At 44.4% G+C, this 144,179-nt stretch overlaps 4 protein-coding genes and 1 long non-coding RNA gene across 5 annotated transcripts in view; all 5 read right to left on the bottom strand.

Annotated features, from left to right (window-relative positions):
- Positions 1-12,102: 12,102 nt before the first annotated feature.
- Positions 12,103-19,740, bottom strand: LOC125742584 (CD209 antigen-like protein C). The gene is made up of 6 exons (XM_049014707.1): positions 19,537-19,740; positions 17,126-17,227; positions 16,699-16,851; positions 15,621-15,766; positions 14,403-14,509; positions 12,103-12,681 (listed from the first exon to the last, which is right to left on the bottom strand). The coding sequence occupies exons 1-6, from the start codon at positions 19,637-19,639 to the stop codon at positions 12,519-12,521; spliced, it is 774 nt and encodes a 257-aa protein (XP_048870664.1). The 5' UTR covers positions 19,640-19,740; the 3' UTR covers positions 12,103-12,518.
- Positions 19,741-24,525: 4,785 nt separating this feature from the next.
- LOC125742313 (CD209 antigen-like protein E) lies at positions 24,526-30,291 on the bottom strand. Its single transcript, XM_049014220.1, has 5 exons — positions 30,200-30,291; positions 26,774-26,868; positions 26,497-26,639; positions 25,518-25,624; positions 24,526-24,675 (listed from the first exon to the last, which is right to left on the bottom strand). Exons 1-5 carry the CDS (start codon positions 30,289-30,291, stop codon positions 24,657-24,659), a joined length of 456 nt encoding a protein of 151 aa, XP_048870177.1. The 3' UTR covers positions 24,526-24,656.
- An 8,511-nt stretch (positions 30,292-38,802) lies between these two features.
- LOC125742315 (CD209 antigen-like protein B) lies at positions 38,803-97,304 on the bottom strand. The gene is made up of 10 exons (XM_049014222.1): positions 97,169-97,304; positions 96,717-96,818; positions 93,884-94,060; positions 93,523-93,665; positions 91,334-91,440; positions 84,296-84,432; positions 83,718-84,065; positions 80,816-80,958; positions 55,464-55,570; positions 38,803-39,493 (listed from the first exon to the last, which is right to left on the bottom strand). The coding sequence occupies exons 1-10, from the start codon at positions 97,248-97,250 to the stop codon at positions 39,337-39,339; spliced, it is 1,503 nt and encodes a 500-aa protein (XP_048870179.1). The 5' UTR covers positions 97,251-97,304; the 3' UTR covers positions 38,803-39,336.
- Positions 97,305-101,434: 4,130 nt separating this feature from the next.
- LOC125742587 (uncharacterized) lies at positions 101,435-105,298 on the bottom strand. The gene is made up of 3 exons (XR_007398137.1): positions 105,204-105,298; positions 104,760-104,866; positions 101,435-101,532 (listed from the first exon to the last, which is right to left on the bottom strand). It is a non-coding gene; the product is annotated as an uncharacterized LOC125742587 (long non-coding RNA).
- Positions 105,299-137,706: 32,408 nt separating this feature from the next.
- Positions 137,707-144,179, bottom strand: part of LOC125742586 (C-type lectin domain family 4 member A-like) — a 7,258-nt gene continuing 785 nt past the window's right edge. Inside the window, exons 3-6 of the mRNA XM_049014709.1 lie at positions 143,076-143,252; positions 142,161-142,303; positions 141,717-141,823; positions 137,707-138,391 (exon numbers count right to left, since the gene is read on the bottom strand). Of these exons, the coding sequence (XP_048870666.1) occupies positions 138,241-138,391; positions 141,717-141,823; positions 142,161-142,303; positions 143,076-143,252 (578 nt within the window). The 3' untranslated portion in view covers positions 137,707-138,240. The remainder of the gene's footprint in view (positions 138,392-141,716; positions 141,824-142,160; positions 142,304-143,075; positions 143,253-144,179) is intronic.

The raw sequence follows: 144,179 nt of genomic DNA on the forward strand, positions 1-144,179 counted from the left end.
CCACAGTGTCCAAAATCTCATTTCAGCTGTAATAGCCGGTGCTTGACGGTTGTAGTGAATTATGCATGCTCGTGATGAATACCTCTGTCATTTTACGCTGGGAGGGTGCCGTGCTTTTCATCCACCCCCTGGCTCTCCTTTCTCTCTTTCTGTCTCTCTATCCTTCCTTCACTCACATTATCACTCCCTCTCTTGCTCTCTTCCGTCCACTTTCAGCACGTTACTCCACACGGCGCTCCACATGACAGGAAAGAACAACAACAAAAACGACAGAGCAGGATGGTCGACGGCAAATAGGGGAGTCGGCACACACAGACGGCGCCCCCTGCAGGCGGGAGCCTGTCGGTGACTCCTCTCTCCTCTGACTGACTTGGCTCTCAGTGTCATTGCTGGCCCCTGCGGGGGGGCCAGACGCCGACACACTGCGCCGTCTGCGACGCCTTGCAATGAATGCTGACGTGTTAATCAGTCTCTCCACCATAATACAGCCACTTCTCATTCTGTGACCTCCTCGCTTAGCCACTTTTCACAAATACAATGATAACAAAATAATTTTCTGAGAAGATTTCCTGCGCCTGACAACAACGTTTAACTTTTAGCTGAGAAATTTTTAAAGCCAAGGGCTTTGAAATCATAATAGCATTATGATGTTTTATTTTTAATTTTGGTTTCGGGCAGGGTGCCCACATCACCATTCACCCATCTCCAAGGTGCCCACATCACCATTCACCCATCTCCAAGGTGCCCACATCACCATTCACGCATCTCCAAAGGTGCCCACATCACCATTCACCCATCTTCAAGGTGCCCACATCACCATTCACCCATCTCCAAGGTGCCCACATCACCATTCACCCATCTTCAAGGTGCCCACATCACATTCACCCATCTCCAAAGGTGCCCACATCACATTCACCCATCTCCAAAGGTGCCCACATCACATTCACCCATCTCCAAGGTGCCCACATCACCATTCACCCATCTCCAAAGGTGCCCACATCACCATTCATCCATCTCCAAAGGTGCCCACATCACCATTCACCCATCTCCAAGGTGCCCACATCACCATTCACCCATCTCCAAGGTGCCCACATCACCATTCACCCATCTTCAAGGTGGCCACATCACCATTCACCCATCTCCAAGGTGCCCACATCACCATTCACCCATCTTCAAGGTGCCCACATCACCATTCACCCATCTCCAAGGTGCCCACATCACCATTCACCCATCTCCAAGGTGCCTACATCACCATTCACCCTTCTCCAAGGTGCCCACATCACCATTCACCCATCTCCAAGGTGCCCACATCACCATTCACCCATCTTCAAGGTGCCCACATCACCATTCACCCATCTCCAAGGTGCCCACATCACCATTCACCCATCTCCAAGGTGCCCACATCACCATTCACGCATCTCCAAAGGTGCCCACATCACCATTCACCCATCTTCAAGGTGCCCACATCACCATTCACGCATCTCCAAAGGTGCCCACATCACCATTCACCCATCTTCAAGGTGCCCACATCACCATTCACCCATCTCCAAGGTGCCCACATCACCATTCACCCATCTTCAAGGTGCCCACATCACATTCACCCATCTCCAAAGGTGCCCACATCACCATTCACCCATCTCCAAAGGTGCCCACATCACCATTCATCCATCTCCAAAGGTGCCCACATCACCATTCACCCATCTCCATGGTGCCCACATCACCATTCACCCATCTCCAAGGTGCCCACATCACCACTCACCCATCTCCAAGGTGCCCACATCACCACTCACCCATCTTCAAGGTGGCCACATCACCATTCACCCATCTCCAAGGTGCCCACATCACCATTCACCCATCTCCAAGGTGCCCACATCACCATTCACCCACCTCCAAGGTGCCCACATCACCATTCACCCACCTCCAAGGTGCCCACATCACCATTCATCCATCTCCAAAGGTGCCCACATCACCATTCACCCATCTCCAAGGTGCCCACATCACCACTCACCCATCTCCAAGGTGCCCACATCACCACTCACCCATCTTCAAGGTGCCCACATCACCACTCACCCATCTCCAAGGTGCCCACATCACCATTCACCCACCTCCAAGGTGCCCACATCACCAGTCACCCATCTTCGACCACTTATCTGGTACCAGGTCCATGTCATAAAACAGTCAATTGACAGACCTTTTCAGCCCCTGAGAATATAGTGCTTTTTTAAAGAGTTGTCCAGGGTGTACATGCTGCCCTGTGCACTGGCGACTAGCCTTCAAGCTAACCGTTACCCGCTACTGGGTCAGCTAGCAGTTATGGGGAGGGACATATGGACAGGAAGAAATGATAGATTAATAATAATTAGTGTCAGTCTTCCATAGCCAGGGCCTGGTCCTGACAGTTACCGCTCCCCGTTGATCCACTCCACGTTTTTTGCCTGCTCTGACGGGCTGAGATTAGCACAGACACCGAATAACATCATATGAATGCACATGGTTTGTTTTCATTGTGAATATTAAGGATACATTCGAATAATGTCGATCATTCGTGAGCATCCCCCAGTGCCACACAGATTTGATATTAAATAATATAATATGATTCAAACATGGGAAACATTTTGATTTATTTGAAATGATCACAGGTAGATGACTGTTACACTGTCAGCACGCTTAGCACAGGAGGCAGGGCGCCCATGACACTCACTACTTTGACTTTACGGCAGTATTTAGTGCAAATACTTTTAGCTCTACTTTGTCTCCAGTGATAGACATTATTTCTGTCTCTGTTTCTTAAATGTAACACAGCACCGTGACTTTATACCCTGGGCCAGATTTAGAATCAGAATCGCGTTTTTGCCACCGGGCTCTGGGTCAGTCTATTACAATGACTCCTCTTCACACTCTTCTCCATTCTCATACCAGCACCATTCCAGACAAACTGGGCGTTGGACACCTATGGCCACGAGGGTGCAGAGGGCCGCGAGGGTCCAGGGGGCCGCAAGGGTGCAGGGGGCCACGAGGGTGCAGAGGGCCGCGAGGGTGCAGAGGGCCGCGAGGGTGCAGAGGGCCGTGAGGGTGCAGAGGGCCGTGAGGGTCCAGGGGGCCGCAAGGGTGCAGGGGGCCACGAGGGTGCAGAGGGCCGCGAGGGTGCAGAGGGCCGCGAGGGTGCAGAGGGCCGCGAGGGTCCAGGGGGCCACGAGGGTGCAGGGGGCCGCAAGGGTGCAGAGGGCCATGAGGGTCCAGGGGGCCACGAGGGTGCAGAGGGCCGTGAGGGTGCAGGGGGCCGCAAGGGTGCAGAGGGCCGTGAGGGTCCAGGGGGCCGCAAGGGTGCAGAGGGCCGTGAGGGTGCAGAGGGTCGTGAGGGTCCAGGGGGCCGCAAGGGTGCAGAGGGCCACGAGGGTGCAGAGGGCCACGAGGGTGCAGAGGGCCACGAGGGTCCAGGGGGCCACGAGGGTGCAGAGGGCCGTGAGGGTCCAGGGGGCCACGAGGGTGCAGGGGGCCACGAGGGTGCAGGGGGCCGCAAGGGTCCAGGGGGCCGCGAGGGTGCAGAGGGCCGTGAGGGTGCAGAGGGCCGTGAGGGTCCAGGGGGCCGCAAGGGTGCAGAGGGCCACGAGGGTGCAGAGGGCCACGAGGGTCCAGGGGGCCACGAGGGTGCAGAGGGCCGTGAGGGTCCAGGGGGCCACGAGGGTGTAGGGGGCCACGAGGGTGCAGGGGGCCGCAAGGGTCCAGGGGGCCGCGAGGGTGCAGAGGGCACACAGTTACTTTTATTGACGTTTGAATAGGCAGCTTCAGGTAGTGTGCAGCTCAGTAGGTCAGGCTGTTGTGCCTGTCATCAGAAGATCATTGGTTCAAATCCCGAAGCCAGCATAGTGGTTTTACTGTTAGGCCGTGTTTTCTCAAAACAAGTATGTGCAAATGATTCTCAGTCACTCCCTCCGACAGAAGAAAATCAGAAGAAGTTTTGCGTCGTTGCTCTCTGGCATCACATGTCCGTTATTCTCCATGTTCGGATGCTGAATGGGGCGACAGGCAGGGGTCTGAGCAAACAGCCTGATGCCTATACAGCCTCCTTGGGTGAACGTGGACTGCATTTCAGTATGTATTCTCTGAGCCTATGCTGGGAAATATGACATTATCGCCAACATTAGCACCCCGTGCACGGCTGGAGATCAGAGCAGTGGGTTTGCTGTGGAGTCGTTGAGTTTCAGCCCCCCCACATGCATCTCATACCCCAGAGGCACCCACACACGCACTGCACTTTGTTACCGTGGTGACACACTGCCATGCTAGACAGCATCCAGCCCCCCCCCCACAAACAGCCCCACGCTCACTCTGGGAATCAGTATTCGCCCGCCTGCCACATAAAAATGACAACACTGATCCTGAAACATTTACACGCTCCGGTGCTGCTGATGAGACGATGTGGAAACTTTCACAAAGAGCCAGTTTCTCTCTCCCTCACCAGGCTGCAGCCACACAGACAAGTCAGAGGCTCTGCGGTTATGAGCAGTACCACATGTGGCCTGCAGGGGTGCTGCTTGGTCACATTTCGCCAAAAGGGTACTCTGCATTACTCCATATGGGCTGCACTTGCAGATGAAATTTACTGTACAGTTTTTGCAATCGTTTTCACACTTGTCTCTATACCAGGTCCAGTTACTAGTTTATTGAAAACAGGGTATATATTGTATTTCATACTAGTTTATAGAAAACAGGGTATATATCATATTTCTTACTAGTGTATAGAAAGAGGGTATATATCGTATTTATTACTAGTTTATAGAAAACAGGGTATATATCATATTTCTTACTAGTTTATAGAAAGAGGGTATATATCGTATTTATTACTAGTTTATAGAAAACAGGGTATATATCGTATTTCACACTAGTTTATAGAAAGAGGGTATATATCGTATTTATTACTAGTTTATAGAAAACAGGGTATATATCATATTTCTTACTAGTGTATAGAAAGAGGGTATATATCGTATTTATTACTAGTTTATAGAAAACAGGGTATATATTGTATTTCACACTAGTTTATAGAAAGAGGGTATATATCGTATTTATTACTAGTTTATAGAAAACAGGGTATATATCATATTTCTTACTAGTTTATAGAAAGAGGGTATATATCGTATTTATTACTAGTTTATAGAAAACAGGGTATATATCGTATTTCACACTAGTTTATAGAAAGAGGGTATATATCGTATTTATTACTAGTTTATAGAAAACAGGGTATATATCATATTTCTTACTAGTTTATAGAAAGAGGGTATATATCGTATTTATTACTAGTTTATAGAAAACAGGGTATATATCGTATTTCACACTAGTTTATAGAAAGAGGGCATATATCGTATTTATTACTAGTTTATAGAAAACGGTATATATCGTATTTCACACTAGTTTATAGAAAGAGGGTATATATCGTATTTATTACTAGTTTATAGAAAACAGGGTATATATCGTATTTCACACTAGTTTATAGAAAGAGGGTATATATCTTCTCTCCTAAGAGTTTATGTTGTAGTTTATTTGACATTTTTAGGTATTTGACATTATGTATATCCGGGGGGGTGGGCGGCCAGTTGACCTTGGCCCCGCAGAGGTTTTCAGTTCCTCTCCTCCTTTGTCATCTGACTTTCTTCTTTTAATTTCTCTCCTTCCTTTTTTTCCTTCTGTATTACTCTTATGCTGTTGCAATGTACTACAACACATCTACGTAAAACCCCTTGGGACGACTCTGTTGTGAAAGGCACTATATAAGAATAAATTGAATTTAATTTTATTCATCCATCCATCCATTTTCCAAGCCGCTTATCCTACTGGGTCGCGGGGGCTCCGGAGCCTATTCTGGAAGCAATGGGCACGAGGCAGGGAACAACCCAGGATGGGGGACCAGCCCATTGCAGGGCACACTCACACACCATTCACTCACACATGCACACCTATGGGAAATTTAGCAACTCTAATTAGCCTCAGCATGTTTTTGGACTGTGGGGGGAAACCGGAGTACCCGGAGGAAACCCCACGACGACATGGGGAGAACATGCAATCTCCACACACATGTGACCCAGGCGGAGACTCGAACCCGGGTTTCAGAGGTGTGAGGCAACAGTGCTAACCACTGCACCACCATGCCGCCCCTAATTTTATTCAGTCTTTACATTTAATTTTTATTTTGTTTATTTGAGCACCTTTTCCATTTTGTTGCGTAGTGTTCATCATTACTCATCTACTTTGTTACGCAGTTGTAGCTGAAACAATTTACCTTTTAGTTTTTCCGATTTGGATTCTGATTCGGAGTCTGATATGGCGGCAGAGGGCAGGTATGGACAGGCCTCCTAGCTGGAAATGTAAGGATCTGCAGGAATAGAGCAGCAGAATGCTCAGATCTGTAGCCGATAATGTGATCTGCTCTCATCCTATCACATACTACCCCAGCATTCACATAGCTAACTAAGAGTCACCCAGCGTGGTGGGTGTGACATCAGCGAAGGTGCCAGGCTCTGATTGGAGGACGGTGGTGCCTCTGTCATGCTCCACTGTGACGGAGGGGAGGCAGTTGATGGGCGACAGCATCTGTCACGGAATGCAGCATAGAGACGATAAAGTACGCAGCTGGGTGTCTTTTAATGAGGGATTATTAAAAACAGCAGTCGGATTAATCTGGCAACAGCACTAATGAATTAGAAAAGGTTGTTTATGATTTTACTTCAGCTCCCTGACACAGTGGTCATGGCAGGGAAGAAAAGGTAAAGAGGGTCGGATATTAAGGATGGGTTCATTTAGAGCTGAATTATTATAGTATTGTATGGGAACTGTTCTGGGGTCAGGACAGGGCAGGGATCAACACAACGCAGAACGCAGCGCTGCCGTATTGTATGGGAACTGTTCTGGGGTCAGGGCAGGGCAGGGATCAACACAACGCAGAACGCAGTGCTGCCGTATTGTATGGGAACTGTTCTGGGGTCAGGGCAGGGCAGGGATCAACACAACGCAGAACGCAGTGCTGCCGTATTGTATGGGAACTGTTCTGGGGTCAGGGCAGGGCAGGGATCAACACAACGCAGAACGCAGTGCTGCCGTATTGTATGGGAACTGTTCTGGGGTCAGGGCAGGGCAGGGATGAACACAACGCAGAACGCAGTGCTGCCGTATTGTATGGGAACTGTTCTGGGGTCAGGGCAGGGCAGGGATCAACACAACGCAGAACGCAGCGCTGCCGTATTGTATGGGAACTGTTCTGGGGTCAGGGCAGGGCAGGGATCAACACAACGCAGAACGCAGCGCTGCCGTATTGCATGGGAACTGTTCTGGGGTCAGGGCAGGGCAGGGATCAACACAACGCAGAACGCAGTGCTGCCGTATTGTATGGGAACTGTTCTGGGGTCAGGGCAGGGCAGGGATCAACACAACGCAGAACGCAGTGCTGCCGTATTGTATGGGAACTGTTCTGGGGTCAGGGCAGGGCAGGGATCAACACAACGCAGAACGCAGTGCTGCCGTATTGTATGGGAACTGTTCTGGGGTCAGGGCAGGGCAGGGATCAACACAACACAGAACGCAGTGCTGTTGTATTGTATGGGAACTGTTCTGGGGTCAGGGCAGGGATCAACACAACGCAGAACGCAGTGCTGCCATATTGTATGGGAACTGTTCTGGGGTCAGGGCAGGGCAGGGATCAACACAACGCAGAACGCAGTGCTGCCATATTGTATGGGAACTGTTCTGGGGTCAGGAGCCAAGAAGCATCTGGTTTGCTGGGAGAAAATCAGAACACAGAAATGTGTACAGAAACATATACAAAAATGTATACAGAAACGTGCAGATAAACGTGCAGATAAACGTGCAGATAAACGTGCAGATAAACGTGCAGATAAACGTGCAGATAAACGTGCAGATAAACGTGCAGATAAACGTGTAGATAAACGTGCAGATAAACGTGCAGATAAACGTGTACCTGATGGAGAGAATGAGAATATGAGAATCTAAGAAGTACCCTGGTCACCCCTAGTGGTGTGGTCTGGTCTCGGGCTGGTATGCGGTGTCCAGCTGGTGACATTTACACATAACGGATAATATTGCCTTTATAAAGCGTATTTTTGAAATAAGGGCATTCTTATTTTGCATAAACAGAAGCTGTAAATTCAGTATACTCAAAATAAGAATCGATGGGACATTAATCAATGTGTTAATTTTGAGGAAAATCAACTGGGCAGAAGCAAGTGCAACAAATATTCATGCCTGAGTTGACAAGAACCTTCTTAGCCACATACATTAATGACCCCTTCACACCACGAAGCTGATAAGCATCTGTTGCGATTTACTGTTTTCATAGCATTCACAGATTTTCTTTAATACAAAACTGAGATTATCCAAATGGGGACCTGAAAAATTGCCCCAAAAATAAGAAAGTTTGAGGTTTTCCACACTTTAGGGACACCATTATATGCTTGGCCTACCAGATTCCCATTGTATTCCAGAACATATCCTTTTTAGAAGATTAATGATCTCTTTTGTTAAACCTTCAACATCTAGCTGCTTCTTCTTACATTGATAATACCATTGTAGTAGTTTCTCATTACAAAGACATTTGTTCCATCTTTTTAAGGTCCTTTGACTCTTAAGGCAGATAAATGGATGAGACAGACATGCAGGCTTTGGCTGCACTAATAGCCATAAAGCTTGAGTAACATTAACGCTTTTGTTCACCTCTGGCTCACTGTGACAAACCTCCTCGTGCTCATACTCTCTCTCTCTGACAGTAACGGTTCACCTGCTTCTCACCATCCTGCATCATGGCCAGTGTTTCACTACCACTTTCTGTGGCTCTTCACCTCCTCCTTTCTCCCACTCTTCAGAAGGAGAAGTGTGCCCTACCTCCCCTGTCATTTTCAGTCCTTCTATCACTAGATCTGAGGCTCTTTAATACTGTATGTATCGATTTTTCACTCTTCTGCTTTCCTTTTCATTGAGCTTGACATCTATTCCAGGACATTTTCATTGACGTCAAAAGCAGAACACATTCTACTGTCAAGTGCATGTTAGCTAAAGGTAGAGTTAGACTAGGGCTGTTCAAATCACAGTCCTCTAGGGCCTGTTACTGCTGCTTTTCCTTTACCTGCGAGCCAGGTGTGAAGCCTCCGAACCAATCAGAATCAGTAATTATTACACTAACTACCTGGGAGAACTGAAAACAAAACCTGGATTTGGAATTGAGGTTCAGATCTGAAAAGCCCTGATTTAGATTGTCCCTGTTGTCACGTTCGATACACACGTCTGCTAAATGTCACAAATGTAAATGTAAGCTTGGATAGCTAGCTAACTGTGTTAACCTTTATGCTAGCTAACTTTATACCGCTAGCTAACTGTGTTAACCTTTATGCTAGCTAACTTTATACCGCTAGCTAACTGTGTTAACCTTTATGCTAGCTAACTTTATACCGCTAGCTAACTGTGTTAACCTTTATGCTAGCTAACTTTATACCCCTAGCTAACTGTGTTAACCTTTATGCTAGCTAACTTTATACCGCTAGCTAAAGACAACCCAACTTGGTTCACATGCTGTGACAAATTGTACCACCTAAAATCCATTTGGAAATCACCTTAGATAGCATTAATGTTTCAATTATCATCAAAATACCTGCTTTTGCTGTTGGCTAGCAAGTTGCGCAGAGCCTTCGAGGTCTCCCACTGCTGCGTGCGCGCCATCCGCACTGGAACAGCAGCCTATCAGAGCCGTGCACTGGCCAATCACTGTGTGGCAAAATTATCAGTGTGTTTATTTTGTCATAACTGTTTGCAGTCATGGGGAGGAGGCAACAGAGGAGGGCCAGGCTTTACCCAGGGTCACCATGTAGTTCCGCCCCTGTAAATATACAGGTAATGTTGGAGAGGTAATAAACCGGGTTTAATGTTTCATTAATTTCCAGCAGACCCAGATATCATACAGGATGCAGGCGAGCCGCTACCCGCTTATTAAATCTGTATGCACCTAATTTTAATTCACACAAACACAGATCTAAAATTTGCATTAAGAGAAAAAACACTGGTAAGCCAGTGCAAAACTGTCTTTCCAACTGCTCTTGAATCTTCAATCTTATTTTCCATGAGCCTACCGTTAAGTGCCTAGCCCACACATCATGGACCTGATGCCAGTGGGGCCGCTGCCCAGGGGCCCTTGGGGTGCAGGGGGCCCGTGGGGCCCCTAGCCCAAAACAATTTGCAACGCTTATCAACAATGTATTTTCGTTTGTCTATTTTAGAGGGCCTACATTCTTTGATCCTCTGCCTACAAGGGCCCCTGACCCTATAGGGAGGGCGTTTGGCTGCCAAGGGCCCTTGAATTGTGGTGGTTGTGGTTGTGGTGGTGGTGCTGGTGGGGGGGCCCTCGCAAACGTTTTGCCCAGGGGCCACACAACCCATAATCCATCCCTGCTAACAAATCATACAGAGTCCAATCAGTCTGGCATCCAAACTGTTTCTGGATCATCTGCAGTGGAGACGACATCCTCAGACCCTGGAACAGCAAAGATATTTAAATAGCTGTTTGTAAGTCAGGGGACACACCACAGGGCTGACATTTTGGCACTGGATTAAAAATACACAAGACTCTAAAGTGGAAATCACTGCATGGGCTCACAAACACTCCCAAAAGCCACTGTCTGTGAGCACAGTTCATCGCTGCATCCACAAATACAGGATGAAACTCTACCATGCAAAGAAGAAACCACATCAAAACATGACAGAAATGGTGCTGAATTCTCTCGGCCTGAGCTCACTTAAGATGGACTGATGCAAAATGGAAAACCTGTGGTCTGATGAATAAAATTTTCAAATTCTTCTTGGAAATCATGGAGTCCGTGTCCTCCAGGCTAAAGAGGAGAGGGACCATCCAGCTTGTTATCAGTGGACAGTTCCAAAGCCAGCATCTGTGATGGTATGGGGGTGCATTAGTGCCCCTGACTTGCGTAACTTGCACATCGGGGAAGATATCATTAATGCTAAATGCAAAATTCATGCTTCATTGAGAGCTTACAAAGCATCAAAAGGTCTCATTGTTGAAAGGTATCAAAATATCACAAAAATATTGAATGGAATTAGGTATACCATGGAACATAGTGAAGACAATCATAAAGAAGTGGAGAACAGAAAACAGTGATGTTACCAAGAACTGCATGTCCCTACAAAAATTGATGAAAATACAAGATGAAAGCTGCTAAGAGGCCTACAGCAACACGGAAGGAGCTGCAGGAATTTCTGGCAAATACTGGTTGTGAACTACATGTGACAACAATCTCTGTATTCTCCATATTTCTGGACTATGTGGTAGAGTTGCAAGACGGAAGCCAGGCCCGGCTAAATCTAAAATACATCAAGTCTCCCAAAAGCATGTGGGAATTGTGTGTTATGGTCTGATGAAACCAAGGTTGATCTTTTTTGCCACAATTCCAAAAGGTATGTTTGGCGTAAATACAACACTGCATATCACCAAAGGAACATCATACTGTACCCACGGTTACGCTTGGTGGGGGCAGTGTCCGGCTTTGGGGCTGTTTTATTTCAGCTGGAACTGGGGCTTTAGTCAAGGTGACAAGGGAATTATGACCAGTTCCGAATACCAGTCAGTTTTGGCCCAAAACCTTCAGGTATCTGCTAGAAAGCTGAAGATGAATTTCACCATTCAGCACAATGATGACCCCAAGCATACAACCAAACCAACAAAAGAATGGCTTCACCAGAAGATTAAAGCTTTGGAATGGACCAATCAGAGTCCAGAGCTAAACCCAACTGAAAACCTGGGGGGTGGCCTGGAGGGGGCTCTGCACAGGAGAGACCCTCCCAATCTGCCAGATTTGGAGCCTGTTTGTATGGAAGAGTGGGCAAACATTGCTAAGTCGAGATGTGGCATGTTGATAGACCCCCACCCAAAAAGACTGAATGCTGTAATTCAAAAGGTTCTTCAGCAAAGTATTAGTTTGGGGTGTGCACACTTATGCAACCAGCTTATTGTATGTTTTTTATATTTTTCCCGCTAACAGATCTGTTTGTTTTTCAATTGAATCGTACAGGTTATAGGTCACAATAAAGGTGGGAAAAGTTTTGAAACGATTTATCCCCTGTAGGTAAATTTTCATTTTCTGTTGTAGTTAAACAGGTTTGACAACAATTCCATAGCTTCATACCATTTATACAAGTAAACCTAAAAACAATAATTAATATTAGTATTTTAATGCCAATGGAGATAAAATGTGTTTCACAGTATTTTCTCAGCTGACAATGTTGCAACTCATATGTCAGATGATGTTACTTTCAGTACCGTCTGTTATTTGTACATGCAGCTGTACGACTCATCACATACGGAAAACCTAAAAAGGACAGAACAATTTCACAACAATTTGCCACACAGTAAGGGCCAAAATATGGCATTCCAAGTATTCATGCTGTATATAAATACACATCCACATTTATTACTGGATTCCTATTAACAGGATGAGTATGAGACTGGAGAATTAGTTTTGGAAACCACTGGGCTGTTTCTGACAGATCCAGGGCATTTTGTTCTGGCAAGGAAGGTCATTCCATCCCTTCTGATGTGTCGGAAGATGGAATCTATTGGATTCCACGCATTTCTCAATCCCTTGGTGGTTGTCTGGCTGCCCAGGATTCCAGTATCTGGGGAAGAAATAATTTTGATTATCTGATCTGGGTTTGAATTTAAAGCTAGTATGATATTAATCATACTACTAGTATGGTTTGGAGTAGGAATTAAGTAAAAAAATGGTGTAGCAGTAGTGCTGTATGAAGAACTGCTCTCTAACATAAAGAATATATCATCTTTCGTTAACAGTCCAATCCTCTGTATCTCTCTCTAATGTTCCTGAATCCAGTCTGTGTCTTCTCTTTCTATAACAGTCCTAAATCCTGTCTTACCCTCTATGTCTCTCTGTGATGGTCCTGAATCCAGTCTTACCCCATGTGTCTCTCTGTAATGGTCCTGAATCCAGTCTTACCCCCATGTGTCTCTCTGTAATGGTCCTGAATCCAGTCTTACCCCCATGTGTCTCTCTGTAATGGTCCTGAATCCAGTCTTACCCCCATGTGTCTCTCTGTAATGGTCCTTAATCCGGTCTTACCCCCATGTGTCTCTCTGTAATGGTCCTGAATCCAGTCTTACCCCCATGTGTCTCTCTGTAATGGTCCTGAATCCAGTCTTACCCCCATGTGTCTCTCTGTAATGGTCCTGAATCCAGTCTTACCCCCATGTGTCTCTCTGTAATGGTCCTGAATCCAGTCTTACCCCCATGTGTCTCTCTGTAATGGTCCTGAATCCGGTCTTGCCCCATGTGTCTCTCTGTAATGGTCCTGAATCCGGTCTTACCCCCATGTGTCTCTCTGTAATGGTCCTGAATCCAGTCTTACCCCCATGTATCTCTCTGTAATGGTCCTGAATCCAGTCTTACCCCATGTGTCTCTCTGTAATGGTCCTGAATCCAGTCTTGCCCCATGTGTCTCTCTGTAATGGTCCTGAATCCGGTCTTACCCCCATGTGTCTCTCTGTAATGGTCCTGAATCCAGTCTTACCCCCATGTGTCTCTCTGTAATGGTCCTGAATCCAGTCTTACCCCCATGTGTCTCTCTGTAATGGTCCTGAATCCGGTCTTACCCCATGTGTCTCTCTGTAATGGTCCTGAATCCGGTCTTACCCCATGTGTCTCTCTGTAATGGTCCTGAATCCGGTCTTACCCCATGTGTCTCTCTGTAATGGTCCTGAATCCAGTCTTACCCTCATGTGTCTCTCTGTAATGGTCCTGAATCCAGTCTTACCCCCATGTGTCTCTCTGTAATGGTCCTGAATCCGGTCTTACCCCATGTGTCTCTCTGTAATGGTCCTGAATCCAGTCTTACCCCATGTGTCTCTCTGTAATGGTCCTGAATCCAGTCTTACCCCCATGTGTCTCTCTGTAATGGTCCTGAATCCAGTCTTACCCCCATGTGTCTCTCTGTAATGGTCCTTAATCCGGTCTTACCCCCATGTGTCTCTCTGTAATGGTCCTGAATCCAGTCTTACCCCCATGTGTCTCTCTGTAATGGTCCTTAATCCGGTCTTACCCCCATGTGTCTCTCTGTAATGGTCCTGAATCCAGTCTTACCCCCATGTGTCTCTCTGTAATGGTCCTGAATCCAGTCTTACCCCCATGTGTCTCTCTGTAATGGTCCTTAATCCGGTCTTACCCCCATGTGTCTCTCTGTAATGGTCCTGAATCCAGTCTTACCCCATGTGTCTCTCTGTAATGGTCCTGAATCCAGTCTTACCCCATGTGTCTCTCTGTAATGGTCCTGAATCCAGTCTTACCCCATGTATCTCTCTGTAATGGTCCTTAATCCGGTCTTACCCATTATTTGTAGAGGCTGCTTTTCCATCGACCCATTTCCATGTTCCGCCTTCTTCATTTTTAATCAAACCAATCCAGAAGCTCCCTTTCAAATTTTCAATAAATGCCTAAAGAATAAAATACTGCCCATTAAAATATACTTCTAGTTGGGAAATTACAGTAAAACTGAAACAGTTTTTTCAATGTCATGCAGCAGCAGGAGGAAGACAACCCAAATGCAGGAGGCAGGTAAGGTAGCCCCCTCCCAGGGGTGTTTACTGTCGGGGGAAACAGGCAGGGTAGCAACGCAGACAGGGAACAATGACTGAACAGTGAGCTCAGGGCTAGCAGACACTCTAATCATGACTGACAGAGGAGTGAACACGAGGCAGCTAACAAGAGGGCAGGAGCAAGAGGTAAGACTAACGAGCCTAAGGCACAACTGATTAGGGGGAAATGCTGGGAACAGGCGAGCAGGGCAGGGCTGGACGTGACATTCACACTGGGAATGGAATCTATTTGCATTTCCTGCCTGTCATGAATCTGTCACTCATTAGGAAATACCAGTAATTTCTAAAGCGTCTGTAGTTTTTTTCTGTTTGCCAGTTGAAATTACTTTTGGGGCCCAAACCTTTATTATTATTATTATTATTATTATTATAATTATTATTTTTTGAAAGTGTTTGTCATACATCTCTGGTTACATCAGGTGATAAATAAAATGACCCTTTGACCCACATATCTGCCCTACAATGAAATTGATGTTGTCGTTCCTTTTTTCCACACATATTTGCTATACATTCACTTTTATTTACTCTGTGTATTTTTGAGCTATACTGTATGTACCTGCCCATATGCTCATCTTTATTTAGTTTTTGTGTATTTGAGGGTCAGAGGATCAGGTTATCGCTCTCTCTTTGCTTAATACCTCCCATTCTTACGCTGCACATTTTGTAAATCATGCTCTAGATTTCCGCTACCTGCTCAGAATCTCACCTCTTCGGTACATTCAGTGCTGTTAACATCCATTCTGTTTTTGTTTGTTTTTCACACACTCTGTTCTGTTGACCTGCACCTGTGTCTGACCTGCACCTGTGTCTGACCTGCATCTGTGTCTGACCTGCACCTGTGTCTGACCTGCACCTGTGTCTGACCTGCATCTGTGTCTGACCTGCACCTGTGTCTGACCTGTTCCTGTGTCTGACCTGCACCTGTGTCTGACCTGCACCTGTGTCTGACCTGTTCCTGTGGGCTTCTGATGATCACCAGATCCGCTCCCTTCTTCCTGCAGTCCTCACGGCTGTCACTCCAGTTCTTTATTCCGGTGGAGACATAGTAACAGTTTATGCTGACATCCAGACTCCAGCCCTTGGGACAGATGCGACCTGCAGGGCATGTGCATACATTGATTTAGGGTAGGGCTTCTCCAGCTGCAGGTCCTGACCTCACATTGGGGTTGCAGATATGAAAAATCAGCCACGCATAAAGGGACTGTGTGTGAGATCCTTCCCATGAAGTTAGTCTTCTTTAGGTTTATAATCTTAGCCTGTGCATGCATGTATTAATACAATACCAACCTACGCTTTTATAATATGTTATTTTTATTTTTAACTGTAGTATAATTGTGCCCTTGAGAGGTAAAGTGGGATGTCCCACAAAAAGAAAGTTTTGAGAAAATGAGCTCCAAAGTTGACATTTTTTCAAATAATCAGTGTGCCTATATCCTACAATTGATATATATCATAGGTAGCACCAGGGGCGCCGCTAAGGGGGGGAAAGTTGGGACAATTCTAAGGGCCCACGCCCTTTAGGGGCCCCCAGAGATCTGAATGGGTGTGGTAGGGGGGCCCAACCTCATATTTTGTCATAGGGCCCAAAATTGCTAGCGGCGCCCCTGGGTAGCACAGAGGTATGACTTAGATAATAACAACTTATCCAATTGAAAATATTCAATAAAAAGGGGGTAGGGGTCAAAAATGTGGGACAGCCCACTTTACCTCTCAAGGGCACAAATCAAGTCTGGGTTGTAACGTTTCTTCATGCATAAAATATGGGATCGTGACATAAGAAAGAACCTCTGATTGAGGGGATATCTGTGCCTTTCATGACGGGCTTTGCTCTGAAGTTCCGACTGAACCTTCCGAATAAACACATGCTGACATTCAGGCTAAGCCATGCAGAGATGCTACAAATGTTTTACTATTGCGTAGATCAGTACTTGGGAAGTAATAGATGACAAAATTGCAAAGGATTTCAGAAGGACCCTTATTCAGTGTAAACATTTACATCAGCTTATGTGTCATGAACAAACACTCACTGACTAATTGGTTCTTAATGTGATTGCAGCTGGTGTAAGCATCCTCCAGCTGGTCTCTCTCCGCACTGAGCACACTATGGTTAGACAGTATCTGGTCCCTTTCTGCTGCCAGAACTTGCTGCTTCTTCTCAGCATCGTTAATAGCTCCTATATCTATAAGGACATGAGAGAAGATGCTGTTATTTTCAGAAACATACACCAACTAGAAATATTGACCACTGACTCCCATTAGACAGTGATAATGCATACTAGCAGTAATATCACAGTTTTGATAAACTCACAGTAGACAGACAGTGAGCTAATTTAACCTGTTTATGAACATTAGCAGTAATATCACAGTATTAACAGACTCAGAGTAGAGAGACAGTGAGCTAACTTACCCTGTTTATGAACATTAGCAGTAATATCACAGTATTAACAGACTCACGGTAAACAGCCAGCGCTGTGAGGGCTGACAGCAGCAGGAAACACAGCAGCCCCAGACACACTGCAGCCGGTCTGTGGTCTCGTCTCCCTGCAGACTCAGATCCTGAGAAGGGAAACCACAATGAATGACAGATATGCTCTGACATTGAACAATGTTGAACAATCAATGCTTGACAGTTGCTTCTATGCAAATCACCAAATTACGCCCACAGACAGGTTTATCTGTATTACGTATTTACTTCCATTTGCGGATATGTGATATATGACACCTTAGCCACACACACTTGATGTAGGTTCTTCATCACATATTCCTTAGTCATGGTCTCATGTCTGCGTGCTCTTCTAATTTGCACTTAGGAACCTCATGGTGTTTTGATTTGAAAAGGTCTTCTGATGTTAACTTCTGACCATATGCCGTGTAGCATTTGCACCAGAGCTGGCGGTCGTCACTGGCAGCTCATTGGTAGCTCAGATAAAACTTGATTTCCTGTAGACTACAGGGTGGCGGTTTGGAGCCGCCCTCTGCTTTTAAAAAAAAAAAAAATGATACACTGCTTTTACAAACTTTTATTACAAGACAATATTAGAAATACTTAAAACAAATGTAACTTATTTTGAAGTGTTATGTATCAATTTACTCTGCACTGTACATGCATGCTAATGAATGTGAGAGCCTGCTGTAAGTAGGGGTTTCATCAGTAACCACCCTTTGCCTTTATCACAGTAGCACAGATTCACAGCATCATTTCCAGGATGTTTTGGAAATAACTTTTGATGGCAAGTGCAGCCTCACTGACTGTGAGCCAAACAAAGCTCTTAGCTCTACTCTCATAGATCCAAAGGCCCATTCCATCTTAGCTCTACTCTCATAGAGCCAAAGGCCCATTCCATCTTAGCTCTACTCTCATAGAGCCAAAGGCCCATTCCATCTTAGCTCTACTCTCATAGAGCCAAAGGCCCATTCCATCTTAGCTCTACTCTCATAGAGCCAAAGGCCCATTCCGTCTTAGCTCTACTCTCATAGAGCCAAAGGCCCATTCCGTCTTAGCTCTACTCTCATAGAGCCAAAGGCCCATTCCATCTTAGCTCTACTCTCATAGATCCAAAGGCCCATTCCATCTTAGCTCTACTCTCATAGAGCCAAAGGCCCATTCCATCTTAGCTCTACTCTCATAGATCCAAAGGCCCATTCCATCTTAGCTCTACTCTCATAGAGCCAAAGGCCCATTCCATCTTAGCTCTACTCTCATAGAGCCAAAGGCCCATTCCATCTTAGCTCTACTCTCATAGAGCCAAAGGCCCATTCCGTCTTTTTCTGTTAGCATGCTAGCATGTTAGCATGCCTGGGGAGCCTCCATCGTAATCTTTCTTTCTTTCTTTCTTTCTTTCTTTCTTTCTTTCTTTCTTTCTTTCTTTCTTTCTTTCTTCTCTCTCTCTCTCTCTCTCTCTTTCTTCACACCCAGGAAGACTGCTTTGGGTTGACCTTGTTAAGAATAGTCCCATACACAAATACAATTGTAATGTACTGAATGATGACTGGCCAGTGGGCAACACTCTTTGTTCTGTTCAAACAGGACTCTAACTGCAAACAGCTGCGAGTCAGACCGCAGACCAGCTCCATGACTGCATTACAGACACGGTCAGGCAGCAATGACTGGGCTCCAGTGCTTTTATTCCACACCCAGGACCCTTAACCCATGTTTTTGTTTAATTGCACTGAAGCTGGCAGTGACTGGCTGCACACGTCTTACCCACGGTGGGTGTCCCCCCGTCCAGTGGTTGTTTAACAGCCTTAGGGGCCCAGTGCAAATGCCTGATTTGTAAATGTGCGTCCGAGAGCCCTGTTCATAGTTTAGTCGTTGCTGCAGTCGCCCTGCTTGACATCAGTGGCCAAAATTAAAATGTTGCATTACTCACATCTCTGTTTAACGTGACAGATATATTCAGTGTTTGAAAACCAGCATCCTGCCTTCTTTCTAGGTACAAAGCTGGAGCAGAGTCATGTCAAAACCTTCCTCCACCCCCTAAGAAAAGCATTCAAGATAATTCAACAAATTTATCATGAGTTCCCAATGTCCTCACACTGATTTTGTTCTGGCACATTCTATCATGTACTCTGTGGCACAAAATGCTACATAACTAATTTTCTAGACGATATATAAGCTATAAATATAAAGGATATTACATTATATACAACACAAAGTTATATCCTAACCACAACAATCAACAGTCTATTAGTACATGTCGAGTCCACATTAGGGTCACTGCAATGGCTAGATTGTGTACTATGTAGATCTCACTGTAGATCTCAGGTCGTATGAATGGGTCTGATTGGCTGTGTCTCAAGTCTTAGTGTTTGATTGGCTATGTCCCCGCGTGCATTGATAGCTGCTGGGTCCTTCATGTTGTTACCTGAGAGTCGAGCTCCTGGGTTCTTCAGTGTCTGGGCTGCTATGATGGAACGCTTCAAGGAGATGCCATTGACATAAATATGCTGATCGAGGTCCATGTCCATACTGGTGGTCACCACTGGTGCATCCCAGGCACTTTCTCCTGTCTCTGAACCAGATTATATGAAGCTGAGGAACATTTGATTGGCTTTCTTTGCTGAGTGTAATGACCACATGTTGCAAAATACCACAGTCTTTGTTTATGTATGAAAAGAGGAAGCTTCGGTGTTTTTGAGGAAATGGAGAAGAGAGAATGTTCAATGCATTTATATTACGATACAAAGCTCCGGCTGATTTTTATTCCGTGTATTTTCCATCTGCATGGAAATGTTTCGACACGTTAGACACACATTCAACATGCGGCCTTTATATTTAAATGGAATGAAATGTGTCGAAATCTCCGTGGGGCTTCCAGGGTGTCATCAGAGCGGATTCCGGATTTCCTCCGTGGGATTTACCATTTTCAAAAGACGCATTGTTTCCTTCTTGGTTAATTTTACTTATGAAAGAAAAATTCAGAAACCTTGCTCGCTAAAATTTTAAGATTACCGGGTTACCTAGTAAAGAACAAATTCTTCCTTAACTTTACCAGATGTAATCCCATGGTTGCTGTGGTTATTACTCAAGTCAGGTATCATTAAGCAAAATTTACTGTAATACTGTTCAAGTTTGACCAATCCATGTGACTGAGTGGTAAGCAGAGGTCTTTTACTTATACAGATTTATCAGAAAAGCCCTTAACGCTAATGTCTTCTGAAATTGCTTTCATTAAAATTACCTTAGGTTGTCTAAATCTCCAAATGACCTGGGTAATTACAAATGGACTCACCAGTGACAAGCATCCTTCTAAGTCTAAACTCAGCTCCTCATCTGGTCACTGCTGTCCACTTGTCCAAAGAATCTTCTTGAGTTACCAGAGGTAATGTGGGAGGTTATCTGGGCTTTTGTTAGGATATGTTTGGATTCTGTGAGGGATTTTGGTCTTGGACAGATTCCACTGCTCCCAGCTGTGCTTTCACAGCAACGATCCTCACTGCTCGCCTCACTGCGACGGGTCAACAGACCTGTCAGATTGTGAACAGTGATCTGGTGGCCACGGCACAAGTGGAGAGTAAAAGAGGGTGTATGGAGAGAGTAAAAGAGAGTGTATGGAGGGAGTAAAAGAGGGTGCACAGAGGGAGTAAAAGAGCGTACGGAGAGAGTAAAAGAGGGTGTATGGAGGGAGTAAAAGAGGGTGCACAGAGGGAGTAAAAGAGCGTACGGAGAGAGTAAAAGAGGGTGTATGGAGGGAGTAAAAGAGGGTGCACAGAGGGAGTAAAAGAGCGTACGGAGAGAGTAAAAGAGGGTGTATGGAGAGAGTAAAAGAGAGTGTATGGAGGGAGTAAAAGAGGGTGCACAGAGGGAGTAAAAGAGCGTACGGAGAGAGTAAAAGAGGGTGTATGGAGAGAGTAAAAGAGAGTGTATGGAGGGAGTAAAAGAGGGTGCACAGAGGGAGTAAAAGAGCGTACGGAGAGAGTAAAAGAGGGTGTATGGAGAGAGTAAAAGAGAGTGTATGGAGGGAGTAAAAGAGGGTGCACAGAGGGAGTAAAAGAGCGTACGGAGAGAGTAAAAGAGAGTGTATGGAGGGAGTAAAAGAGGGTGCACAGAGGGAGTAAAAGAGCGTACGGAGAGAGTAAAAGAGGGTGTATGGAGAGAGTAGAAGAGGGTGTTTAGTAAGAGTAAAAGAAGGTGTATGGAGGGAGTAAAAGAGGCTGTACAGGGGGAGTAAAAGAGGGTGTATGGAGAGAGTAAAAGAGAGTGTATGGAGAGAGTAAAAGAGGGTGTATGGAGAGAGTAGAAGAGGGTGTTTAGTAAGAGTAAAAGAGGGTGTATGGAGAGGGTAAAATAGGGTGTAGGAAGGAGTAAAAGAGGGTGTATGGAGGGAGTAAAAGAGAGTGTATGGAGGGAGTAAAAGAGGGTGTTTAGTAAGAGTAAAAGAGGGTGTATGGAGAGAGTAAAAGAGAGCGTATGGAGAGAGTAAAAGAGGATGTTTAGTGAGAGTAAAAGAGAGTGTACTGAGGGAGTAAAATAGGGTGCACAGAGGGAGTAAAAGAGGGCGTACGGGGAGAGTAAAAGAGGGTGTTTAGTAAGAGTAAAAGAAGGTATATGGAGGGAGTAAAAGAAGGTGTATAGAGATCGTACGGGTGATGACATTGCATGTGCTGACACCAGTGAGTGAAATACAACTCAGCCCATATCCTAAACCCCAAGCGTGTGTCTGCCGTCTGTATGACAAAGGGGACATTCGCTACTCCCATGTGCTCTCAACCTTTTCTGTACCGCAAACCCAATTTTTTTAACATGCCAGCTCAGTTGTGACCCTGTATGAATTATAGGTTTAAATTAAGGCTATGATCCAGTTGCAGTGGACTCTGAAATTAACGCCAATCAATGCTTATCATACGAATCTCATTGGATAATAATCAGGATGATGATGCCCAGGATCATCTTGTTTCATCTTGTTTAAACGGTGAAGGAATCGTTTTCACACGTGATTTGGCCACCAGCGTCTTGACCTTAACCCCACTGAAAATCTTTGGCATGTGCTGAAGACAACGTTACTGAGGGTCCAACTCATCTATCATCAATACAAGATCTTGGTGAGAAATTAATGCAGATCTGGATGAAAAAAAATGTTGAGATGTTGCATAAGCTTGTGGAAAAGTGTCATGAGGAATGTGTGCTATAATCAAAGTAAAGGCGGTGGAAGCGAAAAGTCAAATGGCCAGGCAGTGTATCGTACTGGGGTGGCATGGTGGTGCAGTGGTTAGGGTGAGGGCGGCATGGTGGTGCAGTGGTTAGGGTGAGGGGGGCATGGTGGTGCAGTGGTTAGGGTGAGGGTGGCATGGTGGTGCAGTGGTTAGGGTGAGGGGGGCATGGTGGTGCAGTGGTTAGGGTGAGGGTGGCATGGTGGTGCAGTGGTTAGGGTGAGGGTGGCATGGTGGTGCAGTGGTTAGGGTGAGGGGGGCATGGTGGTGCAGTGGTTAGGGTGAGGGGGGCATGGTGGTGCCGTGGTTAGGGTGAGGGGGGCATGGTGGTGCAGTGGTTAGGGTGAGGGGGGCATGGTGGTGCCGTGGTTAGGGTGAGGGGGGCATGGTGGTGCAGTGGTTAGGGTGAGGGGGGCATGGTGGTGCCGTGGTTAGGGTGAGGGGGGCATGGTGGTGCCGTGGTTAGGGTGAGGGTGGCATGGTGGTGCAGTGGTTAGGGTGAGGGGGGCATGGTGATGCAGTGGTTAGGGTGAGGGGGGCATGGTGGTATGGTATGGATGGATAGATGGATGTATCTTGCTGTAATTGTTGCATAAAGGTCAGTACTTCGCCATTCCTTGATGAGTGTGTGATTGGCCCATAGTCTGTGTTTCCTTAACCAAGTGAGCAGTCGAAAACACTGTGTGCACGTTCAACGTGCTTCCAGTAGTGAGCTCTGGGCACAATCATGTTGGCCCCATGCTGAGAGCAGCCAATAGAAAAATAATAGAATGACATATGTGAAGAGCATTTACTAAACATCACTTATGTAACGCCACTGCTAATTGTTAGTAATGACAATGTAATCTTCTACTAATAGCGAAGCAATAATAAATCAAGTCAGTGATTTAATTGAAGTTAAGTATAGTACCTTGTCAATAGAACAAAAATTAGAGATCAAGTGATTAATTGAGGCAATAGGTTTGTGTGTACTTAAAGGAGAGACTTTGTTATGGGCACAAGCTGTCCGTGCTGGAGACCCCAGATGATTGTTTTAAGGGCTGGTGACGGTTTAAACTGGGCTTGAGAGAATCTTCAGTGGTTTATGGTGATGCAGTATCTGAGTCACAGAAAGAGAGTAATCACAAGGCTTGTTTTCCAAAAATACATTTATCTTCCATAACTGGTAGAAGGTCACAGGAAAGACAGGCATAAGGCAGGGTACAGCCTGGGTGGGATTCCAGTGCATCATAGAGGGAAAGACAGGCACAAGGCAGGGTACAGCCTGGGTGGGATTCCAGTGCTTCATAGAGGGAAAGACAGGCATAAGGCAGGGTACAGCCTGGGTGGGATTCCAGTGCATCATAGAGGGAAAGACAGGCACAAGACAGGGCACAGCCTGGGTAGGATTCTAGTGCATCATAGAGGGACAGACAGGCATAAGGCAGGGTACAGCCTGGGTGGGATTCCAGTGCATCATAGAGGGACAGACAGGCATAAGGCAGGGTACAGCCTGGGTGGGATTCCAGTGCATCATAGAGGGACAGACAGGCATAAGGCAGGGTACAGCCTGGGTGGGATTCCAGTGCTTCATAGAGGGAAAGACAGGCATAAGGCAGGGTACTCCTGGGTGGGATTCCAGTGCATCATAGAGGGACAGACAGGCATAAGGCAGGGTACAGCCTGGGTGGGATTCCAGTGCACTTGAGTTTATTTATTTATCCAACCGACTGTCTCCCTCTGTATTGTATAATATCGCACTGAACACCGCAGCAATTTCCTGATGTTGTAAACCTGCTCAACATTTGGCAATAAAGTCCATTCTGATTCTGATTCTGATTCTGATTCATCATAGAGGGACAGACAGGCATAAGGCACGGTACAGCCTGGGTGGGATTCCAGTGCATCATAGAGGGACAGACAGGCATAAGGCAGGGTACAGCCTGGGTGGGATTCCAGTGCATCATAGAGGTGCACATTATCACTTTAAAGCTATTTAAGGAGTCACTGTATTAGTCATTGTACAATGGGTACATGACACAATTAGTAAATAACATGCAAAATACCTCTACAGTGACATTGTCCAATAAATCAGCGTCATTTTCACCTCAAAGTGCATCATGTGACCTCTGATATTCTTTGGGTTTTAAAAAATTGCTCCCCTTTTCACAGATGTAGCACAGCCTGTCATTACAGTTGTTGTCATTCCATCTTTTCCTGTCTTCGGTATCAGTGTTCCTGGACTCCACACAGTCTTCTTCCTGGAAGTTGTCAGGCTGGCCTTTCCTCCAGAGTCTGGCAGCAAACAGGTTGTTTCATGTTTTTGAACTCGGTAGAGTAGGACTACATGTGTCGCTTACCACTGGGGATACAGTCTGAGAAATGGGTCATTAGGGGATTTTGTCATTGTGCAAACATCACAGAGTGTACTTACACAAGTCTAGATGGTATACCCTACTACACACATAGGCTACAGTAAACTTTTTTTATTAGTAGGAAGTGTTCAGTCTAAAATAACAATGAAAAATACAGCGTATTAAATACATAAACCAATAACATTATTGATATTATAATTTTAGTGTCATGCACTGCATATGACTGTATCTGATATACTTTCACACGACTGGCAGTGCAGTATATTTGTTCATCAGCATCAGCACAAACACGTGAGTAATGTGTTACTCTACCACGTCACTAGGCAATAGGAGTTTATCTGCTCCATTATACACTTATGGAACCACCATCTTATATGTGAGCCATCATTGATCATTATGCAGTGCATTATCGTGCTTAATTGTTGTTAGAGCTCAGAGTTCTGAACCTGAGGCCTGTTTAGTGATAACAGGACTGAGACAGCAGTGTGGAGTGGTACTTTCACTACTGTACTCTATAACATCAGGAGAATAACACTGGTGTTTAGTCAGCAGTTTGGCTCAGTGGCATCCGAGCTACCCTCTGTCACAGTACTGAGTAAGACTGCACTGGATCTGCTACTTCCCTCTGTCACAGTACTGAGTAAGACTGCACTGGATCTGCTACTTCCCTCTGTCACAGTACTGAGTAAGACTGCACTGGATCTGCTACTTCCCTCTGTCACAGTACTGAGTAAGACTGCACTGGATCTGCTACTTCCCTCTGTCACAGTACTGAGTAAGACTGCACTGGATCTGCTACTTCCCTCTGCATCTCTCGTTAATGATCCCGAATCCTGTCTTACCCTTTTTCTTTGGGAATTACTTCCCCATCCACCCATTTCCAGGTTCCTTCTTCATGCAGGTCAGTCAAACCGATCCAGAAACGTCCATTAAAATCATCGATGAAAACCTAGTTTCAAAAATATTTTAACCTTTTTTGTTACAGTTCTGAGCAAAATGGAAACAATCATAATTACATCACTTTTGATATCACCACTTGGTCCTTGACAGAATAATTAACTTTGCTTTAAACTGTATCTATTAAACTGCACTTAACTACCACCATGAGTGAAAGTGGTCTCCCAGAACAGAGGTACTTCACATACCCCCATGGGGAAAGTGGGCACTGTCACAAACCCCTTTTTGTTCTCTTTGGGGGCAAATGTCTATACAGTTGAAAGGAAGGTTTTTGGGGTTCAGGGTTACTAATTAGCGACAAGAGTCAAACACAGAATGTTCTGGACACAGACAGAGAGCCGTAACCCACTGGGCTGATGAGCAGGTGTTGATTTGCTGATATCACTGTTGGCAAAGTTTACCAAATCCATATGAACCAGAGATACCACCAAATACTAACATGTATGAAAACTTTCAACGCACTTAAAATCTGCTATTGAAAATTAGGGTTGAAACACATGAAACTCTTTGCTCTGCTTTTGATATGACCACTTATGAAAATTAAAGTAGATGCCCTGATTAACTTCACACAGAAAATGTTTGGTAACAGGGAGAGTTATGAAACACTGAGTTTGAAAGCAAGTGACCTAGGTGTTTGTAAACCTTTGGCCTCAGCTATTTATAGAACGTACTGGGTCAAAGCAAAGCTACCCAAAACCAACCTACAATCCTTTGCTATTTCAAAAATATACAGAAAAACATATGGTGATGTGTTTTAAAAATACAATCAAAAAGTGAACTCAAACTTTTACTGGTACTGTAGTTGTTACTATATTTCTATTAAGGTCCCCTTCACTGTATCCATTCTCTCTGCCGAAGTCTTACCTGTTCCACTCTGCTGCTGATGATCGCCAAATCTGCTCCTTTCTCTATGCATTTCTTCCGGCTGTCATTCCAGCTCTGCGTCTCATTGGAAATGTAGTAACAGCTTAAGTTGAAACTCATCCAGTTCTGAGGACAGATGCGAACTGCGGGACCAGAGACATGGCATGGCGTTGAGGATGGCCCATCTTTCCACGACGTCATTCTGTCATGGAAAGATGCGCCTGAAAGACAACACAATGCAGTGACACAATGCAGTGACACAATGCAGTGAACTCACCTTCCAGCTTCTCTTTACTATCCTGTAGTTCTTTGACCTGTGTCCTAATGACCTCAAATGCTTCTTTATCTGTAGAATTAGGTGGTTTCAGTTTACTTATACAATAGCAATAATATCACAGTATTAACAGACTCACAGTAGAGAGACAGTGAGCTAACTTACCTTGTTTATGAACATTAGCAGTAATATCACCGTATTAACAGAATCATAGTAGACAGACAGGGAACTAACTCACCCTGTTTATGAACATTAGCAGTAATATCACAGTATTAACAAAATCACAGTAGACAGACAGTGAGCTAACTTACCCTGTTTATGAACATTAGCAGTAATATCACAATATTAACAAAATCACAATAGTCAGACAGTGACCTAATGTACCCTGTTTATGAACATTAGCAGTAATATCACAGTATTAGCAGACTCACAGTATTAACAGAGAGTGAGCAAACCTACCCTGTTTATGAACATTAGCAGTAATGTCACAGTATTAACAGACTCACAGTAGACAGACAGTGAGCTAACTTACCCTGTTTATGAACATTAGCAGTAATATCACAGTATTAACAGACTCACGGTAAACAGCCAGCGCTGTGACGGCTGTCAGCAGCAGGAAACACAGCAGCCCCAGACACACTGCAGCCGGTCTGTGGTCTCGTCTCCCTGCAGACTCAGATCCTGGGAAACACAAACAGCATCACAAAGTACAAGGAGATTTAAACTCATTACACTTTAAAAAATATTAAAAAGTGAGTTTCCCTTTTTTTTTTAGTTTTTCCACGTAAAATTTTTCCGCTTCCTCCACTATTTCAAAATGACAGGAAAATGAACAGAATAAATTAATTGAAATGTATCATGTTATTAAATAAAAAACTCAGTATAAATGGAATAACTTAAATATCTGTGTTTTAACTTCCTTTTAATGATCATCGACGAAATTAACTGTAAAAATTTGGAATGCCAAAAGAATTTTTTGTAATTTTACAATGATAATTGACTGTCAAATACATTTAAAAAAAATCCTGTTAATAATTAATTAAAAATGTATAATTGCAATAACTAAAGATTGAATTTAAATGTTATTAAAGAAAGAAATATTTTGGGATTTTACATTAATTAACTACTTTGTATACATAAACTGGAAAAACATAGATTTAGGAGGTCGATCCTGTTTAACTTAGTTCTTTGGGGAAGCTACTAGGATCCTTCCATGTCCCACTCTCACCAGGGTGGGGAAGCAATAAAAAAGGCCAATAGGATGTTGGGTTATATCTCGGTATGTGGAGTTTAAATCAATGGAGGTGATGCTACGATTATACAATTCCTTGGTAAGGCCCCACCTAGAATATTGTGTGCAGATTTGCTCACCATATCTTACAAAGGACATTACTGCCTTGGAAAAGGTGCAACATAGGATAACGAGAATGATTGCTGGTCTTAGAGGAATGTCTTATGAGGAGAGGTTAGCTGAGCCGAATCTGTTCAGCCTCGAGCGAAGGAGACTGGGTGGGGGGCGGGAGGGACATGATCCAGGTATTTAAGATTCTAACAGGTCTGGATGCTCTTGCCGAGGGTTGTGTTGGTGTTGCCCGTGTTCCGAGAAGGAGGTGTTTCATCTCGCAGGGCACCGTGGATGTTATTGAGAGGAATCTCAGCACACGGCTTTATGGCAACTCCGGTCTGAGTCAGAAACAGAAGGATGGGTTGTGAGGTCTGAGGGAAGGTGGAGCGTTTGAAAGAGGGATCTTTGAGAAAGTGATACCATCCATGCTCTAGTGACCCATTTCCGGCTGACAGAGGAACTGAGGCATGACGTACATCCTCATCTCATGGAGAGTGGAGAGTATCAGTCAGGATGGGTGATGGAATCGTCCTAAAAGGTGACACTGCAGTTTTGATCCACTGGGTTGGCTACTTTGAGCAGCTGTTTAAAGCTGATCCACTGGTTAGGATGTTAGACATCTATGGGTCCACATTTCCTAAGACTGATCCTCAGATTAGCTGTGAACCACCCTGTTTCACTGAGATGGCAAAGGTGGATGGGATGCCAGTCCATTACAGGGCATAAGGCGGGGCTACACCTTGGATGGGATGCCAGTCCATCACAGGGCATTAGGCAGAACTACACCTTGGATGGGATGCCAGTCCATCACAGGGCATTAGGTAGAACTACACCTTGGATGGGATGCCAGTCCATCACAGGGCATTAGGTAGAACTACACCTTGGATGGGATGCCAGTCCATCACAGGGCATTAGGTAGAACTACACCTTGGATGGGATGCCAGTCCATCACAGGGCATAAGGCAGGGCTACACCTTGGATGTGATGCCAGTCCATCACAGGGCATTAGGTAGAACTACACCTTGGATGGGATGCAAGTCCATCACAGGGCATAAGGCAGGGCTACACCTTGGAAGGGATGCCAGTCCATCACAGGGCATAAGGCGGGGCTACACCTTGGATGGGATGCCAGTCCATGACAGGGCATAAAGCAGGGCTACACCTAGGATGAGATGCCAGTCCATCACAGGGCATCAGACAGGGCTACACCTTGGATGGGATGCCAGTCCATCACAGGGCACATGCACACTCACACAATCATACACTACAGGCAATTTAGAGATACCGTTCAGTCTTTGAGCTGCAGGAGGCATCCAGAGTATGTAAAGGAAGCATTCGGACAAGTGGGAATCACACCTGTTGTGTGAATGTATATAAAGCTCAGTTAAAAATTAATAAACTACTCTATATTACACTGAGCTGCGATGGGCTGGCCCCCCATCCTAGGTTGTTCCCTGCCTCGTGCCTATTGCTTCCGGGATGGGCTCCAGACCCCCCGCGACCCAGTAGGATAAGCGGTTTGGAAAATGGATGGATGGATGGATATTACACTGAGCAACAGGTTGTTTCCAGATTCAAAATTTCTAAGACAGCAGTACACAAGAGTAAGGTGAAGCTGGAGACACTGGGAATGACCAGAAACCAGCCAGGTAGAGGGCAGAGATGACCGTTAACTTATCCGACAGTTTCGCATGAATCGGTGGATGGCATCGAGTGAATGGGAAACATTAAGTGCGGGTGTGAAGTGCACTGCTGACAGGTCGTATCGGGCTTCTAGAAGCAGTACTGAGGTCCCATAAAGCCAGGAAGAAGCCCTTCATTAATGAGAAGCAGAGAAGAACCAGGCTGCAGTTTGAAAAGAATGTGTACATGCATTGCTCACAAAGTCACACCCATAAACTGAATAACGACTGAGACAAAATAGTGTGCTGTGGTCTCTTAATTTTTTACAGAGCTGTGCAATGCCAGTTGGTGTGTGTGTGTGTGTGTGTGTGTGTGTGTGTGTTGTTTTGCCTGTTGTGTTCATGCATCATGTATCGGCTTGGTTGTCCTTACCAAAGCATCGCCTGCTCACACCTCCTCGCCTTGTGCTTGTGCTGCGTTCATGACCATCAACAAAGGTTGAATTGGCATATATCCCGTCATCCAGCTCCACGTTGGTGTAGATGTCACCCATTGTTCTGCCTGAAAGGCTGTCACTCTCGTAGGGGCTGAGGCTTCTCTGCATTATCTGCTGCACTTGTAGCCTTATTATCCTGGAATCATTGCACTTAGTGTGAAGGTGTGAAAGTCGGAGCGTCATCTTGGCTTCTCATCTTGAGCAGTGTCATCCCTTATCTTTGCATCCTCCATGAAGAAATATTTGTCTTCTCGTTTTATTTTCAGTGCTGATTTTTTTACTGTTGCCACATTCTTACCTAGCAAGTTCATCATTTCGATACCTGAAAAATGAGGGTTGACTGCAAGACGTAAGACGGTTAGCGGTGGGAAAAAGTATCAAATTTATTATTAATTGTGATTCTAATTTCAACATCGATTCACAAAATCCATCCACCCATATATTTTCTGTAACCACTTGTCCTATTCAGCATCACAGGAGGTCTGGAGCTTAAACTCGCAAGGGAGGGAACAACCCAAGAGGGGGGCACCATCCCATGGGAGGGTCACACCCACATATGAACACCTACGTGCAGTTTGGTGACATAAATTCACCTCAGCATATTTTTGGACTGTAGGAAGAAAGTGAAGTATGCAGAGGAAACTGATGTTGTCCGTCATTGTGACTACATGTTTAGTTTATGATGAGCAACAGGAGTTAACGATACATCTTGTGTTAATTCATCCATTAAATCATCATGAGTTATGAATTAGTTAAGCATTACTTAATATACGATTAGTATACGATTTGTACTCAAAGTGTTAATGAAAAGTGCATGCCTGGTTTATGCTGAAATTTCTCTGCCTCTGAAATGCTGCCTCTGACTGTAATCCAGGTGGCACATTTCTGTACACAGGGATGATATACAGAAGGAATGCCCCCCCCCCCCCTTCCCAATCCACGAGGACATTCACAAAACAAAATCATAAAGATACGTCCACGACATGCTGAAAAAAAAAATGTTGTTGTTTGTTAATGTGTGTTTCACCTTGTGAAAATTATTAGTTTGTTCATTTAAACATAGTTTTCTTATTTATGTTTATGGCCGAAGCCATTTTTTACAGGTTAAACTGAAAAAATAATTTGCATTGAGGCAACGTGAAATATTTTGTGGGATTGTTTACTTCAATTATTTTAAGCTGATTCAACATTTCCACAACATTTAATTTTTTTCCAGTGTACATCTGACGTTAAATGGCTGGACACAGCCGGCACTCTGCGGCCTGGCCAAGTGAGGACAGTGACATGCACTGATTACACGCTAAGCTACAGTTTTAGTACAGATCTGCCCCTCTGTCTCATTGGACAGATCTCCATGGTGAAATTGGCAAACATTCCGAAATATAAATGTACAAAACTCAGTGCCCCAGCCAACACCAAAGGCCTATGTACACATTTCAGAGAATTCTATATTCCTAGATTCATGCCTTTAATTTGCTTAGATAAAAAATTCTTTAGAATATTTACTTATTATTGTATAGCTGTTTTTAAATTATATCAGAATATTTTATTATTCTTAGAGGTAAGACAAAAGATCTGTTGTTCTTTGGCCTAATACTGGATATTAAAGGCATAAAAATACAGGCCCTGCTTTTGCATGGTGAAGCGAGGCGTATGGCTGTGATAAGGGGACATGCTGCAGTGAGGGGTGGGATTCTTCCTCATACAATATCAACAGTGAATAGCCTAAAAAGTCATGAACAATGAGGAACTTATTCCACAAAAAAGGGAAGTATAGTTCTTTTTCTGAGATTTCACAGCAGATATGAAGAAGTATGTAATTTGCAGTCAGGCAACTGAACTCAGCAGAGGGTTCAAAGCAGCACTGGGTTTGTCTCCCCAGTGGATGGTTCAAAGCAGCACCGGGTTTGTCTCCCCAGCGAAGGGTTCAAAGCAGCACCGGGTTTGTCTCCCCAGTGGAGGGTTCAAAGCAGCACTGGGTTTGTCTCCCCAGCGGAGGGTTCAAAGCTGCACCGGGTTTGTCTCCCCAGCGGAGGGTTCAAAGCAGCACCGGGTTTGTGTCCCCAGTGGAGGGTTCAAAGCAGCACTGGGTTTGTGTCCCCAGTGGAGGGTTCAAAGCAGCACCGGGTTTGTGTCCCCAGCAGAGGGTTCAAAACTGCACCGGGTTTGTCTCCCCAGCGGAGGGTTCAAAGCAGCACTGGGTTTGTGTCCCCAGTGGAGGGTTCAAAGCAGCACTGGGTTTGTGTCCCCAGCAGAGGGTTCAAAGCAGCACTGGGTTTGTGTCCCCAGTGGAGGGTTCAAAGCAGCACCGGGTTTGTGTCCCCAGTGGAGGGTTCAAAGCAGCACTGGGTTTGTGTCCCCAGTGGAGGGTTCAAAGCAGCACCGGGTTTGTGTCCCCAGCAGAGGGTTCAAAACTGCACCAGGTTTGTCTCCCCAGCGGAGGGTTCAAAGCAGCACTGGGTTTGTGTCCCCAGTGGAGGGTTCAAAGCAGCACCGGGTTTGTCTCCCCAGCGGAGGGTTCAAAGCAGCACTGGGTTTGTGTCCCCAGTGGAGGGTTCAAAGCAGCACCGGGTTTGTGTCCCCAGTGGAGGGTTCAAAGCAGCACCGGGTTTGTGTCCCCAGCGGAGGGTTCAAAGCAGCACCGGGTTTGTCTCCCCAGTGGAGGGTTCAAAGCAGCACTGGGTTTGTGTCCCCAGTGGAGGGTTCAAAGCAGCACCGGGTTTGTGTCCCCAGCAGAGGGTTCAAAACTGCACCGGGTTTGTCTCCCCAGCGGAGGGTTCAAAGCAGCACTGGGTTTGTGTCCCCAGCGGAGGGTTCAAAGCAGCACCGGGTTTGTGTCCCCAGTGGAGGGTTCAAAGCAGCACCGGGTTTGTGTCCCCAGTGGAGGGTTCAAAGCAGCACCGGGTTTGTGTCCCCAGTGGAGGGTTCAAAGCAGCACCGGGTTTGTGTCCCCAGTGGAGGGTTCAAAGCAGCACCGGGTTTGTGTCCCCAGCGGAGGGTTCAAAACTGCACCAGGTTTGTCTCCCCAGCGGAGGGTTCAAAGCAGCACTGGGTTTGTGTCCCCAGTGGAGGGTTCAAAGCAGCACTGGGTTTGTGTCCCCAGTGGAGGGTTCAAAGCAGCACCAGGTTTGTCTCCCCAGCGGAGGGTTCAAAGCAGCACCGGGTTTGTGTCCCCAGTGGAGGGTTCAAAGCAGCACCGGGTTTGTGTCCCCAGTGGAGGGTTCAAAGCAGCACCGGGTTTGTGTCCCCAGTGGAGGGTTCAAAGCAGCACCGGGTTTGTCTCCCCAGTGGAGGGTTCAAAGCAGCACTGGGTTTGTGTCCCCAGCAGAGGGTTCAAAACTGCACCGGGTTTGTCTCCCCAGCGGAGGGTTCAAAGCAGCACTGGGTTTGTGTCCCCAGTGGAGGGTTCAAAGCAGCACTGGGTTTGTGTCCCCAGTGGAGGGTTCAAAGCAGCACCGGGTTTGTCTCCCCAGTGGAGGGTTCAAAGCAGCACTGGGTTTGTGTCCCCAGTGGAGGGTTCAAAGCAGCACCGGGTTTGTGTCCCCAGCAGAGGGTTCAAAACTGCACCGGGTTTGTCTCCCCAGCGGAGGGTTCAAAGCAGCACTGGGTTTGTGTCCCCAGTGGAGGGTTCAAAGCAGCACTGGGTTTGTGTCCCCAGTGGAGGGTTCAAAGCAGCACCGGGTTTGTGTCCCCAGCGGAGGGTTCAAAACTGCACCGGGTTTGTCTCCCCAGCGGAGGGTTCAAAGCAGCACTGGGTTTGTGTCCCCAGTGGAGGGTTCAAAGCAGCACCGGGTTTGTGTCCCCAGCAGAGGGTTCAAAACTGCACCGGGTTTGTCTCCCCAGCGGAGGGTTCAAAGCAGCACTGGGTTTGTGTCCCCAGTGGAGGATTCAAAGCAGCACCGGGTTTGTGTCCCCAGCGGAGGGTTCAAAGCAGCACCGGGTTTGTGTCCCCAGTGGAGGGTTCAAAGCAGCACCGGGTTTGTGTCCCCAGTGGAGGGTTCAAAGCAGCACCGGGTTTGTGTCCCCAGTGGAGGGTTCAAAGCAGCACCGGGTTTGTGTCCCCAGTGGAGGGTTCAAAGCAGCACCGGGTTTGTGTCCCCAGTGGAGGGTTCAAAGCAGCACTGGGTTTGTGTCCCCAGTGGAGGGTTCAAAGCAGCACCGGGTTTGTGTCCCCAGCGGAGGGTTCAAAGCAGCACTGGGTTTGTGTCCCCAGTGGAGGGTTCAAAGCAGCACTGGGTTTGTGTCCCCAGTGGAGGGTTCAAAGCAGCACCAGGTTTGTCTCCCCAGCGGAGGGTTCAAAGCAGCACCGGGTTTGTGTCCCCAGTGGAGGGTTCAAAGCAGCACCGGGTTTGTGTCCCCAGTGGAGGGTTCAAAGCAGCACCGGGTTTGTCTCCCCAGTGGAGGGTTCAAAGCAGCACTGGGTTTGTGTCCCCAGTGGAGGGTTCAAAGCAGCACCGGGTTTGTGTCCCCAGCAGAGGGTTCAAAACTGCACCGGGTTTGTCTCCCCAGCGGAGGGTTCAAAGCAGCACTGGGTTTGTGTCCCCAGTGGAGGGTTCAAAGCAGCACTGGGTTTGTGTCCCCAGTGGAGGGTTCAAAGCAGCACCGGGTTTGTCTCCCCAGTGGAGGGTTCAAAGCAGCACTGGGTTTGTGTCCCCAGTGGAGGGTTCAAAGCAGCACCGGGTTTGTGTCCCCAGCAGAGGGTTCAAAACTGCACCGGGTTTGTCTCCCCAGCGGAGGGTTCAAAGCAGCACTGGGTTTGTGTCCCCAGTGGAGGGTTCAAAGCAGCACTGGGTTTGTGTCCCCAGTGGAGGGTTCAAAGCAGCACCGGGTTTGTGTCCCCAGCGGAGGGTTCAAAACTGCACCGGGTTTGTCTCCCCAGCGGAGGGTTCAAAGCAGCACTGGGTTTGTGTCCCCAGTGGAGGGTTCAAAGCAGCACTGGGTTTGTGTCCCCAGTGGAGGGTTCAAAGCAGCACCGGGTTTGTGTCCCCAGCGGAGGGTTCAAAGCAGCACCGGGTTTGTGTCCCCAGCGGAGGGTTCAAAACTGCACCGGGTTTGTGTCCCCAGTGGAGGGTTCAAAGCAGCACCGGGTTTGTGTCCCCAGTGGAGGGTTCAAAGCAGCACTGGGTTTGTGTCCTCAGTGGAGGGTTCAAAGCAGCACCGGGTTTGTGTCCCCAGCGGAGGGTTCAAAACTGCACCGGGTTTGTCACCCCAGCGGAGGGTTCAAAGCAGCACTGGGTTTGTGTCCCCAGTGGAGGGTTCAAAGCAGCACTGGGTTTGTGTCCCCAGTGGAGGGTTCAAAGCAGCACCGGGTTTGTGTCCCCAGCGGAGGGTTCAAAGCAGCACCGGGTTTGTGTCCCCAGCGGAGGGTTCAAAACTGCACCGGGTTTGTCTCCCCAGCGGAGGGTTCAAAGCAGCACTGGGTTTGTGTCCCCAGTGGAGGGTTCAAAGCAGCACTGGGTTTGTGTCCCCAGTGGAGGGTTCAAAGCAGCACCGGGTTTGTGTCCCCAGCGGAGGGTTCAAAGCAGCACTGGGTTTGTGTCCCCAGTGGAGGGTTCAAAGCAGCACCGGGTTTGTCTCCCCAGCGGAGGGTTCAAAGCAGCACCGGGTTTGTGTCCCCAGTGGAGGGTTCAAAGCAGCACTGGGTTTGTGTCCCCAGCGGAGGGTTCAAAGCACCACTGGGTTTGTGTCCCCAGTGGAGGGTTTAAAGCAGCACCGGGTTTGTGTCCCCAGTGGAGGGTTCAAAGCTGCACCGGGTTTGTCTCCCCAGCGGAGGGTTCAAAGCACCACTGGGTTTGTGTCCCCAGTGGAGGGTTCAAAGCAGCACCGGGTTTGTCTCCCCAGCGGAGGGTTCAAAACTGCACCGGGTTTGTCTCCCCAGCGGAGGGTTCAAAGCAGCACTGGGTTTGTGTCGACACAAGATTTCCTGCCCAGGGTCTCGTACATCGGTCTGATGAGTCATTTCCTCTCCTCAAATATCTCCATCGCTGTGTTTCCTCAGAAAAGACAAGAAAACAGACAGACTTTAGCATTAAATAATTAGACAGTTGGCTGATGTTACACCTTGTATTATTATGTGCAATGGACAGTCCTCAGTGTGCTAGAGGCACAGTATTCTGAATCTTAGAGGTCAGTGCATATTCCCTTTTAATTATAAACTTAATTTCATTATTTTAGTGGCATGTTTGTCTCTGTGTCTGAATTTAATTAGCCCCTGCTTGGTTGTGTCTGGGTGTGGATTGAATTAACCTCACTGAGTTGTGTTTGCAGCTGTGTTTATATACAGACATCGACAGATTTGTTGGTACATTTCCACAAAAAAAAGAGAAACCTAATTTCACCTTGACAGTTTATTGTGAACAGTGAGTGATCATTCATATGTGGGTTGACACCAGCATTCCGAGTTTTTCTGTATCATGTAAGGAGAGTATCTTCCGAAGCTTGGCTGTGTTCCATATATGGTAGAAGGCAGTTCTAGTAATACTTCTTATGTGAGCATCGATGCATAAATATAAATCAACCAGAACACCGAGATCTCTGACCACTGTGTTAGGTTGGGTAGGAAGATCACTGAGGTTGTGGTTGTCAAACCTATTTTGAGCAGCCGTGGAGCCAATTAACAGTTCTTAAGTTATTTCTGGGCTTAACATAAGGATTTTTTTTTGCCATCCAGTACCGGATACTTATTAAACAGTGATATAACCGAGAGATGCACCACCTGGCATAACAGATGTATACAACTGTGCATCACCTGCAAATCAATGAAACCCAACACCATGATTTCTAATAATGTTACAAAGTGGCAGCACATGTAACGTGAACTGTGAGCCTAGCACTGATCCCTGTGGGACACCATGTCCGACGTCGGTGATCTTGGAAGATTCATTGTTCACGTGGACAAACTGATACTGTAAATAGGAGTGAAACCAAGAGAGAGCTCTCCTCTTAAAGCCAACCATAGACTCTAGCCGCTCCAAGGGGATCTTATGGTCCACAGTACCGAATGCTGCAGTTAAAAACTAGGACTATCAACAAAGATGTACAGCCACTGTCAGAAGCCATAAGCAAATCATTCACTACTTTGACTGAAGCTGTTTCTGTGCTGTGGTTTTGTCTAAAGCCAGACTGGTATAATTCATTAGCATTATTTTTCTGTAAGAAAGAAGACAGCTGTTGAACAGAAACTTTTCCAGGATCTTTGAAATGAAAGGAAGATTTGAGATAGGTCTATAGTTTCCTAAAACACTAAGTTCAAGATTTGGTTTCTTTAGAACAGGTGTAATAACAGCTAGTTTAAAAGGTTCTGTAACATATCAAAGCCTAAGAGATTAGTTTTACCAATAAGAATGGGCAAAAATTGCAGTCCCTAGATGTGCAAAGTCAGGAGAGACAAACCCCAAAAGACTTGCTGCTGGGAAGGGGGGCTCCACCACATATTTACTCGTGGAGACTGAATACTTCTGCGTTTTTGTTAAAATCCATTTTCATCTGAGGCTATAACATGAGTCTCATATAATGTGAGATCGGAACACAGGAACAGGAGTTGAGGCCAATAAACAGGGTTGCATTCAAATGGAGAACAAACAGGATCACAGGGGATCAAAACAGGGAGGACAGAAAACTACGATCAGGATTGACGTAAATGTCAAGACCGGTAAGCACTTTTATACAAAGAATAATGTGGGGGCAAACGAGAGGCAGCTGGAGTGAATCACACAAGGGCTGGAATGAGAGGTAAGGAGACAAATGCATAACAGGGAGAAAACGGGAGGGGCAGGTAGGGAGGGCATGACAATGACAGCATGTGGAATGGCCTCAGAGGGAATTCCTCCTGTATGCATGGCCCTGTATGTATATTTGATAGTCAAACTTGGCTTTGAAGGTTCCTGGAGCTTTTTTTCAGGGTTAAGGGCCTTAGTCAAGGACCCAATGCAGAAGTAACTATTCTGCTGAGGACAGGACTGGAACCAGGGAACTTCCAGTGACAGTGGCATGACCTGCTCGTATGATCCTTCCGTGTGCCACGCCCCCCTCGTTAACCTCGTGTGATATCCCAATGTCATCAGCTGTTTCTTGTTATTTTCAGTTAGTCTTGTGTATTTAAGTCCACGTGAGAGTATGTTTCCCTAGTTCTGTCATTGTGTTGTTATGGTGATTTTTGTTTCGTATGTCTCTACATCTCTCTATTAAATCCCTTTTTACCCCAGTTTTTATTTCCTTCACCTGCTTCCTCGGTCCATGCAGTGTAGCTCATGACAGACAGGTACTGAGGTCTAACCTGCTGAGCCACATACCACCCTGTATTATGGGATATAGGTGTATGGAAGTAGGTACACTGTGTTAATGAGAAAGGAGAACAGCTGGACTTAATGTGACCCAGACTTTGGCACAATATCTCTGACTGTGGATTTGTTAGGAAAGAGACAGAGGTGTTTTTCATTTTACTTTATTCAATTTATTTTGCAATTTACAACCGTGTGAGGCATAAAAGTGATTAAACGTAGTTTATATGTTGGCTGGATGTTGCACAGAAAAAATTGAGCTGTGCACCAATGGCGGGGGGGGGGGGGTGTTTATGTGGGGGGGGGGGGCAAGAGGAAAAAGGCTTTATCATTCAGTTGTAGATCTGCTGTGAACCCTGACCTTTTATTACAAAATGAAGAAGAGAAAACTGACTATGTCCACCACTCAGTACAGCAGTGACGTGCAGGAGGGCGTCTCTAAACACATAAGCTTTATGATAGTCATGGTCATATGATCAACCACATACAGAAGCAGAAGAGCGTCTTACCCAATAGCAAGTCGGTGCGTCTGATAAAGTGGTATAAAAGAGCATAAAAAGTTCTAAAAAACATAAATGACGATAATAGCATATGAATAAAGATAATCGCTCAAAATAAACCATAATCTACAATATTAAATTTGAATAAAAAGTATTATGGGATATAACAGAAAAGCACATAAACATTTAAAAAAACTTTTCTTCTTGCTGCAGAAGAGCAAAGATTAAACTACTTCTTCTCAACAGCAATGAAAATAAACATTTCAGCCTGACTGTCCATCTATAGCCAGCAGTGAGTGATGGAGAGACCCTCCATTTGTGGGTTAACAGCTGGTTGCGGATTCACAAATCCATTTTATATTATCCTCACATGGACGGTCGTTCCACCTCTGAAAAGGAACAGAATACACGGTACTGAACTCCACGCAGTCTTCATTATCTTCGTAGTTATCAGGCTGCGGAGGATTTGCTCGCCAGAACCTGGAGACAGTGGTAATGGTTATCTGACCTCCACAGTTTGCAATACAATCATTTGTTATTTAATAGTAGTTAACATTGTCAGTTATAAGTAGCAATTACAGCAGGGTGGCAGAGATATTACAGAACTGTACTATAATGTAAAGAATGCAACAGTTCTGGGGATGTTAGTAGGAAGCAGTGCTTAGAGTACTGTACTGTTAAATTTGAAGAGTGTAATAGCCTATGGAGTACATACTACATTACTGCACTATGTAGTTTAAAGGATGCTACAATAATGTGGGGGAACCTAGTCTATGCCTCTAGGTCTCTCTGTAATTGTGCTCAGGCTGGTCTTACCCTTTCTCTCTACGTCTCTCTGTAATTGTGCTCAGGCTTGTCTTACCCTTTCTCTCTACGTCTCTCTGTAATTGTGCTCAGGCTGGTCTTACCCTTTCTCTCTAGGTCTCTCTGTAATTGTGCTCAGGCTGGTCTTACCCTTTCTCTCTAGGTCTCTCTGTAATTGTGCTCAGGCTGGTCTTACCCTTTCTCTCTAGGTCTCTCTGTAATTGTGCTCAGGCTGGTCTTACCCTTTCTCTCTAGGTCTCTCTGTAATTGTGCTCAGGTTGGTCTTACCCTTTCTCTCTAGGTCTCTCTGTAATTGTGCTCAGGCTGGTCTTACCCTTTCTCTCTAGGTCTCTCTGTAATTGTGCTCAGGCTGGTCTTACCCTTTCTCTCTAGGTCTCTCTGTAATTGTGCTCAGGCTGGTCTTACCCTTTCTCTCTAGGTCTCTCTCTAATTGTGCTCAGGCTGGTCTTACCCTTTCTCTCTAGGTCTCTCTGTAATTGTGCTCAGGCTGGTCTTACCCTTTCTCTCTAGGTCTCTCTGTAATTGTGCTCAGGTTGGTCTTACCCTTTCTCTCTACGTCTCTCTGTAATTGTGCTCAGGCTTGTCTTACCCTTTCTCTCTACGTCTCTCTGTAATTGTGCTCAGGCTGGTCTTACCCTTTCTCTCTAGGTCTCTCTGTAATTGTGCTCAGGCTGGTCTTACCCTTTCTCTCTAGGTCTCTCTGTAATTGTGCTCAGGCTGGTCTTACCCTTTCTCTCTAGGTCTCTCTGTAATTGTGCTCAGGCTGGTCTTACCCTTTCTCTCTAGGTCTCTCTGTAATTGTGCTCAGGTTGGTCTTACCCTTTCTCTCTAGGTCTCTCTGTAATTGTGCTCAGGCTGGTCTTACCCTTTCTCTCTAGGTCTCTCTGTAATTGTGCTCAGGCTGGTCTTACCCTTTCTCTCTAGGTCTCTCTGTAATTGTGCTCAGGCTGGTCTTACCCTTTCTCTCTAGGTCTCTCTCTAATTGTGCTCAGGCTGGTCTTACCCTTTCTCTCTAGGTCTCTCTGTAATTGTGCTCAGGCTGGTCTTACCCTTTCTCTCTAGGTCTCTCTGTAATTGTGCTCAGGCTGGTCTTGCCGTTTCTCTCTAGGTCTCTCTGTAATTGTGCTCAGGTTGGTCTTACCCTTTCTCTCTAGGTCTCTCTGTAATTGTGCTCAGGCTGGTCTTACCCTTTCTCTCTAGGTCTCTCTGTAATTGTGCTCAGGCTGGTCCTGCCCTTTCTCTCTAGGTCTCTCTGTAATTGTGCTCAGGCTGGTCTTACCCTTTCTCTCTAGGTATCTCTGTAATTGTGCTCAGGCTGGTCTTACCCTTTCTCTACAGGAATTGTTGTTCCATCCACCCATTTCCAGGTTCCTTCTCTCTCAGTGTCACTAAGACCGATCCAGAAATATCCAAACTGACCTTCAAAAAAGTCCTGAAGTTAAATAAATATTATAATTAGTGAAAGTTGCCTTTGAAAGTTATTTATTTGGAGAAAGTGGAAAAGACATTGGACCGTAAATAGCTGATTCTTCGCCTCTGGTTTGTCATGGCAACTAATCAGGTACAAATCACTTCAAGAGACGATGTTTTGAACAAAACACTAGAGGTTTTAGTCTGCATTCAAAACTGAATTTTCTGTTTATTGACTATTTATAACGTACTAGAATGAAATGACTAACATTTACATTGGGATGCCAGTCCATCACAGGGCATTAAGTAGGGCTACACCTTGGATGGGATTCCAGTCCATCATAGGGTATAAGGCGGGGCTACACCTTGGATGGGATGCCAGTCCATCACAGGGCACACAAATATAAATATCGCTAAACCCTGTATTTATCTCACCTGCTCCTCTCTGCTGCTGATGATCGCCAGGTCGGCACCTGACTGCATACAGGCCTGTCGGCTGTCACTCCAGGTTTTCTCCTCAGTGGAAATAGAGTAACAGCTTGTGCTGAGTCTCCTCCAGCCGGATGGACAGCCACCATCTGCAGTCCAGAAACACAGCTTGGCCTTGAAGATGGCTGTGACTGTCAGTATGAGTTTGCTGAGAACCCCAGATAAGTCATAGCTTATGTATGTGCCTACATACACACACACACATACACACACACACATACACACACACACACATACACACACACACACACACACACACACATACACACACACACACATACACACACACACACACACACACACACACATACACACACACACATACACACACACACACACACATACACATACACACACACACACATACACACACACACACACACACACAGAAAGCTTTTTAATTATATCTTTGTGGGGACTCTTCATTCATTTCTATAGTGAAAAATCTAATCTAACATGATGGCCTTAAGCCCTACCCAGCCCTAACCTTAACCATAAGTAACCAAAGATAATAGGAGACTTTGGGCATTTTTTGTTATTTGATTGCATTCACAAATATTTTAACGTCAAAATAACAGGTTTTTTTATCACACTGTAGAGGACATTTGATCCCCTCAATGTAATTGTACTTTTAGCATATCCAAATGCATAACTTTATATTTGGGTCTTCCTAAAATTTAACAAACTATTGTTACTCACTATTGTTGCAGCATTTATCAAGCTTCATATGTAGCTGGTCTCTCTCTGCAGTCTGCAGGCTGTAATTCAGCAGTAGCTGGTCTCTCTCTGCAGTCTGCAGGCTGTAATTCAGCAGTAGCTGGTCTCTCTCTGCTGTCTGCAGGCTGTAATTCAGCAGTAGCTGGTCTCTCTCTGCTGTCTGCAGACTGTAATTCAGCAGTAGCTGGTCTCTCTCTTTTCTCAGGTTGTTGTGCTCCATCCCTGCCTGGTGAGTAACTCTGCTATCTGTCAGGAAATACAGACCATTATGAAATTTACTGAAACATGTAAATTGATCAATGGTCTAAGTCCCGTAATTGATACTAGCAATAACACAGAAATAAGGGTCACAAACAAGCAGACAGTGACCTAATTCACCCACCTGATGGACACTATCAGTAATATCACAGTATTAACAGACTCACAGTGGACAGACAGTGACCTAATTCACCCAGCTGATGGACACTATCAGTAATATCACAGTATTAACAGACTCACAGTGGACAGACAGTGACCTAATTCACCCAGCTGATGGACACTATCAGTAATATCACAGTATTAACAGACTCACAGTGGACAGACAGTGACCTAATTCACCCAGCTGATGGACACTATCAGTAATATCACAGTATTATTAACAGCAGGGATGGGAATCGGTAGTGACCCCCATAACGGTATTACTGTATATCAATATATGTTTGCCGATTCAAAATGTAATGCAATTTTCAAACAGATTATGCTGAAGAGCATTTCAGATCTTCAAGGGCTGTAGGGGTACATGTATTCATCACGTGCCTTTCGATTGCAACATTTGTTTGGAACACACAATGAAACCAATGAATGAATTTCTTGACATGTGAAATCTAAATTCACAAGTAGATGTTCAACATGGAGAACATTATAGTAATTGTGGCTTTGAATTGGATAATGCTAGTGCTGGAAAGCACAAGGACCCTCTCACATCACATAAATCAGGAGTTTGGGAACATTTTGGCTTCCCAATAAATTATGCCAACACTAAAGAGAGAGAATGATTAGTCGATAATACTACAATGGCTGTTGACACTGTTATATCGCACTTGGATTTTTCTGGAAACGCATCCAACATGCTAACTCATTTTAGACCATATCATCAAAGTATGTGTTTTTGCCAGGAAGTTCAGAGCAGCATAAAAAAATAACTAATGCTAAATTCACACTATATGACCTTTGCCTCAATATTCTGCTTACCAAAAGTTTTTAGCAATCGGCAACAAATCAGAGGCAAATCAATGTTCATTTGCAAGCGGTAATAGGTCCCACTACATTCTGACATACACCTACAAAGTCAAGAATAGCAGTAAATCCACAAACATAACAGCGTGGAAGCAAAATTGGACATTGGTAGGCCTGGGAGGGGAGGAATATTGGGTCTGTTATGTCTTAGGCCTTAGGCAATGTCATGGATTGGATCCCGACAATATTGTTATGTTACCGCATGTTACTGTGTGTTAATATTAATTGGCCAACATTTTATAAAGTTAAGTATAGTGATGGTGAGGATGCTGATATCTTAGGAGTGTCATTTTGGTATTTCCCTGCCACTATGGATTTGGACCAAGATTGTGCATGGATTGTACCATTGCAATTGTGGGGGGGGGGGGGGGATTTTTACACATTACAATAAAACTGATATTTTAGTCCTTGTTGGTATTATGAATAAATCTGAATAAAATTGTGGTTTTGGATGGTATATTTTAGAACTGTGTATGTGGGATGTATTGTATCGAGGAAGATAATTGTTAGATTAATTGTCCCAAGGGGAGGGGTTGGAATCTATATAAACCCCGGAGAAGGTGCTAAAGGGAGGAGTTGTTATGGATCCAGAGGCTGTCGGGATATAGCCTGTTTTGGGTGATTGTTTTGTTTTGTTTTGTTAATACTTTGTATTGGTTCCCTCTTGTGCGAGAGGATAATACATTTTTGCACCTTTTGGAACTACATGGCCTTCTCTGGTTCCTGAAGCCTCTGGCCTCTCAGCCATTCCTAACAGGCAAGAAGAGATTGTTTTGAAAACTGTGTGACCTTGCTTCATGATAGTTGCATGTGGTTAGTGTCGCAAACCCTTAAGAAAGATCGGACCATGGAGAGGCAGACAGCAGAGCGGGGGGGGGGGGGGGGGGGGGGGAGAAACCACCTGCAGGAAGGCCAAGAGTTATAGCTTAAAAAAATAGTTGCAGTAGACAATATACTATATGTTACGCGGTAGTGCAAATGTATAAGTAATCATGTTAATCATATTAATCATATGTTAATCATGTATTTGCAGTGATTCAATGCCAATACGTCAATGTGTTAATCATTAATCAATGGAACACCCGAACATTAACAGTGATTCAATGTCATATGATCAATATCTATATACATATATCAAGTAGAGTCTAGAAACTGAGACAGATTCCGGTAAATTGAGCAAGATGGGTGGATTTACTTTGCTACCAAGGTGAACCAATAGAGCAGGAGAATTGTGTTTGTTATACGTTTGAGCTCGGTTTGTTGGTGTTTCGTGACCAATCAGGACTTAGAAGTCCTTATTGTGAATTGGGAGTTATGGTTTATCAGCTGGTTGCTCTGTGAGCTCCGGGTGACTTGGTACCGAGTGCCAGAGTGTGACGGGAGCACTTTGCTGAGTTGCTAGAATAAAAGAGATTTTCTTTACTCACCAAACTGAGAGGTCCAGACTGTTATTGTAAGTGACTCTATATGTTATCATAGAGGTTAATTTATAATTTTTCTACTACAGCAGTAAATCCTTGTTAAAGGATCCCTGTCATTCTCCATGTGAATATGAAAATCACCAGCAATCACGGCTTTCTCAGTAGTGACCAACAGGATTGTTAAAAAATATGCAAAAGAGAATTACTGTATGGAACAGATGATCTATACACAATAACAATGGTGATTGGTGGTTAGGGACCAGGAAATCTATACACAGTGACAATGGTGATTGGTGGTTAGGGACCAGGAAATCTATACACAGTGACAATGGTGATTGGTGGTTAGGGACCAGGAAATCTATACACAGTGACAATGGTGATTGGTGGTTAGGGACCAGGAAATCTATACACAGTGACAATGGTGATTGGTGGTTAGGGACCAGGAAGTCTATACACAATAACAATGGTGATTGGTGGTTAGGGACCAGGAAGTCTATACACAATAACAATGGTGATTGGTGGTTAGAGACCAGGCAGTCTATACACAATAACAATGGTGATTGGTGGTTAGGGACCAGACAGTCTATACACAATAACAATGGTGATTGGTGGTTAGGGACCAGGCAGTCTATACACAATAACAATGGTGATTGGTGGTTAGGGACCAGGAAGTCTCTACACAATGACAATGGTGATTGGTGGTTAGGGACCAGGCAGTCTATACACAATGACAATGGTGATTGGTGGTTAGGGACCAGGCAGTCTATACACAATAACATTGGTGATTGGTGGTTAGGGAGCAGGAAGTCTATACACAATAACAATGGTGATTGGTGGTTAGGGAGCAGGCAGTCTATACACAATAAGAATGGTGATTGGTGGTTAGGGACCAGGCAGTCTATACACAATTACAATGGTGATTGGTGGTTAGGGACCAGGCAGTCTATACACAATAACAATGGTGATTGGTGGTTAGGGACCAGGAAGTCTATACACAATAACAATGGTGATTGGTGGTTAGGGAGCAGGAAGTCTATACACAATAACAATGGTGATTGGTGGTTAGGGAGCAGGCAGTCTATACACAATAACAATGGTGATTGGTGGTTAGGGATCAGGGGCCTGCACTACGAAGCGGGGTTACTGGCTTATCGGACTTCATATTCATTCGCTTACATTTTGCCCAGACTACCTTAAATCCGACAGGTTACCCCAATAAACCAGTAATCCCGCTTCGTAGTACAAGCCCCAGGTGGTCTATATACAATAACAATGGTGATTGGTGGTTAAGAACAACAAGGAGATGAGCCAGCAAGACTAAGAACAAGAATTTCAAATGTGCTAAAGCTGTAAGCACTTCTCTCAGATATTCTTAGGTTGGACTGAACACCACTATCTTTGCGATTTGGTTAAAATGATGTATTGTACAGGTTTGTAGTGCTTAGCTCGATTAGCTGCTACGCGTTAGTACCAAACAAAATGTATCAAGTTCAAACTCAGATCTCCAATCACATCCTCCATTGACTCCATGAAGATCACAGCATCATCAGCAAAGTCAAGATCAGTGAATCTTTCTTGACCAACAAATGCCCCACAGCCTCTAGACCCCACGACCCTGCCCAAGACCCAGTCCATGCAAGCACTGAACAGAGTAGGAAGAAGAACACACCCCTGAAGAACCCAAGAATCAACTGGGAAGAACGCAGTTGTGCTGCCTCCACTCTGCCCAGTACTCACAGTACCAGTGTTCAGGCCGGCCATGACATCAAGCAACTTTGGGGGGATCCCATGAAGTCTCAGGATGTTCCATAAGGCAGCTCAATCGTCTCTGTTGAACACTTTACAGGAACTGACAAAGTCTGAAAGAAACCCTGCCGATATTCACATTTGTGCTCAATGAGAACCCTGAGGGCCAGGATGTAGTCGATGGTAGACTTCTTAGGTGTAAAAGCAGCCTGCTCTGTTTGCTGGTAGGCAAGCAAGCGATCATGGATCCTGTTGAGGATGACCCTTACAAGGACCTTACCCAGCATCAAAAGCAGTGTTATCCCCCTGTAGTTGCCGCAATCCTGGGATCACCCTTCCCTTTCCAAATGGGGACAAGAAGCCTAATATTCGAGTCAGTCAGGATGACACCTGACTCCCAAATGGAAGCAAAGGTTGCCTGCGATACCAGGAGGACAGCCTTACCACCAGCCTGGAGAAGTTCACCCCGGATACCACAGATCCCTGTGGCCTTCCTTACCCTCAGCTGAGTCACCGGCTGTGCATCCCAGCATGATTGGGTGGTTCGCAGCTAATCGAAGGATCAGCCTCAAGCCTCAAGACCCATGAGAACCGACACAATCCTCGTAGCCAGCCCTGTAAGTGCCAGTGGCCACACTGGAGTCCCTGACGACCAGGGGAGTTTTACCTTGTGGGCACGCATCAGCCACTGAGTGAAGTTGAGAATGAAATATCTCCCTCCCTTTGACCATTCACCGTGGTCAAAGTATACACTGAGACAATAGACAAGACACCCAGAGAGTGTCTCATGATACCCTTGTTGAAAGGAGTGACATTGGGCATCATTGAGAGGAGCCCATCACTGTAGCAACAGCTACTCCCTGAGTATGGCAGCCATCAGAGTGATCATTACCACCTACAGAGATCTGGCCACTTCCCAGTTGATAGACACTAGCAGTAATATCACAGTATTAACAGAATCACAGTAGACAGACAGTGAGCTAAATTACCCTGTTTATGAACATTAGCAGTAATATCACAGTATTATCAGACTCACAGTAGACAAGACAGTGAGCTAACTTACCCTGTTTATGAACATTAGCAGTAATTTCACAGTATTAACAGACTCACAGTAGACAGACAGTGAGCTAACTTACCCTGTTTATGAACATTAGCAGTAATGTCACAGTATTAACAGACTCACAGTAGACAGACAGTGAGCTAACTTACCCTGTTTATGAACATTAGCAGTAATATCACAGTATTAACAGACTCACGGTAAACAGCCAGCGCTGTGACGGCTGACAGCAGCAGGAAACACAGCAGCCCCAGACACACTGCAGCCGGTCTGTGGTCTCGTCTCCCTGCAGACTCAGATCCTGGGGACAGACATGCTTTCACATTGAGCAAAGGAATTGTGTTACTTAAAGGTTTAATGATAAAGACTGACTTTGGCAGTATGTTTCACTATGACAATTGAGCCATATTTGACAATAAGGAAAATATTGGTTTGTAGTCAGCATCTTCCATAAAATGCTGTTTAAGTTAAATCAATATTCTGCGACAGAGTTTCAGAAACCGTTAAAATCATGACCACAGTTCATTTCTCAGTTCTCTATTCATCCATCCCTCCATTTTCTGAAAACGCTGAATCCCAGCTGGGGTCGCGGGTGGACTGGAGCCTATCCTGGGAAAAATGGGCACAGGTGGGAACCAACCCTGGGCAGTTGCCAACACACTGCAGGGCGCACACACTCACAGAACTACAATGCCAGTTTAGACTCACCAATCAACGTATGCTGCACGCTTTTGGACCGTGAGAGAAAACTGGAGCCCCTGGCGAAAACCCTTGCGAACATGGGAAGCCGCCCCCTTTCAGTTCTCTATTTTTTGCCATTTTTTCTTGCATAGATGATTTATGTGGCTGCTTCACTTATTTTGTTAACTGTAGTTTAACTGCAGAATAATCTCAACTGAAAGGTTGTTACTGTACTGTAAATCTTCGTTTAAATATCCTGCCTTTATTCCCTTTGTCACTCCTTTAAAATATATTATTAGCACACTCATGCAGAAAGTTTGTCATGAAGCAGTTTAGAACAGAATTTTCTAGAAGGAATAAAAAGACACAAATGCAAATTGCCAACATAGGAAAAAACTGATTTATTCTGCGTTCAATTTTTAAGAAAAACACAGTGTTTGTTAACGCCTTTGTGATTGTGTGTGTTTATCTTGCCTGTTTGGTGGCAGGTGTATGTGTTGTTTTATGTGGATGCATATCTCAGTGCCTGTTTGATTGTGTGAGCTTCATGCGTTCTGACCTGGGCCTTGCGTTCTTCTCCTCCGCTTCTCTATCTCGTCCATGGTGTTGCCTACATTGGCGTAAATGTTCTCCTCTGCCTCCATGTCTGTGACCCCAAAGTTCAGTATGTATGCAGTAGAGTCTCTCTGTGCCTCTCTTGTTCCGTTTTGCACAGTGAGTGTGACGCTAAAAACCTCCTGAGACCTTACAAGGAAATGACGAGGGTTCAGCGAATAGATTTTTATGTTTTTACATGGTTTATCTTAAAAAGATATATGCTTAAAATATTTTTTAAAATACTAGAAATCTTTTATGGAGTGATGAGGTTCAATAGCCTCACACCTCTAGGATTGAGGCTGCAAATCCCAGCTTTTCTGTGTATCCTTATGGGGACACAATGTCCCAATAACGTGATAAATATCAGATTTTTTTTCCTTTATGGGGACCGGTTTCCTGGTCCCCATAAAGGAAAACTCTATTTTATAAAAAAAACAGTAACTGCTATGAAAAAGTTAGAAATGCAAAAAACTTACATTTAGCCAATACTACCTTAAATCTGAGAAATTAGCATGTGACCACAATGTGTCAATGTGTTAAAAATATCTCGCTGAAAATGTAGCTTGCAAGTTGTAGTTGCGACTCCCGTGTCACTTTTTCACTGCCACCGAGAACTTAGTCACAGCCAAGCGACTCTGCGGAGAGACAGCTTTCTGTTGTACATTATGTGAGACATACCTGACCCATAAACACACCAACCGGAGCCCTTTTTATTTTCTTCTCCTTGTAAAGCGACCTTTGGTTTGCTGGGTGCTATATAGGAGTTATATGGATGTAACATTATTATTATTATTATTATTATTATTATACTAGCAGGGCCAAAAGCATGATTACAGATGGGTTCTTTTGTCCTTTTGCCTCTTCTCTCCACAAACTACCTCGCAGCTATCCCTAGGAGCCTCTTGAACTCTGCATGGCTGCCTGTACTCTTTCCTCTGCTCTCAGCCTCCTCTCGGTGTCTGAACCTCTCGTCCCCCCTCCATGGTTGTCCTTGTACAACCCGCTCCTAGACCCACTGAGTGACAGTGATTTGGAGAAGCTTGAGGGGGACGGGCTGCCCCACCTATATGGATGCTGTACTGGGTTCACCCAGCTTAAGGATGACACGCCTCAACTGATTCCTCCAGAATGATGTGAAACCACTCTGCTCACTGCTTCCACGTGACATGAAGCTCACCACTTCCTTGTGCACATGTGCACTAGATGTGAACAGGACCCGGAAGCAGCAGATCAGATAGGCTATACAGATCGGATAGGCTGTACATATCAGGTAGGCTGTACATATCGGGTAGGCTGTACATATCGGGTAGGCTGTATAGATCGGGTAGCGACAAATCTTTAACAAACACTGCAGCAAAGGGATCACTTTGATCTATGGCAGTGGAACGGCGTTTCCTGGAAAATGTGGCAGACGAGAGTATCCAGGAACATCTGGATGTAACACACAAAACTCTGTGATGTTTTGATGATGAGATGTTTGTTAAAATCTTCTTACACCTCCAGAACAAATAAATAAAAATCACTGTGTTGCGTAATCAATAAATCCAAGGGACCGTGTGTCATCGCGCCCAGAATGATTCCAAATCAGCCACAAAATAAAGACATTAATCATGAACTCCATTCTGCTGTGCTATAGCTCTTTTCTTGAACACAAAATGTATGCTCAGGACAGGATCGTTAAGTGCAATGTGAGCGCAGTCCAGCAGGGGCGTGGGGAGGGGGGACAGTGGTACTTGGGCACGGTACAAGACAACTGAGCCAAGTGTGAGTACGCCCAGTTACTTGTTCCATCTCTTGTTTCCAAAATCTCTTTTGGAAATACTAGGATTAGCACTTCCAGATGCAATGTATTTATATGGAAAGGTTTATAGACTGATATTCAGTTTCGCATGGTATTTCATATAAAGCAGCGGTATGTGATGAAACAGCTGGGGGACCCAGGACCTGGTGGCAAAGCAGACAGATATCCAAGATGAGAAGCAGAAGCCCGAAACCCAGAGGGTCGGTCCTGGGGGGGCAGCAGGTACAGGGCAGAGCGGAGAGAGAAAGGGTTTGGTGTCGGGGATCGGGAGTCTGATTTACACTGAACCACACAGGGACCAGGAAACCAGAGCCAGGAACCTGGGGAGAAGCAGCCATCAAGAAAGCTCAGTAGTTCTGCATGAGATCAACAATTCCTCACATGGAGGGAACTGGCTAGATCCATTAAGTAGATAGGGCAATTAGACAAAATCAAAAGTGGAACATGAAACAGCTATTAGAACACCAGTGAAGGAGGGCGGTTGTGAGGTCATGGCCACAGTGAGGGGGTGTGGCTGTAATACAGGGGTGTGGTGGTAATAAGAGGGTGTGGCTAAAGTGAGGGGTGTGGCTGTAATACAGGGGTGTGCCTGTAATAAGGGTGTGTGGCTAAAGTGAAGAGTGCGGTTGTAATTAGGGTGTGTGGCTAAAGTGAGGAGTGTGGCTGTAATTAGGGGGTGTGGCTAAAGTGAGGAGTGTGGCTGTAATTAGGGTGTGTGGCTAAAGTGAGGAGTGTGGCTGTAATTAGGGGGTGTGGCTAAAGTGAGGAGTGTGGCTGTAATTGGGAGTGTGGCTAAAGTGAGGAGTGTGGCTGTAATTATGGGGTGTGGCTAAAGTGAGGAGTGTGGCTGTAATAAGGGGGTGTGGCTAAAGTGAGGAGTGTGGCTGTAATAAGGGGGTGTGGCTAAAGTGAGGAGTGTGGCTGTAATTAGGGGTGTGGCTAAAGTGAGGAGTGTGGCTGTAATTAGGGGTGTGGCTAAAGTGAGGAGTGTGGCTGCAGTGAGGGAGCGGGATTCTTCCTCATACACTATCAACAGTGTGGTTAGGTCCAGAGTGAGCTCCCCAGCCAACCCCCAGCTGAAGGAGCCGGTCCCTCTGAGCAGCCGGATTCTTCAGCATGCACTGGTAGCCGCTCTGGAGGGTAGGCAAGATAAGAGTGGGGAACCATCTCTGGATCACGGCAGGAAGTAAAAACACACACACACACACTGCGATGCGGAGCTCGAAAGGATCCAGGGGACGGTCATTAGGTCATCAGAGGAGTTCTATCATACTGTCATGTGCAAGCAGAAGGGAGAACACAGGAGCTGGTAGCGGGGCAAACAAAGGAAGGTTTATTAAGCAGGACGAACAGGACTGGAAAGAAACAGGATCAAAACGGAGAGTAGAGAGCGAACAAATGGGACACACAACCTCAATAATGGAACTGGGAAGCAGAAGGCAGCTGGAGTGAATCACATAAGGGCTGGAACAAGAGAGAAGACTAATGAACACCAGGTATGGCTTATTAGAATCACAGCAGGGAGGAGAGAGGAGGACCAGACAAGGCAGGACATGACAAATGAGCGGTTAATTGGAACCACTTCCTCATTTTCTATAACTGTGTGTATGTATTTTGAAAGAGAGATGAAGCAGAGCAGGTATCAGGTATTTTTATTTCGGAACTCGGTATTAATTGAGCAGGTCTTTGAACTTAGTCGTAATTTCACAATAACCTGCATTTTCAGCAGTATGAATGGAGGCTCCCTAATATGCTAACATGACTGCTAGCTGTGCGTATTACACATGGTATTTAAAAAGCGGATTATAGGAAATAAAAAGAGCAACAGTCTCTCAACTACACAAAAACAAGCAGAATTTTGGTTTTCCTATTTTAGCTGGTAGAGACTTTGAAGCCAAAAAAGCAGGAAACTTAATTTCACCTTGACTCTGTCGATAGTGAACAGTGAGCGATCATTAATATGTGGGTTAACACCAGGGTACGGATTCACAAATCCATTTCAGAGTATGACTGCATGGAAGGTCATTCCACCCGGGATCAGAATCTGTTGTCCTCTGATGCACACAATCTTCATTTCCATTGTGGTCGTCAGGCTGCCTCATGCCCGACAGCCAGTATCTGGAGATAGCAAGTGACAATGCAACGTTACAGTACAAGAAAAATTCTAAGTTGGGCTCAGTGATGTGCGATATTAATATCAACGTCACAAGTTATACAGATGTAATCCTCACATCTCAGCTGGGTTGAGATAAACCTTTTGCACATCGTCATACTTTACGGACATTATACCACAGTAGGAGGTATTTTCCTAATCAACTTTGATTTTCAATACAGTTCAGATACTTAGAAATTTGGGCGATAAAATTCTCAGCAGTGGGGGGGGGGGGTTGTTTTACTAGAACATTGTGTATTCTGTTATAGGAAACAAAACTTAACAAGCATTGCAATGTTTAAAAATGAAAGTTCACAACTGTGATGGCTAGAGCCACACAGAGTAAGATCTCAAGCATTCCAGCTCCTTACTTGTACATTTTCTTTAACCAAACTGCTTTATTTGGAATACCAGTGCATAGTTTACAGTTGATTTGCTTGATTCTTTATATTTTATATGCAGTGCACATACTGACATTGTCGGGTTATATGCAGTGTTTTGCCTAATTAATCTTTTGATTTTTGTAGTTACTTTGGTTGTAGGGGTTGGTCCTCTCCTGGTTGGTATAAAGGTGTGGCTGAGGGTGGAGGACTCTTAAAAGGGAAAAACTCCTGGAGCCGGACTGAACCATGCGCTGCCATGGCAAGAGGGGGGAGTTGGGGTTTAGCTGTGTTTTTGTGTTTAGTTGTATGTAGTGTTCATTTGGTTTATCCCGTTTGTGTGTTAATTGGTTATTTTACAGAATTGATATAACCACACTGCTGTAAACTAAACAACAAAAATAAGTCTAAAGTCTGTACTGACTGACTAGTAAATAAGTGTCACACGGGCGCTGGCTCCGCCTCCAGGACGTCCAGTGTCTCTTTTGCAGAGAGATACAGGACTTCCTGTATCAAAAGGCTCAAAATGTGTTACCGTTTTTGCCTTAACACGCTCAAAAGTGACATTTTGATGCGCACATTTTGTATGGTTCACGACACATTCACTCGGAAATATTGTCAAAGTGCACATCATTAATGTTGCATGAAAATTTGGGAAATATAGATTGGGTAAGAAGTGATTTATTAAAGGTGTTTTGGAATTTGCACAGATCATATATTTAATGCGCACTTTGATGCTGCTTCCGTATTTATGTCAAAGGCTGAACGTGTGAATGTCACACCAGATGTGTGAGAGTTGACAACGCTGGTAGGGAACAGTGGTTAGGCTGGTTTCTGTAATGTAAAGGCGTTAACTGAACTGCAGCACTTGGCAGACGCAGGCATTACAGCAGCAGGAATGAGACCAGGCAGTTTATTTAAAGCAAAGTGCAATTTCATTGCGAGCCCCCAAATGGACCGAACACAGCTATCAAGCACCAACTCACTCGCCCACCTACATATTCTGCCCACTGGGCTGACTGTCCCTGCTGCTCCATCAACATGCGGTGGGCACATACTGTATACACATCATATACAATACGTAACATCAAGCACTATGCAAGACATTACGTTACAATACAAAAAGAACACAATAGCTACACACAGCTAATTACATTATGCTGCCTGATGCCCCCCCCCCCCCCAGCGCTACAATATTATGGAGTACTGGTTACCACTGTACACTGTACAGTATGACTGCTGTTTGGAGAAGGATTTAAAATTCAGAACTATTCAGATAATTCTATCAGTGTGACATTGATGAATGAGATCACTCACTGTCTGTCTGTGTACTTATGCTGATCATGGCCTTTCTCTCTATGTCTCTCTGTAATTGTGCTCAGGCTGGTCTTACCCTTTCTCTCTGGGTCTCTCTGTAATTGTGCTCAGGCTGGTCTTACCCTTTCTCTCTGGGTCTCTCTGTAATTGTGCTCAGGCTGGTCTTACCCTTTCTCTCTGGGTCTCTCTGTAATTGTGCTCAGGCTGGTCTTACCCTTTCTCTCTAGGTCTCTCTGTAATTGTGCTCAGGCTGGTCTTACCCTTTCTCTCTGGGTCTCTCTGTAATTGTGCTCAGGCTGGTCTTACCCTTTCTCTCTGGGTCTCTCTGTAATTGTGCTCAGGCTGGTCTTACCCTTTCTCTCTGGGTCTCTCTGTAATTGTGCTCAGGCTGGTCTTACCCTTTCTCTCTGGGTCTCTCTGTAATTGTGCTCAGGCTGGTCTTACCCTTTCTCTCTAGGTCTATCTGTAATTGTGCTCAGGCTGGTCTTACCCTTTCTCTCTAGGTCTCTCTGTAATTGTGCTCAGGCTGGTCTTACCCTTTCTCTCTGGGTCCCTCTGTAATTGTGCTCAGGCTGGTCTTACCCTTTCTCTACAGGAATTGTTGTTCCATCCACCCATTTCCAGGTTCCTTCTCTCTCAGTATCACTCAGACCGATCCAGAAATCTCCAGGAATGCTGTTCATAAACTCCTACAGTTCAAGAAATACTACAATGAATGAATGGTCATTTTAGGAAAGTTATTTATTCTGAGAAAGTAAAGGTGACCTTTGAATATACATAATTCTCTGCCTCTGGTTGGTCCTGGTAGCTAATTGACCAGCCACAGGCAAATCACTTCAAGAGCAGAAGTTATGGACAAAAAGCCAGAGGTGATGTTCTACCACAGTCTGTATGAATGGGTGAATTTTAAAGCAGGGCTACACCTTGGATGGGATGCCAGTCCATCACAGGGCATAAGGCGGGGCTACACCTTGGATGGGATGCCAGTCCATCACAGGGCATAAGGCAGGGCTACACCTTGGATTGGATGCCAGTCCATCACAGGGCATAAGGCAGGGCTACACCTTGGATGGGATGCCAGTCCATCACAGGGCATAAGGCAGGGCTACACCTTGGATGGGATGCCAGTCCATCATAGGGTATAAGGCAGGGCTACACCTTGGATGGGATGCCAGTCCATCACAGGGCATAAGGCAGGGCTACACCTTGGATGGGATGCCAGTCCATCACAGGCTATTAGGGAGGGCTACACCTTGGATGGGATGCCAGTCCATCACAGGGCATAAGGCGGGGCTACACCTTGGATGGGATGCCAGTCCATCACAGGGCATAAGGCACGGCTACACCTTGGATGGGATGCCAGTCCATCACAGGGCATAAGGCGGGGCTACACCTTGGATGGGATGCCAGTCCATCACAGGGTATTAGGGAGGGCTACACCTTGGATGGGATGCCAGTCCATCACAGGGCATAAGGCACGGCTACACCTTGGATGGGATGCCAGTCCATCACAGGGCATAAGGCGGGGCTACACCTTGGATGGGATGCCAGTCCATCACAGGGCATAAGGCGGGGCTACACCTTGGATGGGATGCCAGTCCATCACAGGGCATAAGGCAGGGCTACACCTTGGATGGGATGTCAGTCCATCACAGGGCATAAGGCACGGCTACACCTTGGATGGGATGCCAGTCCATCACAGGGTATAAGGCAGGGCTACACCTTGGATGGGATGCCAGTCCATCACAGGGCATAAGGCAGGGCTACACCTTGGATGGGATGCCAGTCCATCACAGGGCATAAGGCAGGGCTACACCTTGGATGGGATGCCAGTCCATCACAGGGCATAAGGCAGGGCTACACCTTGGATGGGATGCCAGTCCATCACAGGGTATTAGGGAGGGCTACACCTTGGATGGGATGCCAGTCCATCACAGGGCATTAGGCAGGGCTACACCTTGGATGGGATGCCAGTCCATCACAGGGCATTAGGCAGGGCTACACCTTGGATGGGATGCCAGTCCATCACAAGGCATAAGGCAGGGCTACACCTTGGATGGGATGCCAGTCCATCACAGGGCATAAGGCAGGGCTAAACCTTGGATGGGATGCCAGTCCATCACAGGGTATAAGGCGGGCCTACACCTTGGATGGGATGCCAGTCCATCATAGGGCATAAGGCAGGGCTACACCTTGGATGGGATGCCAGTCCATCACAGGGTATAAGGCGGGCCTACACCTTGGATGGGATGCCAGTCCATCACAGGGCATAAGGCGGGGCTACACCTTCGATGGGATGCCAGTCTATCTCAGGGCATAAGGCGGGGCTACACCTTGGATGGGATGCCAGTCCATCACAGGGTATAAGGCGGGGCTACACCTTGGATGGGATGCCAGTCCATCACAGGGTATAAGGCGGGGCTACACCTTGGATGGGATGCCAGTCCATCACAGGGCATAAGGCGGGGCTACACCTTGGATGGGATGCCAGTCCATCAGAGGGCATAAGGCAGGGCTACACCTTGGATGGGATGCCAGTCCATCACAGGGCATAAGGCAGGGCTACACCTTGGATGGGATGCCAGTTCATTACGGGGTGCACAAAGATGAATACTGTTAAACTCTGCATTATCTCACCTGCTCCTCTCTGCTGTTGATGATCGCCAGGTCGGCTCCTGACTGCATACAGGCCTGTCGGCTGTCACTCCAGGTCTTCTCCTCAATGGATATGGAGTAACAGCTGCATTTGAATCGCCTCCACTCCAATGGACAGATGTAACCTACGGTTCAAAGACACAGTCTGGCTGTGAAGATGACTGTGACTGAACTTATGGGTTTGTTCAAAAACTCAGATAAGTTATAGCTTATGTATGTGCGCACACAGAGAGTAAAGATTTCAAATATTTTTGTTCTTTTAAGATATCTTAATGTATCATTTTGTATTGCCTCCCCTTGGATTTACATTTACATATTTTATTTAATTAAACGGATTACTCACTCTTGTTGCATTTATCAAGCTTCATGAGTAGCTGGTCTCTCTCTGCCGTCTGCAAGCTGTAATTCAGCAGTAGCTGGTCTCTCTCTACAGTCTGCAGGCTGTAATTCAGCAGAAGCTGGTCTCTCTCTTTTCTCAGGTTGTTGTGCTCTTTCTCTGCTTGGTGAATAACTCTGCTGTCTGTCAGGAAAAATAAATCATTATGGACAGAGAATAAACAGACAGTGAACTAACTCAACCAGCTGATAAGCCGCAGGAGTAGCATCACAGTATTAATACAGTAGTACAAATATATATAAAAAAATTAATTGTTTTTAAAAATGTGTCCTATTCAATATCAATCTAGGAAATTTATGGATCTATCATTTAGGCTAATATACATTTTTTTTCAATTATCTAAGTTCAGTTACACAGTCATTAAGCATAGTTGTAGTGGACCCTATTACAATGCAGACTCCAGTGTCACTTAAATGCCTGAGTGAATGAAATATTTGCTCAGGTAACAGAAGTATTACTGCACCTCCCTTGCCCTGATGTAAGCAGATGCCTAATGTTAGCTAGCAGCCACTTTAAACACAGTTACAAAGCAGGGTTGCAAACTTTGGTTAGCTGGTTAGCATGAGATTTTCAAGAAATCTGCACACACGTGCACACACACTTACATGTTTTATTACCTCATAAATAGTCTGGAGGGTTTGCAAACTACCCAAACGCTTTTAATGTAGCCAATTTTAGGTTTATAATCCATCCATCCATCCATTTTCCGACCCGCTTATCCTACTGGGTCGCGGGGGGTCCGGAGCCTATCCCGGAAGCAATGGGCACGAGGCAGGGAACAACCCAGGATGGGGGGGCCAGCCCATCGCAGGGCACACTCACACACCATTCACACACACACACTCCTACAGGCAATTTAGCAAGTCCAATTAGCCTCAGCTGGTTTTTGGACTGTGGGGGGAAACCGGAGTACCCGGAGGAAACCCCACGATGACATGGGGAGAACATGCAAACTCCACACACATGTGACCCAGGCGGAGACTCAAACCTGGGTCCCAGATGTGTGGAGCAACAATGCTAACCACTGCACCCCCTGCAATAAATCCATTCGTGAAATTTCCTCACTACTAAATATTCCACGGTCAACTGTTAGTGCTATTATAGGGAAGCATATAGTGGAAATCATTGGGAACAGCAGCCACTCAGCCATGTAGTGGTAGGTCACGTGAAATCACAGAGCTGGGACAACGCATGCTGAGGCGCACAGTGTGTAGAATCGCCAACTGTCTGCAGAGTCAATAGCTACAGACCTCCAAACTTCATGTGGCCTTCAGATTACCTCAAGAACATTGTGTAGAGAACTTCTCTGAGAGAGAAGACGTGTTCTCTGGAGTGGTAAATCACACTTCTCTGTCTGGCAATCCGATGGACAAGTTTGGGTTTGACGGTTGCCAGCAGAACGGTACTTGCCTGACTGCATTGAAGTGTGGTGGAGGGGGATTATGGTGTGGGGTTAGGGTCTTACAGGGGTTGGGCTTGGCCCCTTAGTTCCAGTGAAAGGAACTCTTAGTGCTGCAGCATTGGAAGCCTATGTATTAAGAATGGGATGTCATTAAAGTTCATATGTGTATAAAGGCAGGTGTCTTGATACTTTGGCAATATAGTGTAGCTTAACTGGCTAGTGACCCAGATGCCATGTGCGTATTTTGAATGGGTGACAGGTCAGGACTGCAGGCAGGCCAGTCTAGAAGGCTACTCTACTATACAGCCATGCTGCTGTAATATGCACAGAATGCAGTTGGGCATCGTCTTACTGAAATATATCAGGCCTCCTCAGAAAAAGACGTCTGGATGGCAGCATGTGTTGCTCCAAAACCTGTATATGTCATTCAGCATTAGTGGCGCCTTCCCAGATGTGCAGGCTACCCAAGCCATGGGCACTAATGCCCCCCCATACCATCATGGATGCCGGCTTTTGAACTGTCTGCTAATAACAAGCTGGATGTTCCTTCTCCTCTTTAGCCAGGAGGACGCGGCCTCCATGATTTCCAAGGAGAACTGGAAATTTTAATTCATCAGACCACAGGACAGTTTTCTATTTTGCCTCAGTCCATCTTAAATGAGTTCAGTCCCAGAGAAGCCGGCGGCGTTTCTGGACCATGTTTAGGTATGGTTTTGTCTTTGCCTGGTACAGATTCATTCTGCCTTTGTATTCACTGTATTCACAGACACTGGTTTTCGGAAGTGTTCCTGAGCCATACAGTGATTTCCACTATAGAATCGTGTCAGTTTTTAATGTCTATCCAATATTTGTTTTCAGCCTTATCTCATGTGAACAGACATTCCTCTGTATTCTCTGAATCTTTTAATGATACAATGAAAAAAAAATCTTTGTAATATTATGTTGAGGAACATTATTCTTAAATTGTCGCACTGTTTACCCAACAGAGTCTTTCACAGAGTGGTGAACCTCTCCCCATCTTCACTGCACAGAGTGGTGAACCTCTCCCCATCTTCACTGCACAGAGTGGTGAACCTCTCCCCATCTTCACTGCACAGAGACTGCCTCTCTGGGAAGCTTTTTTTAAACCCAATCATCTTACTGACCTGTTGCCAATTAACCTAATAATTTGTGAAATATTCAACCAGGTGTTTTGTTTGAGCATTAGACAACTGTTCCAGTCTATTTTTGCCCCGTTTGCAAACTTTTTAAGTTTAAGTTGTCAGAATAATATCACAGTATTAGCAGACTCACAGTAGAGAGACAGTGAGCTAACTTACCCTGTTTATGAACATTGGCAGTAATACCACAGTATTAACAGACTCACGGTAAACAGCCAGCGCTGTGACGGCTGTCAGCAGCAGGAAACACAGCAGCCCCAGACACACTGCAGCCGGTCTGTGGTCTCGTCTCCCTGCAGACTCAGATCCTGGGAAACACAAACAGCTACATTGCTGAGGCTCACTGGAAAACACAAGGCATCAGAGACACACTTCCACAGTGAACGATGCCGATGTGTTTCCTGATAGATGCTGCATTTCACTTCAGACTGAATATTTTCAGAACTGACTTTTTCTTAAGAACCTAGCAGGCATGACTAGCTGACCTTCATACACACTCACTGCTTCCACCTTGTTGGTGTCGACTCTAATACTTTTATCATCCATATGAAAGTGAGTTTAGTAACTTTTCTAGTTCTAAAGTGTCTGAGTTTATCTTGTTGTATGAAGGACCATTAAATCATCCCCCTTATTACCTTATTTGCATTTATCTATTTACCTGGGCATTGAGTTGCGTTGCTCCTCTGCCTGATCTGGTCAGTAGTCTTGCTGATGTTTGCATAGATGTTCTCCATGGACATGGTTGCAGCTCCTAGCTGTTCTATGCATCTGTCTTGTATCTACTGGAGTTTTCATGCTATATCTGATTTTAGCGGTTGGCTAAAAAAGTAACTGTGAAGTGAAACATACATACCCATTTTTTTTCACTGTTGGCAGATGCTGGCGGCATGGTGGTGCAGTGGTTAGGGTAGGGGGGGGCATGGTGGTGCAGTGGTTAGGGTGGGGGTGGCATGGTGGTGCAGTCGTTAGTACTGTTGCCTCACACCTCTGGGACCCGGGTTTGAGTCTCCGCCTGGGTCACATGTGTGTGGAGTTTGCATGTTCTCCCCATGTTGTCGTGGGGTTTCCTCCGGGTACTCCGGTTTCCCCCCACAGTCCAAAAACCTGCTGAGGCTAATTGGAGTTGCTAAATTGCCCGTAGGTGTGCATGTGTGAGTGAATGGTGTGTGAGTGTGTCCTGCGATGGGCTGGCCTCCCATCCTGGGTTGTTCCCTGCCTCGTGCCCATGGCTTCCGGGATAGGCTCCGGACCCCCCGCGACCCAGTAGGATAAGCGGTTTGGAAAATGGATGGATGGATGGATGTTGTCAGATGCCACCACTCCATGGTCTCTGAATGTTCTTAATGTGGCACAGACTGCTGATTAGAATAGTTGCATTGTGGGTTCTTGCTCTGTCAGAAGTGATGTAGTTCCTGTGCCTTACAGCATACACTGTACCTGGGCATCCATTAGAAGCTCAGCTGTGCCTTTGGTCGCACACAGGCTGATGTGTACATTTCTTCCGGCGCCCCCTGCGAGTGGCAGCCTGTTACTGCAGCTCTACTCATTTCTGAACTTATTTCTTATTTTTATTCTCTTTACGTCTTGAATTAATGGTGAGCTCATCACTAGACCCACTTCAGTTTGCCTATCAGCCATTGGGGTAGATGACGCTGTTATCCACCTCCTACATCATGCCCTCGTTCACCTGGAGACCACGGGGAGCACTGTGAGAATCATGTTCTTTGATTTCTCCAGTGCCTTCAATACCATCCTACCCACAATCCTGAGGGACAAGCTGGAGTACTCAGGAGTGGATCATCAGCTCTCCGCATGGATCCAGGACTCCCTCACTAACCGACCACAGTAAGTGAGAACTCAGGGCTGCGTGTCGGACCGGGTCGTCTGTAGTACGGGGGCCCCGTAGGGAACGGTTCTGGTGCTGTTCTTCTTCACCATCTACACTGCAGACTTCTCCTACAACTCCACAAACTGCTTCTTGCAAATGTTCTCTGATGACCCTGCAATAGTTGGCCTCATTACTGATGGGGACGAGGAGTACAGAGAACAGACCAGGGATTTAGTGAACTGGTGCCAGCAGATCTACCTCCAGATCAACACTGGAAAAACCAAGGAGCTGGTGGTAGACTTCTGCAGGCACAAACATCCTCCATTTCAACCAGTGAATATCCAGGGTATGGACATCGAGGCAGTGGAGAGCTACAGGTACCTTGGTGTTCCCCTGAACAATAAACTGGACTGGACTCGTAACACAAATGCACTTTACAAAAAAGGGCAGAGCAGGCTGCACCTTCTGCGGGGGCTGAGGTCTTTGGAGTGCAGGGGCTGCTCCTGGGGACCTTTTATGACTCTGTAGTGGCATCAGCCATCTTTTACGGTGTGGTCTGCTGGGGCAGCAGCATCTCTGCTAGGGACAGGAAGAGACTGAACAGGTTGATCCGGAGGGCCAGCTCTGTACTAGGATGCCCTCTGCACCCGGTGGAGGCTGTGAGTGACAGGAGAATGGTGGCTAAGCTGTCATCCTTCTTGGATAACATCTACCACCCCATGCAGGAGGCTCTGACAGCACTGAGCAGCTCCTTCAGTGGCAGGCTTCTGCATCCACAATGTGGGAAGGAGAGATTCAGAAGGTCTTTCCTTCCATCCGCTGTCAGACTCTATAACAAAGTCGTTGCAGCAGACCACACACACACACACACGCACACACACACACACACACACACACACACGCACACACACACACACACACACATACACATAGACTAACAAAACTCACACATCTAATACACCAGGGTGTTTTTCTTTTGTGCAATATTTCTTCAGTGCAATTTCACAGTGTCGTACATATATTTATATTTATATATTTCCACTTGTATATATATAGTTTTTTTCCTATTATTAATTTTTGCCTCTCTATTCTTGTACTGTCCACTTTCTGCTGTGACTATGCAAATTTCCCACTTGTGGGACTAATAAAGGATTATCTTATCTTATCTTATCTTATCTTATCTTATCTTATCTTATCTTTATCTTATAAGCAGGGATTACAGCATGAATACAAGCTTCTGGGCGCAGAGTCTCTCAGCAGTAATCAAACTTTCGCCCTGAAGGTGCGATGATATAATAAGCGTAATATTAAGTCAGTGTTTAGGATTGGTTGCTGTATCTAAGGAGGGATCTACAGTATTAGCTGCAGTCCCGCCTTTGAGCACTCACCCGCTCCACCCACACACTCTCTCCATCTTCCAGGGGTCAAGCGGATGCACCGGATATCTTCCAATGATCGATGCATTACAGTCTAGTTACGATGGGAAGCAGGACACACAGCTCAGCCCTTACGGCCCACATCCTCAAAACAAACCCCTTGGTAACAGCTGGAAAAAGCCCCCTGGGTCCCTCCTCCTCTGCATCTCTTTTTTCATCCCCTCTTCCTTGACCTCTCTCCTCCATATTTCATTTAGCCAATCCCTCCCCTCTTTATCGCTTTTATCTTCTCTCTCTCTCGCTCCAAGACCCAATATAACACATAGACACACACCTCCTTACATCACTCTCTCCTTACCCCTCCTTCTATCCTCCCATCTTCTACTCGGCACATTTAGTGCTCACACTCAGATGAGATACTATCAGATGATTTTATCAAAAACAAAGTGCATTTTCTTTTGAGACAGCAAGGTCGCTCAAATAGCCACCCAAAGGGTTTTTACAGAACCAATGGGGAGCCGCTTCAACCATCACCCCCCTGCAGCCCCCACCTAAATGATCTGACGGCAGCCATTCTGCTCACCACACAGTAGCTAAGGTGATGGGGGGCAGTTAGACAGAGGGGATGATTAAGAGGGCAACTTTCAGCCCAGACATCAGGAGACCAGCATTGCTCATTCAAAGGAGGCTAATTAAAGAGGAGGGGCAGGTAGGGAGGGCGTGACAATGACAGCATGTGTAATGGCTTCATGTAAGCCATTTGTAATGAATACTTATGCATCACCCTGTATGTGTAGTTGAGGGCCAGACTTGGGTTTGAAGGTTCCTGGAGCTTTTTTTCAGGGTTGAGGGCCTTAGTCAAGGACCCAATGCAGATGTAACTATTCTGCTGAGGACAGGACTGGAACCAGGGAACTTCCAATGACAGGCACAGAGGTCTAACCTGCTGAGCCACATACCACCGTGCATTATGGGATATAGGTGTATGGAAGTAGGTACACTGTGTTAATGAGAAAGGAGAACAGCTGGACTTAATGTGACCCAGACTTTGGCACAATATCTCTGATTGTGGATTTGTTAGGAAAGAGACAGAGGTGTTTTAGGTTGTTATTTTATTTAATTTTACTTTATTTCATTTATTTTGCAATTTACAACCATGTGAGGCACAAAAGTGGTTAAATGTAGTTTATATGTTGATCTGATGTTGCACAGAAAAAAAGAGAGCTGTGTACCAAAGGCAGGGGGGGTGTTTATGTGGGGTGCGGAGTTATAAAAAGTAAAATATGACTAAGAGCCAACTGGTTAACGCTAAGAGGAAGGCCATGGCTGAATGGATAAGCTGTCATATGATAAACCACATATAAAAGCAGACGAGACCCCTACCCAGTACGAGGTAGGTGCACCGGATAAAGTGTTAACTGAGCATAAAAAGGTCTAAAAAACATAAATGACAATGGTAACATACGAATAAGGATAATCGCTCAAAATAAACCATGATCTACAATATTAAATTTTACTAAAAAGCATGAGTATTATGGGATATAACAGAAAATCACAGAAACATTTGCAAAACCTTTTCTTCTTGCTGCAGAAGAGCAAAGATTAAACTACTTCTTCTCGACAGCAATGAAAATAAACATTTCAGCCTGACTGTCCATCTATAGCCAGCAGTGAGTGATGGAGAGACCCTCCATTTGTGAGTTAACACTTGAGTACGGATTCACAAACCCATTTTATATTATCCTCACATGGACGGTCGTTCCATCTATGAAAAGGATCAGAATATAAGGTATTGAACTCCACGCAGTCTTCATTTCCTTCGTAGTTATCAGGCTGCTCTGGTAGCCAGAACCTGGAGACAGTGGTAATGGTTATCTGAGTTTATAATATAAGAATTTGTTATTTTTCAGTAGGTAACATTATTCATTAGAAGTAGTGCTTAGCGTGGGGCGTTATATAGATATTATACTGCTGTACTACGTACATTGCTGGGAAGGTCACGTTTACAATATATTCCATTACCGATTGTAGAATACATGCTGTAATGTAATTTGTAACATTACATTAGATTACTCCAAGTTAGCATCGTAATCTATGGTAAATACTTCAGATTAATTTCCAAACTTGAACATAAATGTAATGGATATGGAAGAGAACTAAATGTATTTACATTTTTAGTTACTTTCACATTTATTTTACAATCAAAATCATTTACTTTATCACAACTGAAAATTGAAAAATCGCATAATAATTTGAAAAACATTAATCATTTATAGTACTGTGCAAAAGTCTTAGGCAGGCAAAGAAAATGATGTTTAGATTGTCCTCGTGTTGGTGTAAAACTATGATATTATGCCTGTCAAAGTGTGTCAGCCATTTCAGAACCTCTGCTAAAATCATCCTGGTATTTGCAGTGACCGTCCAGTGCAGCCATGTATTTTTTGACTTGGCCACTAGCACACCTCATACAGCTAGTCAATCTGTCACTGACTTTTTAAACCAATATATTTAATTATTTAATTGAGCTGTTGGTGAAATTTAACAAAATCATGGAACGGCTGAGATGCCCCTGAGGAGAAGTTTGGGAACTGATGCGATGTTCATCTAGCCATCCAACTAGATATCAGTAACTTTTTAGAAAACAGAAGCTGATATAACACATCATAGCCTGCTGATATAACACATTATAGCCAGCTGATATAACACATTATAGCCAGTTGATATAACACATTATAGCCAGCTGATATAACGCATTATAGCCAGCTGATATAACGCATTATAGCCAGCTGATATAACGCATTATAGCCAGCTGATATAATACATTATAGCCAGCTGATATAACACATTATAGCCAGATGATATAACACAATATAAGCAGCTGATATAATACATTATAGCCAGCTGATATAATACATTATAGCCAGCTGATATAACGCATTATAGTCAGCTGATATAACGCATTATAGCCAGCTGATATAATACATTATAGCCAACTGATATAACACATTATAGCCAGCTGATATAACACAATATAGCCAGCTGATATAACACATTATAGCCAGATGATATAACACAATATAAGCAGCTGATATAATACATTATAGCCAGCTGATATAATACATTATAGCCAGTTGATATAACGCATTATAGCCAGCTGATATAACGCATTACAGCCAGCTGATATAACGCATTACAGCCAGCTGATATAGCGCATTATAGCCAGCTGATATAACGCATTATAGCCAGCTGATATAACACACTATAGCCAGCTGATATAACACATTATAGCCAGCTGATGTAACACATTATAGCCAGCTGATATAATACATTATAGCTACCTAAAAGTAATCCTGGCAATGCTCCAGTGCACCAAAAGGCAGCCACACCAGTCACCAAGCCAAAGCATTAGTAGTAGAGCTGAAATGATCCTCTTTAAACAATCCTGCACTGAGTGAGGTTAGACCTGCCTACTTTAACACAGAGACAGAAATACAGAAATAAATACCTGAAGAAATGTCTAAATACAGAAATAATTGAAGGAATGTAGAAATAGATAGGTAGATAGATAGGTGGAGATCTATTTATGCCATTCTTTATGACCAGAATTCAAATACGTTTCTATTTAGTTAATGATTTATCTGAACATTTATTTATTCATACTTATCTCATGATTAGTCCTCCATAGATAGAGAACTGGTAATAAAACTATACCAGTAGTAGACTGCAGAGTACAATAATAATACAGTCATAATAAAAGTAACTGCATACCGTATTTCACTGTACCTTGAGCTGATGAACCGCTGAACTCGCGGATGTTTGCATGAGTATAACAAGGCAGTGCATGCATTCTATATCACAAGCCATTCTGTTTAACACAAATTTTTAACAGGCCTTATGCCAGCCTGTTTATAAGTACAAGCTGTCTGTAAGTCAGACGCACTTCACGCAAGGATTGGCTATACCAGTTAGTACTGTACACTGAGTAACCGCTGTGGTAGAAGGATTTAAATACCAAAGTATTCAGTTAATTCTTCTCCAGTTAGTCTCACTGCAACATTGATGAATGACATCATTCCCTTTCTGTCCGTGTACTTCTGCTGATCCTGGCCTTTTTCTCTAGGTCTCTCTGTAATTCTGCTCAGGCTGGTCTTACCCTTTCTCTCTAGGTCTCTCTGTAATTGTGCTCAGGCTGGTTTTACCCTTTCTCTCTAGGTCTCTCTGTAATTCTGCTCAGGCTGGTCTTACCTTTTCTCTCTAGGTCTCCCTATAACTATGCTCAGGCTGGTCTTACCCTTTCTCTCTAGGTCTCTCTGTAATTGTGCTCAGGCTGGTCTTACCCTTTCTCTCTAGGTCTCTCTGTAATTGTGCTCAGGCTGGTCTTACCCTTTCTCTTTGGGTCTCTCTGTAATTGTGCTCAGGCTGGTCTTACCTTTTCTCTCTAGGTCTCTCTGTAATTGTGCTCAGGCTGGTCTTACCCTTTCTCTCTGGGTCTCTCTGTAATTGTGCTCAGGCTGGTCTTACCCTTTCTCTCTAGGTCTCTCTGTAATTGTGCTCAGGCTGGTCTTACCCTTTCTCTCTAGGTCTCTCTGTAATTGTGCTCAGGCTGGTCTTACCCTTTCTCTCTAGGTCTCTCTGTAATTGTGCTCAGGCTGGTCTTACCCTTTCTCTTTACGTCTCTCTGTAATTGTGCTCAGGCTGGTCTTACCCTTTCTCTCTAGGTGTCTCTGTAATTGTGCTCAGGCTGGTCTTACCCTTTCTCTCTAGGTCTCTCTGTAATTGTGCTCAGGCTGGTCTTTCCCTTTTCTCTCTAGGTCTCTCTGTAATTGTGCTCAGGTTGGTCTTACCCTTTCTCTCTAGCTCTCTCTGTAATTGTGCTCAGGCTGGTCTTACCCTTTCTCTCTAGCTCTCTCTGTAATTGTGCTCAGGCTGGTCTTACCCTTTCTCTCTAGGGCTCTCTGTAATTGTGCTCAGGTTGGTCTTACCCTTTCTCTCTGGGTCTCTTTGTAATTGTGCTCAGGCTGGTCTTACCCTTTCTCTCTACTGTAGGTCTCTCTGTAATTGTGCTCAGGCTGGTCTTACCCTTTCTGGACAGGAATTGTTGTTCCATCCACCCATTTCCAGGTACCTTCACTCTCACTGTCACTAAGACCGATCCAGAATTCTTCCGACAGACCATCAAAAACAACCTGAAGTTTAAGAAAGATTATAATTAGTGAAACTTCCCTTCATGAAAGCTATCTATTTTGAGAAAGTAAAGGTGACCTTGTATGGTAACTGACTCTGATTCTCTGCCTCTGGTTGGTCCTGGTAGCTAATTGAAATCAGTTCAAGAGCAGAAGTTATGGAGAAAAAATCTAATGGATCTTCTACTGGCTTATAACAGAATTTTCTGTTTAACTAATTACAAAGTATGAGATTGAAGTGACTAACATATACATTGCCATATATTATAATATACGACAGATTGTATAGACAACAATGTAGTAACAGTATATAGACCGTTAAAGCCTGTATTTATCTCACCTGCTCCTCTCTGCTGTTGATGATTGCCAGGTCGGCACCTGACCGCATACAGGCCTGTCGGCTGTCACTCCAGGTCTTCTCTTCAGTGGAAATGTAGTAACAGCTTGTGCTGAGTCTTTTCCAGCCGGATGGACAGCCACCATCTGCAGTCCAGAAACACAGATTGGCCTTGAAGATGGCTGTGACTGTCAGTATGAGTTTGCTGAGAACCCCATATAAATTATAGCTTATGTATGTGTCTGCACACACACACACACACACACACACACACTTATTGTTCTTTTAGGACAGAGGTCACTAACAGGTGGAACGCGATCCAGGTCCGGACCCAGAAGCTGTCCCATACGGACCCGGACCGACAGCCAAAACAGAAAGTTTTGATTTAAAACCTGACGGGTGATTCTATTTTAACCAGCGCAGCTTAGTAGTATTTTTGGTAGCGGTTTAGCAGTAGAACCACCAATGAAATGCCTTTGACCGCCAAGAAAGACGTAGTTCAGCGTTTGCAGCCCTTTGCGCTAATGTGCCGTTAGTGTTAATATCAGCAGCGAAGCGAACACCCGCTACCAAAAAGCCGGAATGTTCCTAACAGAGTGGCTGATCTGTCCGGAGATCATACAGCTGAATAGTTTTCATACACAGTATGTACTGCATAACATGTTGCATAAATAGAAGTAGTTTATTGGTAATTTCATGTTTGTTGAAGTTTCCGTTTTTTAACAACTGTATAAAGTAATGTTATTTGTTATAAAATCAACTCAGGTCAAAACAAAAAATGTACGTTTTCAGGGTTGCCCAGTCTCAAGCATCTGGTATTAATACCCCTGTTTTAAACACATAACTTGTGATTTGTCTCGCCTTGGGTTTACTTATTTAACGCAAAGAAACCGTTTACTCACTCTTTTTGCATACATCAAACTTTACAAGTAGCTGGTCTCTCTCTGCTGTCAGCAGGCTGTAATTCAGCAGTAGCTGGTCTCTCTCTGCTGTCTGCAGGCTGTAATTCAGCAGTAGCTGGTCTCTCTCTTTTCTCAGGTTGTTATGCTCTATCCCTGCCTGGTGAGTAACTCTGCTATCTGTCAGAAAAAACAGACCATTATGAAATTTACTGAAACATTCAAACTGGTCAATGGTCTAACTCCCCTAACTAAAACTAGTAATTTTACAACAGAAAAAGACAGAAAGTGACCTAAGCTGATGGACAATAGCATTAATATCACAGAATTAACAGATGCACAGTAGTCAGACAGTGACCTAGCTCACCCAGCTGATGGACACTAGCAGTAATATCGCAGTGTTAACAGACTCAACGCAGACAGACAGTGAGCTAACTCACCCAGCTGATCTTTAGTAACAGTAAGGCCACTTAAAAAAAAAATTGGTTCTCGTCCTCTCCCGACCCGCCGAAATGCCCCCGACCCAAATTTTTTATTTTTTTTTCTTTTCGTTAAAATCGCATGGAAAATGCCCAAGAATGACGAAATTTGAATTTCCCGCGCATTCCACATCGATGTTTGATCCACATTGTGTAATCCTAGTCTTGGAATGGTTTCATGAACCTAAATTTGTCTCTACCTGAGATGGGTTTGGTGCAAAGATTTAAATCTGGGGAAGTGATGTGGTACATGTTCTTAAGTACTTGTTTGTAGAGTTGCATTTCCTTGTTCAACCATTCAGGTTCCTGTATTTTGTGAATTCCTCGTGTTTTAACATGTTTTAATACACTTTCTTTCTAGATATACATTTTAAAATCTTGGTTGTTCATTTAAATGGGAATGACAAACAGAATATTGGTTTCAAATAGTATCATTTTTATATTCACGAATGAAACATCAGCATAAAGTATCCAAATCCATAGTTGGTAAGGCATTTATGAGATACACATGGATCAAGGAATTTACATTCTTGTATTTTCTTACATTTAATATATTTGAAACGCAACAAACTGGAAGAACTGAGGAGGCGTACTAAGTAGGTCTGCTCTCTTCGGTATGTATTTTCAAATATGTATTTTCTTACATATTTGAAAGTCCAAACAGTCAATAAAAATTTGTAAAAAAATAAAAAATAAAAAAAAAAATCCCGCCCGCCCTACCCACCCCCTCCAAAAAAAAAAGGACGAGAACCAATTTTTTTTTTAAGTGGCCTAATATAACAGTGTTAACAGACTCAACCCAGACAGACAGTGACCTAACACACCCAGCTGATCTATAGTAACAGTAATATCACAGTATTAACAGACTCACAGTAAACAGCCAGCGCTGTGACGGCTGTCAGCAGCAGGAAACACAGCAGCCCCAGACACACTGCAGCCGGTCTGTGGTCTCGTCTCCCTGCAGACTCAGATCCTGGGAAACACAAACAGCTACATTGCTGAGGCTCACTGGAAAACACAAGGCATCAGAGACACACTTCCACAGTGAACGATGCCGATGTGTTTCCTGATAGATGCTGCATTTCACTTCAGACTGAATATTTTCAGAACTGACTTTTTCTTAAGAACCTAGCAGGCATGACTAGCTGACCTTCATACACACTCACTGCTTCCACCTTGTTGGTGTCGACTCTAATACTTTTATCATCCATATGAAAGTGAGTTTAGTAACTTTTCTAGTTCTAAAGTGTCTGAGTTTATCTTGTTGTATGAAGGACCATTAAATCATCCCCCTCATTACCTTATTTGCATTTATCTATTTACCTGGGCATTGAGTTGCGTTGCTCCTCTGCCTGATCTGGTCAGTAGTCTTGCTGATGTTTGCATAGATGTTCTCCATGGACATGGTTGCAGCTCCTAGCTTCCTCACTGAGCTCTATGCGTCTGTCTTGTATCTACTGGGGTTTTCATGCTATATGTTATTTTAGTGGTTGGCTAAAAAAGTAACTGTGAAGTGAAACATACATACCTATTTTTTTTCACTGGTGTCAGATGCCACCACTCCATGGTCTCTGAATGTTCTTAATGTGGCACAGACTGCTGATTAGAATAGTTGCATTGTGGGTTCTTGCTTAGTCAGAAGTGATGTAGTTCCTGTGCCTTACAGCATACGCTGTACCTGGGCATCCATTAGAAGCTCAGCCTAGCTCCACTTACACCTAGTGCACTCCTAGACATCCCACAGTAGCATGCAAATGTAAGAGGCGACCCTATATTGCCTTAGATATTAATATTTTGTTTTAAATCATATGTTGATATATAAGAACTACAAAACATAAGGAGTAGAGGAGCATTACATTAACTTATTTAACAGACACTTTTGTCCAAGTTGATATAGAGGTGAGTATGAGAGAGCAGGTCAGCCAGCATCTTTGGACCAATTGGGGTTAGTCCCAGTCCCAGTGTGCCTTAAGCAACGAATTGGGTGGAGTTACTGGTTATCAGAGGAGCTGGTGACTGGCACTGTGTACATCATCCTGCTAGCTGCTGTTAGCATTCTATGTTTCGTGATTGTTTGAGTCAGTAATAAGTGTTAATTTACAGTTCTTAGTACCACTTCCTGATTGCCTGGTTACGCTGCCCACTAGCTTTGTCTTTTTTAAATAACCTTCTGCCGATTTTAAAACTAAAGACCTACATTGGCCATAGCATTCTTGTTTATCTAAACACCCCAGGTTAGGAGGAGCGTGCCCACTCTGCATTTTGGGTTAGCCGTTGGTTAACCTATCATTGCCCCTTCAGTATCTCGTTTAGTGCAGATAAGTTGCTAAACATTTTCTTTTCCTTTCCCATGCTGCCTTTCTCACAGGAGAACCTGGAGGAACAATGTAAATCATTCTATAGACTTTAGTTCATGAGCATTAAATGCATAGAAGCTTATCTGTCCATCTTTTGATGATTTTCTCTGGTTCCCTCTGACTCACACCAGATGTTTATGACGTCTGACTGAGGAGGTTATAACATGGTGATATCGATACTTTCACTCTACAAGTCACAGGGTTTCAATCCATGATCTTCCAGATGTGAACACAGATCTCTAGGATCCAGCTTCTACTAGTCAGGACTTCCGGCACCAGAAGATGGCGACGATTGGTAAACAGCCCTGGAAATATAGAACTATGGGGCTAGAATACTAACCTGCATTCTGTGTAGATATTTTGCTTTAAATGTGACACTCTGTGAACAAACAGACTGAATGCCTGACTTGGGGGGTCTTCCCTCTGAACTCTGCACTCACAGTGTAAACCCCCAGTGCGTGTGAAGCATGTTAAGTACACAAGTATTCCGGCTTTTGGGGTGCTGCTGCCTGTAGGGCCTGTCAGGCTGCTGCCTCAGACCCCCACTCTTCACAGCGCTGACATCTGACTGCTCGGCCAGCACCACCTCTAACCACATCATACAGGATGCAGACCACACCGCCATGATGGGCCTCATAAGTGATGCATGCGGGTCTGCACACACACAGCAGGCGAGCGAGCTGCTGGAGTGGTGCAAGGCCCACAATCTGCTGCTCAGCATCAAGAAGATAAAGGAAATGATTGTGGACTTCTGACAAACCCGGGGCAGCACAAAGGCCAATTAATACTTCACTTTTTCACGTCCCTTTGAGTTACACTCAGGGTGATGTAATGTAAATTTAATCATCCACGATTTGCACCAGGCAGAAGATCATGCACATTTGTGCACGTCGATTGCACATTTTCAAGATAATTGACTAGGTGATTACTGTAGGTGGCAGCACTGACTTTCACAGAGCAAAGGTCAACCAAGATATAGTAAAGAAAACCTGTACGAGGTGCATGAAGGTGTACGAGGTGTTATCCACATATCTAATGTTTACATTTTTACTGTACGTATCATTTATACTGTCCATACTTGTCCATAGTGCTGTATACATTATTTTAAGGTGAATAGGAAATCTGGATTCATAGTCATTTGAGATTAAAGGTGAAAGGGGGGATTGCTGCTGTTGTCCTGTCACCTTTGCCAATCACTTAAGCTGTTGACGGTAGGTTGGCTTAACACCAAAACCCCTGGAAACCCTCATGCCTGTGCTTCCTTCCAGGTCTCTCTTTTAGCCAGGCTGCCATGGTTACTTTAGTCCTGCCGGGGTTAGGTGTACGGGCATAACTCTTCTCCATCTTCAATTTTCCGAGCTGATCCCAAGCCAACTCTACACTGCTTGAACCCTCACCTGGACTCCTTGGGGATAATTACATGAAACCAACTGGGACTTTTAAAACTATATGGACTGAAATTAATGTCAATGTAAATGCAGTTTCATGCTCCCCGGTCGCCCAGAGGAGGATGGGGTCCCCTTCCGAGTCTAGGTTCCTCTCAAGGTTTCTTCCTGCTAGAGGGAGTTTTTCCTTGCCACTGTTGCCTCAGGCTTGCTTGGTGGGAGTTCGAGCCGATTATATGTAAAGTGCTTTATGACAATGACTGTTGTGAAAAGCAAGACTATTGCCACATTTTTAAATCTTTTTAGATAAAACTCGTCTGCAGGGTCCAGCTATTTTTTTTGTAAGGATTTCAAAATACCACAGTATGCCGTATTACCTTATGAAAGTTTACCTGTTTCACTACACTTCTTGTATTTGTGTTTCTTGCAATACATCTGCCCCCTGCTGGTGTGGTGGAATATCACTGCTGTATGCAGCACCGACCACGACCATCCACAGCCAAATGCATCATGAATACAAGCTTCTGGGCAGAGATTCTCTCAGCAGTAATCAAACTCTCCGCCCTGAAGGTGTGAGGCTATAATAAGCATAATATTAAGTCAGTAATTATGATTGGCTGCTGTGTCCAAGGAGGGATCTATGAACATGTGCTATGAGGGCGGAGCTTTCCTTCAGGGTCTTGACAGACAACTCTGTGAGCCAATGTGAGACCCTGCTGGTGGTTTTTCAGCCATGATAAACTGAAACCCCAGACCAGTGTTCATAAACCAGCCTCCAAGTTGCATTCCTACCTTTCTGCACTCTCTCACTCCACCAGCATGCTCTCTCCATCTTCCAGGGGTCAAACGGATGCACCGGATATCTTCCAATGATCGATGCATTACAGTCTAGTTAGGATGGGAAGCAGGACACACAGCTCAGCCCTTACGGCCCACATCCTCAAAACAAATCCCTTGGTAACAGCTGGAAAAAGCCCCCTGGGTCCCTCCTCCTCAGCATCTCTTTTTTATCTCTCTCTTCCTTGACCTCTCTCCTCCATCTTTCATTTAGCCAATCCCTCCCCTCTTTATTGCTGTTTATCTTCTCTCTCTCTCTCTCTCTCTCTCTCTCTCTCTTTCTCTCTAAGACCTAATATTACATTATTACACATAAACAGAGGTGGAAATCTCAGGTCCAGAAAGTAAAAATCCAGTCCAAGATTTTTCTTCAACCAACCAGTTGAGTCCTCTATGACTGTGACTCTTTATACTCAACTGGTTGGTTGAATCAAAATCTTGGACGGGATTTTTACTTTCTGGACCTGAGATTTCCACCTCAGCACATAAACACATAGACACACACCTCCTCACCATCACTCTCTCCCTACCCCTCCTTCTATCCTCCCATCTTCTACTCAGCATATTTAGTGTTCACACTCAGATGAGACACTATCAGATGCTTTCATCAAAAGCAAAGTGCATTTTATTTTAAGACGGCAGGGTCAGTCAATTACTGGAGCACCTGGGGTTAAGGGTCTTGCTCAGGTCATAACCTTTTTAAGGCTGTTTAATTCAAAAGGAAACTACCTGATTACAGATATTTCAAAATGAAGAGTTCCAAAACTAACTTTTTTTTGACTGTGAATAAAGTCATGCTTCTCCATCGCAAGTTACAGTATTGACTACGTCCATCCAGTGGATGGAGTGAACTTTGGAAATTTGCTCTTCAATTGACTACATGTGTATGTGGTTTGTGCAGAAGACAGTAATCAAGGTACTGTTACCCAAACTGTACCATGGGCGTAGCTGCCAAATGCACTGCATCACCTCTCCTGTTTCTGGCCGCTCTGCATTGTGTCATTTGTTGTGGACAAAGGGACAACCAGACACATAGGGGTTACGTGTTCTTGAAATTGCGATCACTCTCTGGTTTATTTCTTGTGCAAATAAAGACTGTTACTTTATTAAGACATTAAAATCAGATACATAAAACACTTTTAAATGAAAACTGTGCTAAATTTCAATAAACAAAATATTTCAGTGGTTTTCTAACAAAGTGATACTTAAAGAGAATATCAACTACAATGAATTACCACAAATAGAATATATAAAATGGATTTTAAAATGTTTTGAAACACATCACTCCTATTCTGAAACATCCTGGGAGTATATCTTAAAAGGATGGCTTAAAACTGTACTACATTTTCGCTAGATGAAGAGAATCACTCCTTAACATGTTTCAAATACATGAAGACTGAGAATTCCCATGAGAAGCTCAACGTAATGGGTGATTACAACAAAATGACTAAACGCCATCTAGCTTCTAGGAGTAGAACTGCATGCTACAGTACCTTGTAATTTTATATACATTTTTCCATTTCAACATGCCTCTTCATTATTCCCGTTGCCTCTCAATGGCCGGCTTCTGCTTCTGCCAGCCCCCACTGACCCTGGACACTCATGCCTCATCCCCATACTCACTTGGCATCTGACACCCCATTTATTTTTCTGTCCAAAGCCTTTAAGCTTTAGGGCTGTGTGGGATGAACTCCCCCAGTGCTGCTGCATTGACATGCATTATGTCTGAATTCTCACAGACAGGCTCGGCTGGTCTCTTCACGTCTACCCATGATGCACTGGTGCAGGTAGATCTTCATGTTCTGAACCCTTACACTGATTTTCCTACGATTGTTTACACCCCCTGTCCTGCATACAATCCATCTTCCTTCCACCTTGTGTGGTTCTTTTCATAATCCTGCCTCCTTCTTGAGCTTGTCCTGGTGAGGGTTACAGTGGGTTTGGATCCTATCCCAGGCAGCACAGACCACAAGGCCACATGGGTGCACCCTGGGTGGGAGGCCAGTGTATCACAGGGCACATACACGCAGTAGGACAATTAGAAAGGCTAGTTAGTTTCACCTATTGCTACAGTTCTGCAGTATTACTGCTACATGTGTGTGTGTATGGTGTGAGTGTATAGTGTGTGTGTGTGTATGGTGTATGTAGTTATTACTTTGTGAGGACCTGATTTAGCCACAATGTGTTAAAAACCTGTAACTTTATATCTTGTGGGGACAATTTAATAAAAACCTGTGACTGCAATCAAAATACTAAAATTGTGTCTTGTTTGGTTACTTATGGCTAAGGTTATGGCTGGGTAGGGGTTAGGGTCGTCATCTTGGGATTCGAGTTTTCCCCATAGGAATGAATGGAGAGTCCCCACAAAGATATGAATACAAATGTATGTGTGAGTGTGTGTGCGTGTGAATGTGCGTCCATGTGTGTGTGTGTTTATGTGTGTGTGTATTTTGACAGATTTCAGGAAGCAGAGTATGTATCAAACATTTTTAAAATCTGTATTAATGTATTAATGTATTAATGTATTAATGTAGGTCTTGAAATTTCACAATAACCTGCATTTTCAGCAGTATGAATGGAGGCTCCCTAATATGCTAACATGACTGCTAGCTGTGCGAATTACACATGGTATTTAAAAAGCGGATTATGGGAAATAAAAAGATACAAAGAGCAACAATCTCTCAACTGCAGAAAAAGAAAAGAAGCAGAAAAGGGCTGTTTTCCTATTTTAGCTGGAAAAGACTTTGTCTGAAGTAAAAGAAAAGAGAAAATTAATTTCACCCTAATATTAGTGGGTGTCTATAGTGAAGAGTGAGTGATCATATATATGGGTTAACACCAGGGTATTGTTTCACAAATCCATTTCCAAGGACGATCACATGGACGGTCGTTCCATCCGGAATCAAAATCTCTGGTCCTGTGCTCCACGCAATCTTCTTTTCCATTGGAGTTATCGGGCTGCTTTGGATTAGACCACCAGTACCTGTAGACAGCTCAGTGGTTCAGATTATCTGATCTCCAGGTTAGAGTACTATACTGTTTAACGGTAAAGTAACAATAATGCTGTGGACAGCAGTGTGGTGCAGCACTTAGACTACTGCTATCTGTAATGTACAGACTGTAACAGTGCTGATTTGCACTATATATTGTGCAACAACTGCATGGAGAAGAACTTGGTTAATTCTTCTCCTATTAGTCTCGCTGTAACATTGATGAATGACATCATTACCTGTCTGCCTGCATACTTATGCTGATCCTGGCCTTTCTCTCTAGGTCTCTCTGTAATTGTACTCAGGCTGGTCTTACCCTTTCTCTCTACTGTAGGTCTCTCTGTAATTTTGCTCAGGCTGGTCTTATCCTGTCTCTCTACTGTAGCTCTCTCTCTAATTGTGCTCAGGCTGGTCTTACCCTTTCTCTCTAGGTTTCTCTGTAACTATGCTCAGGCTGGTCTTACCCTTTCTCTCTACGTCTCTCTGTAATTGTGCTCATGCAGATCTTAACCTTTCTCTCTAGGTCTCTCTGTAATTGTGCTCATGCAGATCTTAACCTTTCTCTTTAGCTCTCTCTGTAATTGTGCTCAGGCTGGTCTTACCCTTTCTCTCTATGTCTCTCTGTAATTGTGCTCAGGCTGGTCTTACCCTTTCTCTCTATGTCTCTCTGTAATTGTCCTCAGGCTGGTCTTACCCTTTCTCTCTAGGTCTCTCTCTAATTGTGCTCAGGCTGGTCTTACCCTTTCTCTCTAGGTCTCTCTCTAATTGTGCTCAGGCTGGTCTTACCCTTTCTCTCTAGGTCTCTCTCTAATTGTGCTCAGGCTGGTCTTACCCTTTCTCTCTACTGTAGGTCTCTCTGTAATTGTGCTCAGGCTGGTCTTACCCTTTCTCTACAGGAATTGTTGTTCCATCCACCCATTTCCAGATTCCTTCTCTCTCACTGTCACTGAGACCGATCCAGAATTCTCCAGGAATTCTGTTCATAAACTCCTACAGTGTAAGAAATACTACAATGAATGAAAGCTCATTTTAGGAAAGTTATTTACTCTGAGAAAGTGATGGTGACCTTGGAATATAAATAATTCTCTGCCTCTGGTTTGTCCTGGTAGCTAATTGACCAGCCACAGGCAAATCACTTCAAGAGCAGAAGTTATGGACAAAATGCCAGAGGTGATGTTCTACCACAGTCTGTATGAATGGGTGAATTTTCTGCATATTGTTTATTCATAATGTACTAAAATGAAGTGACTAACATTTACATTACACCTTATTATTATACTAAACCATAGATAATATATACCTGTACTTATGTATATTTTATATCTTATCCAGGCTTAAATCCCATCAAGGGACTCGGGCTTGGAGCCTCTCCCAGTCCATCACAGGGCATAAGGCGGGGCTACACCTTGGATGGGATGCCAGTCCATCACAGGGCATAAGGCGGGGCTACACCTTGGATGGGATGCCAGTCCATCACAGGGCATAAGGCAGGGCTACACCTTGGATGGGATGCCAGTTCATCACAGGGTATAAGGCGGGGCTACACCTTGGATGGGATGCCAGTCCATCACAGGGCATAAGGCAGGGCTACACCTTGGATGGGATGCCAGTCCATCACAGGGCATAAGGCAGGCCTACACCTTGGATGGGATGCCAGTTCATCACAGGGTATAAGGCAGGGCTACACCTTGGATGGGATGCCAGTCCATCACAGGGCATAAGGCGGGGCTACACCTTGGATGGGATGCCAGTCCATCACAGGGCATAAGGCGGGGCTACACCTTGGATGGGATGCCAGTCCATCACAGGGTATAAGGCGGGGCTACACCTTGGATGGGATGCCAGTCCATCACAGGGCATAAGGCGGGGCTACACCTTGGATGGGATGCCAGTCCATCAGAGGGCATAAGGCGGGGCTACACCTTGGATGGGATGCCAGTCCATCACAGGGTATAAGGCAGGCCTACACCTTGGATGGGATGCCAGTCCATCACAGGGCATTAGGCGGGGCTGCACCTTGGATGGGATGCCAGTCCATCACAGGGCATAAGGCAGGGCTACACCTTGGATGGGATGCCAGTCCATCACAGGGTATAAGGCAGGCCGACACCTTGGATGGGATGCCAGTCCATCAGAGGGCATAAGGCGGGGCTACACCTTGGATGGGATGCCAGTCCATCACAGGGTATAAGGCAGGCCTACACCTTGGATGGGATGCCAGTCCATCACAGGGCATAATGCGGGGCTACACCTTGGATGGGATGCCAGTCCATTACAGGGCATAAGGCAGGGCTACACCTTGGATGGGATGCCAGTCCATCACAGGGCATAATGCGGGGCTACACCTTGGATGGGATGCCAGTCCATCACAGGGTATAAGGCAGGCCTACACCTTGGATGGGATGCCAGTCCATCACAGGGCATAATGCGGGGCTACACCTTGGATGGGATGCCAGTCCATCACAGGGCATAAGGCAGGGCTACACCTTGGATGGGATGCCAGTCCATCACAGGGCATAAGGCAGGGCTACACCTTGGATGGGATGCCAGTCCATCACAGGGCATAAGGCAGGGCTACACCTTGGATGGGATGCCAGTTCATTACGGGGTGCACAAAGATGAATACTGTTAAAATCTGCCTTATCTCACCTGCTCCTCTCTGCTGTTGATGATCGCCAGGTCGGCTCCTGACTGCATACAGGCCTGTCGGCTGTCACTCCAGGTCTTCTCCTCCGTGGAAATGTAGTAACAGCTGCATTTGAATCTTCTCCAATCCCATGGACAGATGTAGCCTGAGGTCCAAAGACACAGTCTGGCCTTGAAGATGCGTGAATGTCATTATGCGTTTGTTCACTCAGATAAGTCACGGCCCCAGTCTGCCAGCTCTGCAGCCACAACCACACACCCCTGTTCACCAGTTCAGCTCCCCAGAATGCTGACAGTACCACTCATCAACATCAGCCATGTCCCTTCTGTTTATATATACATTACCAGCCAAAATTTTGGAAACGCCAAACCCCGAGAAAGGAGAGTAATAGTGTCAAATCACATGCCCTGGCCACGTGACCTAAAAACGGTAGATACTGTTTTGGAGGAATTTGATCAGAGACTGAAGGAAAAGTGGCCAGTGAGTGCTCAGCATGTCTGTGGATCTCTGTCAGGTCGGCTGGAAAAGCATCCCAGGAGGCCAGCTTATGGAACCAGCATAGAGGAGACAGTAGCTGGGGCAATTGGGGTTAAGGACTTTGCTCAAGGGCAGAGTGATGGAATCATTTTTCCAAACCTGGTATTTTGATGGTAACAATTTGAACATTGATAAATGCAAATGCTTCCTTCTTAATAATGCTGCAAAACAAATTTCACGCAGACTGCTTCGCTTTCGTACAACCCCTTCCAGTTTCCGTTACCTGGGCATCCATTTCTCTCATAATTTCTCTTCAATTAATAGACTTTATATTTCTATACTGCGTAAAGAAGTTAAAATGGACCATTATGCTGGAATGCCCATAAGACCTCATAGGATAATTTAATTCCATAAAGATGAATGTTCTACCTAGACTGTTAATTTTTTCGGTGTATTCCATTATTTCTTCTATTCATTCTATTTTAAAAAATTCATACTTTAACAAATACCCTTTAGCTAACATCCACTAAATTCACACCTGCTACACTTCTCTCTCCACAGAATCAGTTGGACGCTTACTCCTGCCTCTGCACCTTTCATGATCCACCTCCCTCTTGTCCCAATCTGGCCAGCAGAGGTCGCTGATCATCCTATAATCACTTTGTCTCTAAACCTCATGTATTAATTATCCACCGCTGTCGCCAGCCTGTTAATCATGTTCCTGTCCTCTCTGTTTTCACCAGCTCAGTCACTGTCGTTGTCAATGATGTCTAGTGTGGATTCAAATAAATACCCGTTGCAGCTCCATGAAAAGCTGCAGTTGGATCGTGTCTCTCTCTTCACATGTGACATCACGTTATGGGGAAGATGGTGGCGCAGGAGGTAGTGCTATCGTTCGTCAATCAAAAGGTTGCCGGTTCGAGCTGTGGTTCCTCCTGACCCCATCAAAGTGTTCTTAAGCAAGATACTGAACCCCAAATTGCTCCCGGTGAGCAGGTTGGCACCTTGCATGGCAGCCTCTGCCACCGGTGTATGAATGTGTGTGTGTGTGGATGGGTGAATGTGACGCATAAAAATGTAAAGCGCTTTGAGTGCTCGTAGGAGTAGAAAAGCGCTATATAAATGCAATCCATTCACCATATCACGTCCATATCAACACTGTGAGGTGTGGAACTGGGTGGGCGTTAGAACGACGCTTCTCGCCTGTTAGCTCGCTCTTCGTTCACTTTCCCTTTGTATGATTGCTCGTGTATGACTGCTTTTCTTCCTGGTTTTCGATTCTCGCCTCATCCCTCTTTGTACCTTCACCCTGGTTTTGACTGCCTGCCTGGTTTTGATCTTTCGCCTGTATTTCGACTCTCTAATACTCCTTTGGATATCTTTGTTCTGGCTGTGTGTGTTTGTTGTTCGTATCACTAGGTGTGTAAGGAGTGACCGTTGTTTTGCTGATGCTTTACGTGGGGATTATTCTTTGTTTGGGTAGGGAGTTTAGGCATAGGAATTGTCTTTTTGTTGGGCTGTGTGTGTTTGTTTGTTTCTATAGCCTGTGTCACTGCAAAAGTTTGTTACCTCGTGTTTGTAAATATGCCTGTGAATAAAATAACAAAAAACATAAAAAGACTCTCTTAGGGTCCCGCGTTCCCTTTTCCTAGCCCCCGGTTGTCCCGACCTTCCCTTTCCCTTTTCCTTCCCCTACTGTTGCGCTCTAACCCTAGACTGGAGCGTAACATGTGGGATCAGCTCAGATGTCAACTAAGACCCAGTGTCAATCTGCAGGATCTCGAGGGCCAGTTACAACAGCTATGGGCCGACTTGCCGCAGGAGAGGATAAAACGGCTGTACGACTCCCTCCCGCACCGTAACGACGCACATATCCAGGCCCAGGGGGGGGGCGCCACACCCTACTGACATGGGAACAGCAGTGTGCCTGTACTGCCAACTCTGTTATCCGTTTGATCTGATATTATAATCACTGTGATACAGTCACATGACCTGTCACCATGAGCAGATTCATTTCATTTCCACCACTCCGTCTGGGGACTTAACTTTTTTGTCACTGAGTGTCTATTGCTCTATTTATGGGCAAGTAGGATTATAACTAACATGCTTATTTTTCATTTATTATACAGTTTTTATCATATCATATCATCACGTAACGATCACTTCAGCGGTTGCATTGCTCTGTGCTGCAGTGTTAATGGTGTCGTGTCTCTTCTTGTTGGTACAATAAATGTGATTTTTTTTTTTTTGCACAAAAGTGAAAATGTTGTAAAGGTGAATTGAATCGAATCAAAACTGAATTGAATCGAAACTGAATTGATTACTTATGAATCGGGTACTTACATTAATCTGGGCATTACAGTAAGTAAAGGTTACACACAAATGTTACACTTTGGGTCCCCCAGATTAGATAAATCATTTACTCACTCTTGTTGCAGTATTTATTATACTTCATAAGTAGCTGGTCTCTCTCTGCAGTCTGCCGGCTGTAATTCAGCAGTAGCTGGTCTCTCTCTGCAGTCTGCAGGCTGTAATCCAGCAGTAGCTGGTCTCTCTCTGCAGTCTGCAGGCTGTAATTCAGCAGTAGCTGGTCTCTCTCTGCAGTCTGCAGGCTGTAATCCAGCAGTAGCTGGTCTCTCTCTGCAGTCTGCAGGCTGTAATTCAGCAGTAGCTGGTCTCTCTCTGCTGTCTGCAGGCTGTAATTCAGCAGTAGCTGGTCTCTCTCTTTTTGCAGGGTACTGTGCTCTGTCTGTGCGTAGTGAATAACTCTGCTATCTGTCAGGAAAAGCAGACCATTCCAAAATGTGCTAAAACATACAAACTGCTCAACCAGCAATGCCACAGTATTAACAGACTCAACGCAGACAGACAGTCACCTAACTTACCCAGCTGATGGACACTAGCAGTAATATCACAGTATTAACAGACTCACAGTAGACAGACAGTGAGCTAACTTACCCTGTTTATGAACATTAGCAGTAATATCACAGTATTAACAGACTCACGGTAAACAGCCAGCGCTGTGACAGCTGTCAGCAGCAGGAAACACAGCAGCCCCAGACACGCTACAGCCGGTCTGTGGTCTCGTCTCCCTGCAGACTCAGATCCTGGGAAACACAAACAGCTACATTGCTGAGGCTCACTGGAAAACACAAGGCATCAGAGACACACTTCCACAGTGAACGATGCCGATGTGTTTCCTTTTAGATGCTGCATTTCACTTCAGACTGAATATTTTCAGAACTGACTTTTTCTTAAGAACCTAGCAGGCATGACTAGCTGACCTTCATACACACTCACTGCTTCCACCTTGTTGGTGTCGACTCTAATACTTTTATCATCCATATGGAAGTGAGTTTAGTAACTTTTCTAGTTCTAAAGTGTCTGAGTTTATCTTGTTGTATGAAGGACCATTAAATCATCCCCCTTATTACCTTATTTGCATTTATCCATTTACCTGGGCATTGAGTTGCGTTGCTCCTCTGCCTGATCTGGTCAGTAGTCATGCTGATGTTTTCATAGATGTTCTCCATGGACATGGTTGCAGCTCCTAGCTTCCTCACTGTGCTCTATGCATCTGTCTTGTATCTACTGGGGTTTTCATGCTATATGTCATTTTAGCGGTTGGCTAAATAAGTAACTGTGACGTGAAACATACATACCCATTTTTTGCTCAATGGTGTCAGATGCCACCACATGGTCTCTGAATGTTCTTAATGTTGCACAGACTGCTGATTATAATAGTTGCATTGTGGGCTCTTGCTTTGTTAGAAGTGATGTAGTTCTTGTGCCTTACAGCATACACTGTACCTGGGCATCCATTAGAAGCTCAGCCTAGCTGCACTTACACCTAGTGCACTCCTAGACAGCCCACAGTAGCATGCAAATGTAAGAGGCGACCCTATATTGCCTGAAATGTTAATATTTTGTTTTACATCATATGTTGATATATAAGAACTACAAAACATAAGGAGTAGAGGAGCATTACATTAATTTATTTAACAGACACTTTTGTCCAAGTTGATGTACAGATGAGTATGAGAGAGCAGGTCAGCCAGCATCTTTGGACCAATTGAAGTTAAGGGCCTCGTTCAGGGGTCTGCGGGGTCTTATGGCATGTTGGGTCCCGGTCTTTGTTTCCTTTTTATTCCCTTTTCCCCGTCCTCCATTTACAGGATTTCCTGATCGCAGCTCCAAGGTATGTTGCTTGAACCAGTCTCAGTTAAGCAATGAAATGGGAGTTACTGGTTATCAGAGGAGCTGGTGACTGGCACTGTGTACATCATCCTGCTAGCTGCTGTTAGCATTCTATGTTTCGTGATTGTTTGAGTCAGTAATAAGTGTTTATTTACAGTTCTTACTACCACTTCCTGATTGCCTGGTTACGCTGCCCGCTAGCTTTGACCACTCTGCGTCTTTTTTAAATAACCTTCTGCCGATTTTAAAACTAAAGACCTACATTGGCCATAGCATTCTTGTTTGTCTAAACAGCCCAGGTTAGGAGGAGCGTGCCCACCCTGCATTTTGGGTTAGCCGTTGGTTAACCTATCATTGCTCCTCCAGTTTCTCGTTTAGTGCAGATAAGTTGCTAAACATTCTCTTTTCCTTTCCCATGCTGCCTTTCTCTCAGGAGAACCTGGAGGAACAATGTAAATTATTCTATAGACTGTAGTTCATGAGCATTAAATGCATAGAAGCTTATCTGTCCATCTTTTGATAATTTTCTCTGGTTCCCTCTGACTCACGCCACATGTTTATGACGTCTGACTGAGGAGGTTATAACATGGTGATATCGATACTTTCACTCTAAAAGTCACAGGGTTTCAATCCATGATCTTCCAGATGTGAACACAGATCTCTAGGATCCAGCTTCTACTAGTCAGGACTTCCGGCACCAGAAGATGGCGACGATTGGTAAACAGCCCTGGAAATATAGAACTATGGGGCTAGAATACTAACCTGCACTCTGTGTAGATATTTTGCTTTAAATGTGACACTCTGTGAACAAACAGACTGAATGCCTGACTTGGGGGGTCTTCCCTCTGAACTCTGCACTCACAGTGTAAACCCCCAGTGCGTGTGAAGCATGTTAAGTACACAGGTATTCCGGCTTTTGGGGTGCTGCTGCCTGTAGGGCCTGTCAGGCTGCTGCCTCAGACCCCCACTCTTCACAGCGCTGACATCTGACTGCTCGGCCAGCACCACCTCTAACCACATCATACAGGATGCAGACCACACCGCCATGATGGGCCTCATAAGTGATGCATGCGGGTCTGCACACACACAGCAGGCGAGCGAGCTGCTGGAGTGGTGCAAGGCCCACAATCTGCTGCTCAGCATCAAGAAGATAAAGGAAATGATTGTGGACTTCTGACAAACCCGGGGCAGCACAAAGGCCAATTAATACTTCACTTTTTCACGTCCCTTTGAGTTACACTCAGGGTGATGTAATGTAAATTTAATCATCCACGATTTGCACCAGGCAGAAGATCATGCACATTTGTGCACGTCGATTGCACATTTTCAAGATAATTGACTAGGTGATTACTGTAGGTGGCAGCACTGACTTTCACAGAGCAAAGGTCAACCAAGATATAGTAAAGAAAACCTGTACGAGGTGCATGAAGGTGTACGAGGTGTTATCCACATATCTAATGTTTACATTTTTACTGTACGTATCATTTATACTGTCCATACTTGTCCATAGTGCTGTATACATTATTGTAAGGTGAATAGGAAATCTGGATTCATAGTCATTTGAGATTAAAGGTGAAAGGGGGGATTGCTGCTGTTGTCCTGTCACCTTTGCCAATCACTTAAGCTGTTGACGGTAGGTTGGCTTAACACCAAAACCCCTGGAAACCCTCATGCCTGTGCTTCCTTCCAGGTCTCTCTTTTAGCCAGGCTGCCATGGTTACTTTAGTCCTGCCGGGGTTAGGTGTACGGGCATAACTCTTCTCCATCTTCAATTTTCCGAGCTGATCCCAAGCCAACTCTACACTGCTTGAACCCTCACCTGGACTCCTTGGGGATAATTACATGAAACCAACTGGGACTTTTAAAACTATATGGACTGAAATTAATGTCAATGTAAATGCAGTTTCATGCTCCCCGGTCGCCCAGAGGAGGATGGGGTCCCCTTCCGAGTCTAGGTTCCTCTCAAGGTTTCTTCCTGCTAGAGGGAGTTTCTCCTTGCCACTGTTGCCTGAGGCTTGCTTGGTGGGAGTTCGAGCCAATTATATGTAAAGTGCTTTATGACAATGACTGTTGTGAAAAGCAAGACTATTGCCACATTTTAAAATCTTTTTAGATAAAACTCGTCTGCAGGGTCCAGCTAATTTTTTTGTAAGGATTTCAAAATACCACAGTATGCCGTATTACCTTATGAAAGTTTACCCGTTTCACTATACTTCTTGTATTTGTGTTTGTTGCAGTACATCTGCCCCCTGGAATATCACTGCTATATGCAGCACCGAGCATGACAATCCGCGGCCAAATATAGCATGAATACAAGCTTCCGGGCACAGAGTCTCTCAGCAGTAATCAAACTCTCCGCCCTGAAGGTGTGAGGCTATAATAAGCATAATATTAAGTCAGTAATTATGATTGGCTGTTGTGTCCAAGGAGGGATCTATGAACATGTGCTATGAGGGCGGAGCTTTCCTTCAGGGTCTTGACAGACAACTCTGTGAGCCAATGTGAGACCCTGCTGGTGGTTTTTCAGCCATGATAAACTGAAACCCCAGACCAGTGTTCATAAACCAGCCTCCGAGTTGCATTCCTACCTTTCTGCACTCTCTCGCTCCACCAGCACGCTCTCTCCATCTTCCAGGGGTCAAACGGATGCACCGGATATCTTCCAATGATCGATGCATTACAGTGTAGTTACGATGGGAAGCAGGACACACAGCTCAGCCCTTACGGCCCACATCCTCAAAACAAACCCCTTGGTAACAGCTGGAAAAAGCCCCCTGGGTCCCTCCTCCTCTGCATCTCTTTTTTATCTCTCTCTTCTTGACCTCTCTCCTCCATCTTTCATTTAGCCAATCCCTCCCCTCTTTATCGCTGTTTATCTTCTCTCTCTCTCTCTCTCTCTCTCTTTCTCTCTAAGACCTTATATTACATTATTACACATAAACAGAGGTGGAAATCTCAGGTCCAGAAAGTAAAAATCCAGTCCAAGATTTTTCTTCAACCAACCAGTTGAGTACTCTGTGACTGTGACTCTTTATACTCAACAGGTTGGTTGAATCAAAATCTTGGACGGGATTTTTACTTTCTAGACCTGAGATTTCCACCTCAGCACATAAACACATAGACACAGACCTCCTCACCATCACTCTCTCCCTACCCCTCCTTCTATCCTCCCATCTTCTACTCAGCACATTTAGTGTTCACACTCAGATGAGACACTATCAGATGCTTTCATCAAAAGCAAAGTGCATTTTCTTTTAAGATGGCAGGGTCAGTCAATTACTGGAGCACCTGGGGTTAAGGGTCTTGCTCAGGTCATAACCTTTTTAAGGCTGTTTAATTCAAAAGGAACCTACCTGATTACAGATATTTCAAAATGAAGAGTTCCAAAACTAACTTTTTTTTGACTGTGAATAAAGTCATGCTTCTCCATCGCAAGTTACAGTATTGACTACGTCCATCCAGTGGATGGAGTGAACTTTGGAAATTTGCTCTTCAATTGACTACATGTGTATGTGGTTTGTGCAGAAGACAGTAATCAAGGTACTGTTACCCAAACTGTACCATGGGCGTAGCTGCCAAATGCACTGCATCACCTCTCCTGTTTCTGGCCGCTCTGCATTGTGTCATTTGTTGTGGACAAAGGGACAACCAGACACATGGGGGTTACGTGTTCTTGAAATTGTGCTCACTCTCTGGTTTATTTCTTGTGCAAATAAAGACTGTTACTTTCTTAAGACATTAAAATCAGATACATAAAACACTTTTAAATGAAAACTGTGCTAAATTTCAATAAACAAAATATTTCAGTGGTTTTCTAACAAAGTGATACTTAAAGAGAATATCAACAACAATGATTTACCACAAATAGAATATATAAAATGGATTTTAAAATGTTTTGAAACACATCACTCCTATTCTGAAACATCCTGGGAGTATATCTTAAAAGGATGGCTTAAAACTGTACTACATTTTCGCTAGATGAAGAGAATCACTCCTTAACATGTTTCAAATACATGAAGACTGAGAATTCCCATGAGAAGCTCAACGTAATGGGTGATTACAACAAAATGACTAAACGCCATCTAGCTTCTAGGAGTGGAACTGCATGCTACAGTACCTTGTAATTTTATATACATTTTTCCATTTCAACATGCCTCTTCATTATTCCCGTTGCCTCTCAATGGCCGGCTTCTGCTTCTGCCAGCCCCCACTGACCCTGGACACTCATGCCTTATCCCCATACTCACTTGGCATCTGACACCCCTTTTATTTTTCTGTCCAAAGCCTTTAAGCTTTAGGGCTGTGTGAGATGAACTCCCCCAGTGCTGCTGCATTGACATGCATTATGTCTGAATTCTCACAGACAGGCTCGGCTGGTCTCTTCACGTCTACCCATGATGCACTGGTGCAGGTAGATCTTCATGTTCTGAACCCTTACACTGATTTTCCTACGATTGTTTACACCCCCTGTCCTAAATACAATCCATCTTCCTTCCACCTTGTGTGGCTCTTTTCATAATCCTGCCTCCTTCTTGAGCTTGTCCTGGTGAGGGTTACAGTGGGTTTGGATCCTATCCCAGGCAGCACAGACCACAAGGCCACATGGGTGCATCCTGGGTGGGAGGCCAGTGTATCACAGGGCACATACACGCAGTAGGACAATTAGAAAGGCTAGTTAGTTTCACCTGTTGCTACAGTTCTGCAGTATTACTGCTACATGTGTGTGTGTGTGTGTGTGTGTATGGTGTGTGTGTGCAATATGTGTGTATAGTATGTGTGTGTATGTGGTGTGAGTGTATAGTGTGTGTGTGTATGGTGTATGTAGTTATTACTTTGTGAGGACCTGATTTAGCCACAATGTGTTAAAAACCTGTAACTTTATATCTTGTGGGGACAATTTAATAAAAACCTGTGACTGCAATCAAAATACTAAAATTGTGTCTTGTTTGGTTACTTATGGCTAAGGTTATGGCTGGGTAGGGGTTAGGGTCGTCATCTTGGGATTCGAGTTTTCCCCATAGGAATGAATGGAGAGTCCCCACAAAGATATGAATACAAATATATGTGCGAGTGTGTGTGCGTGTGAATGTGCGTGCATGTGTGTGTGTGTTTATGTGTGTGTGTATTTTGACAGATTTCAGGAAGCAGGGTATGTATCAAACATTTTTAAAATCTGTATTAATGGTGTAGGTCTTGAAATTTCACAATAACCTGCATTTTCAGCAGTATGAATGGAGGCTCCCTAATATGCTAACATGACTGCTAGCTGTGCGAATTACACATGGTATTTAAAATGCGGATTATGGGAAATAAAAAGATACAAAGAGCAACAATCTCTCAACCGCAGAAAAAGAAAAGAAGCAGAAAAGGGCTGTTTTCCTATTTTAGCTGGAAAAGACTTTGTCTGAAGTAAAAGAAAAGAGAAAATTAATTTCACTCTAATATTAGTGGGTGTCTATAGTGAAGAGTGAGTGATCATATATATGAGTTAACACCAGGGTATTGTTTCACAAATCCATTTCCAAGAGAGAGGTCTCTCTCTAATTGTGCTCAGGCTGCTTTTACCCTTTCTGTCTAGGTCTCTCTGTAATTGTGCTCAGGCTGGTCTTACCCTTTCTTTCTAGGTCTCTCTGTAATTGTGCTCAGGCTGGTCTTACCCTTTCTCTCTAGGTCTCTCTGTAATTGTGCTCAGGTTGGTCTTACCCTTTCTCTCTATGTCTCTCTGTAATTGTGCTCAGGCTGGTCTTACCCTTTCTCTCTAGGTCTCTCTCTAATTGTGCTCAGGCTGGTCTTACCCTTTCTCTCTACTGTAGGTATCTCTGTAATTGTGCTCAGGCTGGTCTTACCCTTTCTCTACAGGAATTGTTGTTCCATCCACCCATTTCCAGATTCCTTCTCTCTCACTGTCACTGAGACCGATCCAGAATTCTCCAGGAATTCTGTTCATAAACTCCTACAGTGTAAGAAATACTACAATGAATGAAAGCTCATTTTAGGAAAGTTATTTACTCTGAGAAAGTCATGGTGACCTTGGAATATAAATAATTCTCTTCCTCTGGTTTGTCCTGGTAGCTAATTGACCAGCCACAGGCAAATCACTTCAAGAGCAGAAGATATGGACAAAAAGCCAGAGGTGATGTTCTACCACAGTCTGTATGAATGGGTGAATTTTCTGCTTATTGTTTATTCATAATGTACTAAAATGAAGTCACTAACATTTACATTACACCTTATTATTATACTAAACCATAGATAATATATACCTGTACTTATGTATATTTTATATCTTATCCAGGCTTAAATCCCATCAAGGAACTCGGGCTTGGAGCCTCTCCCAGTCCATCACAGGGCATAAGGCAGGGCTACACCTTGGATGGGATGCCAGTTCATCACAGGGTATAAGGCAGGGCTACACCTTGGATGGGATGCCAGTCCATCACAGGGCATAAGGCAGGGCTACACCTTGGATGGGATGCCAGTCCATCAAAGGGCATAAGGCAGGGCTACACCTTGGATGGGATGCCAGTCCATCACAGGGTATAAGGCAGGGCTACACCTTGGATGGGATGCCAGTCCATCACAGGGCATAAGGCAGGGCTACACCTTGGATGGGATGCCAGTCCATCACAGGCTATTAGGGAGGGCTACACCTTGGATGGGATGCCAGTCCATCACAGGGCATAAGGCGGGGCTACACCTTGGATGGGATGCCAGTCCATCACAGGGCATAAGGCACGGCTACACCTTGGATGGGATGCCAGTCCATCACAGGGCATAAGGCGGGGCTACACCTTGGATGGGATGCCAGTCCATCACAGGGTATTAGGGAGGGCTACACCTTGGATGGGATGCCAGTCCATCACAGGGCATAAGGCACGGCTACACCTTGGATGGGATGCCAGTCCATCACAGGGCATAAGGCGGGGCTACACCTTGGATGGGATGCCAGTCCATCACAGGGCATAAGGCGGGGCTACACCTTGGATGGGATGCCAGTCCATCACAGGGCATAAGGCAGGGCTACACCTTGGATGGGATGTCAGTCCATCACAGGGCATAAGGCACGGCTACACCTTGGATGGGATGCCAGTCCATCACAGGGTATAAGGCAGGGCTACACCTTGGATGGGATGCCAGTCCATCACAGGGCATAAGGCAGGGCTACACCTTGGATGGGATGCCAGTCCATCACAGGGCATAAGGCAGGGCTACACCTTGGATGGGATGCCAGTCCATCACAGGGCATAAGGCAGGGCTACACCTTGGATGGGATGCCAGTCCATCACAGGGTATTAGGGAGGGCTACACCTTGGATGGGATGCCAGTCCATCACAGGGCATTAGGCAGGGCTACACCTTGGATGGGATGCCAGTCCATCACAGGGCATTAGGCAGGGCTACACCTTGGATGGGATGCCAGTCCATCACAAGGCATAAGGCAGGGCTACACCTTGGATGGGATGCCAGTCCATCACAGGGCATAAGGCAGGGCTAAACCTTGGATGGGATGCCAGTCCATCACAGGGTATAAGGCGGGCCTACACCTTGGATGGGATGCCAGTCCATCATAGGGCATAAGGCAGGGCTACACCTTGGATGGGATGCCAGTCCATCACAGGGTATAAGGCGGGCCTACACCTTGGATGGGATGCCAGTCCATCACAGGGCATAAGGCGGGGCTACACCTTCGATGGGATGCCAGTCTATCTCAGGGCATAAGGCGGGGCTACACCTTGGATGGGATGCCAGTCCATCACAGGGTATAAGGCGGGGCTACACCTTGGATGGGATGCCAGTCCATCACAGGGTATAAGGCGGGGCTACACCTTGGATGGGATGCCAGTCCATCACAGGGCATAAGGCGGGGCTACACCTTGGATGGGATGCCAGTCCATCAGAGGGCATAAGGCAGGGCTACACCTTGGATGGGATGCCAGTCCATCACAGGGCATAAGGCAGGGCTACACCTTGGATGGGATGCCAGTTCATTACGGGGTGCACAAAGATGAATACTGTTAAACTCTGCATTATCTCACCTGCTCCTCTCTGCTGTTGATGATCGCCAGGTCGGCTCCTGACTGCATACAGGCCTGTCGGCTGTCACTCCAGGTCTTCTCCTCAATGGATATGGAGTAACAGCTGCATTTGAATCGCCTCCACTCCAATGGACAGATGTAACCTACGGTTCAAAGACACAGTCTGGCTGTGAAGATGACTGTGACTGAACTTATGGGTTTGTTCAAAAACTCAGATAAGTTATAGCTTATGTATGTGCGCACACAGAGAGTAAAGATTTCAAATATTTTTGTTCTTTTAAGATATCTTAATGTATCATTTTGTATTGCCTCCCCTTGGATTTACATTTACATATTTTATTTAATTAAACGGATTACTCACTCTTGTTGCATTTATCAAGCTTCATGAGTAGCTGGTCTCTCTCTGCCGTCTGCAAGCTGTAATTCAGCAGTAGCTGGTCTCTCTCTACAGTCTGCAGGCTGTAATTCAGCAGAAGCTGGTCTCTCTCTTTTCTCAGGTTGTTGTGCTCTTTCTCTGCTTGGTGAATAACTCTGCTGTCTGTCAGGAAAAATAAATCATTATGGACAGAGAATAAACAGACAGTGAACTAACTCAACCAGCTGATAAGCCGCAGGAGTAGCATCACAGTATTAATACAGTAGTACAAATATATATAAAAAAATTAATTGTTTTTAAAAATGTGTCCTATTCAATATCAATCTAGGAAATTTATGGATCTATCATTTAGGCTAATATACATTTTTTTTCAATTATCTAAGTTCAGTTACACAGTCATTAAGCATAGTTGTAGTGGACCCTATTACAATGCAGACTCCAGTGTCACTTAAATGCCTGAGTGAATGAAATATTTGCTCAGGTAACAGAAGTATTACTGCACCTCCCTTGCCCTGATGTAAGCAGATGCCTAATGTTAGCTAGCAGCCACTTTAAACACAGTTACAAAGCAGGGTTGCAAACTTTGGTTAGCTGGTTAGCATGAGATTTTCAAGAAATCTGCACACACGTGCACACACACTTACATGTTTTATTACCTCATAAATAGTCTGGAGGGTTTGCAAACTACCCAAACGCTTTTAATGTAGCCAATTTTAGGTTTATAATCCATCCATCCATCCATTTTCCGACCCGCTTATCCTACTGGGTCGCGGGGGGTCCGGAGCCTATCCCGGAAGCAATGGGCACGAGGCAGGGAACAACCCAGGATGGGGGGGCCAGCCCATCGCAGGGCACACTCACACACCATTCACACACACACACTCCTACAGGCAATTTAGCAAGTCCAATTAGCCTCAGCTGGTTTTTGGACTGTGGGGGGAAACCGGAGTACCCGGAGGAAACCCCACGATGACATGGGGAGAACATGCAAACTCCACACACATGTGACCCAGGCGGAGACTCAAACCTGGGTCCCAGATGTGTGGAGCAACAATGCTAACCACTGCACCACCATGCCGCCCCCTGCAATAAATCCATTCGTGAAATTTCCTCACTACTAAATATTCCACGGTCAACTGTTAGTGCTATTATAGGGAAGCATATAGTGGAAATCATTGGGAACAGCAGCCACTCAGCCATGTAGTGGTAGGTCACGTGAAATCACAGAGCTGGGACAACGCATGCTGAGGCGCACAGTGTGTAGAATCGCCAACTGTCTGCAGAGTCAATAGCTACAGACCTCCAAACTTCATGTGGCCTTCAGATTACCTCAAGAACATTGTGTAGAGAACTTCTCTGAGAGAGAAGACGTGTTCTCTGGAGTGGTAAATCACACTTCTCTGTCTGGCAATCCGATGGACAAGTTTGGGTTTGACGGTTGCCAGCAGAACGGTACTTGCCTGACTGCATTGAAGTGTGGTGGAGGGGGATTATGGTGTGGGGTTAGGGTCTTACAGGGGTTGGGCTTGGCCCCTTAGTTCCAGTGAAAGGAACTCTTAGTGCTGCAGCATTGGAAGCCTATGTATTAAGAATGGGATGTCATTAAAGTTCATATGTGTATAAAGGCAGGTGTCTTGATACTTTGGCAATATAGTGTAGCTTAACTGGCTAGTGACCCAGATGTCATGTGCGTATTTTGAATGGGTGACAGGTCAGGACTGCAGGCAGGCCAGTCTAGAAGGCTACTCTACTATACAGCCATGCTGCTGTAATATGCACAGAATGCAGTTGGGCATCGCCTTGCTGAAATATATCAGGCCTCCTCAGAAAAAGACGTCTGGATGGCAGCATGTGTTGCTCCAAAACCTGTATATGTCATTCAGCATTAGTGGCGCCTTCCCAGATGTGCAGGCTACCCAAGCCATGGGCACTAATGCCCCCCCATACCATCATGGATGCCGGCTTTTGAACTGTCTGCTAATAACAAGCTGGATGTTCCTTCTCCTCTTTAGCCAGGAGGACGCGGCCTCCATGATTTCCAAGGAGAACTGGAAATTTTAATTCATCAGACCACAGGACAGTTTTCTATTTTGCCTCAGTCCATCTTAAATGAGTTCAGTCCCAGAGAAGCCGGCGGCGTTTCTGGACCATGTTTAGGTATGGTTTTGTCTTTGCCTGGTACAGATTCATTCTGCCTTTGTATTCACTGTATTCACAGACACTGGTTTTCGGAAGTGTTCCTGAGCCATACAGTGATTTCCACTATAGAATCGTGTCAGTTTTTAATGTCTATCCAATATTTGTTTTCAGCCTTATCTCATGTGAACAGACATTCCTCTGTATTCTCTGAATCTTTTAATGATACAATGAAAAAAAAATCTTTGTAATATTATGTTGAGGAACATTATTCTTAAATTGTCGCACTGTTTACCCAACAGAGTCTTTCACAGAGTGGTGAACCTCTCCCCATCTTCACTGCACAGAGTGGTGAACCTCTCCCCATCTTCACTGCACAGAGTGGTGAACCTCTCCCCATCTTCACTGCACAGAGACTGCCTCTCTGGGAAGCTTTTTTTAAACCCAATCATCTTACTGACCTGTTGCCAATTAACCTAATAATTTGTGAAATATTCAACCAGGTGTTTTGTTTGAGCATTAGACAACTGTTCCAGTCTATTTTTGCCCCGTTTGCAAACTTTTTAAGTTTAAGTTGTCAGAATAATATCACAGTATTAGCAGACTCACAGTAGAGAGACAGTGAGCTAACTTACCCTGTTTATGAACATTGGCAGTAATACCACAGTATTAACAGACTCACGGTAAACAGCCAGCGCTGTGACGGCTGTCAGCAGCAGGAAACACAGCAGCCCCAGACACACTGCAGCCGGTCTGTGGTCTCGTCTCCCTGCAGACTCAGATCCTGGGAAACACAAACAGCTACATTGCTGAGGCTCACTGGAAAACACAAGGCATCAGAGACACACTTCCACAGTGAACGATGCCGATGTGTTTCCTGATAGATGCTGCATTTCACTTCAGACTGAATATTTTCAGAACTGACTTTTTCTTAAGAACCTAGCAGGCATGACTAGCTGACCTTCATACACACTCACTGCTTCCACCTTGTTGGTGTCGACTCTAATACTTTTATCATCCATATGAAAGTGAGTTTAGTAACTTTTCTAGTTCTAAAGTGTCTGAGTTTATCTTGTTGTATGAAGGACCATTAAATCATCCCCCTTATTACCTTATTTGCATTTATCTATTTACCTGGGCATTGAGTTGCGTTGCTCCTCTGCCTGATCTGGTCAGTAGTCTTGCTGATGTTTGCATAGATGTTCTCCATGGACATGGTTGCAGCTCCTAGCTGTTCTATGCATCTGTCTTGTATCTACTGGAGTTTTCATGCTATATCTGATTTTAGCGGTTGGCTAAAAAAGTAACTGTGAAGTGAAACATACATACCCATTTTTTTTCACTGTTGGCAGATGCTGGCGGCATGGTGGTGCAGTGGTTAGGGTAGGGGGGGGGCATGGTGGTGCAGTGGTTAGGGTGGGGGTGGCATGGTGGTGCAGTCGTTAGTACTGTTGCCTCACACCTCTGGGACCCGGGTTTGAGTCTCCGCCTGGGTCACATGTGTGTGGAGTTTGCATGTTCTCCCCATGTTGTCGTGGGGTTTCCTCCGGGTACTCCGGTTTCCCCCCACAGTCCAAAAACCTGCTGAGGCTAATTGGAGTTGCTAAATTGCCCGTAGGTGTGCATGTGTGAGTGAATGGTGTGTGAGTGTGTCCTGCGATGGGCTGGCCTCCCATCCTGGGTTGTTCCCTGCCTCGTGCCCATGGCTTCCGGGATAGGCTCCGGACCCCCCGCGACCCAGTAGGATAAGCGGTTTGGAAAATGGATGGATGGATGGATGTTGTCAGATGCCACCACTCCATGGTCTCTGAATGTTCTTAATGTGGCACAGACTGCTGATTAGAATAGTTGCATTGTGGGTTCTTGCTCTGTCAGAAGTGATGTAGTTCCTGTGCCTTACAGCATACACTGTACCTGGGCATCCATTAGAAGCTCAGCTGTGCCTTTGGTCGCACACAGGCTGATGTGTACATTTCTTCCGGCGCCCCCTGCGAGTGGCAGCCTGTTACTGCAGCTCTACTCATTTCTGAACTTATTTCTTATTTTTATTCTCTTTACGTCTTGAATTAATGGTGAGCTCATCACTAGACCCACTTCAGTTTGCCTATCAGCCATTGGGGTAGATGACGCTGTTATCCACCTCCTACATCATGCCCTCGTTCACCTGGAGACCACGGGGAGCACTGTGAGAATCATGTTCTTTGATTTCTCCAGTGCCTTCAATACCATCCTACCCACAATCCTGAGGGACAAGCTGGAGTACTCAGGAGTGGATCATCAGCTCTCCACATGGATCCAGGACTCCCTCACTAACCGACCACAGTAAGTGAGAACTCAGGGCTGCGTGTCGGACCGGGTCGTCTGTAGTACGGGGGCCCCGTAGGGAACGGTTCTGGTGCTGTTCTTCTTCACCATCTACACTGCAGACTTCTCCTACAACTCCACAAACTGCTTCTTGCAAATGTTCTCTGATGACCCTGCAATAGTTGGCCTCATTACTGATGGGGACGAGGAGTACAGAGAACAGACCAGGGATTTAGTGAACTGGTGCCAGCAGATCTACCTCCAGATCAACACTGGAAAAACCAAGGAGCTGGTGGTAGACTTCTGCAGGCACAAACATCCTCCATTTCAACCAGTGAATATCCAGGGTATGGACATCGAGGCAGTGGAGAGCTACAGGTACCTTGGTGTTCCCCTGAACAATAAACTGGACTGGACTCGTAACACAAATGCACTTTACAAAAAAGGGCAGAGCAGGCTGCACCTTCTGCGGGGGCTGAGGTCTTTGGAGTGCAGGGGCTGCTCCTGGGGACCTTTTATGACTCTGTAGTGGCATCAGCCATCTTTTACGGTGTGGTCTGCTGGGGCAGCAGCATCTCTGCTAGGGACAGGAAGAGACTGAACAGGTTGATCCGGAGGGCCAGCTCTGTACTAGGATGCCCTCTGCACCCGGTGGAGGCTGTGAGTGACAGGAGAATGGTGGCTAAGCTGTCATCCTTCTTGGATAACATCTACCACCCCATGCAGGAGGCTCTGACAGCACTGAGCAGCTCCTTCAGTGGCAGGCTTCTGCATCCACAATGTGGGAAGGAGAGATTCAGAAGGTCTTTCCTTCCATCCGCTGTCAGACTCTATAACAAAGTCGTTGCAGCAGACCACACACACACACACACGCACACACACACACACACACACATACACATAGACTAACAAAACTCACACATCTAATACACCAGGGTGTTTTTCTTTTGTGCAATATTTCTTCAGTGCAATTTCACAGTGTCGTACATATATTTATATTTATATATTTCCACTTGTATATATATAGTTTTTTTCCTATTATTAATTTTTGCCTCTCTATTCTTGTACTGTCCACTTTCTGCTGTGACTATGCAAATTTCCCACTTGTGGGACTAATAAAGGATTATCTTATCTTATCTTATCTTATCTTATCTTATCTTATCTTTATCTTATAAGCAGGGATTACAGCATGAATACAAGCTTCTGGGCGCAGAGTCTCTCAGCAGTAATCAAACTTTCGCCCTGAAGGTGCGATGATATAATAAGCGTAATATTAAGTCAGTGTTTAGGATTGGTTGCTGTATCTAAGGAGGGATCTACAGTATTAGCTGCAGTCCCGCCTTTGAGCACTCACCCGCTCCACCCACACGCTCTCTCCATCTTCCAGGGGTCAAGCGGATGCACCGGATATCTTCCAATGATCGATGCATTACAGTCTAGTTACGATGGGAAGCAGGACACACAGCTCAGCCCTTACGGCCCACATCCTCAAAACAAACCCCTTGGTAACAGCTGGAAAAAGCCCCCTGGGTCCCTCCTCCTCTGCATCTCTTTTTTCATCCCCTCTTCCTTGACCTCTCTCCTCCATATTTCATTTAGCCAATCCCTCCCCTCTTTATCGCTTTTATCTTCTCTCTCTCTCGCTCCAAGACCCAATATAACACATAGACACACACCTCCTTACATCACTCTCTCCTTACCCCTCCTTCTATCCTCCCATCTTCTACTCGGCACATTTAGTGCTCACACTCAGATGAGATACTATCAGATGATTTTATCAAAAACAAAGTGCATTTTCTTTTGAGACAGCAAGGTCGCTCAAATAGCCACCCAAAGGGTTTTTACAGAACCAATGGGGAGCCGCTTCAACCACCACCCCCCTGCAGCCCCCACCTAAATGATCTGACGGCAGCCATTCTGCTCACCACACAGTAGCTAAGGTGATGGGGGGCAGTTAGACAGAGGGGATGATTAAGAGGGCAACTTTCAGCCCAGACATCAGGAGACCAGCATTGCTCATTCAAAGGAGGCTAATTAAAGAGGAGGGGCAGGTAGGGAGGGCGTGACAATGACAGCATGTGTAATGGCTTCATGTAAGCCATTTGTAATGAATACTTATGCATCACCCTGTATGTGTAGTTGAGGGCCAGACTTGGGTTTGAAGGTTCCTGGAGCTTTTTTTCAGGGTTGAGGGCCTTAGTCAAGGACCCAATGCAGATGTAACTATTCTGCTGAGGACAGGACTGGAACCAGGGAACTTCCAATGACAGGCACAGAGGTCTAACCTGCTGAGCCACATACCACCGTGCATTATGGGATATAGGTGTATGGAAGTAGGTACACTGTGTTAATGAGAAAGGAGAACAGCTGGACTTAATGTGACCCAGACTTTGGCACAATATCTCTGATTGTGGATTTGTTAGGAAAGAGACAGAGGTGTTTTAGGTTGTTATTTTATTTAATTTTACTTTATTTCATTTATTTTGCAATTTACAACCATGTGAGGCACAAAAGTGGTTAAATGTAGTTTATATGTTGATCTGATGTTGCACAGAAAAAAAGAGAGCTGTGTACCAAAGGCAGGGGGGGTGTTTATGTGGGGTGCGGAGTTATAAAAAGTAAAATATGACTAAGAGCCAACTGGTTAACGCTAAGAGGAAGGCCATGGCTGAATGGATAAGCTGTCATATGATAAACCACATATAAAAGCAGACGAGACCCCTACCCAGTACGAGGTAGGTGCACCGGATAAAGTGTTAACTGAGCATAAAAAGGTCTAAAAAACATAAATGACAATGGTAACATACGAATAAGGATAATCGCTCAAAATAAACCATGATCTACAATATTAAATTTTACTAAAAAGCATGAGTATTATGGGATATAACAGAAAATCACAGAAACATTTGCAAAACCTTTTCTTCTTGCTGCAGAAGAGCAAAGATTAAACTACTTCTTCTCGACAGCAATGAAAATAAACATTTCAGCCTGACTGTCCATCTATAGCCAGCAGTGAGTGATGGAGAGACCCTCCATTTGTGAGTTAACACTTGAGTACGGATTCACAAACCCATTTTATATTATCCTCACATGGACGGTCGTTCCATCTATGAAAAGGATCAGAATATAAGGTATTGAACTCCACGCAGTCTTCATTTCCTTCGTAGTTATCAGGCTGCTCTGGTAGCCAGAACCTGGAGACAGTGGTAATGGTTATCTGAGTTTATAATATAAGAATTTGTTATTTTTCAGTAGGTAACATTATTCATTAGAAGTAGTGCTTAGCGTGGGGCGTTATATAGATATTATACTGCTGTACTACGTACATTGCTGGGAAGGTCACGTTTACAATATATTCCATTACCGATTGTAGAATACATGCTGTAATGTAATTTGTAACATTACATTAGATTACTCCAAGTTAGCATCGTAATCTACGGTAAATACTTCAGATTAATTTCCAAACTTGAACATAAATGTAATGGATATGGAAGAGAACTAAATGTATTTACATTTTTAGTTACTTTCACATTTATTTTACAATCAAAATCATTTACTTTATCACAACTGAAAATTGAAAAATCGCATAATAATTTGAAAAACATTAATCATTTATAGTACTGTGCAAAAGTCTTAGGCAGGCAAAGAAAATGATGTTTAGATTGTCCTCGTGTTGGTGTAAAACTATGATATTATGCCTGTCAAAGTGTGTCAGCCATTTCAGAACCTCTGCTAAAATCATCCTGGTATTTGCAGTGACCGTCCAGTGCAGCCATGTATTTTTTGACTTGGCCACTAGCACACCTCATACAGCTAGTCAATCTGTCACTGACTTTTTAAACCAATATATTTAATTATTTAATTGAGCTGTTGGTGAAATTTAACAAAATCATGGAACGGCTGAGATGCCCCTGAGGAGAAGTTTGGGAACTGATGCGATGTTCATCTAGCCATCCAACTAGATATCAGTAACTTTTTAGAAAACAGAAGCTGATATAACACATCATAGCCTGCTGATATAACACATTATAGCCAGCTGATATAACACATTATAGCCAGTTGATATAACACATTATAGCCAGCTGATATAACGCATTATAGCCAGCTGATATAACGCATTATAGCCAGCTGATATAACGCATTATAGCCAGCTGATATAATACATTATAGCCAGCTGATATAACACATTATAGCCAGATGATATAACACAATATAAGCAGCTGATATAATACATTATAGCCAGCTGATATAATACATTATAGCCAGCTGATATAACGCATTATAGTCAGCTGATATAACGCATTATAGCCAGCTGATATAATACATTATAGCCAACTGATATAACACATTATAGCCAGCTGATATAACACAATATAGCCAGCTGATATAACACATTATAGCCAGATGATATAACACAATATAAGCAGCTGATATAATACATTATAGCCAGCTGATATAATACATTATAGCCAGTTGATATAACGCATTATAGCCAGCTGATATAACGCATTACAGCCAGCTGATATAACGCATTACAGCCAGCTGATATAGCGCATTATAGCCAGCTGATATAACGCATTATAGCCAGCTGATATAACACACTATAGCCAGCTGATATAACACATTATAGCCAGCTGATGTAACACATTATAGCCAGCTGATATAATACATTATAGCTACCTAAAAGTAATCCTGGCAATGCTCCAGTGCACCAAAAGGCAGCCACACCAGTCACCAAGCCAAAGCATTAGTAGTAGAGCTGAAATGATCCTCTTTAAACAATCCTGCACTGAGTGAGGTTAGACCTGCCTACTTTAACACAGAGACAGAAATACAGAAATAAATACCTGAAGAAATGTCTAAATACAGAAATAATTGAAGGAATGTAGAAATAGATAGGTAGATAGATAGGTGGAGATCTATTTATGCCATTCTTTATGACCAGAATTCAAATACGTTTCTATTTAGTTAATGATTTATCTGAACATTTATTTATTCATACTTATCTCATGATTAGTCCTCCATAGATAGAGAACTGGTAATAAAACTATACCAGTAGTAGACTGCAGAGTACAATAATAATACAGTCATAATAAAAGTAACTGCATACCGTATTTCACTGTACCTTGAGCTGATGAACCGCTGAACTCGCGGATGTTTGCATGAGTATAACAAGGCAGTGCATGCATTCTATATCACAAGCCATTCTGTTTAACACAAATTTTTAACAGGCCTTATGCCAGCCTGTTTATAAGTACAAGCTGTCTGTAAGTCAGACGCACTTCACGCAAGGATTGGCTATACCAGTTAGTACTGTACACTGAGTAACCGCTGTGGTAGAAGGATTTAAATACCAAAGTATTCAGTTAATTCTTCTCCAGTTAGTCTCACTGCAACATTGATGAATGACATCATTCCCTTTCTGTCCGTGTACTTCTGCTGATCCTGGCCTTTTTCTCTAGGTCTCTCTGTAATTCTGCTCAGGCTGGTCTTACCCTTTCTCTCTAGGTCTCTCTGTAATTGTGCTCAGGCTGGTTTTACCCTTTCTCTCTAGGTCTCTCTGTAATTCTGCTCAGGCTGGTCTTACCTTTTCTCTCTAGGTCTCCCTATAACTATGCTCAGGCTGGTCTTACCCTTTCTCTCTAGGTCTCTCTGTAATTGTGCTCAGGCTGGTCTTACCCTTTCTCTCTAGGTCTCTCTGTAATTGTGCTCAGGCTGGTCTTACCCTTTCTCTCTGGGTCTCTCTGTAATTGTGCTCAGGCTGGTCTTACCTTTTCTCTCTAGGTCTCTCTGTAATTGTGCTCAGGCTGGTCTTACCCTTTCTCTCTGGGTCTCTCTGTAATTGTGCTCAGGCTGGTCTTACCCTTTCTCTCTAGGTCTCTCTGTAATTGTGCTCAGGCTGGTCTTACCCTTTCTCTCTAGGTCTCTCTGTAATTGTGCTCAGGCTGGTCTTACCCTTTCTCTCTAGGTCTCTCTGTAATTGTGCTCAGGCTGGTCTTACCCTTTCTCTTTACGTCTCTCTGTAATTGTGCTCAGGCTGGTCTTACCCTTTCTCTCTAGGTGTCTCTGTAATTGTGCTCAGGCTGGTCTTACCCTTTCTCTCTAGGTCTCTCTGTAATTGTGCTCAGGCTGGTCTTTCCCTTTTCTCTCTAGGTCTCTCTGTAATTGTGCTCAGGTTGGTCTTACCCTTTCTCTCTAGCTCTCTCTGTAATTGTGCTCAGGCTGGTCTTACCCTTTCTCTCTAGCTCTCTCTGTAATTGTGCTCAGGCTGGTCTTACCCTTTCTCTCTAGGGCTCTCTGTAATTGTGCTCAGGTTGGTCTTACCCTTTCTCTCTGGGTCTCTTTGTAATTGTGCTCAGGCTGGTCTTACCCTTTCTCTCTACTGTAGGTCTCTCTGTAATTGTGCTCAGGCTGGTCTTACCCTTTCTGGACAGGAATTGTTGTTCCATCCACCCATTTCCAGGTACCTTCACTCTCACTGTCACTAAGACCGATCCAGAATTCTTCCGACAGACCATCAAAAACAACCTGAAGTTTAAGAAAGATTATAATTAGTGAAACTTCCCTTCATGAAAGCTATCTATTTTGAGAAAGTAAAGGTGACCTTGTATGGTAACTGACTCTGATTCTCTGCCTCTGGTTGGTCCTGGTAGCTAATTGAAATCAGTTCAAGAGCAGAAGTTATGGAGAAAAAATCTAATGGATCTTCTACTGGCTTATAACAGAATTTTCTGTTTAACTAATTACAAAGTATGAGATTGAAGTGACTAACATATACATTGCCATATATTATAATATACGACAGATTGTATAGACAACAATGTAGTAACAGTATATAGACCGTTAAAGCCTGTATTTATCTCACCTGCTCCTCTCTGCTGTTGATGATTGCCAGGTCGGCACCTGACCGCATACAGGCCTGTCGGCTGTCACTCCAGGTCTTCTCTTCAGTGGAAATGTAGTAACAGCTTGTGCTGAGTCTTTTCCAGCCGGATGGACAGCCACCATCTGCAGTCCAGAAACACAGATTGGCCTTGAAGATGGCTGTGACTGTCAGTATGAGTTTGCTGAGAACCCCATATAAATTATAGCTTATGTATGTGTCTGCACACACACACACACACACACACACACACTTATTGTTCTTTTAGGACAGAGGTCACTAACAGGTGGAACGCGATCCAGGTCCGGACCCAGAAGCTGTCCCATACGGACCCGGACCGACAGCCAAAACAGAAAGTTTTGATTTAAAACCTGACGGGTGATTCTATTTTAACCAGCGCAGCTTAGTAGTATTTTTGGTAGCGGTTTAGCAGTAGAACCACCAATGAAATGCCTTTGACCGCCAAGAAAGACGTAGTTCAGCGTTTGCAGCCCTTTGCGCTAATGTGCCGTTAGTGTTAATATCAGCAGCGAAGCGAACACCCGCTACCAAAAAGCCGGAATGTTCCTAACAGAGTGGCTGATCTGTCCGGAGATCATACAGCTGAATAGTTTTCATACACAGTATGTACTGCATAACATGTTGCATAAATAGAAGTAGTTTATTGGTAATTTCATGTTTGTTGAAGTTTCCGTTTTTTAACAACTGTATAAAGTAATGTTATTTGTTATAAAATCAACTCAGGTCAAAACAAAAAATGTACGTTTTCAGGGTTGCCCAGTCTCAAGCATCTGGTATTAATACCCCTGTTTTAAACACATAACTTGTGATTTGTCTCGCCTTGGGTTTACTTATTTAACGCAAAGAAACCGTTTACTCACTCTTTTTGCATACATCAAACTTTACAAGTAGCTGGTCTCTCTCTGCTGTCAGCAGGCTGTAATTCAGCAGTAGCTGGTCTCTCTCTGCTGTCTGCAGGCTGTAATTCAGCAGTAGCTGGTCTCTCTCTTTTCTCAGGTTGTTATGCTCTATCCCTGCCTGGTGAGTAACTCTGCTATCTGTCAGAAAAAACAGACCATTATGAAATTTACTGAAACATTCAAACTGGTCAATGGTCTAACTCCCCTAACTAAAACTAGTAATTTTACAACAGAAAAAGACAGAAAGTGACCTAAGCTGATGGACAATAGCATTAATATCACAGAATTAACAGATGCACAGTAGTCAGACAGTGACCTAGCTCACCCAGCTGATGGACACTAGCAGTAATATCGCAGTGTTAACAGACTCAACGCAGACAGACAGTGAGCTAACTCACCCAGCTGATCTTTAGTAACAGTAAGGCCACTTAAAAAAAAAATTGGTTCTCGTCCTCTCCCGACCCGCCGAAATGCCCCCGACCCAAATTTTTTATTTTTTTTTCTTTTCGTTAAAATCGCATGGAAAATGCCCAAGAATGACGAAATTTGAATTTCCCGCGCATTCCACATCGATGTTTGATCCACATTGTGTAATCCTAGTCTTGGAATGGTTTCATGAACCTAAATTTGTCTCTACCTGAGATGGGTTTGGTGCAAAGATTTAAATCTGGGGAAGTGATGTGGTACATGTTCTTAAGTACTTGTTTGTAGAGTTGCATTTCCTTGTTCAACCATTCAGGTTCCTGTATTTTGTGAATTCCTCGTGTTTTAACATGTTTTAATACACTTTCTTTCTAGATATACATTTTAAAATCTTGGTTGTTCATTTAAATGGGAATGACAAACAGAATATTGGTTTCAAATAGTATCATTTTTATATTCACGAATGAAACATCAGCATAAAGTATCCAAATCCATAGTTGGTAAGGCATTTATGAGATACACATGGATCAAGGAATTTACATTCTTGTATTTTCTTACATTTAATATATTTGAAACGCAACAAACTGGAAGAACTGAGGAGGCGTACTAAGTAGGTCTGCTCTCTTCGGTATGTATTTTCAAATATGTATTTTCTTACATATTTGAAAGTCCAAACAGTCAATAAAAATTTGTAAAAAAATAAAAAATAAAAAAAAAAATCCCGCCCGCCCTACCCACCCCCTCCAAAAAAAAAAGGACGAGAACCAATTTTTTTTTTAAGTGGCCTAATATAACAGTGTTAACAGACTCAACCCAGACAGACAGTGACCTAACACACCCAGCTGATCTATAGTAACAGTAATATCACAGTATTAACAGACTCACAGTAAACAGCCAGCGCTGTGACGGCTGTCAGCAGCAGGAAACACAGCAGCCCCAGACACACTGCAGCCGGTCTGTGGTCTCGTCTCCCTGCAGACTCAGATCCTGGGAAACACAAACAGCTACATTGCTGAGGCTCACTGGAAAACACAAGGCATCAGAGACACACTTCCACAGTGAACGATGCCGATGTGTTTCCTGATAGATGCTGCATTTCACTTCAGACTGAATATTTTCAGAACTGACTTTTTCTTAAGAACCTAGCAGGCATGACTAGCTGACCTTCATACACACTCACTGCTTCCACCTTGTTGGTGTCGACTCTAATACTTTTATCATCCATATGAAAGTGAGTTTAGTAACTTTTCTAGTTCTAAAGTGTCTGAGTTTATCTTGTTGTATGAAGGACCATTAAATCATCCCCCTCATTACCTTATTTGCATTTATCTATTTACCTGGGCATTGAGTTGCGTTGCTCCTCTGCCTGATCTGGTCAGTAGTCTTGCTGATGTTTGCATAGATGTTCTCCATGGACATGGTTGCAGCTCCTAGCTTCCTCACTGAGCTCTATGCGTCTGTCTTGTATCTACTGGGGTTTTCATGCTATATGTTATTTTAGTGGTTGGCTAAAAAAGTAACTGTGAAGTGAAACATACATACCTATTTTTTTTCACTGGTGTCAGATGCCACCACTCCATGGTCTCTGAATGTTCTTAATGTGGCACAGACTGCTGATTAGAATAGTTGCATTGTGGGTTCTTGCTTAGTCAGAAGTGATGTAGTTCCTGTGCCTTACAGCATACGCTGTACCTGGGCATCCATTAGAAGCTCAGCCTAGCTCCACTTACACCTAGTGCACTCCTAGACATCCCACAGTAGCATGCAAATGTAAGAGGCGACCCTATATTGCCTTAGATATTAATATTTTGTTTTAAATCATATGTTGATATATAAGAACTACAAAACATAAGGAGTAGAGGAGCATTACATTAACTTATTTAACAGACACTTTTGTCCAAGTTGATATAGAGGTGAGTATGAGAGAGCAGGTCAGCCAGCATCTTTGGACCAATTGGGGTTAGTCCCAGTCCCAGTGTGCCTTAAGCAACGAATTGGGTGGAGTTACTGGTTATCAGAGGAGCTGGTGACTGGCACTGTGTACATCATCCTGCTAGCTGCTGTTAGCATTCTATGTTTCGTGATTGTTTGAGTCAGTAATAAGTGTTAATTTACAGTTCTTAGTACCACTTCCTGATTGCCTGGTTACGCTGCCCACTAGCTTTGTCTTTTTTAAATAACCTTCTGCCGATTTTAAAACTAAAGACCTACATTGGCCATAGCATTCTTGTTTATCTAAACACCCCAGGTTAGGAGGAGCGTGCCCACTCTGCATTTTGGGTTAGCCGTTGGTTAACCTATCATTGCCCCTTCAGTATCTCGTTTAGTGCAGATAAGTTGCTAAACATTTTCTTTTCCTTTCCCATGCTGCCTTTCTCACAGGAGAACCTGGAGGAACAATGTAAATCATTCTATAGACTTTAGTTCATGAGCATTAAATGCATAGAAGCTTATCTGTCCATCTTTTGATGATTTTCTCTGGTTCCCTCTGACTCACACCAGATGTTTATGACGTCTGACTGAGGAGGTTATAACATGGTGATATCGATACTTTCACTCTACAAGTCACAGGGTTTCAATCCATGATCTTCCAGATGTGAACACAGATCTCTAGGATCCAGCTTCTACTAGTCAGGACTTCCGGCACCAGAAGATGGCGACGATTGGTAAACAGCCCTGGAAATATAGAACTATGGGGCTAGAATACTAACCTGCATTCTGTGTAGATATTTTGCTTTAAATGTGACACTCTGTGAACAAACAGACTGAATGCCTGACTTGGGGGGTCTTCCCTCTGAACTCTGCACTCACAGTGTAAACCCCCAGTGCGTGTGAAGCATGTTAAGTACACAAGTATTCCGGCTTTTGGGGTGCTGCTGCCTGTAGGGCCTGTCAGGCTGCTGCCTCAGACCCCCACTCTTCACAGCGCTGACATCTGACTGCTCGGCCAGCACCACCTCTAACCACATCATACAGGATGCAGACCACACCGCCATGATGGGCCTCATAAGTGATGCATGCGGGTCTGCACACACACAGCAGGCGAGCGAGCTGCTGGAGTGGTGCAAGGCCCACAATCTGCTGCTCAGCATCAAGAAGATAAAGGAAATGATTGTGGACTTCTGACAAACCCGGGGCAGCACAAAGGCCAATTAATACTTCACTTTTTCACGTCCCTTTGAGTTACACTCAGGGTGATGTAATGTAAATTTAATCATCCACGATTTGCACCAGGCAGAAGATCATGCACATTTGTGCACGTCGATTGCACATTTTCAAGATAATTGACTAGGTGATTACTGTAGGTGGCAGCACTGACTTTCACAGAGCAAAGGTCAACCAAGATATAGTAAAGAAAACCTGTACGAGGTGCATGAAGGTGTACGAGGTGTTATCCACATATCTAATGTTTACATTTTTACTGTACGTATCATTTATACTGTCCATACTTGTCCATAGTGCTGTATACATTATTTTAAGGTGAATAGGAAATCTGGATTCATAGTCATTTGAGATTAAAGGTGAAAGGGGGGATTGCTGCTGTTGTCCTGTCACCTTTGCCAATCACTTAAGCTGTTGACGGTAGGTTGGCTTAACACCAAAACCCCTGGAAACCCTCATGCCTGTGCTTCCTTCCAGGTCTCTCTTTTAGCCAGGCTGCCATGGTTACTTTAGTCCTGCCGGGGTTAGGTGTACGGGCATAACTCTTCTCCATCTTCAATTTTCCGAGCTGATCCCAAGCCAACTCTACACTGCTTGAACCCTCACCTGGACTCCTTGGGGATAATTACATGAAACCAACTGGGACTTTTAAAACTATATGGACTGAAATTAATGTCAATGTAAATGCAGTTTCATGCTCCCCGGTCGCCCAGAGGAGGATGGGGTCCCCTTCCGAGTCTAGGTTCCTCTCAAGGTTTCTTCCTGCTAGAGGGAGTTTTTCCTTGCCACTGTTGCCTCAGGCTTGCTTGGTGGGAGTTCGAGCCGATTATATGTAAAGTGCTTTATGACAATGACTGTTGTGAAAAGCAAGACTATTGCCACATTTTTAAATCTTTTTAGATAAAACTCGTCTGCAGGGTCCAGCTATTTTTTTTGTAAGGATTTCAAAATACCACAGTATGCCGTATTACCTTATGAAAGTTTACCTGTTTCACTACACTTCTTGTATTTGTGTTTCTTGCAATACATCTGCCCCCTGCTGGTGTGGTGGAATATCACTGCTGTATGCAGCACCGACCACGACCATCCACAGCCAAATGCATCATGAATACAAGCTTCTGGGCAGAGATTCTCTCAGCAGTAATCAAACTCTCCGCCCTGAAGGTGTGAGGCTATAATAAGCATAATATTAAGTCAGTAATTATGATTGGCTGCTGTGTCCAAGGAGGGATCTATGAACATGTGCTATGAGGGCGGAGCTTTCCTTCAGGGTCTTGACAGACAACTCTGTGAGCCAATGTGAGACCCTGCTGGTGGTTTTTCAGCCATGATAAACTGAAACCCCAGACCAGTGTTCATAAACCAGCCTCCAAGTTGCATTCCTACCTTTCTGCACTCTCTCACTCCACCAGCATGCTCTCTCCATCTTCCAGGGGTCAAACGGATGCACCGGATATCTTCCAATGATCGATGCATTACAGTCTAGTTAGGATGGGAAGCAGGACACACAGCTCAGCCCTTACGGCCCACATCCTCAAAACAAATCCCTTGGTAACAGCTGGAAAAAGCCCCCTGGGTCCCTCCTCCTCAGCATCTCTTTTTTATCTCTCTCTTCCTTGACCTCTCTCCTCCATCTTTCATTTAGCCAATCCCTCCCCTCTTTATTGCTGTTTATCTTCTCTCTCTCTCTCTCTCTCTCTCTCTCTCTCTCTCTTTCTCTCTAAGACCTAATATTACATTATTACACATAAACAGAGGTGGAAATCTCAGGTCCAGAAAGTAAAAATCCAGTCCAAGATTTTTCTTCAACCAACCAGTTGAGTACTCTGTGACTGTGACTCTTTATACTCAACTGGTTGGTTGAATCAAAATCTTGGACGGGATTTTTACTTTCTGGACCTGAGATTTCCACCTCAGCACATAAACACATAGACACACACCTCCTCACCATCACTCTCTCCCTACCCCTCCTTCTATCCTCCCATCTTCTACTCAGCATATTTAGTGTTCACACTCAGATGAGACACTATCAGATGCTTTCATCAAAAGCAAAGTGCATTTTATTTTAAGACGGCAGGGTCAGTCAATTACTGGAGCACCTGGGGTTAAGGGTCTTGCTCAGGTCATAACCTTTTTAAGGCTGTTTAATTCAAAAGGAAACTACCTGATTACAGATATTTCAAAATGAAGAGTTCCAAAACTAACTTTTTTTTGACTGTGAATAAAGTCATGCTTCTCCATCGCAAGTTACAGTATTGACTACGTCCATCCAGTGGATGGAGTGAACTTTGGAAATTTGCTCTTCAATTGACTACATGTGTATGTGGTTTGTGCAGAAGACAGTAATCAAGGTACTGTTACCCAAACTGTACCATGGGCGTAGCTGCCAAATGCACTGCATCACCTCTCCTGTTTCTGGCCGCTCTGCATTGTGTCATTTGTTGTGGACAAAGGGACAACCAGACACATAGGGGTTACGTGTTCTTGAAATTGCGATCACTCTCTGGTTTATTTCTTGTGCAAATAAAGACTGTTACTTTATTAAGACATTAAAATCAGATACATAAAACACTTTTAAATGAAAACTGTGCTAAATTTCAATAAACAAAATATTTCAGTGGTTTTCTAACAAAGTGATACTTAAAGAGAATATCAACTACAATGAATTACCACAAATAGAATATATAAAATGGATTTTAAAATGTTTTGAAACACATCACTCCTATTCTGAAACATCCTGGGAGTATATCTTAAAAGGATGGCTTAAAACTGTACTACATTTTCGCTAGATGAAGAGAATCACTCCTTAACATGTTTCAAATACATGAAGACTGAGAATTCCCATGAGAAGCTCAACGTAATGGGTGATTACAACAAAATGACTAAACGCCATCTAGCTTCTAGGAGTAGAACTGCATGCTACAGTACCTTGTAATTTTATATACATTTTTCCATTTCAACATGCCTCTTCATTATTCCCGTTGCCTCTCAATGGCCGGCTTCTGCTTCTGCCAGCCCCCACTGACCCTGGACACTCATGCCTCATCCCCATACTCACTTGGCATCTGACACCCCATTTATTTTTCTGTCCAAAGCCTTTAAGCTTTAGGGCTGTGTGGGATGAACTCCCCCAGTGCTGCTGCATTGACATGCATTATGTCTGAATTCTCACAGACAGGCTCGGCTGGTCTCTTCACGTCTACCCATGATGCACTGGTGCAGGTAGATCTTCATGTTCTGAACCCTTACACTGATTTTCCTACGATTGTTTACACCCCCTGTCCTGCATACAATCCATCTTCCTTCCACCTTGTGTGGTTCTTTTCATAATCCTGCCTCCTTCTTGAGCTTGTCCTGGTGAGGGTTACAGTGGGTTTGGATCCTATCCCAGGCAGCACAGACCACAAGGCCACATGGGTGCACCCTGGGTGGGAGGCCAGTGTATCACAGGGCACATACACGCAGTAGGACAATTAGAAAGGCTAGTTAGTTTCACCTATTGCTACAGTTCTGCAGTATTACTGCTACATGTGTGTGTGTATGGTGTGAGTGTATAGTGTGTGTGTGTGTATGGTGTATGTAGTTATTACTTTGTGAGGACCTGATTTAGCCACAATGTGTTAAAAACCTGTAACTTTATATCTTGTGGGGACAATTTAATAAAAACCTGTGACTGCAATCAAAATACTAAAATTGTGTCTTGTTTGGTTACTTATGGCTAAGGTTATGGCTGGGTAGGGGTTAGGGTCGTCATCTTGGGATTCGAGTTTTCCCCATAGGAATGAATGGAGAGTCCCCACAAAGATATGAATACAAATGTATGTGTGAGTGTGTGTGCGTGTGAATGTGCGTCCATGTGTGTGTGTGTTTATGTGTGTGTGTATTTTGACAGATTTCAGGAAGCAGAGTATGTATCAAACATTTTTAAAATCTGTATTAATGTATTAATGTATTAATGTATTAATGTAGGTCTTGAAATTTCACAATAACCTGCATTTTCAGCAGTATGAATGGAGGCTCCCTAATATGCTAACATGACTGCTAGCTGTGCGAATTACACATGGTATTTAAAAAGCGGATTATGGGAAATAAAAAGATACAAAGAGCAACAATCTCTCAACTGCAGAAAAAGAAAAGAAGCAGAAAAGGGCTGTTTTCCTATTTTAGCTGGAAAAGACTTTGTCTGAAGTAAAAGAAAAGAGAAAATTAATTTCACCCTAATATTAGTGGGTGTCTATAGTGAAGAGTGAGTGATCATATATATGGGTTAACACCAGGGTATTGTTTCACAAATCCATTTCCAAGGACGATCACATGGACGGTCGTTCCATCCGGAATCAAAATCTCTGGTCCTGTGCTCCACGCAATCTTCTTTTCCATTGGAGTTATCGGGCTGCTTTGGATTAGACCACCAGTACCTGTAGACAGCTCAGTGGTTCAGATTATCTGATCTCCAGGTTAGAGTACTATACTGTTTAACGGTAAAGTAACAATAATGCTGTGGACAGCAGTGTGGTGCAGCACTTAGACTACTGCTATCTGTAATGTACAGACTGTAACAGTGCTGATTTGCACTATATATTGTGCAACAACTGCATGGAGAAGAACTTGGTTAATTCTTCTCCTATTAGTCTCGCTGTAACATTGATGAATGACATCATTACCTGTCTGCCTGCATACTTATGCTGATCCTGGCCTTTCTCTCTAGGTCTCTCTGTAATTGTACTCAGGCTGGTCTTACCCTTTCTCTCTACTGTAGGTCTCTCTGTAATTTTGCTCAGGCTGGTCTTATCCTGTCTCTCTACTGTAGCTCTCTCTCTAATTGTGCTCAAGCTGGTCTTACCCTTTCTCTCTAGGTTTCTCTGTAACTATGCTCAGGCTGGTCTTACCCTTTCTCTCTACGTCTCTCTGTAATTGTGCTCATGCAGATCTTAACCTTTCTCTCTAGGTCTCTCTGTAATTGTGCTCATGCAGATCTTAACCTTTCTCTTTAGCTCTCTCTGTAATTGTGCTCAGGCTGGTCTTACCCTTTCTCTCTATGTCTCTCTGTAATTGTGCTCAGGCTGGTCTTACCCTTTCTCTCTATGTCTCTCTGTAATTGTCCTCAGGCTGGTCTTACCCTTTCTCTCTAGGTCTCTCTCTAATTGTGCTCAGGCTGGTCTTACCCTTTCTCTCTAGGTCTCTCTCTAATTGTGCTCAGGCTGGTCTTACCCTTTCTCTCTAGGTCTCTCTCTAATTGTGCTCAGGCTGGTCTTACCCTTTCTCTCTACTGTAGGTCTCTCTGTAATTGTGCTCAGGCTGGTCTTACCCTTTCTCTACAGGAATTGTTGTTCCATCCACCCATTTCCAGATTCCTTCTCTCTCACTGTCACTGAGACCGATCCAGAATTCTCCAGGAATTCTGTTCATAAACTCCTACAGTGTAAGAAATACTACAATGAATGAAAGCTCATTTTAGGAAAGTTATTTACTCTGAGAAAGTGATGGTGACCTTGGAATATAAATAATTCTCTGCCTCTGGTTTGTCCTGGTAGCTAATTGACCAGCCACAGGCAAATCACTTCAAGAGCAGAAGTTATGGACAAAATGCCAGAGGTGATGTTCTACCACAGTCTGTATGAATGGGTGAATTTTCTGCATATTGTTTATTCATAATGTACTAAAATGAAGTGACTAACATTTACATTACACCTTATTATTATACTAAACCATAGATAATATATACCTGTACTTATGTATATTTTATATCTTATCCAGGCTTAAATCCCATCAAGGGACTCGGGCTTGGAGCCTCTCCCAGTCCATCACAGGGCATAAGGCGGGGCTACACCTTGGATGGGATGCCAGTCCATCACAGGGCATAAGGCGGGGCTACACCTTGGATGGGATGCCAGTCCATCACAGGGCATAAGGCAGGGCTACACCTTGGATGGGATGCCAGTTCATCACAGGGTATAAGGCGGGGCTACACCTTGGATGGGATGCCAGTCCATCACAGGGCATAAGGCAGGGCTACACCTTGGATGGGATGCCAGTCCATCACAGGGCATAAGGCAGGCCTACACCTTGGATGGGATGCCAGTTCATCACAGGGTATAAGGCAGGGCTACACCTTGGATGGGATGCCAGTCCATCACAGGGCATAAGGCGGGGCTACACCTTGGATGGGATGCCAGTCCATCACAGGGCATAAGGCGGGGCTACACCTTGGATGGGATGCCAGTCCATCACAGGGTATAAGGCGGGGCTACACCTTGGATGGGATGCCAGTCCATCACAGGGCATAAGGCGGGGCTACACCTTGGATGGGATGCCAGTCCATCAGAGGGCATAAGGCGGGGCTACACCTTGGATGGGATGCCAGTCCATCACAGGGTATAAGGCAGGCCTACACCTTGGATGGGATGCCAGTCCATCACAGGGCATTAGGCGGGGCTGCACCTTGGATGGGATGCCAGTCCATCACAGGGCATAAGGCAGGGCTACACCTTGGATGGGATGCCAGTCCATCACAGGGTATAAGGCAGGCCGACACCTTGGATGGGATGCCAGTCCATCAGAGGGCATAAGGCGGGGCTACACCTTGGATGGGATGCCAGTCCATCACAGGGTATAAGGCAGGCCTACACCTTGGATGGGATGCCAGTCCATCACAGGGCATAATGCGGGGCTACACCTTGGATGGGATGCCAGTCCATTACAGGGCATAAGGCAGGGCTACACCTTGGATGGGATGCCAGTCCATCACAGGGCATAATGCGGGGCTACACCTTGGATGGGATGCCAGTCCATCACAGGGTATAAGGCAGGCCTACACCTTGGATGGGATGCCAGTCCATCACAGGGCATAATGCGGGGCTACACCTTGGATGGGATGCCAGTCCATCACAGGGCATAAGGCAGGGCTACACCTTGGATGGGATGCCAGTCCATCACAGGGCATAAGGCAGGGCTACACCTTGGATGGGATGCCAGTCCATCACAGGGCATAAGGCAGGGCTACACCTTGGATGGGATGCCAGTTCATTACGGGGTGCACAAAGATGAATACTGTTAAAATCTGCCTTATCTCACCTGCTCCTCTCTGCTGTTGATGATCGCCAGGTCGGCTCCTGACTGCATACAGGCCTGTCGGCTGTCACTCCAGGTCTTCTCCTCCGTGGAAATGTAGTAACAGCTGCATTTGAATCTTCTCCAATCCCATGGACAGATGTAGCCTGAGGTCCAAAGACACAGTCTGGCCTTGAAGATGCGTGAATGTCATTATGCGTTTGTTCACTCAGATAAGTCACGGCCCCAGTCTGCCAGCTCTGCAGCCACAACCACACACCCCTGTTCACCAGTTCAGCTCCCCAGAATGCTGACAGTACCACTCATCAACATCAGCCATGTCCCTTCTGTTTATATATACATTACCAGCCAAAATTTTGGAAACGCCAAACCCCGAGAAAGGAGAGTAATAGTGTCAAATCACATGCCCTGGCCACGTGACCTAAAAACGGTAGATACTGTTTTGGAGGAATTTGATCAGAGACTGAAGGAAAAGTGGCCAGTGAGTGCTCAGCATGTCTGTGGATCTCTGTCAGGTCGGCTGGAAAAGCATCCCAGGAGGCCAGCTTATGGAACCAGCATAGAGGAGACAGTAGCTGGGGCAATTGGGGTTAAGGACTTTGCTCAAGGGCAGAGTGATGGAATCATTTTTCCAAACCTGGTATTTTGATGGTAACAATTTGAACATTGATAAATGCAAATGCTTCCTTCTTAATAATGCTGCAAAACAAATTTCACGCAGACTGCTTCGCTTTCGTACAACCCCTTCCAGTTTCCGTTACCTGGGCATCCATTTCTCTCATAATTTCTCTTCAATTAATAGACTTTATATTTCTATACTGCGTAAAGAAGTTAAAATGGACCATTATGCTGGAATGCCCATAAGACCTCATAGGATAATTTAATTCCATAAAGATGAATGTTCTACCTAGACTGTTAATTTTTTCGGTGTATTCCATTATTTCTTCTATTCATTCTATTTTAAAAAATTCATACTTTAACAAATACCCTTTAGCTAACATCCACTAAATTCACACCTGCTACACTTCTCTCTCCACAGAATCAGTTGGACGCTTACTCCTGCCTCTGCACCTTTCATGATCCACCTCCCTCTTGTCCCAATCTGGCCAGCAGAGGTCGCTGATCATCCTATAATCACTTTGTCTCTAAACCTCATGTATTAATTATCCACCGCTGTCGCCAGCCTGTTAATCATGTTCCTGTCCTCTCTGTTTTCACCAGCTCAGTCACTGTCGTTGTCAATGATGTCTAGTGTGGATTCAAATAAATACCCGTTGCAGCTCCATGAAAAGCTGCAGTTGGATCGTGTCTCTCTCTTCACATGTGACATCACGTTATGGGGAAGATGGTGGCGCAGGAGGTAGTGCTATCGTTCGTCAATCAAAAGGTTGCCGGTTCGAGCTGTGGTTCCTCCTGACCCCATCAAAGTGTTCTTAAGCAAGATACTGAACCCCAAATTGCTCCCGGTGAGCAGGTTGGCACCTTGCATGGCAGCCTCTGCCACCGGTGTATGAATGTGTGTGTGTGTGGATGGGTGAATGTGACACATAAAAATGTAAAGCGCTTTGAGTGCTCGTAGGAGTAGAAAAGCGCTATATAAATGCAATCCATTCACCATATCACGTCCATATCAACACTGTGAGGTGTGGAACTGGGTGGGCGTTAGAACGACGCTTCTCGCCTGTTAGCTCGCTCTTCGTTCACTTTCCCTTTGTATGATTGCTCGTGTATGACTGCTTTTCTTCCTGGTTTTCGATTCTCGCCTCATCCCTCTTTGTACCTTCACCCTGGTTTTGACTGCCTGCCTGGTTTTGATCTTTCGCCTGTATTTCGACTCTCTAATACTCCTTTGGATATCTTTGTTCTGGCTGTGTGTGTTTGTTGTTCGTATCACTAGGTGTGTAAGGAGTGACCGTTGTTTTGCTGATGCTTTACGTGGGGATTATTCTTTGTTTGGTTAGGGAGTTTAGGCATAGGAATTGTCATTTCGTTGGGCTGTGTGTGTTTGTTTGTTTCTATAGCCTGTGTCACTATAAAAGTTTGTTACCTCGTGTTTGAAAATATGCCTGTGAATAAAATAAAAAAAAAAAAACATAAAAAAACTCCCTTAGTGTCCCGCGTTCCCTTTTCCTAGCCCCCGGTTGTCCCGACCTTCCCTTTTCCTTCCCATACTGTTGCGCTCTAACCCTAGACTAGAGTGTAACATGTGGGATCAGCTCAGATGTCAACTAAGACCCAGTGTCAATCTGCAGGATCTCGAGGGCCAGTTACAACAGCTATGGGCCGACTTGCCGCAGGAGAGGATAAAACGGCTGTACGACTCCCTCCCGCACCATAACGACGCACATATCCAGGCCCAGGGAGGGGGGCGCCACACCCTACTGACATGGGAACAGCAGTGTGCCTGTACTGCCAACTCTGTTATCCGTTTGATCTGATATTATAATCACTGTGATACAGTCACATGACCTGTCACCACGAGCAGATTCATTTCATTTCCACCACTCCGTCTGGGGACTTAACTTTTTTGTCACTGAGTGTCTATTGCTCTATTTATGGGCAAGTAGGATTATAACTAACATGCTTATTTTTCATTTATTATACAGTTTTTATCATATCATATCATCACGTAACGATCACTTCAGCGGTTGCATTGCTCTGTGCTGCAGTGTTAATGGTGTCGTGTCTCTTCTTGTTGGTACAATAAATGTGATTTTTTTTTTTTTGCACAAAAGTGAAAATGTTGTAAAGGTGAATTGAATCGAATCAAAACTGAATTGAATCGAAACTGAATTGATTACTTATGAATCGGGTACTTACATTAATCTGGGCATTACAGTAAGTAAAGGTTACACACAAATGTTACACTTTGGGTCCCCCAGATTAGATAAATCATTTACTCACTCTTGTTGCAGTATTTATTATACTTCATAAGTAGCTGGTCTCTCTCTGCAGTCTGCCGGCTGTAATTCAGCAGTAGCTGGTCTCTCTCTGCAGTCTGCAGGCTGTAATCCAGCAGTAGCTGGTCTCTCTCTGCAGTCTGCAGGCTGTAATTCAGCAGTAGCTGGTCTCTCTCTGCAGTCTGCAGGCTGTAATCCAGCAGTAGCTGGTCTCTCTCTGCAGTCTGCAGGCTGTAATTCAGCAGTAGCTGGTCTCTCTCTGCTGTCTGCAGGCTGTAATTCAGCAGTAGCTGGTCTCTCTCTTTTTGCAGGGTACTGTGCTCTGTCTGTGCGTAGTGAATAACTCTGCTATCTGTCAGGAAAAGCAGACCATTCCAAAATGTGCTAAAACATACAAACTGCTCAACCAGCAATGCCACAGTATTAACAGACTCAACGCAGACAGACAGTCACCTAACTTACCCAGCTGATGGACACTAGCAGTAATATCACAGTATTAACAGACTCACAGTAGACAGACAGTGAGCTAACTTACCCTGTTTATGAACATTAGCAGTAATATCACAGTATTAACAGACTCACGGTAAACAGCCAGCGCTGTGACAGCTGTCAGCAGCAGGAAACACAGCAGCCCCAGACACGCTACAGCCGGTCTGTGGTCTCGTCTCCCTGCAGACTCAGATCCTGGGAAACACAAACAGCTACATTGCTGAGGCTCACTGGAAAACACAAGGCATCAGAGACACACTTCCACAGTGAACGATGCCGATGTGTTTCCTGATAGATGCTGCATTTCACTTCAGACTGAATATTTTCAGAACTGACTTTTTCTTAAGAACCTAGCAGGCATGACTAGCTGACCTTCATACACACTCACTGCTTCCACCTTGTTGGTGTCGACTCTAATACTTTTATCATCCATATGGAAGTGAGTTTAGTAACTTTTCTAGTTCTAAAGTGTCTGAGTTTATCTTGTTGTATGAAGGACCATTAAATCATCCCCCTTATTACCTTATTTGCATTTATCCATTTACCTGGGCATTGAGTTGCGTTGCTCCTCTGCCTGATCTGGTCAGTAGTCATGCTGATGTTTTCATAGATGTTCTCCATGGACATGGTTGCAGCTCCTAGCTTCCTCACTGTGCTCTATGCATCTGTCTTGTATCTACTGGGGTTTTCATGCTATATGTCATTTTAGCGGTTGGCTAAATAAGTAACTGTGACGTGAAACATACATACCCATTTTTTGCTCAATGGTGTCAGATGCCACCACATGGTCTCTGAATGTTCTTAATGTTGCACAGACTGCTGATTATAATAGTTGCATTGTGGGCTCTTGCTTTGTTAGAAGTGATGTAGTTCTTGTGCCTTACAGCATACACTGTACCTGGGCATCCATTAGAAGCTCAGCCTAGCTGCACTTACACCTAGTGCACTCCTAGACAGCCCACAGTAGCATGCAAATGTAAGAGGCGACCCTATATTGCCTGAAATGTTAATATTTTGTTTTACATCATATGTTGATATATAAGAACTACAAAACATAAGGAGTAGAGGAGCATTACATTAATTTATTTAACAGACACTTTTGTCCAAGTTGATGTACAGATGAGTATGAGAGAGCAGGTCAGCCAGCATCTTTGGACCAATTGAAGTTAAGGGCCTCGTTCAGGGGTCTGCGGGGTCTTATGGCATGTTGGGTCCCGGTCTTTGTTTCCTTTTTATTCCCTTTTCCCCGTCCTCCATTTACAGGATTTCCTGATCGCAGCTCCAAGGTATGTTGCTTGAACCAGTCTCAGTTAAGCAATGAAATGGGAGTTACTGGTTATCAGAGGAGCTGGTGACTGGCACTGTGTACATCATCCTGCTAGCTGCTGTTAGCATTCTATGTTTCGTGATTGTTTGAGTCAGTAATAAGTGTTAATTTACAGTTCTTACTACCACTTCCTGATTGCCTGGTTACGCTGCCCGCTAGCTTTGACCACTCTGCGTCTTTTTTAAATAACCTTCTGCCGATTTTAAAACTAAAGACCTACATTGGCCATAGCATTCTTGTTTGTCTAAACAGCCCAGGTTAGGAGGAGCGTGCCCACCCTGCATTTTGGGTTAGCCGTTGGTTAACCTATCATTGCTCCTCCAGTTTCTCGTTTAGTGCAGATAAGTTGCTAAACATTCTCTTTTCCTTTCCCATGCTGCCTTTCTCTCAGGAGAACCTGGAGGAACAATGTAAATTATTCTATAGACTGTAGTTCATGAGCATTAAATGCATAGAAGCTTATCTGTCCATCTTTTGATAATTTTCTCTGGTTCCCTCTGACTCACGCCACATGTTTATGACGTCTGACTGAGGAGGTTATAACATGGTGATATCGATACTTTCACTCTACAAGTCACAGGGTTTCAATCCATGATCTTCCAGATGTGAACACAGATCTCTAGGATCCAGCTTCTACTAGTCAGGACTTCCGGCACCAGAAGATGGCGACGATTGGTAAACAGCCCTGGAAATATAGAACTATGGGGCTAGAATACTAACCTGCACTCTGTGTAGATATTTTGCTTTAAATGTGACACTCTGTGAACAAACAGACTGAATGCCTGACTTGGGGGGTCTTCCCTCTGAACTCTGCACTCACAGTGTAAACCCCCAGTGCGTGTGAAGCATGTTAAGTACACAGGTATTCCGGCTTTTGGGGTGCTGCTGCCTGTAGGGCCTGTCAGGCTGCTGCCTCAGACCCCCACTCTTCACAGCGCTGACATCTGACTGCTCGGCCAGCACCACCTCTAACCACATCATACAGGATGCAGACCACACCGCCATGATGGGCCTCATAAGTGATGCATGCGGGTCTGCACACACACAGCAGGCGAGCGAGCTGCTGGAGTGGTGCAAGGCCCACAATCTGCTGCTCAGCATCAAGAAGATAAAGGAAATGATTGTGGACTTCTGACAAACCCGGGGCAGCACAAAGGCCAATTAATACTTCACTTTTTCACGTCCCTTTGAGTTACACTCAGGGTGATGTAATGTAAATTTAATCATCCACGATTTGCACCAGGCAGAAGATCATGCACATTTGTGCACGTCGATTGCACATTTTCAAGATAATTGACTAGGTGATTACTGTAGGTGGCAGCACTGACTTTCACAGAGCAAAGGTCAACCAAGATATAGTAAAGAAAACCTGTACGAGGTGCATGAAGGTGTACGAGGTGTTATCCACATATCTAATGTTTACATTTTTACTGTACGTATCATTTATACTGTCCATACTTGTCCATAGTGCTGTATACATTATTTTAAGGTGAATAGGAAATCTGGATTCATAGTCATTTGAGATTAAAGGTGAAAGGGGGGATTGCTGCTGTTGTCCTGTCACCTTTGCCAATCACTTAAGCTGTTGACGGTAGGTTGGCTTAACACCAAAACCCCTGGAAACCCTCATGCCTGTGCTTCCTTCCAGGTCTCTCTTTTAGCCAGGCTGCCATGGTTACTTTAGTCCTGCCGGGGTTAGGTGTACGGGCATAACTCTTCTCCATCTTCAATTTTCCGAGCTGATCCCAAGCCAACTCTACACTGCTTGAACCCTCACCTGGACTCCTTGGGGATAATTACATGAAACCAACTGGGACTTTTAAAACTATATGGACTGAAATTAATGTCAATGTAAATGCAGTTTCATGCTCCCCGGTCGCCCAGAGGAGGATGGGGTCCCCTTCCGAGTCTAGGTTCCTCTCAAGGTTTCTTCCTGCTAGAGGGAGTTTCTCCTTGCCACTGTTGCCTCAGGCTTGCTTGGTGGGAGTTCGAGCCAATTATATGTAAAGTGCTTTATGACAATGACTGTTGTGAAAAGCAAGACTATTGCCACATTTTAAAATCTTTTTAGATAAAACTCGTCTGCAGGGTCCAGCTAATTTTTTTGTAAGGATTTCAAAATACCACAGTATGCCGTATTACCTTATGAAAGTTTACCCGTTTCACTATACTTCTTGTATTTGTGTTTGTTGCAGTACATCTGCCCCCTGGAATATCACTGCTATATGCAGCACCGAGCATGACAATCCGCGGCCAAATATAGCATGAATACAAGCTTCCGGGCACAGAGTCTCTCAGCAGTAATCAAACTCTCCGCCCTGAAGGTGTGAGGCTATAATAAGCATAATATTAAGTCAGTAATTATGATTGGCTGCTGTGTCCAAGGAGGGATCTATGAACATGTGCTATGAGGGCGGAGCTTTCCTTCAGGGTCTTGACAGACAACTCTGTGAGCCAATGTGAGACCCTGCTGGTGGTTTTTCAGCCATGATAAACTGAAACCCCAGACCAGTGTTCATAAACCAGCCTCCAAGTTGCATTCCTACCTTTCTGCACTCTCTCACTCCACCAGCATGCTCTCTCCATCTTCCAGGGGTCAAACGGATGCACCGGATATCTTCCAATGATCGATGCATTACAGTCTAGTTAGGATGGGAAGCAGGACACACAGCTCAGCCCTTACGGCCCACATCCTCAAAACAAATCCCTTGGTAACAGCTGGAAAAAGCCCCCTGGGTCCCTCCTCCTCAGCATCTCTTTTTTATCTCTCTCTTCCTTGACCTCTCTCCTCCATCTTTCATTTAGCCAATCCCTCCCCTCTTTATTGCTGTTTATCTTCTCTCTCTCTCTCTCTCTCTCTCTCTCTCTCTTTCTCTCTAAGACCTAATATTACATTATTACACATAAACAGAGGTGGAAATCTCAGGTCCAGAAAGTAAAAATCCAGTCCAAGATTTTTCTTCAACCAACCAGTTGAGTCCTCTATGACTGTGACTCTTTATACTCAACTGGTTGGTTGAATCAAAATCTTGGACGGGATTTTTACTTTCTGGACCTGAGATTTCCACCTCAGCACATAAACACATAGACACACACCTCCTCACCATCACTCTCTCCCTACCCCTCCTTCTATCCTCCCATCTTCTACTCAGCATATTTAGTGTTCACACTCAGATGAGACACTATCAGATGCTTTCATCAAAAGCAAAGTGCATTTTATTTTAAGACGGCAGGGTCAGTCAATTACTGGAGCACCTGGGGTTAAGGGTCTTGCTCAGGTCATAACCTTTTTAAGGCTGTTTAATTCAAAAGGAAACTACCTGATTACAGATATTTCAAAATGAAGAGTTCCAAAACTAACTTTTTTTTGACTGTGAATAAAGTCATGCTTCTCCATCGCAAGTTACAGTATTGACTACGTCCATCCAGTGGATGGAGTGAACTTTGGAAATTTGCTCTTCAATTGACTACATGTGTATGTGGTTTGTGCAGAAGACAGTAATCAAGGTACTGTTACCCAAACTGTACCATGGGCGTAGCTGCCAAATGCACTGCATCACCTCTCCTGTTTCTGGCCGCTCTGCATTGTGTCATTTGTTGTGGACAAAGGGACAACCAGACACATAGGGGTTACGTGTTCTTGAAATTGCGATCACTCTCTGGTTTATTTCTTGTGCAAATAAAGACTGTTACTTTATTAAGACATTAAAATCAGATACATAAAACACTTTTAAATGAAAACTGTGCTAAATTTCAATAAACAAAATATTTCAGTGGTTTTCTAACAAAGTGATACTTAAAGAGAATATCAACTACAATGAATTACCACAAATAGAATATATAAAATGGATTTTAAAATGTTTTGAAACACATCACTCCTATTCTGAAACATCCTGGGAGTATATCTTAAAAGGATGGCTTAAAACTGTACTACATTTTCGCTAGATGAAGAGAATCACTCCTTAACATGTTTCAAATACATGAAGACTGAGAATTCCCATGAGAAGCTCAACGTAATGGGTGATTACAACAAAATGACTAAACGCCATCTAGCTTCTAGGAGTAGAACTGCATGCTACAGTACCTTGTAATTTTATATACATTTTTCCATTTCAACATGCCTCTTCATTATTCCCGTTGCCTCTCAATGGCCGGCTTCTGCTTCTGCCAGCCCCCACTGACCCTGGACACTCATGCCTCATCCCCATACTCACTTGGCATCTGACACCCCATTTATTTTTCTGTCCAAAGCCTTTAAGCTTTAGGGCTGTGTGGGATGAACTCCCCCAGTGCTGCTGCATTGACATGCATTATGTCTGAATTCTCACAGACAGGCTCGGCTGGTCTCTTCACGTCTACCCATGATGCACTGGTGCAGGTAGATCTTCATGTTCTGAACCCTTACACTGATTTTCCTACGATTGTTTACACCCCCTGTCCTGCATACAATCCATCTTCCTTCCACCTTGTGTGGTTCTTTTCATAATCCTGCCTCCTTCTTGAGCTTGTCCTGGTGAGGGTTACAGTGGGTTTGGATCCTATCCCAGGCAGCACAGACCACAAGGCCACATGGGTGCACCCTGGGTGGGAGGCCAGTGTATCACAGGGCACATACACGCAGTAGGACAATTAGAAAGGCTAGTTAGTTTCACCTATTGCTACAGTTCTGCAGTATTACTGCTACATGTGTGTGTGTATGGTGTGAGTGTATAGTGTGTGTGTGTGTATGGTGTATGTAGTTATTACTTTGTGAGGACCTGATTTAGCCACAATGTGTTAAAAACCTGTAACTTTATATCTTGTGGGGACAATTTAATAAAAACCTGTGACTGCAATCAAAATACTAAAATTGTGTCTTGTTTGGTTACTTATGGCTAAGGTTATGGCTGGGTAGGGGTTAGGGTCGTCATCTTGGGATTCGAGTTTTCCCCATAGGAATGAATGGAGAGTCCCCACAAAGATATGAATACAAATGTATGTGTGAGTGTGTGTGCGTGTGAATGTGCGTCCATGTGTGTGTGTGTTTATGTGTGTGTGTATTTTGACAGATTTCAGGAAGCAGAGTATGTATCAAACATTTTTAAAATCTGTATTAATGTATTAATGTATTAATGTATTAATGTAGGTCTTGAAATTTCACAATAACCTGCATTTTCAGCAGTATGAATGGAGGCTCCCTAATATGCTAACATGACTGCTAGCTGTGCGAATTACACATGGTATTTAAAAAGCGGATTATGGGAAATAAAAAGATACAAAGAGCAACAATCTCTCAACTGCAGAAAAAGAAAAGAAGCAGAAAAGGGCTGTTTTCCTATTTTAGCTGGAAAAGACTTTGTCTGAAGTAAAAGAAAAGAGAAAATTAATTTCACCCTAATATTAGTGGGTGTCTATAGTGAAGAGTGAGTGATCATATATATGGGTTAACACCAGGGTATTGTTTCACAAATCCATTTCCAAGGACGATCACATGGACGGTCGTTCCATCCGGAATCAAAATCTCTGGTCCTGTGCTCCACGCAATCTTCTTTTCCATTGGAGTTATCGGGCTGCTTTGGATTAGACCACCAGTACCTGTAGACAGCTCAGTGGTTCAGATTATCTGATCTCCAGGTTAGAGTACTATACTGTTTAACGGTAAAGTAACAATAATGCTGTGGACAGCAGTGTGGTGCAGCACTTAGACTACTGCTATCTGTAATGTACAGACTGTAACAGTGCTGATTTGCACTATATATTGTGCAACAACTGCATGGAGAAGAACTTGGTTAATTCTTCTCCTATTAGTCTCGCTGTAACATTGATGAATGACATCATTACCTGTCTGCCTGCATACTTATGCTGATCCTGGCCTTTCTCTCTAGGTCTCTCTGTAATTGTACTCAGGCTGGTCTTACCCTTTCTCTCTACTGTAGGTCTCTCTGTAATTTTGCTCAGGCTGGTCTTATCCTGTCTCTCTACTGTAGCTCTCTCTCTAATTGTGCTCAGGCTGGTCTTACCCTTTCTCTCTAGGTTTCTCTGTAACTATGCTCAGGCTGGTCTTACCCTTTCTCTCTACGTCTCTCTGTAATTGTGCTCATGCAGATCTTAACCTTTCTCTCTAGGTCTCTCTGTAATTGTGCTCATGCAGATCTTAACCTTTCTCTTTAGCTCTCTCTGTAATTGTGCTCAGGCTGGTCTTACCCTTTCTCTCTATGTCTCTCTGTAATTGTGCTCAGGCTGGTCTTACCCTTTCTCTCTATGTCTCTCTGTAATTGTCCTCAGGCTGGTCTTACCCTTTCTCTCTAGGTCTCTCTCTAATTGTGCTCAGGCTGGTCTTACCCTTTCTCTCTAGGTCTCTCTCTAATTGTGCTCAGGCTGGTCTTACCCTTTCTCTCTAGGTCTCTCTCTAATTGTGCTCAGGCTGGTCTTACCCTTTCTCTCTACTGTAGGTCTCTCTGTAATTGTGCTCAGGCTGGTCTTACCCTTTCTCTACAGGAATTGTTGTTCCATCCACCCATTTCCAGATTCCTTCTCTCTCACTGTCACTGAGACCGATCCAGAATTCTCCAGGAATTCTGTTCATAAACTCCTACAGTGTAAGAAATACTACAATGAATGAAAGCTCATTTTAGGAAAGTTATTTACTCTGAGAAAGTGATGGTGACCTTGGAATATAAATAATTCTCTGCCTCTGGTTTGTCCTGGTAGCTAATTGACCAGCCACAGGCAAATCACTTCAAGAGCAGAAGTTATGGACAAAATGCCAGAGGTGATGTTCTACCACAGTCTGTATGAATGGGTGAATTTTCTGCATATTGTTTATTCATAATGTACTAAAATGAAGTGACTAACATTTACATTACACCTTATTATTATACTAAACCATAGATAATATATACCTGTACTTATGTATATTTTATATCTTATCCAGGCTTAAATCCCATCAAGGGACTCGGGCTTGGAGCCTCTCCCAGTCCATCACAGGGCATAAGGCGGGGCTACACCTTGGATGGGATGCCAGTCCATCACAGGGCATAAGGCGGGGCTACACCTTGGATGGGATGCCAGTCCATCACAGGGCATAAGGCAGGGCTACACCTTGGATGGGATGCCAGTTCATCACAGGGTATAAGGCGGGGCTACACCTTGGATGGGATGCCAGTCCATCACAGGGCATAAGGCAGGGCTACACCTTGGATGGGATGCCAGTCCATCACAGGGCATAAGGCAGGCCTACACCTTGGATGGGATGCCAGTTCATCACAGGGTATAAGGCAGGGCTACACCTTGGATGGGATGCCAGTCCATCACAGGGCATAAGGCGGGGCTACACCTTGGATGGGATGCCAGTCCATCACAGGGTATAAGGCGGGGCTACACCTTGGATGGGATGCCAGTCCATCACAGGGCATAAGGCGGGGCTACACCTTGGATGGGATGCCAGTCCATCAGAGGGCATAAGGCGGGGCTACACCTTGGATGGGATGCCAGTCCATCACAGGGTATAAGGCAGGCCTACACCTTGGATGGGATGCCAGTCCATCACAGGGCATTAGGCGGGGCTGCACCTTGGATGGGATGCCAGTCCATCACAGGGCATAAGGCAGGGCTACACCTTGGATGGGATGCCAGTCCATCACAGGGTATAAGGCAGGCCGACACCTTGGATGGGATGCCAGTCCATCAGAGGGCATAAGGCGGGGCTACACCTTGGATGGGATGCCAGTCCATCACAGGGTATAAGGCAGGCCTACACCTTGGATGGGATGCCAGTCCATCACAGGGCATAATGCGGGGCTACACCTTGGATGGGATGCCAGTCCATTACAGGGCATAAGGCAGGGCTACACCTTGGATGGGATGCCAGTCCATCACAGGGCATAATGCGGGGCTACACCTTGGATGGGATGCCAGTCCATCACAGGGTATAAGGCAGGCCTACACCTTGGATGGGATGCCAGTCCATCACAGGGCATAATGCGGGGCTACACCTTGGATGGGATGCCAGTCCATCACAGGGCATAAGGCAGGGCTACACCTTGGATGGGATGCCAGTCCATCACAGGGCATAAGGCAGGGCTACACCTTGGATGGGATGCCAGTCCATCACAGGGCATAAGGCAGGGCTACACCTTGGATGGGATGCCAGTTCATTACGGGGTGCACAAAGATGAATACTGTTAAAATCTGCCTTATCTCACCTGCTCCTCTCTGCTGTTGATGATCGCCAGGTCGGCTCCTGACTGCATACAGGCCTGTCGGCTGTCACTCCAGGTCTTCTCCTCCGTGGAAATGTAGTAACAGCTGCATTTGAATCTTCTCCAATCCCATGGACAGATGTAGCCTGAGGTCCAAAGACACAGTCTGGCCTTGAAGATGCGTGAATGTCATTATGCGTTTGTTCACTCAGATAAGTCACGGCCCCAGTCTGCCAGCTCTGCAGCCACAACCACACACCCCTGTTCACCAGTTCAGCTCCCCAGAATGCTGACAGTACCACTCATCAACATCAGCCATGTCCCTTCTGTTTATATATACATTACCAGCCAAAATTTTGGAAACGCCAAACCCCGAGAAAGGAGAGTAATAGTGTCAAATCACATGCCCTGGCCACGTGACCTAAAAACGGTAGATACTGTTTTGGAGGAATTTGATCAGAGACTGAAGGAAAAGTGGCCAGTGAGTGCTCAGCATGTCTGTGGATCTCTGTCAGGTCGGCTGGAAAAGCATCCCAGGAGGCCAGCTTATGGAACCAGCATAGAGGAGACAGTAGCTGGGGCAATTGGGGTTAAGGACTTTGCTCAAGGGCAGAGTGATGGAATCATTTTTCCAAACCTGGTATTTTGATGGTAACAATTTGAACATTGATAAATGCAAATGCTTCCTTCTTAATAATGCTGCAAAACAAATTTCACGCAGACTGCTTCGCTTTCGTACAACCCCTTCCAGTTTCCGTTACCTGGGCATCCATTTCTCTCATAATTTCTCTTCAATTAATAGACTTTATATTTCTATACTGCGTAAAGAAGTTAAAATGGACCATTATGCTGGAATGCCCATAAGACCTCATAGGATAATTTAATTCCATAAAGATGAATGTTCTACCTAGACTGTTAATTTTTTCGGTGTATTCCATTATTTCTTCTATTCATTCTATTTTAAAAAATTCATACTTTAACAAATACCCTTTAGCTAACATCCACTAAATTCACACCTGCTACACTTCTCTCTCCACAGAATCAGTTGGACGCTTACTCCTGCCTCTGCACCTTTCATGATCCACCTCCCTCTTGTCCCAATCTGGCCAGCAGAGGTCGCTGATCATCCTATAATCACTTTGTCTCTAAACCTCATGTATTAATTATCCACCGCTGTCGCCAGCCTGTTAATCATGTTCCTGTCCTCTCTGTTTTCACCAGCTCAGTCACTGTCGTTGTCAATGATGTCTAGTGTGGATTCAAATAAATACCCGTTGCAGCTCCATGAAAAGCTGCAGTTGGATCGTGTCTCTCTCTTCACATGTGACATCACGTTATGGGGAAGATGGTGGCGCAGGAGGTAGTGCTATCGTTCGTCAATCAAAAGGTTGCCGGTTCGAGCTGTGGTTCCTCCTGACCCCATCAAAGTGTTCTTAAGCAAGATACTGAACCCCAAATTGCTCCCGGTGAGCAGGTTGGCACCTTGCATGGCAGCCTCTGCCACCGGTGTATGAATGTGTGTGTGTGTGGATGGGTGAATGTGACGCATAAAAATGTAAAGCGCTTTGAGTGCTCGTAGGAGTAGAAAAGTGCTATATAAATGCAATCCATTTACCATATCACGTCCATATCAACACTGTGAGGTGTGGAACTGGGTGGGCGTTAGAACGACGCTTCTCGCCTGTTAGCTCGCTCTTCGTTCACTTTCCCTTTGTATGATTGCTCGTGTATGACTGCTTTTCTTCCTGGTTTTCGATTCTCGCCTCATCCCTCTTTGTACCTTCACCCTGGTTTTGACTGCCTGCCTGGTTTTGATCTTTCGCCTGTATTTCGACTCTCTAATACTCCTTTGGATACCTTTGCTCTGGCTGTGTGTGTTTGTTGTTCGTATCACTAGGTGTGTAAGGAGTGACCGTTGTTTTGCTGATGCTTTACGTGGGGATTATTCTTTGTTTGGGTAGGGAGTTTAGGCATAGGAATTGTCATTTCGTTGGACTGTGTGTGTTTGTTTGTTTCTATAGCCTATGTCACTCCAAAAGTTTGTTACCTCGTGTTTGTAAATATGCCTGTGAATAAAAAAAAAAACATAAAAAGACTCTCTTAGGGTCCCGCGTTCCCTTTTCCTAGCCCCCGGTTGTCCCGACCTTCCCTTTCCCTTTTCCTTCCCATACTGTTGCGCTCTAACCCTAGACTGGAGCGTAACATGTGGGATCAGCTCAGATGTCAACTAAGACCCAGTGTCAATCTGCAGGATCTCGAGGGCCAGTTACAACAGCTATGGGCCGACTTGCCGCAGGAGAGGATAAAACGGCTGTACGACTCCCTCCCGCACCGTAACGACGCACATATCCAGGCCCAGGGAGGGGGGCGCCACACCCTACTGACATGGGAACAGCAGTGTGCCTGTACTGCCAACTCTGTTATCCGTTTGATCTGATATTATAATCACTGTGATACAGTCACATGACCTGTCACCACGAGCAGATTCATTTAATTTCCACCACTCGTCTGGGGACTTAACTTTTTTGTCACTGAGTGTCTATTGCTCTATTTATGGGCAAGTAGGATTATAACTAACATGCTTATTTTTCATTTATTATACAGTTTTTATCATATCATATCATCACGTAACGATCACTTCAGCAGTTGCATTGCTCTGTGCTGCAGTGTTAATGGTGTCGTGTCTCTTCTTGTTGGTACAATAAATGTGATTTTTTTTTTTTTTGCACAAAAGTGAAAATGTTGTAAAGGTGAATTGAATCGAATCAAAACTGAATTGAATCGAAACTGAATTGATTACTTATGAATCGGGTACTTACATTAATCTGGGCATTACAGTAAGTAAAGGCTACACACAAATGTTACACTTCGGGTCCCCCAGTTTAGATAAATCATTTACTCACTCTTGTTGCAGTATTTATTATACTTCATAAGTAGCTGGTCTCTCTCTGCAGTCTGCAGGCTGTAATTCAGCAGTAGCTGGTCTCTCTCTTTTTGCAGGGTACTGTGCTCTGTCTGTGCATGGTGAATAACTCTGCTATCTGTCAGGAAAAGCAGACCATTCCAAAATGTGCTAAAACATACAAACTGCTCAACCACAATGTCACAGTATTAACAGACTCAACGGAGACAGACAGTGACCTAACTCACCCAGCTGATGGACATTAGCAGTAATATCACAGTATTAACAGACTCACAGTAGACAGACAGTGAGCTAAATTACCCTGTTTATGAACATTAGCAGTAATATCACAGTATTAACAGACTCACAGTAGACAGACAGTGAGCTAAATTACCCTGTTTATGAACATTAGCAGTAATATCACAGTATTAACAGACTCACAGTAGACAGACAGTGAGCTAAATTACCCTGTTTATGAACATTAGCAGTAATATCACAGTATTAACAGACTCACAGTAGACAGACAGTGGGCTAACTTACCCTGTTTATGAACATTAGCAGTAATATCACAGTATTAACAGACTCACAGTAGATAGACAGTGGGCTAACTTACCCTGTTTATGAACATTAGCAGTAATATCACAGTATTAACAGACTCACAGTAGACAGACAGTGAGCTAACTTACCCTATTTATGAACATTAGCAGTAATATCACAGTATTAACAGACTCACGGTAAACAGCCAGCGCTGTGACGGCTGTCAGCAGCAGGAAACACAGCAGCCCCAGACACACTGCAGCCGGTCTGTGGTCTCGTCTCCCTGCAGACTCAGATCCTGGGAAACACAAACAGCTACATTGCTGAGGCTCACTGGAAAACACAAGGCATCAGAGACACACTTCCACAGTGAACGATGCCGATGTGTTTCCTGATAGATGCTGCATTTCACTTCACACTGAATATTTTCAGAACTGACTTTTTCTTAAGAACCTAGCAGGCATGACTAGCTGACCTTCATACACATTCACTGCTTCTACCTTGTTGGTGTCGACTCTAATACTTTTATCATCCATATGGAAGTGAGTTTAGTAACTTTTCTAGTTCTAAAGTGTCTGAGTTTATCTTGTTGTATGAAGCTGCATTAAATCATCCCCCTTATTACCTTATTTGCATTTATCTATTTACCTGGGCATTGAGTTGCGTTGCTCCTCTGCCTGATCTGGTCAGTAGTCTTGCTGATGTTTGCATAGATGTTCTCCATGGACATGGTTGCAGCTCCTAGCTTCCTCACTGCGCTCTACGCGTCTGTCTTGTATCTCCTCGGGTTTTCATGCTATATGTCATTTTAGCGGTTGGCTAAATAAGTAACTGTGACGTGAAACATACATACCCATATTTTGCTCATTGGTGTCAGATGCCACCACTCCATGGTCTCTGAATGTTCTTAATGTGGCACAGACTGCTGATTAGAATAGTTGCATTGTGGGTTCTTGCTTTGTCAGAAGTGATGTAGTTCCTGTGCCTTACAGCATACACTGTACCTGGGCATCCATTAGAAGCTCAGCCTAGCTGCACTTACAGCTAGTGCACTCCTAGACAGCCCACAGTAGCATGCAAATGTAAGAGGCGACCCTATATTGCCTGAAATGTTAATATGTTGTTTTACATCATATGTTGGTATATAAGCACTACAAAACATAAGGAGTAGAGGAGCATTACATTAATTTATTTAACAGACACTTTTGTCCAAGTTGATGTACAGGTGAGTATGAGAGAGCAGGTCAGCCAGCATCTTTGGACCAACTGAAGTTAAGGGCCTCGTTCAAGGGTCTGGGGGGTCTTATGGCATGTTGGGTCCCGGTCTTTGTTTCCTTTTTATTCCCTTTTCCCCGTCCTCCATTTACAGGATTTCCTGATCGCAGCACCAAGGTATGTTGCTTGAACCAGTCTCAGTTAACCAACGAAATGGGAGTTACTGGTTATCAGAGGAGCTGGTGACTGGCACTGTGTACATCATCCTGCTAGCTGCTGTTAGCATTCTATGTTTCGTGATTGTTTGAGTCAGTAATAAGTGTTAATTTACAGTTCTTACTACCACTTCCTGATTGGCTGGTTACGCTGCCCGCTAGCTTTGACCACTCTGCGTCTTTTTTAAATAACCTTCTGCCGATTTTAAAACTAAAGACCTACATTGGCCGTAGCATTCTTGTTTGTCTAAACAGCCCAGGTTAGGAGGAGCGTGTCCACCCTGCATTTTGGGTTAGCCGTTGGTTAACCTATCATTGCCCCTTCAGTATCTCGTTTAGTGCAGATAAGTTGCTAAACATTTTCTTTTCCTTTCCCATGCTGCCTTTCTCACAGGAGAACCTGTAGGAACAATGTAAATCATTCTATAGACTTTAGTTCATGAGCATTAAATGCATAGAAGCTTATCTGTCCATCTTTTGATGATTTTCTCTGGTTCCCTCTGACTCACACCAGATGTTTATGACGTCTGACTGAGGAGGTTATAACATGGTGATATCGATACTTTCACTCTACAAGTCACAGGGTTTCAATCCATGATCTTCCAGATGTGAACACAGATCTCTAGGATCCAGCTTCTACTAGTCAGGACTTCCGGCACCAGAAGATGGCGACGATTGGTAAACAGCCCTGGAAATATAGAACTATGGGGCTGGAATACTAACCTGCACTCTGTGTAGATATTTTGCTTTACATGTGACACTCTGTGAACAGAATGAACGCCTGACTTGGGGGGTCTTCCCTCTGAACTCTGCACTCACAGTGTAAACCCCCAGTGCGTGTGAAGCATGTTAAGTACACAAGTATTCCGGCTTTTGGGGTGCTGCTGCCTGTAGGGCCTGTCAGGCTGCTGCCTCAGACCCCCACTCTTCACAGCGCTGACATCTGACTGCTCGGCCAGCACCACCTCTAACCACATCATACAGGATGCAGACCACACCGCCATGATGGGCCTCATAAGTGATGCATGCGAGTCTGCACACACACAGCAGGCGAGCGAGCTGCTGGAGTGGTGCAAGGCCCACAATCTGCTGCTCAGCATCAAGAAGATAAAGGAAATGATTGTGGACTTCTGACAAACCCGGGGCAGCACAAAGGCCAATTAATACTTCACTTTTTCACGTCCCTTTGAGTTACACTCAGGGTGATGTAATGTAAATTTAATCATCCACAATTTGCACCAGGCAGAAGATCATGCACATTTGTGCACGTCGATTGCACATTTGCAAGATAATTGACTAGGTGATTACTGTAGGTGGCAGCACTGACTTTCACAGAGCAAAGGTCAACCAAGATATAGTAAAGAAAACCTGTACGAGGTGCATGAAGGTATACGAGGTGTTATCCACATATCTAATGTTTACATTTTTGCTGTACGTATCATTTATACTTGTGAAAAGCAAGACTATTGCCACATTTTTAAATCTTTTTAGATAAAACTCATCTGCAGGGTCCAGCTAATTTTTTTGTAAGGATTTCAAAATACCACAGTATGCCGTATTACCTTATGAAAGTTTACCTGTTTCACTACACTTCTTGTATTTGTGTTTCTTGCAGTACATCTGCCCCCTGCTGGTGTGGTGGAATATCACTGCTGTATGCAGCACCGACCATGACCATCCACAGCCAAATGCAGCATGAATACAAGCTTCTGGGCAGAGAGTCTCTCAGCAGTAATCAAACTCTCCGCCCTGAAGGTGTGAGGCTATAATAAGCATAATATTAAGTCAGTAATTATGATTGGCTGCTGTGTCCAAGGAGGGATCTATGAACATGTGCTATGAGGGCGGAGCTTTCCTTCAGGGTCTTGACAGACAACTCTGTGAGCCAATGTGAGACCCTGCTGGTGGTATTTCAGCCATGATAAACTGAAACCCCAGACCAGTGCTCATAAACCAGCCTCCGAGTTGCATTCCTACCTTTCTGCACTCTCTCGCTCCACCAGCATGCTCTCTCCATCTTCCAGGGGTCAAACAGATGCATCGGATATCTTCCAATGATCGATGCATTACAGTGTAGTTACGATGGGAAGCAGGACACACAGCTCAGCCCTTACGGCCCACATCCTCAAAACAAACCCCTTGGTAACAGCTGGAAAAAGCCCCCTGGGTCCCTCCTCCTCTGCATCTCTTTTTTCATCCCCTCTTCCTTGACCTCTCTCCTCCATCTTTCATTTAGCCAATCCCTCCCCTCTTTATCGCTTTTATCTTCTCTCTCTCTCGCTCCAAGACCCAATATAACACATAGATACACACCTCCTTACATCACTCTCTCCTTACCCCTCCTTCTATCCTCCCATCTTCTACTCGGCACATTTAGTGCTCACACTCAGATGAGACACTATCAGATGATTTTATCAAAAACAAAGTGCATTTTCTTTTGAGACAGCAAGGTCGCTCAAATAGCCACCCAAAGGGTTTTTACAGAACCAATGGGGAGCCGCTTCAACCACCACCCCCCTGCAGCCCCCACCTAAATGATCTGACGGCAGCCATTCTGCTCACCACACAGTAGCTAAGGTGATGGGGGGCAATTAGACAGAGGGGATGATTAAGAGGGCAACTTTCAGCCCAGACATCAGGAGACCAGCATTGCTCATTCAAAGGAGGTTAATTAAAGAGGAGGGGCAGGTAGGGAGGGCGTGACAATGACAGCATGTGTAATGGCTTCATGTAAGCCATTTGTAATGAATACTTATGCATCACCCTGTATGTGTAGTTGAGGGCCAGACTTGGGTTTGAAGGTTCCTGGAGCTTTTTCAGGGTTAAGGGCCTTAGTCAAGGACCCAATGCAGAAGTAACTATTCTGCTAAGGACAGGTTTGGAACCAGGGAACTTCCAATGACAGGCACAGAGGTCTAACCTGCTGAGCCACATACCACTGTGCATTATGGGATATAGGTGTATGGAAGTAGGTACACTGTGTTAATGAGAAAGGAGAACAGCTGGACTTAATGTGACCCAGACTTTGGCACAATATCTCTGATTGTGGATTTGTTAGGAAAGAGACAGAGGTGTTTTAGGTTGTTATTTTATTTAATTTTACTTTATTTCATTTATTTTGCAATTTACAACCATGTGAGGCACAAAAGTGGTTAAATGTAGTTTATATGTTGATCTGATGTTGCACAGAAAAAAAGAGAGCTGTGTACCAAAGGCAGGGGGGGTGTTTATGTGGGGTGCGGAGTTATAAAAAGTAAAATATGACTAAGAGCCAACTGGTTAACGCTAAGAGGAAGGCCATGGCTGAATGGATAAGCTGTCATATGATAAACCACATATAAAAGCAGAAGAGACCCCTACCCAGTACGAGGTGGGTGCACCGGATAAAGTGTTAACTGAGCATAAAAAGGTCTAAAAAACATAAATGACAATGGTAACATACGAATAAGGATAATCGCTCAAAATAAACCATGATCTACAATATTAAATTTTACTAAAAAGCATGAGTATTATGGGATATAACAGAAAATCACAGAAACATTTGCAAAACCTTTTCTTCTTGCTGCAGAAGAGCAAAGATTAAACTACTTCTTCTCGACAGCAATGAAAATAAACATTTCAGCCTGACTGTCCATCTATAGCCAGCAGTGAGTGATGGAGAGACCCTCCATTTGTGAGTTAACACTTGAGTACGGATTCACAAACCCATTTTATATAATCCTCACATGGACGGTCGTTCCATCTATGAAAAGGATCAGAATATAAGGTATTGAACTCCACGCAGTCTTCATTTCCTTCGTAGTTATCAGGCTGCTCTGGTAGCCAGAACCTGGAGACAGTGGTAATGGTTATCTGAGTTTATAATATAAGAATTTGTTATTTTTCAGTAGGTAACATTATTCATTAGAAGTAGTGCTTAGCGTGGGGCGTTATATAGATATTATACTGCTGTACTACGTACATTGCTGGGAAGGTCACGTTTACAATATATTCCATTACCAATTGTAGAATACATGCTGTAATATAATTTGTAACATTACATTAGATTACTCCAAGTTAGCATCGTAATCTACGGTAAATACTTCAGATTAATTTCCAAACTTGAACATAAATGTAATGGATATGGAAGAGAACTAAATGTATTTACATTTTTAGTTACTTTCACATTTATTTTACAATCAAAATCATTTACTTTATCACAACTGAAAATTGAAAAATCACATAATAATTTGAAAAACATTAATCATTTATAGTACTGTGCAAAAGTCTTAGGCAGGCAAAGAAAATGATGTTTAGATTGTCCTCGTGTTGGTGTAAAACTATGATATTATGCCTGTCAAAGTGTGTCAGCCATTTCAGAACCTCTGCTAAAATCATCCTGGTATTTGCAGTGACCGTCCAGTGCAGCCATGTATTTTTTGACTTGGCCACTAGCACACCTCATACAGCTAGTCAATCTGTCACTGACTTTTTAAACCAATATATTTAATTATTTAATTGAGCTGTTGGTGAAATTTAACAAAATCATGGAACGGCTGAGATGCCCCTGAGGAGAAGTTTGGGAACTGATGCGATGTTCATCTAGCCATCCAACTAGATATCAGTAACTTTTTAGAAAACAGAAGCTGATATAACACATCATAGCCTGCTGATATAACACATTATAGCCAGCTGATACAACACATTATAGCCTGCTGATATAACACATTGTAGCCAGCTGATATAACGCATTATAGCCAGCTGATATAACGCATTATAGCCAGCTGATATAACGCATTATAGCCAGCTGATATAACGCATTATAGCCAGCTGATATAATACATTATAGCCAGCTGATATAACACATTATAGCCAGATGATATAACGCATTATAGTCAGCTGATATAACGCATTATAGCCAGCTGATATAATACATTATAGCCAACTGATATAACACATTATAGCCAGCTGATATAACACAATATAGCCTGCTGATATAATACATTATAGCCAGCTGATATAACACATTATAGCCAGATGATATAACACAATATAAGCAGCTGATATAATACATTATAGCCAGCTGATATAATACATTATAGCCAGTTGATATAACGCATTATAGCCAGCTGATATAACGCATTACAGCCAACTGATATAACGCATTACAGCCAGCTGATATAACGCATTATAGCCAGCTGATATAACACATTATAGCCAGCTGACATAATACATTATAGCTACCTAAAAGTAATCCTGGCAATGCTCCAGTGCACCAAAAGGCAGCCACACCAGTCACCAAGCCAAAGCATTAGTAGTAGAGCTGAAATGATCCTCTTTAAACAATCCTGCACTGAGTGAGGTTAGACCTGCCTACTTTAACACAGAGACAGAAATACAGAAATAAATACCTGAAGAAATGTCTAAATACAGAAATAATTGAAGGAATGTAGAAATAGATAGGTAGATAGATAGGTGGAGATCTATTTATGCCATTCTTTATGACCAGAATTCAAATACGTTTCTATTTAGTTAATGATTTATCTGAACATTTATTTATTCATACTTATCTCATGTTTAGTCCTCCATAGATAGAGAACTGGTAATAAAACTATACCAGTAGTAGACTGCAGAGTACAATAATAATACAGTCATAATAAAAGTAACTGCATACCGTATTTCACTGTACCTTGAGCTGATGAACCGCTGAACTCGCGGATGTTTGCATGAGTATAACAAGGCAGTGCATGCATTCTATATCACAAGCCATTCTGTTTAACACAAATTTTTAACAGGGCTTATGCCAGCCTGTTTATAAGTACAAGCTGTCTGTAAGTCAGACGCACTTCACGCAAGGATTGGCTATACCAGTTAGTACTGTACACTGAGTAACCGCTGTGGTAGAAGGATTTAAATACCAAAGTATTCAGTTAATTCTTCTCCAGTTAGTCTCACTGCAACATTGATGAATGACATCATTCCCTTTCTGTCCGTGTACTTCTGCTGATCCTGGCCTTTTTCTCTAGGTCTCTCTGTAATTCTGCTCAGGCTGGTCTTACCCTTTCTCTCTAGGTCTCTCTGTAATTGTGCTCAGGCTGGTTTTACCCTTTCTCTCTAGGTCTCTCTGTAATTCTGCTCAGGCTGGTCTTACCTTTTCTCTCTAGGTCTCCCTATAACTGTGCTCAGGCTGGTCTTACCCTTTCTCTCTAGGTCTCTCTGTAATTGTGCTCAGGCTGGTCTTACCCTTTCTCTCTAGGTCTCTCTGTAATTGTGCTCAGGCTGGTCTTAACCTTTCTCTCTGGGTCTCTCTGTAATTGTGCTCAGGCTGGTCTTACCCTTTCTCTCTACTGTAGGTCTCTCTGTAATTGTGCTCAGGCTGGTCTTACCCTTTCTCTCTAGGTCTCTCTGTAATTGTGCTCAGGCTGGTCTTACCCTTTCTCTCTGGGTCTCTCTGTAATTGTGCTCAGGCTGGTCTTACCTTTTCTCTCTAGGTCTCTCTGTAATTGTGCTCAGGCTGGTCTTACCCTTTCTCTCTGGGTCTCTCTGTAATTGTGCTCAGGCTGGTCTTACCCTTTCTCTCTAGGTCTCTCTGTAATTGTGCTCAGGCTGGTCTTACCCTTTCTCTCTAGGTCTCTCTGTAATTGTGCTCAGGCTGGTCTTACCCTTTCTCTCTAGGTCTCTCTGTAATTGTGCTCAGGCTGGTCTTACCCTTTCTCTTTACGTCTCTCTGTAATTGTGCTCAGGCTGGTCTTACCCTTTCTCTCTAGGTGTCTCTGTAATTGTGCTCAGGCTGGTCTTACCCTTTCTCTCTAGGTCTCTCTGTAATTGTGCTCAGGCTGGTCTTACCCTTTTCTCTCTAGGTCTCTCTGTAATTGTGCTCAGGTTGGTCTTACCCTTTCTCTCTAGCTCTCTCTGTAATTGTGCTCAGGCTGGTCTTACCCTTTTCTCTCTAGGTCTCTCTGTAATTGTGCTCAGGTTGGTCTTACCCTTTCTCTCTAGCTCTCTCTGTAATTGTGCTCAGGCTGGTCTTACCCTTTCTCTCTAGGTCTCTCTGTAATTGTGCTCAGGATGGTCTTACCCTTTCTCTCTAGGTTTCTCTGTAATTGTGCTCAGGCTGGTCTTACCCTTTCTCTCTACTGTAGGTCTCTCTGTAATTGTGCTCAGGCTGGTCTTACCCTTTCTGGACAGGAATTGTTGTTCCATCCACCCATTTCCAGGTACCTTCACTCTCACTGTCACTAAGACCGATCCAGAATTCTTCCGACAGACCATCAAAAACAACCTGAAGTTTAAGAAAGATTATAATTGGTGAAACTTCCCTTCATGAAAGCTATCTATTTTGAGAAAGTAAAGGTGACCTTGTATGGTAACTGACTCTGATTCTCTGCCTCTGGTTGGTCCTGGTAGCTAATTGAAATCAGTTCAAGAGCAGAAGTTATGGAGAAAAAATCTAATGGATCTTCTACTGGCTTATAACAGAATTTTCTGTTTAACTAATTACAAAGTATGAGATTGAAGTGACTAACATATACATTGCCAGATATTATAATATACGACAGATTGTATAGACAACAATGTAGTAACAGTATATAGACCGTTAAAGCCTGTATTTATCTCACCTGCTCCTCTCTGCTGTTGATGATCGCCAGGTCGGCACCTGACCGCATACAGGCTTGTCGGCTGTCACTCCAGGTCTTCTCTTCAGTGGAAATGTAGTAACAGCTTGTGCTGAGTCTCCTCCAGCCGGATGGACAGCCACCATCTGCAGTCCAGAAACACAGATTGGCCTTGAAGATGGCTGTGACTGTCAGTATGAGTTTGCTGAGAACCCCATATAAATTATAGCTTATGTATGTGTCTGCACACACACACACACACACACACACACACACTTATTGTTCTTTTAGGACAGAGGTCACTAACAGGTGGAACGCGGTCCAGGTCCGGACCCAGAAGCTGTCCCACACGGACCCGGACCGACAGCCAAAACAGAAAGTTTTGATTTAAAACCTGACGGGTGATTCTATTTTAACCAGCGCAGCTTAGAAGTATTTTTGGTAGCGGTTTAGCAGTAGAACCACCAATGAACGTCAAATGCCTTTGACCGCCAAGAAAGACGTAGTTCAGCGTTTGCAGCCCTTTGCGCTAATGTGCCGTTAGTGTTAATATCAGCAGCGAAGCGAACACCCGCTACCAAAAAGCCGGAATGTTCCTAACAGAGTGGCTGATCTGTCCGGAGATCATACAGCTGAATAGTTTTCATACACAGTATGTACTGCATAACAAACACAACATTTGCATAAATAGAAGTAGTTTATTGGTAATTTCATGTTTGTTGAAGTTTCCGTTTTTTAACAACTGTATAAAGTAATGTTATTTGTTATAAAATCAACTCAGGTCAAAACAAAAAATGTACGTTTTCAGGGTTGCCCAGTCTCAAGCATCTGGTATTAATACCCCTGTTTTAAACACATAACTTGTGATTTGTCTCCCCTTGGGTTTACTTATTTAACGCAAAGAAACCGTTTACTCACTCTTTTTGCATACATCAAACTTTACAAGTAGCTGGTCTCTCTCTGCTGTCAGCAGGCTGTAATTCAGCAGTAGCTGGTCTCTCTCTGCTGTCTGCAGGCTGTAATTCAGCAGTAGCTGGTCTCTCTCTTTTCTCAGGTTGTTATGCTCTATCCCTGCCTGGTGAGTAACTCTGCTATCTGTCAGAAAAAACAGACCATTATGAAATTTACTGAAACATTCAAACTGGTCAATGGTCTAACTCCCCTAACTAAAACTAGTAATTTTACAACAGAAAAAGACAGAAAGTGACCTAAGCTGATGGACAATAGCATTAATATCACAGAATTAACAGATGCACAGTAGTCAGACAGTGACCTAGCTCACCCAGCTGATGGACACTAGCAGTAATATCGCAGTGTTAACAGACTCAACGCAGACAGACAGTGAGCTAACTCACCCAGCTGATCTTTAGTAACAGTAAGGCCACTTAAAAAAAAAATTGGTTCTCGTCCCCTCCCGACCCGCCGAAATGCCCCCGACCCAAATTTTTTATTTTTTTTCATTTCGTTAAAATCGCATGGAAAATGCCCAAGAATGACGAAATTTGAATTTCCCGCGCATTCCACATCGACGTTTGATCCACATTGTGTAATCCTAGTCTTGGAATGGTTTCATGAACCTAAATTTGTCTCTACCTGAGATGGGCTGGTGCAAAGATTTAAATCTGGGGAAGTGATGTGGTACATGTTCTTAAGTACTTGTTTGTAGAGTTGCATTTCCTTGTTCAACCATTCAGGTTCCTGTATTTTGTAAATTCCTCATGTTTTAACATGTTTTAATACACTTTCTTTCTAGATATATATTTTAAAATCTTGGTTGTTCATTTAAATGGGAATGACAAACAGAATATTGGTTTCAAATAGTATCATTTTTATATTCACGAATGAAACATCAGCATAAAGTATCCAAATCCATAGTTGGGAAGACATTTATGAGATACACATGGATCAAGGAATTTACATTCTTGTATTTTCTTACATGTAATATATTTGAAACGCAACAAACTGGAAGAACTGAGGAGGCGTACTAAGTAGGTCTGCTCTCTTCGGTATGTATTTTCAAAT

The sequence above is a fragment of the Brienomyrus brachyistius genome, chromosome 5, assembly GCF_023856365.1.
Source record: "Brienomyrus brachyistius isolate T26 chromosome 5, BBRACH_0.4, whole genome shotgun sequence".
Taxonomy (NCBI): domain Eukaryota; kingdom Metazoa; phylum Chordata; class Actinopteri; order Osteoglossiformes; family Mormyridae; genus Brienomyrus; species Brienomyrus brachyistius.

Excerpts from the sequence above, each read along its gene's own strand:
- LOC125742584 (XM_049014707.1), bottom strand. The coding sequence starts at position 19,639 with ATGGACATGGACCTCGATCAGCATATTTATGTCAATGGCATCTCCTTG. Across the intron at positions 17,228-19,536 it reads CCCAGGAGCTCGACTCTCAG|GATCTGAGTCTGCAGGGAGA; the intron begins GTAACAACATGA and ends TTCCCTTCTCAG. Across the intron at positions 14,510-15,620 it reads TCAGAAGCCCACAGGAACAG|GCATTTATTGAAAATTTGAA; the intron begins GTCAGACACAGG and ends TTTATTCTTTAG.
- LOC125742313 (XM_049014220.1), bottom strand. The coding sequence starts at position 30,291 with ATGGGTGACATCTACACCAACGTGGAGCTGGATGACGGGATATATGCC. Across the intron at positions 26,640-26,773 it reads TAGTAAAGAGAAGCTGGAAG|TTCGCATCTGTCCTCAGAAC; the intron begins GTGAGTTCACTG and ends CTGGTCCCGCAG. Across the intron at positions 25,625-26,496 it reads TCAGCAGCAGAGTGGAACAG|GTTTTCATCGATGATTTTAA; the intron begins GTAAGACTTCGG and ends TTTTGAAACTAG.
- LOC125742315 (XM_049014222.1), bottom strand. The coding sequence starts at position 97,250 with ATGTCCATGGAGAACATCTATGCAAACATCAGCAAGACTACTGACCAG. Across the intron at positions 96,819-97,168 it reads CAACGCAACTCAATGCCCAG|GATCTGAGTCTGCAGGGAGA; the intron begins GTAAATAGATAA and ends TGTGTTTCCCAG. Across the intron at positions 55,571-80,815 it reads TCAACAGCAGAGAGGAGCAG|GAGTTTATGAACAGCATTCC; the intron begins GTGAGATAAGGC and ends CTTGAACTGTAG.